Source organism: Aphidius gifuensis, linkage group LG4 (assembly GCF_014905175.1).
Source record: "Aphidius gifuensis isolate YNYX2018 linkage group LG4, ASM1490517v1, whole genome shotgun sequence".
NCBI lineage: Eukaryota > Metazoa > Arthropoda > Insecta > Hymenoptera > Braconidae > Aphidius > Aphidius gifuensis.
The window spans coordinates 24,068,759-24,172,955 of NC_057791.1; the positions used below are offsets into that span (position 1 = coordinate 24,068,759).

At 23.2% G+C, this 104,197-nt stretch overlaps 3 protein-coding genes across 3 annotated transcripts; 1 reads left to right on the forward strand and 2 right to left on the reverse strand.

Moving 5' to 3' along the window:
- The first annotated feature begins 27,960 nt into the window (after positions 1 to 27,960).
- Positions 27,961 to 29,034, forward strand: LOC122855858 (fatty acid synthase-like). The gene is made up of 3 exons (XM_044157520.1): positions 27,961 to 28,190; positions 28,350 to 28,564; positions 28,641 to 29,034. Exons 1-3 carry the CDS (start codon positions 28,019 to 28,021, stop codon positions 28,944 to 28,946), a joined length of 693 nt encoding a protein of 230 aa, XP_044013455.1. The 5' UTR covers positions 27,961 to 28,018; the 3' UTR covers positions 28,947 to 29,034.
- Positions 29,035 to 55,702: 26,668 nt separating this feature from the next.
- On the reverse strand, positions 55,703 to 83,759 carry LOC122855859 (hemicentin-2-like). Its single transcript, XM_044157521.1, has 9 exons — positions 82,811 to 83,759; positions 61,100 to 61,447; positions 60,712 to 61,026; positions 60,476 to 60,627; positions 60,162 to 60,306; positions 59,599 to 59,892; positions 59,132 to 59,524; positions 58,722 to 59,057; positions 55,703 to 56,614 (listed from the first exon to the last, which is right to left on the reverse strand). Exons 1-9 carry the CDS (start codon positions 82,884 to 82,886, stop codon positions 55,977 to 55,979), a joined length of 2,697 nt encoding a protein of 898 aa, XP_044013456.1. The 5' UTR covers positions 82,887 to 83,759; the 3' UTR covers positions 55,703 to 55,976.
- A 1,618-nt stretch (positions 83,760 to 85,377) lies between these two features.
- LOC122855860 (transcription factor stalky-like) lies at positions 85,378 to 86,674 on the reverse strand. The gene is made up of 4 exons (XM_044157522.1): positions 86,287 to 86,674; positions 86,025 to 86,218; positions 85,854 to 85,934; positions 85,378 to 85,779 (listed from the first exon to the last, which is right to left on the reverse strand). Exons 1-4 carry the CDS (start codon positions 86,666 to 86,668, stop codon positions 85,402 to 85,404), a joined length of 1,035 nt encoding a protein of 344 aa, XP_044013457.1. The 5' UTR covers positions 86,669 to 86,674; the 3' UTR covers positions 85,378 to 85,401.
- Between the last annotated feature and the right edge of the window lie 17,523 nt (positions 86,675 to 104,197).

Here is a 104,197-nt window from a genome sequence, read left to right on the forward strand (position 1 = left end):
ACTTCAGTTAGTTGAATGATTTAAAAGAAAAAAAAGCTTATCAGAAAATAAAAAATACAAAAAATTATAATAGTAGAATTGATTTTAATAAAATATAAAAATCAAAGTGTATATATAGCGACAAATTTGCAATGCAAACTTGACGGTCATGTTGAAAAAATACTGAAAAATAAAATAAATGAATGAAAAAAAAAAAAAAAACAAGAATGCGAATGAGTGAAATAAATGAAAAGAGAATGAAAATTTGTCGCAAAAGATAAAAAAAAAAAAATAAAAGAACTAAAATAAATTTTAAACAAAAAAATATAGTCCAAAAGTGGTTTGGGTATTGTCCCGAGGAATGATGTGGTATCCAAACAAAAGTGTGAGTCGTTTGAAAAATTTACAAAAACTTTTGTTTTTTCCTAGTGATATATAGAAAAAAAAAAAACTATATATCTGATGCTATATATATTTTTTTTGAGGGTTGTAACCTTTGACGGGATTAGTCGGCACGTGTATCAAAAAGCTCTTTTATAGTAAAGCTCTCCTTGTAGAATCTAAGACAAGGATCATTGCCTTTGGCCTTTTCCTACACATTCTTCAAGCCCTCGTAATTCCCTATTTTTGTTTTCATCTTACTGGTCCCTTTTTTTTGTTGTTTATTTGCTTTATTTTATTTTATTTTTTTTTACCCTGAAAATTCGACGTTAACACTTCAATTGTATCCGATTTAATCATGAAATCAAATTAAAAAAGTATTGAAAATTCGAAATAAATTCCATTTGTCTATTGTCCCGATAAATTTCTAAAATTACACAACCAATTATTGCCAAATTTAAAATAAATTTTTAATTCGTTATTGAGGTATTTTTAAATGTAAATAAAAAAAATTCATTTTATTTTTTTTTTTATATTGAATTTTTGCGGAAGAGAAATTTTCAATACTAATGTGATTTTTAAATGACTTTTAAAATTAAAATTTTGTATTATGAATTACATCAAGATGAAATTATCGTGTAAAATTGCCTGATTAATCTTTAATTATTTATAATTATAATTTATTTTTAAGTTATTTCACTTTCCCCCAAACAATTGAGTAACATTAGTTTGATTTTTTCGTAATAAACAATGCTTGTTGCATGTTGTAAATTTTTTTTTACGTTCACTATATCAACAAACACTTGCTGGAATAATTATAGATAATTTTCACGAGTTAATTTGCTTTTAAATAATTATTCAATAAACTGTTCTCGGATCATTAAAATTACTAGCGAAATCGAAATTTTCTTGAGATAATTGTTCTTAAAATAAAATTATTCTGTATGTTACATTGATGATTTTCAGCATCGAAACAAATGAAAAAATAAAAGGTAAATGGAAAATCGAAGAAACAGACTGATCGATCGATTGAGGATAACTCAATATATATAGCAACTCAAAATAACATGGGTCATTTGTGTTGCAAACTCGTGACTGAAAATATTGAGATAACATTTTTACATACATATTTATATACGAATAAAAAATCAAAAAAGAAAAACAAAGTGGAATGTATAAAGAAAATGATTGTAGCAAAATAAAAAAAAAATTTGATATTCAGTGCACGCTGGTCATACAGCATTGTCTCAATGTTTGCAACGAATTTGCTTACGTGCTCGAATGCACCGTTAGTGCTTTTTTTTTTTTTTTTTTTTTTTTCTCGCCAAGTTTATATATGCACACTGTAGAAAAATAACGTTTTCTCGAGCTTCCATCGTTTCTACTGCTTATGGCATCATCTATACAACCACGTGCAAAAGAAAAACCACCATTACAGGAACGTGGTGACAACGCCTATTTTTTATTATTTCTTTTTATAAAATTTTCTTTTTTTTTCTTTTTTAGTATTATTATTGCCATTATTTCTTCAATTTTATGTATTTTTTATACTTATTATTCTTATGAATATTTTTATTGTACTAAAAAACACTTGTTTGTTTTGGGTTTTATGAATTTTAAAATTTTAAAAAAAATTTGAAAATAGGGTTTTTATTGCTTAGAGAAAAATAATCATTGGATTGAGATGAAAATTTTTTGGAAATAATTAAAGTCTGTTTCTGTTTTATTTAATTATTTATTTATTTAAAAATTTTTTACTTAAATGCAAAAAATGAAATTAAATTAAACTAAATAATTTTATTATATTAATTTGAATTTTTATATTTTCAGTACAATTTATATTTATTTTAAATTTTTATTTATTTATAATGCAAAATAATATTACGATTAAATTGCTAAAACCATTTATTTATAATTAAGTTATTTTTATTTTTATTTATTTTATTTATCAATAATAAAAAAATTGATTGAATTTATTCTAATAATCTTTTGTATTTTATTCTTTTTACGATAATAAATTTTCTAAATATTATTTATATAATATTATTTATTTTTATTTATAAACAACAAAACAAATAAATAAATTTTACAATTTTTCCTGTCAAAATAATCTTTGTTACGTATTTTTATATTTTCTATTTACTAATAATATTTTTTATTATTTTATTTTTCTATTATTTATTTTTTAGAAACGTTTGATGCAATTTTGAAAGAAAAAAAAATAGAAAAAAAAAACATATAAAATATAAAAATTAAAGATCAAAGATGTTGCTGATAAAAGAAGCACGTGTTTTCATCCATCAAGTCAATAGAGTAATCACCTAAATTTTTGAAAGATAAAAAAAAAGCTACCCTTTTATTCAAATGAACATCAAAATGGTAAGTTTAAAAAAAAAAAAAACAAATTGTCTATTTTTTTTGTTTTCTGTTAAAAATAGCCATTGTATAATATTCCTGTTAGTATTATCAAAGTAAATACATTGTAAGTTATGGTATTCAGAATTATCCATATAAAATAGGGTCAGTGTGATATTTTAAGACTCGTGTAAATATCCTCACTTATATCATATTTATATACTGTCTTCAAACGTTTGATACTAAATTACCTTTGTAGCCAGTAAAGTCCCTAATGGTTAACTCAAAAACTTTACGTAAATATTACTTTGCCATTGACCATACACGATGCATATTTTACAACACTTGTCCCTCCATCATAGATAACTACATGCAAACCTCGGAGAGAGCAGGGAAAAAAAAATCATCATGCTTTAAATATATACAGTGAGAAAGTAATTTTATCAAAAGCAAATAATAATAAAACTTTTTCTACAAAAATAATAATAATAATAATAATAATAATAAAGTTTAATAAGAAAAGAAAATTTTAAATTTTGATAATACACTTAGTCGGTTTATATTCGTGAAAATAATGGGAAAAAAAATTAATAAATAAATATAGTTGTGTTGTAAAATATTGATTTGCTGTGAAATAAAATATCTGGCTTCTTGAAACTAATCTTGAATATAATTAATATATTTTAATATACAAAAATATTAATGAAAAAAAAATCAAATAAATTATTTTGCATTAAAAATTTTGGTTTAAACTTACTAAAAACATAAAAAAAATTATAGATAATTAAAAATTATGAATTTTTATTATTGTTTTCGATGATTTTATAAATTAATTTTGAAATTATAATTTTTTGAATTCGTTTTACATTGAACAAGCAATTTTTTCTTGCAATATTTTCATGAAAAAAAATATTTAAAAGTGCAAAATGAAATAAGAGAGTGAAGAAATATAATAATAAAAATAAAGTTTAATAAGAAAAAAAAATTTTTTTGATAATACACTTAGTCGATATATATTCGTGAGAGAAAAATAACAAAAAAAATAAAATAAATAAATATAGTTATAGTGTAGAGAAAATTGAACTGTTGTAAAGTAAAATACAAGGCTACTTGAAAGCAATCTCAATCTTTGAAAAAAATCGTTGGCTTGAAAATTTTTTGCATTTTATCCGTGAAATAAAATAAAATGAATATTTGAAAGGTGGAAATGTATGGTACATTGAGTAATTTTCTTGTTCACTGAAATTGAGGGTAGTGTCAATCTAAGGTTATTTTACATTTACCATATATATATTTATTGATGCATTTTTTTTTACTTGAATATCGCGTGCAATTTATTCTTTCATACACATATGGGTATCCTTTATTTTGGTATTGGTACAAAAAAAAAATATACAAATTTACCCCTTTTTTTTCTTGTTATTATATAGAATTTAGAAAAGTACTTTAACGTATTCAAGCGAAAATGCAAAGTAACAATTCGACATCAAGTAAAATATAATAAATATGTGGAAAATAAAAAAAAAAAGTAAAATAAATAAAATTGATAAAATTATAAGCAAAGGAAATTTTTTTTTAATATTTAAAACAGTAAATATAAAATACAAAAAAATCATAAATTTACTTGAACAAATAAAAGCTGTTTTAAAGATAAAAAAAATGTGTCTTTAAATTTATTTGTCACAATATTTTTCTCAACATTTTTACGATAAAAAATTGGATCAAAATTTAAAAATTTACATTCATTTATAATTTTTAAAAATCCTTAAAGTTAAATAAATAACTCTGTTTAATTTTCAATCAACAATTGACAATTAAAAACGAAAAAAATAATAAGTAAAATTTAAATAATTAATAAGACAAAAATAATAGATGACAAATAAATTAATAGTCATGCTAAATTTTTACTTTTTGACTATTAAAAAATTTTGAATCACTGATAATAAAATTACAAAAAAAATAGACAAATTATTTGCCAAATAAATTGTCAACTTTTTGTTTTTCTTTATAAATAAATATATATTATTACATTGCAATGACAAATATCATAAAATACCAACGGTGAAAGAAAAACGAAAAATACAATATAAAATAAAAAAAAATAAAAAAAAAAGGGTGTGTAGGGATGAGGAGGTAATAGGGGCAAGAAGAGGCTATTTCAACTTCATGTGCGACAGTATATACAATAAAACCCGGCAATACAATTTGTCGTAAATTTATTGCTCTGCGATAGTCTGTTATTTTTTTGTAATTTTTTTTTATTTTTTCATTTTTATATGGTTTTTTTTTCTTGCCAACATAATCTACCTATACATCTTGGTATGTGCTGTGAATACATACAATACATTGTATACAAATACCTTTATTTATACATGTAAATGTGAAATCAACGTTCTCGATCATACTGGCTGACTATACATTGACTCTTTTCACTAGCCATTATATATATTTTGTTTTTTTAAATATATATACATTTAATTTTTATGCTAATGTAATTTTCTTGAAAGCTTTATTTATCATGAATCATTTTTATTTATTATTTAAATTTTTAAATTACTTATTTAAAAAAAAATATATATATCATTTTTTATTCCTTTTTTTTTATTTAAATAAAAATTATAGGTATATTTAAATTATTTAAACAGTAACATTAAATAGCAAATTATTTATACACAAAATTCCATATGAATAAAAAAAAATTTAATAAAATTATCAAATACATTTAAAATCACTTTTAAAAACATCAAAAATTATCCTTTTTTTTCATCATTAATAAAATTTTTATTCATTGAAAATTAAGCTCTTGAATATTTCAATTGCATTACCTTAAAATTAAAATAAAATAGTCATATAATAATTGAATTAAAAAACGAAAAAAAAAAAAAACACATATAAAACAAAAAGAATTGTCTAACAGTGGTCTTAATAAAAGCCAACTCATCGCCAGCTACCTTTAGCGGTATGAAAATAAAAATGAATTTAAAAAATAACGAAAAAGATGATAATAATAATAATAGTAATAATATTATGAGGGTTTTTTTTTTTTGGTGGCATGAGAAAGGATAAAGGGATGACGGTTTGGAGTTGAGAAAAAATAAATAAAAAGAAAAAAAAACTAACAGGCCTTGAGGTAGAGAAAATAGAAACGATCGTGTTAAAGTTTTGTGTGTTAAAACCACAAGCCACACACGTAAACGTAGACATTTACAAACTATATTATATGTATATGTATAATACTTAGCTAGAGGCACAAAATTTTCAAGGTATGAAGGGTTAAAACTACCCTCTGGCACGCGAAAATAACGAACCAACCATTATCCTCATCCCTTCTGTGTGTCTCTCATACAAATTCACCCTTCATTCTTCAACACAAAAATTATTCTCTTCTCTTTCATCACTGCATCCATATGTACACAGTGTTTTCATGCAAAATTTCATCTTGAAAAACAAATAAAAAAATATTTTAATTATATTTAAAAGTTAATTTATACAAGTATAATATTACATTAATAAACTACTAAAGCTCTGAGCTTATTCGATACACATTATAAGCAAATTTTTCTATTTTTATTTTTTTATAAAAAAGTTTAAATTTAATTAGTATTGGTTTTTTTATTTTTTGATTATATTATGAGTGGAGAAATAATGGACAATTTATGTAGATGTTTTGTTTGTATTTTTATGGAAAAAATTAAATGAGTTGTGAAAATCAAGAAAAAAATAAATACAAGTTTATAAAACTGAGGGTGGTATTTAGAAAAAATAAGAGAATAAAAAATAATTTTCAACAGAAAGTGTGGAGAGAGTGTTGAACGAGTAAATTCTCATGTGGTTTGAGAAAGTAACCCCCTTGACGATGGCATGCGTTAAGTGTAGAGTTTTCTCATTCCAACTCAGCAGTACACTTGCAAAATGGGGATGTTTTTTATTTTTATTTTTTAATTTTTTATATTTTTATATTTTTAGATATATAGAGAAAAAGGCTTTGTGGCTGCCAACGAAATGCACATCTGGTCAGTATTAAAAATGTCTGTTGAAATTACAGTAAAGTGATCTCGTGCTTAAAAATTTACTTTGTTGAAAATAAAAATAAATAAATTATTTACAAATTTTTTTTTTTATCTTTATTTTATGGAAAATTATATTTAAACATTTAGAAATGAAAAAATACTTTTTTTTTTAAATTTTAATCATGAAAATTATATTAAATAAAAAATAGAAAAAAATAAATATAAATATAAATATTTTTTTTTCATATGGAATTAAATAATTTTGAAAAGAAAAATTAATAAATTTTTTGTGAATTTAAAATAAGGGAAATAATTTAAAATTCAACTGATCAATATTCACTAAAAAAAAAACATCAAATCAAATACGATAAATTAAAAAGATACAAAGACAATAGAAAAAAGAAAAAACAAGGTGTAAAATTTAATTTACAAGATAAAAAGTATTTGGTATTCAAGTAAAAAGAATTATAAAAGATAAAAAAGAAAAATTCAAGTTTAAAATCACACTTGTCACAAGTAATTTGTATGTACATTCCAATGAATCTAAATATTGTCACTGGAAAAATTTAACATTCATCAAAGCAAGAAATAAAATTGTCTTCTAAATTCTCTAGGTCATGCCTCCAGCAATAATAACGACCATCTTTTAAAATGAAGAATATATTCTGCCCAAGCTGACAAAACTCTTTTATTTTCTTCTTTAAATTTCAACAATAACATATTTTTATTATTTTCCCCTCATCTCTTGTTCTACATTCATCCAAAATAAAATTACTACAAAATATAAAATAAAAAAAAATTCAATATTTTATATTTTAAAAGATTAAAAAATAATAAAAAGTATAAAAAAATTTATTTACACATCTAAAAAATATATTAAACACTAAAATGAATTTAAAAAAAAATATCTAGCAATGTTGAAATTAATTTTTATATATAAAAAATAACAAAAAAAATATTTAAAAAAACACAACTCAATTGAATTAAATTTTAATCTTAAATTTTATATCTTTTTTACTTTAGCCATTGTCTTCTGGTTTTTTTTTTTAATTTATTTTACTTGTTTACCTGTATTTTTTTTACTGAAAAAAAAAAAAAAACTGAGCATATTATAGTTTGTTTATTTGTCTCGTTATTCTCTGTGGTATTGCAGGCCACACAAACGTATTTAAGTCTTTAATTTTCTAATTCTTGATGTACATATATACATGCACTTTTAATAGAAACAAATATCGCGACTGTATTATCATGTCAAGTGAAACAAAGTAGAAGCAACAGTGCCACAATGACTTAACCAGAATTTGTATTGTTACAATTTTAAAAATATATAAATATAAAAAGTGTATTTGTGTGTATGCACTTTGGTAGTTTGGTGTATACTACACATCTAACACGATAATCGAAACCACCGACCAGAAAAAATTTACTTTTCTCTACATATTCTATACTCATACAAACACACACACACACTTGCAAATAAACAAATATAAACTTGATCTTTTTATTTTTTATCTCATACAAAAGCTACCAACTTTTGTTCAATTTAACGCTGAATTAACCATTCGGTATATCCACGCATACATTTGTTTATAAATTCATTTTTTTTTTATTCTTTTTTTGGTTTTAAACTAAACGAAAAAATAGAAAAAAATAAAATTAATTTTCAAAGGTCATAAGTTTTTGAGGAATAGCGAGGAGTATTTTCTTCTTTTTTTTTTAACCTTCTTTTGTATTTTTTTTTTTTTCATTCAATTTGCATTATTTGAATTGGCCTTGTTTTATTATTATTATTTTTTTCTTTTCTGGAAATAATATAATGATTTGTAAGAAGAAAAAAAAATATAAGCCTTGCTTTTTTGAAAATTTAAAGTTTTTTTCTATTTTTAATTGAGATAGTACTTTTTTTTTTATAAAAATATTTTTATAATAAAAGTTGGAAGACTATATAATGCTGTTTAATGGTCCTTGGCAGTTTTTTTGAAAAATTTAATGAAATCATGTAAAAAGCTCTTGATTTTCGTGGTAATAAATATCTCAGTAGTACAAGTCAATAACGAGGTCAGGCGTAAACCTGATTTCTTTTTATTTTACATTTAGAATTGATAAAAAATTATTTGGTAATACTAAAATAATTAGTTCATTGTTTTATTAAAATTTTTAATTATTTTTGGTAAATTTATTTGAGAAAAAATTTAAAAAATTTACTGATATTTCAGTAGTACAAGTCAAGCAGCAAAAGTCAGACGTCAGGAGCATTTTTTTTTATTTTTTATTTCACGTGTATGATTAAGGAATAATTGGCAAATAAATAAAAAAATTGATTCAATTTTTTATTCGTTTTTGAGTTATATATATTCCATAATTTTATCTGAAAAAATTTACAAATTTTTAGCATAAAATTATAAATGTCTGTAGTCAAACTGAAAATAGTACTTGCCAATTTTAAGTGTGAAATGATATTTACAACTATATTTAATAATTTTATATAGTTTCATCTTATTAGTGAATTGATTTGTTATTTATAGATGTAAATTTTCTCGTTCGTTGGGTTTAAATTATTAATCCAGATGTATGTTTCTGATGAGAGACTTGTAATTTATGCCAGTACTGCAAGTTCAATAATATTCGCTTGACTACTGTCGCAAAACAGAATATCTATTTCAGTATAATATCACTTGCAAAATGAATTCATTGAGCAAATAATAAACTGGGAAAAATATCATTTTAAAAATCTAAAAAAGAATATAATTTGTAGCGATTCTCGCTGCCTTATAGGCTGATCAAGACCGATCCAACGGAAATCCTCCAACCAACGACTTCGTTTTTATATTTTATTTTATATTTCTTTTTGTATATTATTATTATTATCGTTCATTATATTTTTCCCCCTTTTTCACCAAGATAGAGAGAGGATGGTTTGGAGTGGGGAGATCCGAGCTGCTCCGAAATATCTTGGGCTGAACTCACTCTCTTGGCTGTGGGACGTGGTAAGAAACACACGTTTCGAGATCAGCTCTTGGTTTTACGTTATGTAGGGTACTCATGTGTCTAGCTGGATACTCAGCGGACACGTGGCTTTGGTAGGTTAGTTTTGGGGCGTTGTCTGTGTTAATCACGGGACAACGTCAAGCATACATTTTTCATTTGTTAATTTAGTCTAATTAATTTTGTTAGAAACGCGGTCCCTTTGTTTATTTAGTTAATAAATTAAATTCAAGGTCGCGAGTAAGTTATGTTGTACGTTTTGGAATATTGAGACTCTGATTATGTTTTGGACTTTGAGACTACGTTTTTGTATTTTGGATTTAAGATTAAGTTTTGGTTAAATAAATAATACGTTTTGGTTTTTGAGTATAAAATAATAATGTGTTATTGTTGATTATTTTGATTTGACTGTAATTATTTTTCTTGTAACTTTATCCGGCCCTTCTACCACAACCAGCACACTGAGCGAGTCTAGCTTCCCTCTAGGCTAGTTGTCAACGGTTATTTGGTTATTTTGTTGTATATTTGGGTTGTTGGGTTATTTGTTGCTATTTGGTATTTTTGGGTATGAATGTGTTAAGCCTTTTTCGAGTTTTAGGGCGAATTGAAAACTCATGATTTTAGACTAAGCCTTTTTCGAGTTTTAGGGCGAATTGAAAACGTCATGATTTTAACAGTTAATAATAATAGTTGGTTATTTTGGATTTTGAGTTTGGTTAGTTTTCTGTTTTGAGATAAATTAATATATAAACCAAATAACATTCTTGATAATTAGTCCGAGAAGGTAACGAGCAGAAATGCCACGTTACAAATGGCGCCCAAACAGGGACTCGTTATCAAGAAAAATTTTAAAAGCAAGTTTTAATAGTTAACAACTCCGTTTTCGATAAGTTCATTATTTATTGGCTAGGTAACGAGCGACTACCCATTAACAACTCCGTCTAATCAATTAGTTAATTCTAGAAAACGCGATATTAACTGATACTTGTTTGTTTAACAACTCCGTTATTTACAACTTTGATTATTTAATAGGTGCGATATTAATAGTTATTTTCGCGCAATATTTATTGACAACTCCGCTTAATTACTTAGTGAATTGTAGATAACGCGATATTAATCAAATAGTATTTTTAATTAAGCAAAACAATATATAAAAACTTTGTAAACCCTAAAGGCACTGAAAAAGTACATTAAAATGTTCAAGTGCTCGTGTGGTTGTCAGCCATGCTGTGTAGTTGTCGCTAGTGACTTCGCATATACAAGTTTGTATATGTGTGTGTGTAGAGACGCCGAGAGATTCGTCGCCGGGTGTACAACCGGTTAGCTTCACTTTACTTCGAGCGTTCTATGCTGCTACACCGTCATGCTAGGTTTTTGACAGCTGCCGTTGCATCATTATTAAAACTGCGTTTTAAAGTGTTTGAATGAATAATTGATGTATGAAAAATCAGTGCATTTGGTTTATTGAGGGTTATATGTTGTTAAGCTACAAATAAAATAAGGTAACTGAATTTATTTTGATTACTGGTTTTGTGTGACTTTGTGGTTGCTCACGAAGTCCACAGATAAAATAATATACCTTTATTTTATTATATTATTTTATTAATTAATAAATTAAAATCGTTATTTGTAGGAATATAATTTAGTGAGTTTGTGTAGAATAGTTAATTTCAAAAGACCTTGTGGATGCTCACGAGGCCGAATAAAATAAAATATACCTGGTGACAGTCGTCGCCGATTTTTTTATTTGCGTGTGTAATAATATATTAGAATAAAAATTAATATTGTGTGTATTATAAAATAATTGTTTAATAATTATTAAACTCATTGTTAACGTGCCAAAAAAAACGCCTGTTGTCTGGCAAGACCCGTGTCGGGCGTGCTCTCTCTCTCTCTCTCTCTCTCTCTCACTATATTACTATATCGCAGTCTGTCTCAAAATCAGGTGACACTCAGGCTCTCCTTTGTGTTACTTGTCGGGATCCGATTGCGTCATCTTGCTTTGTCTAAATAGTTTGGATAGCAACAGTGCTAATTGTTTTTTTTTGTTGGACTAATTCATATTGTTTAAAATAATTTTCGACTGTTTGCTTTCATTTAAAAAGTAAATCAAATTGTTGAATCAGTTAATGTAGTAGTTAAATTGTCTAGATAAAATAGATTGTTGGTCCCTGGCTGACTCAGGGATAAACAGACCATTTTACTTATTTAAATAATTTAGTTTTTCTCGTTAGTTGTGTGGATTGATTGTTAAAGATCAACGGAGACTAAAATAAACTAATTAATTCGTTTATACTATCGTATCTTCATTGTGTAGTAATTGGGATCGATTGATTATTGTTCTTGGTACTCAGGAATAAAATCAATTAGTCAGATAAATTAAATAAGCTAGTCTCCATCGTGTTACCGGCCAAATAAATTCTTTATTGTTCGTGGCTGAACTCAAGAATAATAAATAGATTAATCCATCGTTGGTACTCTTGGTTAAGCAAAATAATTGAGTAGTGTCTTGGCCGACTCAGGACCTAATCAGCTAGTTGATTGTCTGAATAATTTGTCGTTTTGGTTGATCCAGAATAAAAACACTAATTATTTAAACAATAACCGTACGTTGCTTTGTACAGATCAGAGCATAAATCGTCCGTTAATCACAGACGTAAATTCTACTTGGAACCACCTCGTGCCTCTTTCATTGTACTTTAACCCACTTGTTGTTGTTTGATCAGTCAACATGTCGGATAGTGCAGTAGTTGTTAAAAGGCGAGGTAGGCCACCGCGGAACCCCTCAATATCAATAAGTGCGGCTAGCTCTACTACCGGGTTAAACGGAAATCTAGCAACTGAGTCTTTGGTTAGTACTGATGCTCCAGTGGTTACCTTAACACAGGCATCACCAGAGGATCAGGCAGCTGGTGGTTCTAGTCGACCTCCATCTCGTCCAGACTCTTTTCTCTCTTCTTTGGGAAATATAGGAGATCTATTTGGAAGTGATGATGTTTCTAGGGATATTAATTATTCGGTAGACTCTCCGTCAATTTTAAATCAACGTGTCACCACACCAACAGGTCAATTTCCATTGACCATGCCGCGTGTTGAAAATTTGGGTCTTGGTCCTTCAGGTGGCGGATCTAATCCACCCCTGGCTAAAGGATCCACCAAGAGCACCAAAGTTTTAAAAGAAAAACCACCAGTAAGAACATTGCCGCGTTTAGATGATCTATTGCGAGATCATGAAGGTCCAGTCCTTCGTAGTAGGGTCAACTCACTTATACCCTCGCGTGGTGATCTATCAAGTCGTCGGGTTGATCCTGATGATGACCTAGATCGTCACGAACCACTGCGTCGGCAAAAGACCAAAACACAGGTGGATAACCACCAGGTAATTGGCGCTAACTCTATTCATCTCCCTGAGGCAACACAAAATGTTCCAAGACGTCAGGTTGATCCTAAAGACGATTTGGAATACGTAAATTCTCGTCATCAAAAGAACAGAATTTTGTTGGGTAATCAACGAGATTCTGGAGCGCGTTTACGTTGTCTCCCGGCACAATCATATGTTCCAAGACGTCAGGAATATCATGAATACGAATTGAATATGTGGAGCCACCGCCGCGTATGATCAGCGAGATTCTGATGCTTATGTTCGTCGCCAACCGTTAGAGCATCAACAGGTTAGCTCAGGTCATCAGGGTAATCCTGATTACGACTTGGAATACCGAGGTGCTCCACGTCGCCAAGTAATCATTCCATCAATGGAAGACCTTCGAATTTCAGAACCAGAAACCCGTCGTCAGAACCGAATGATTAGGATTCTCTTAGATTGCCACCTTCAATTTACTGGTAAATCAGGAGAAGATGTGGAAGAATTCTTGCCGAAAGTAAGTGCCTTCCTCACGGTTTCTCTTCTTCGTGGCCCTGCTTCGACATGGTTCATGACACATCTCGAAGAGTTGCCTAATCCGGGAGCTTGCTCGGGATAGCTTCGCAGATCCAGACTACCAACGTGCTCTGAGAGAAGAAATCGATAGACGGACTCAAGGTTCTAGTGAATCTATTCGAAGTTACATTTCATGTATGCGAGGTTTATTCCAACGTACCGATCCACCTTGGCCAGAAAGCGAGCGTGTTATCTATACGATTCGGAATTTGTTGCCCTCGTTCCAACGATTAATTTCGGCTCGTACGTGTCCAACAATGAAAGCTGTGGAGGCTGAGGCAATACGACAGGAAAGGATCACACAGATCGCTCAGACCCGTCGTCCGCCTCCGAGACCAGAACTTTCATTGTGTCCGGGTTTCTAATTTCTACATCACGCACTGTTACTTTTACTCAACCCCGTCCATCGCACAAAGCAAAATGAGGTACGAAAAAGAGAAGAATAGAGTCTACAGAGTAACTGTAACCACAGACTCGAGGAAGATCTCAAGCTTTACTCACTTCATCAAGAGATCGAAAGAAATCATGATTGGGTGGAATCATCAAAAGTATCAACAAAGATGGAACAGGCTACTCAGTATTCACCACCAAGGTCAAGTACCATTGCCTCGATGTTAATCGTGATTCATCCCCAGTTCCAGGTTTCGATTCTCAGCTTGAACGCCCTGGTAGATCCGGCGGTTTTGGGATAGAATGCTGGAACTGTGATTCTCGTGGTCATATTCACCGCGATTGTCAAGAACCACGTCGTCGGTTTTGTTACCGCTGTAGAAGATCTGGCGTAACATTAGCTTCCTGTCCATTTTGTAATTCGGGAAACGACAGTTGAGTCTCACGGACCTGGTGCCTGAGCCTCAGTTGGTAGAGTTAACCCCGGCAAAATTGACTAGTAAAGTACCCCGGAGTTCTGTGTTAGATCATAGAATCTTAACTCCGAGAGAAATACTTTTGACATGTATTAAACGCTCTTGTCAGTATGGCTACTCAACTATCAAGATCTGGACCTCCAGTTACTACCTTTGTTCAATCTGATTCGGCACCTGGATGCCCAGGAACCGAACCACATTGCAACTGTGCTTTTCCGCTTTTCTTATATTATTCATAGGAATGTGGAGCTGGTCGAGGTTGATCCTTACCAGAGCCATATTGATAAAGACTTTCATACTATTCCGTACCATGTCCTAGTTGTTTTAGATATTGTTTCAGGAATCTCAGGAGCAAGAATCAACTGGACCAAAGACTTGACAAGAGATGAGAGAAGGATGTCGTCGTCGTTGGAGGAGTCTGGGGAGGAGGCTGTAGCGATTCTCGCTGCCTTATAGGCTGATCAAGAATCAACGGAAAACTCCAACCAACGACTTCGTTTTTATATTTTATTTTATATTTTTTTGTATATTATTATTATTATCGTTCATTATATTTTTCCCTTTTTACCAAGATAGAGAGAGGAGTGGGAGTGGGGACAGCTTGGTAGATCCGAGCTGCTCTGAAATATCTTGCTGAACTCACTCTTGGCTGTGGGACGTGGTAAGAAACACATGTTCCGAGAGATCAGCCTTTACGTTATGTAGGTACTCATGTGTCTAGGATACTCAGCGGACACGTGGATTTTGTGGTTAGTTTTGGGGCGTTGTTGTGTTAATCACTGACAACGTCAAGCATACATTTTCATTTGTTGATTTAGTTTAATTAATTTTGTTAGAAACGCGGTCCCTTTGTTTATTTAGTTAATAAATTAAATTCAAGGTCAGTGAGTGTTATGTTGTACGTTTTGGAATATTGAGACTCTGATGTTTTGGACTTTGAGACTAATTTGTATTTTGGATTTAAGATTAAGTTTGGATAAATAAATAATACGTTTTGGTTTTGAGTATAAAATAATAATGTGTTATTGTTGATTATTTTGATTTGACTGTAATTATTTTTCTTGTAACTTTATCCGGCCCTTCTACCACAACCAGCACACTGAGCGAGTCTAGCTTCCCTCTAGGCTAGTTGTCAACGGTTATTTGGTTATTTTGTTGTATATTTGGGTTGTTGGGTTATTTGTTGCTATTTGGTATTTTTGGGTATGAATGTGTTAAGCCTTTTTCGAGTTTTAGGGCGAATTGAAAACTCATGATTTTAGACTAAGCCTTTTTCGAGTTTTAGGGCGAATTGAAAACGTCATGATTTTAACAGTTAATAATAATAGTTGGTTATTTTGGATTTTGAGTTTGGTTAGTTTTGTGTTTTGAGATAAATTAATATATAAACCAAATAATATTCTTGATAACTAGTCCGAGAAGGTAACGAGCAGAAATGCCACGTTACAAATTATCTTTTGAGAAAAAATTATAAACAATGTTTATTTAATTATTTAAATCAGCTAATCAAATAAATAAATAAAATTTATCTACAAGAAATTTTGTTGAATGAAATTTCATTTGTATAAAATTTTTATTTATCAAATTTATTGATTTGTTTTCATTTTTACTCGGAAAATTTTCAATCGTGTATTTATAAATTATCTTGAAACTTGAAAATCAATAATGTACAGTTACAAATGTTCAAGTCAATTCGATGACTATTATTATTTTGCGCCAAAAGTAACACACTCTGTATACATTTATAAATATATATGTGCATAAACAGTCGAGTAAAATACTTGGAAAAATAGTATATACCCGAAACAAAATGCAAAAAAAAAAACAATAATAAAAAAATTGAATAAAATACATGAAAAATCATGATAAAGTTAAAAAGAAAAAAGAGATAAATTTTTTGATATGTCGCTCGTATATTTTACTAATTCTTAAAACTTGATTAAAACTTTACTCTAAAAAATTTTATCACTGCTTTTTTGGTTATTTATTATTATTATTGAAACTATTATATAACCAGCCAAAAAATATATATAAAAACACGGTGTATTAACCGTAAAATTAAATAAATTAAAAAATATACCAAAAAAAAAAAAACTTGATTTGAGGATTTAAGTTTATAATAAAAAAAAAAATACTTTTAAAAACTTTTTTCCTTTGTTAATTTTATTTTTACAGCATATTGAGTATATAAAATAAAAATTGAAAAAAAAAAAAAAAGAAATATATCGTTTTTGCTGAACGATTGAACTTTAAATGAAGAAAAAATTTTAAACAGCACAATCATCAAAAAAAAAAAAAAAAAAAATACATATTTTAAAGTATATTGCTGATTTATATTTGATATATAAAATTTACGATAATATAAAAATAATAATAAAGTAAAAAATATTTAACTTAATTTGCTTTATCTAATAATAATTTGTCTTTTTAATTTTTCATATTAATTTTCATTAATATGTAATAGCACATTTAACCAAAAAGAAAATTGTGATAATAAAAATAAAATTCTTAATTTTTTTTTAAATATAAATGATTATTATTTATTTAATATTATAAATAAATAAATGGCCATTAAATTTTTTATAAATTGAGCAAAAAGGCGAACAGTTTGATTATAAAAGTAGGGAGATAATTGGAAGTCCACGAGGGTGGTTAACCCCAATGAAACCCGACACAAAATCGAATCACAATTTATATATAAAAGCATTGAAAAGATATATAGTATAAAGGAAAATTTGCCGTGGGCCTTGACCCGTGATTTTAGTTTGCAAAATTCGATTGTTCTCTCTTCTACCATCCAGAGAATATCAATTTTTTTTTTTTTCTATATTTTTTTAAAATATCCCATTTATTATTATTATTTTTGTTTTTTATATTCTTTTTCTCAAATTTTTTTCATACAATATTCAAAGCCTTTGATTTACTTTTTTATTTAATAATTTATTAACATAAAAAATATGAATTTTTATAAATCAAATTTAATTTCTTTTGAATCTTTTTGAATATTTTTAATTTACTTTATAGTAATTTTAATAGGGGTGTGCGAATAGTCTTCGAATCGAATCGAATCGAATAGTACTATTCGATTCGAAAATCGAATCGAATTATTCGAATTTTCGAATAGTCGAATAGCTACGAATAATTCGACTATTCGACATTATACGAATATTCGAAAACTCGAATAATTCGAATAATGACGAATAGTCGAATAGTAACGAATAGTAACGAATAATTCGACTATTCGACTCTATGTTTTTAATTTTTCGAATAAAAATGATTTAATGCATTTAAAAATTGTTCCAAATGGAAGATAATAATTATTGTTACAATATTGAACCCAAACATGAGATAATTTTTTTATTTATATTTTAATGAATTTTATTAGGTATGTGTTAGTTACATACATTTGTAGCACAATCAAACTGGACTATATATTACGTGCGGATTGGCGTTTTTGTGCGGAATCCGCAATTTTGTGCGTTTTTTTCCTTTTAAAGAGTTGTGCTAGCTTTCACTGTGCTATAGCAAAACTTTTTATAAATGATTGATCTTGATGAAGTTAGGCCTAAAATTATGTGCGAATTATGTGGGATTTATGTGCGAATAAATAAATTTAAGAAATTTTTTTTAATTTTAATAACATTTTTAATAATTGACAAATGAAAGCTAAGCAGAATATATAATGATTGATTCTTGATAAGTAGGCCCAAAATTACGTGCCAATTATGTTATAATTATTTATGTAAATTAGAAGACATTTTTTTAATTGTTTATAATAACTTTTTAATAATAATCTGATCTCGATGAAATTAAATTTCGTGTTATCTTAAATAAACTTATAAATAATTCTCAATTATTCAGTGCAAATCCAATTTTTTGCAACTGAAACCTCAATAAGAGCTAAAACGACATGCAACAAATTATTTAAGAATTTCAGTCATTTTTATGATAAACTCATATATATTTATTTTCTAGTGTTATAAATTGTTTTCAAAATATAATTTTTCTTATACAATAATCTCTTACAATAATTTAACATGAAGTATTACAGTTTTAAAATAATATTAAATATCTTATTGATACTATGTGCACAAAGAAGAATTTTTTTCATTTATTTTTTATTTCGGTGTTATTTCTTAGATATTTATAAGTTTACTTATTTGAACATAACACAAAATTTAATTTCATGAGAATAAGGATATTATTAAAAAAGTTAAACCTAGGTCTTTCCAATAATAACAAAATTGAATTTGTTATAAAAAATGAAAATAAAAAAATTTTTTCTAATGATTTATTCGCACATGAATAACACATAATTCGCACGTAATTTTGGGCCTAACTTCATCAAGATCAGATCATTAATAAAAAAGTTTTGCTGTAGCTTACAGTGAAAGCTAGCACAACTTTTTAAAAAAGGAAAAAAAAACGCACAAAATTGCGGATTCCACAAAAAACGCACATAATCCGCACGTAATTTTTGATATAGTCCAGTTTGATTGTGCTACAATGTATGTGCTAATTTTACATACCTAATAAATTCATTAAAATAATATAAATAAAAAAATTATCTCATGTTTGGGTTCAATATTCTTACAATAATTATTATCTTCCATTTGGAACAATTTTTAAATGCATTAAATCATTTTTATTTGAAAAATTAAAAACATAGAGTCGAATAGTCGAATAGTCGAATTATTCGTTACTATTCGACTATTCGTCATTTTTCGAATTATTCGAATTTTCGAATATTCGTATAATGGCGAATAGTCGAATTATTCGTAGCTATTCGACTATTCGAAAATTCGAATAATTCGATTCGTATTCGATACGAATTATTCGAATTTTCGAATATTCGCACACCCCTAAATTTTAATTTTCTACTGTAATTTTTATTTGTAAAGTAATGACAAGTATAATATTTTGTATAATATTTATTGTGACCCAATTAAAAGTAAATATTCCACGTATTCGTGATCATCATTGTGCAAACTATTGCACTGAGAAAAAAAAATAACAATTTTTACTATGCTAGCAGGGTAATCGTCGGGTAAAACTCGATTTTGGGGTTTTTTTTCCTGATATATAAAATTATTGTTTAGATTATATAAATTACTTTGCAGCACAGTAAAAAATTGGGATATGCCAGGTAATTTATTGGTATAACAAATATTGATGTTTTCTTAATACAATTATTACAGTTTTATTCAAATAAAATACTGAACTTTTGATAATTTTTTATTGTGCTGAACACTAAACATTACTCTGCAGTTGCAAATTCAACCTCGGTAATCTTCGGCGCTGTTCGATAATTATCGTCAGGCTTTTTGCTTTTGTTATTGTGAGACGCATTATTTAGGTATTTGTACGTCCAATTTTTAACGTACTCCGTAATTATACATAAATATTGATATTAATTAATTCAAGTGAATAAAAGTGCAGTTATTAAAAAATCTACTTTTGACTTAATTTGAGTAATACTTTTACTGCTAATTATTTATAGATATCACTAGTGAAATGGAAGTGTTTTTCATAATTTGTGTGCAGTTTCATTTGTTTATCGTAATTTTGATAGCAGTGAGGATGGTCTCAATTTTATATATTATAAACAATATTTTAATGGAAACATCCAATAACAAAATTATTTTATAAAAAAAATATTAACTGTATTTTCAAAATGAACACACCTACATTATGAAGTTAATAAAAAATTTTGTCAGGAAAAATTAGATTTGAATAAATATATAATTATAAGTTAAATATATATAACACAAAACAATTTCTAAATACAGAATTTATTGTTAAAATTGGATATAAAAAATACATTAAAATAAAATTTTATTTTGAATTATCGTTATTTAATTTCCTTTCATTTATTTTTCTTAAGTATAATAATATTTGAATTTTTATTAATTCAAATAATAAAAATTGTTGGTAATACATCAAATCTTACTTATCGACACTATATTTTTAGTTTGTATAAAATTACTGTGTTTGGTATGTAGTAATTTTTTGTCCATTCGAAATACAAAAAATTAAATGGCACGAAGGGTAAAAATTATTGTTCCCATTGTAATATATGTTAAACTTACAAAATACCCGGCCTTTACTACGCAGCACAGTAATTTTTATTTGATTTTAGTTGTAAAAATTGTTATTTTTTTTTCTCAGTGTGCACATATTATAATTGTGTAAACAAAGACTAAGTGAATTTACTGTAACTTTAGCGATATGTACACGACAAACACAAGAGCTAAAAATAATAAAAAATAAAACAAAAAGAAGAATAAGAAATTTAAGCTACAAGAAAATTTATATAATATTAAAATACAAAAGAAAAAAAATTAATCTTAAATATTTTTCTTTCGATATGTTGTTTCTTTTTGTTAATTTTATATTTTTTTATTCTTAGAAAAATAAAGATAGCGTTGTAGTATTATGTTAGCTCACTAAATCAACATAGTTGTAGATTACTTTTCAATAGTCAAAACTTTGTATAAATGGTTTAGTTTCAATTCAAAGTTTCGGTCAAGTTGGATCAATTGAAAATGATCGTGAGGGAAACTCTAAGACACGAATATTATTAAAATGATTATAGCTTGTTTCAAAATTTATGCAATGCAATTTAATTTAATAATAAAAATTTATTATGTTGTATAAATTATTTAAATTATTAATTAAAAATTTATTTACCATAATTTTATTAAATAAGAATTTTATTTTTATTCAATTATGCAATTTTGAAATTTGGAAATAAAAATGCAATAATTTTTTAATATGTATATATATATATATATATATTTAATATATTTAATTTAATAATTTAGAGGAATTGTTAACCTCAACTTTCTATATCAATTTACTTCAAAAAAAGAAACAAACAAAGATAAAAGAAAGAGAGAGACGAACTTCGAAGCGTTTTTGCTGTGGACAGGTCAAGTTATTAAATGTTTTTTGTCGACAAAATTTTAGTTAATTGTCTCCACTGAAATTTGAATTTCCTTTATTAGTTTTAGAAAAAATAAATAATTTTTCTTCATATAAATAATTTTTTGTCATTTAAATAATTTTTTGTCAAACAAAATATTAAAATTTTTAATAATTTAGAGGGATTGTTAATCTCAATTTTCTATATAAATTTACTCCAAAAAAATTAACAAACAAAGATAAAAGAGAGACAAACTTAGAAGTTCGTTTTTGCTGTGGACAGGTCAAGTTATTAAATTTTTTTTTTCAACAAAATCGTATATAATTGTCTCCACTGAAATTCGAATTTCATTTATTAGTTTTAGAAAATATATAAAATAATTTTTTGTCATATAAATAATGCTAATAAAAATTCATTATTAAAAGCTATATATTTATTTATTTTTTTAAATATAAAAAATATAAATTTAATGAGTAAATGTGTATCAATTACAAATTAAACATGTAAATTGTGATGAGAGGGTGTTTGTGATGTGAAACAATCTATAAATTGTACAATCCATCATTTTGTTCGTTCCATCTTGCGCGTTTATCACAAGCATGTATTGTTAGAATGGTCCGTTAACTGCCTCATCCTCTTTGTAAATATATGTGTCATATATATATACAATATATATCTATCCATATACAAGTATATAGGAAATTGTGTCAAAAGGATAAGTGTATACAAGCCGGACACTCGACGTTGACATGTCGAAGACAAATGACACACACATAACAACAATTTTCCTTGATAAATAAATAAATGAATTAATTGAATAAAAAAAAAAAAAAAAAACCATCCCCTGGGATATTTAAATAGCATAACATATTATTTGGAAAAAAAAATCTATAAACAACATAGGTATTTATCAATCACAGATTTTTTAATTTTTAATTTTTTTCTTTACTTTATTTTAATAATTTCATTTTATTTTTTTTTTCAAGTTAAAACTATAGATATAAATATGTATTATCACTTCATTTTATCACCTTAAAAAACTTTCAACAATAAAACAAAGAATTTAAGAATTAATGTTTTTACTTCGAATTAAAGAAGCCTGAAAACTGATCTCTTCCATCTCGACAAAATAAAAAAAATAAATAAACTTTTGTCGTATAGAAACTCTATTTCTTTTCCACTCTAAACTTTTAATATATATATATAAATTATTTTTTTTTACTCTTTTTTATTCTATTTTATTTGCCTGTAACTTCAACTTTATATGAACACAAAAAAAAAAAAAATGGAATTGTTTGAAAATAAGTCATCAGCTTGCATGTGTGTGTATGTGTGATTTATATTATTTCAAATATGATCTTCGCTTAACTAACAACAGAGCTTTTTTCAAAATTCATAAATTATAATTAAAAAAGCTTATGTCCAATTTTAAATTGTAAAAAAAAATTAATAAATAAAAATAACTCAAATTTTTTAGGTTTTTTTCGATTTTTTAATAACAAAAAAGCTTGGCTTTCAATGATTGAGCTTTTTTTTTATTTTAATAATCTTTAATTTTATTCAAATCTTGATAAAATTTAAATAAAATTAAAGCCTTTTTTGATTAGTAAAAAAAAAAAATGGCAATAACAAAAAAAGCTTACCTGTGTAAACATGAGCTTTTTTATTTTAACACCTTGGACATAAGCCCCTCTATCATACATTTTTATTTTTTTTTCTCGATAACAGTAAATTTATAAACCAGTTATCTAAATAAAAGCTGAAGCTTTTTTGATTATTAACAAAGCGCATATTTAAAAAAAAAAAAAAACATCAAATTGAAAAAGAAAAAAAAAATTTTAAATATATAATTTTTGTAATTTATTCTTACTGGTTCTAAATTTTTTTCATCCATATGACATTAAATTGAATATGGTAATTTGGAGAGTATTGTCAAATAGCCATATGGGAGTATGGAAAATTGATTTTTACCAATGCAACAGAATTTTTATTTTTTTTTTACTTGAAATTTATTACAAATGCCATTTTTCTCTTTTTTCATTATTTATTTTTATTTCAAATTTTTAAATTTTCATTTAGCACAAAATTTTCTGTGTTGAACATATGTATTAGTTCAACATAGCTATATAAATATGTGTATTAAACAGTCATGTGAAAATTTAATCGTTTTGCGTTATTAAACCTCGAATGAGATACGACAAATTTATAACTTTCACATGTGTTTCCAGGCTATTATTGCAATTGGTTGATACAAACTAATTTGATCTTCAGTGTTTAAACATTTAAAAACATTCAACTATTAAATTTAATTATTTTTTTTTTTTTTGAATTTTTAACATATCATTTCATTTTGCACGAATTTTTTTTATTTTTAATCAAATAATTTCAATGAAATAGTCATAAATGACTCATAATATGAAACTCCATAGAAAAATAAAAATATTTAAACAATTCAGAGGTCAAAAAAATTGTTAAAAAATATATCAGAGAGTATTTTTTTTTCGTCTTAAAATGTTTTTATAAAATTTTCAAATGATTGAGTTCATGAATGAAAAATAAAGTTATCTTATATTTGAAAATATATCCCTTAGGAATAAGAAAAAACATATCATTTATTTTTCACTATATTCCAATTTTATTCTCCTTCGATTATGTATATTTTTTTTTTGATAATAGACTATAGAAAACTGAATCGTTCAATAAACATTTAGATACACTGATATCAACATAAATATTTTAATCTATATTTATACCTACTTAAAGATTTTCATTACAACATTTATTATTATATTTTAAATCTTTTATTTTGTCGTTTTATTTTTTTTTTTGAATTTTTTTTTTCGACGAGATAAATAGTATATTTATTTAAATTATATAATAATTATTCTTGTTGAAAAATAAAATATTAATTAATATAAATTTGAAACAATTGTATTGAGATGTTTAAGGTGAATTAATTCGAACACTGTCAGAAATTTTATCTCTCAGAGAATAGAGAGAATGTGGTCTAGAAGCTGAAAGCTTTTACGTTACGCTTCGTTGATGTTCTTCCTGGCAAACGACCATGGCAAATAATCCTCTTCGAGTTCAAGTGGTATCTTATTTCAGACGTTACTAATTTCATCTGATCAATTTAATCATTTATTTTCTTGTTTTTTTTTTTTCTTAATATAATTTTAATTTATAATGATGATTATATTTTTAGATATCTTTGAATTTTTTGACGGAACTATAGGACAATTATACATAAACAATCAGCTTGAAAACTTTTAAAATAAAACTTTTTTTTTTTTCGTATATAAATGTTTGCGGTTTTATTAAAAATAACAAATGTGAATTTTTTTTTCTTCTATACTTTTATAGAAATTGTCAATAATAATTGCGTGACATGATTTCGAAAAACATAAAGTAGATTTAAATAATTCAAAAGCAATTTAATGCACTTCCAAGTTTGTTTTTTCCTAGTTTTGATATAATTTTTCTTTTTTTTTTTTTTCTCTAAATAATAAATTAAACGAGTGATATTATTTTTAATCCAAGAGAAAGGGTTGCGTGGCTCTTGGAGTTCTTTGTTTTGATGACAACAGGGGCATATTGAACCAAGGAGGGACATCAGTCATTCGATGATTCTCCAAGTGTAAAGAAGTGCTCTTCACTTTTCATATTTTTTTTCACTTGAATATACTATAAAATTTTACCTGTAAAAAAACAGAAACACATCATTGATTCATAATAATCTAATTGAATTCGTGAAAAACTAATAAAAATTTCAAATGAATACTGAGGTGATTTTTTTTAATTTTTAATTTTTTCAATATTAAAATTAAATGATGTTTGAACATCTTCAGTGATTGTCTTTATGATTTATCAAAATTAATATTTTACATCAATTTATTATTATTATATAAAATTAATGAAAAAATATTTGATTGTGAACAAAAAATTAAGAACAAAAAAATATTCAAAAACATTTTATTATTATCTAAAATAATTATAGTTTCAGTTATTCAATTGTGACGAGTCAGATATCAAAAAAAAAAAATAAAAAAATCATTTGTTAATTGTTAAATAATTGAAAGAAAAATTATAAATTAAAATTATTTTCTAAATTCAATATTCAAAATTTAATTAATAACATTTTAAATTATTTTAACAGTTTAATTCAAATAAAATGTCGTGCACTTGCGAACTCTATCAACAGCCTAAGCTTCAGGGTAACTATCAATTAATAATTATCAATTATGAATTATTAATTGTTAATCATTATAACGTATTTTTCAGGTAACTTTTACAATTCAAATCAATCAGTTATTGAAAGGGAAATCGCGAATGCAATGATAGATCAAAATTATTATTATCAAGATCTCTTAAATGATGTAAGTACAATTTATATTTACACATGTGTATCTATATAATATAAGTTTACAATTTAAGTATACTTATGAAAGTTTTTATTTAACAATTTTTTTTATTTTATAATTTAGGTTGATGATTATCAATACCAACATGAACGTTCAGTGAATGATGCGAGACCATCGACGATACATTATGCGTCAACATCACCACCACCGTTATCACCACAATCAGTACCAACATCTACATCAGTAGTATCATCATCAACATCATCAACATCACTCGATTATGACTCTATTCTTCTTGCTCATACTGAAATAATTGAGGTTTGAAAATTCTTTTTTTACAAATAAATTTCAGTATGTTAATTTTTTTTTTTTTTTTTTTTTTCAGAAATGTAAATCTGACCTAATTCGATTGAAAATGGATTTCAATTTTTGCAAAGAAATATTAACAAAACAATTGGAAATTAATGCCATATTATTGAAAAGATGTTTGTGTCAATAAAAAAATTATTATTAACAAGAAATTAATGATAATAATAATTAAAAAAAAAAAGAGTATAAGATTTAAAAAAATAAACAAAATATTACTAAATTTTTTCATGATAGTAAATAAAGTTCTGGAGAAAGATCAATTTTTAAAAATTTAACATTATCGGGATATATATATTTAGAATTTAATCTTTCAATTAAAATCGTTAGAAAAATTATTAAAATCAAATAAAAAGTCAAATAAATACTCTTAATTATTACGAATAAATAATTCACGTAATTAAATGTCGTTTATTCAAATATAATTTTTTTCTTTCACATGAATGTCGATCACCTTAATGTTTTCGATAACTGAAACTTTTTTTTTTTTCATTATATCAATTGCCAATGACTTTGACCCATATGACGGTCACTCAATCACCTAACGCTCTACGCAATATTTTATTGTTGAATAAATCAACAAGCACAAAAATTAATGTTTATTAAAAAAAAAAAATTATATTAAAATATTGATAATATTTATCAATTAATACTGAAAAAGAAAATAGTTTGAAAAAAAAATCCCTCAACAGCACAATAATAATTATTATCATGACTAATTAATTATTCATTTTTACCAAAATTTAATTTTTTATTTTTTACATTTATAAAAATTCTAAAGAGATTATTATTATAAAATGGTTTTTATTTTTTTTTCAATCAATTAATACATTAAAAATATATTTATAATTTATTTTTCATTAGTCTTTCATTTTGTTTTTTTGATCATTTTATAGGTAAAGTTGTTGATCATTACGCGGTACCGGATTATTTATAATAATTAATGTCTTTCACACGATGTGCTTGATATATGTCTCGTTATTTTGAAATCTATATGTCTATAAACTTTTTTATATGTAAGTTTCTTGATGTATGCAACTGTTTAAAAAAAAAAATTTAAATAACTCACTAATTCAAAATTCAAATGGTTTTTTATTTATTGTTATCATTTTTTTATAAACAAAGTAAGATTATTTATATTAATTTTTTTATAAGTTAAATTTATTTGAGTAAGTACATTGAAAGATATGAGTTTAAAAAAAAATAATAATAATTTTATCTTTGTTTTTAAAAAAGCATCTCATTATTTTCATTCACTGATTATATAAATACACGTAATAAAAATCAGCGTATATATTTCAGTAAAAAATAAATGTTTAATTTATTTTTAAAATTTATTATTATTTGTTGTAAAAAAAAAAATCTAAAAATAAAAATTACCCGTATTAATTAATTAGTTTTATTTAATTTCAATATTTCAATTTATTTTGTAATTATTAAATTGATTATTGTAATAATTTTTAATCGTGTAATGGTATATTATTAACGACGAAGAAAAAATAAATACTATTCAGTGAGTTTTTAATATGGAAAAATATTTTAAATATTTGTTAACTAATGCAGCTATAAATGTAAATTCATAAAAATTTCCATAACTAAATCAACAAAGAGAAAAACAAAACAATGAAAAAAACTAGACTCATAAATTAACTAATGATATTCAAACGATAAACATATTTCATTATTATTTTTTCAAATGACTGTTAAATTGTCTTTCAACGTGATATAACTATTTTAATGTTTGCAAATGATAATCACCAGTTTTATTTAACTGAAAGAATGAGGTCGAAATATCACAGTAGTCTTGAGTTTGCCACATTGACAACAGTGTTAAATGTATATTTCAAAGTGAAATGGCGATACATCATGAGACAACAATTATCAAATCAATTGATCCTGGTGATGAAATTGTTATTTCGGGTATATCTGGAAGATTTCCTGAATGTAACAATATGGAAGAACTGAAAAATAATTTATTCAGTAAAGTCGACATGGTAACTGATGATTGTCATCGCTGGAAAAATGGTAAGTTTGTTTTTTTTTTTTTTAATATAAATTATTATTTTATTGTTTCATATTTTTTTTTAATTTAAATTATATAAAAAATTTATTCAAATGAAAAATATAATATAATTAGATTAGAATTTAATTAATTTTCGTTGTAAATCAAAATTTATTTAAAAGATATCAATGGTGTGCCAATGAGAAGTGGAAAAATAAAAGATATTGATAAATTTTATGCATCATATTTTGGTTTAAATGCTAATCAAGCAAATGCAACTGATCCAATGTGTCGTATATTATTGGAGTGTGCTTATGAAACAACTGTTGATGCTGGTGAAAAACCAAATAAGATATCTGGTAGAACAGAAGAAGCTGTTGATTATCAATCAACTAATGTAAGTATAATAAGAATTTTTTCACTATTAATTTTATTTTTCTTTGTAAAAAATTAAAACCAATATGAATCTACAGATTGAAAATCGACTAATGGATACTGAATTTATGAAATTAATTCATGGTATTTATGCTGATGATATACCAAGTCATTTGGATCGTGGTGAATGGAATGATCAGCAATTGATAAATCATACTCGAGATAGATTATCACGTACAATCGCGGCAAAAAAATGGAATACAAAAATTTTTGATAAATTATCAAGAAAATTGTGTCCAATGTTAAATTATTTTGTTGTATTTTCATTGATTATTTGTAGTCATCCAATTGCTTGGTCAACAAATTATTCAATGGCTAATTCAATAATAGAAAGAATTGGTTGAAAACGTATTGATGACAAATTACCAGCATTAGCAATTCAATGGGGTGGTATTGCTGATGTTGGATTGGTATCAAAAATTGATAAAAACAATAAAAATTTCCAAGTTTTTGGTACAATTAGACAATCAATAGAATCTTGTCTCAATGTGTTTGATGATTTTATGATGAATAATTTAAAATCAACATTTGTAAGTATCATTGATTCAAAAAATGAAAAAATTCATAATAACAATGATAAGGATAAAAAATTAAATATTGTTGATGTTATTTTTAAAACAATGGGTTTTAGCGATATTAAAAAAATAAGAAAACATACAACATTTGTTGAACTTGGTCAAGATTCAATATTATTAACTGAAATTAGAAAAAAATTACAAGAATTTAATGTATTTTTAACACCAAATGATATTTGGAATTTAACATTTGATAAATTATTATCTATGAAATTAAAAATAAACAATATTTCTATATCAAGTTCAACAATGAGTGTCTATCTTTATTAAAAAATAAATATCTATATTTATTAGTGAATTTGAAATTGAAATATTGTTCATTGTCAGTTGCAAAGATGATAATTTATCAAATGTTAAATTCCAAATATCATTTGGTGTTAAAAATACATTAAATTCTTGTAATTTTTTTCTAATTTCAGTTAATAATATTGAATCTAAACCAAGTTCAACAAATGTTGTATGTTTTCTCATTTTTTTAATATCGCTAAAACCCATTGTTTTAAAAATAACATCAACAATATTTAATTTTTTATCCTTATCATTGTTATTATGAATTTTTTCATTTTTTGGTACAATGATACTTACAAATGTTGATTTTAAATTATTCATCATAAAATCATCAAACACATTGAGACAAGATTCTATTGATTGTCTAATTGTACCAAAAACTTGTAAATTTTTATTGTTTTCATCAATTTTTGATACCAATCCAACATCAGCGATACCACCCCATTGAATTGCCAATGCTGGTAATTTATCATCAATACGTTTTTCACAAATTCCTCTCATTCTTGAAGGGCAGAAATAAAAAGTTATTAAATATATATATACATAAAATATTAATAAATTATTCGCCACAAGATCATTTGAATAAATCACATGAATATCAAAAAAATATTTACACATCAATCTACAAAAGATCTATTGTTCATAAAAATTATAATACTACTGGTGTTTCTCGAATTACATAATCAATTGTTCTATTAAAGCTTTATATAACTTTGTAAAATTTAAAAAAAAAAAAGTCATATTAATGTGTGTTTTTTTATTGTAATAAATAAATTACGTTCATAAGAAGAACATTGGTTTTTTTTTTTTTTTGATGCAATTATATTAAACAGTCATTTTTTTTTTGTAAAAAAACTTTAAAGTGCTAAATATTCATGTTAATATTTTTTTAAGACAAATGACATTCAATTGAATAAATAATTGACGTAAAAATTCAAATGTACCGAGTTGGCTGTTGATAATTATTTTTTCAGATTAAAAATTGAATAAGTGTCACGACAATTATTAATACATCAACACAAAGTTACAGAATTTACTTAATAGGAAAACAAAATGTTTATTATTTAGAGAAAAAAAAAAAAATATTATATCAAAAGTAGGAAAAAACAAACTTGGAAGTGCATTAAATTGCATTTTAAATTATTTAAATCTGCTTTATGTTTTCCGAAATCATGTCACGCAATCGACAGTATCTATAAAACTATAAAAAAAAAAAAAAACTTTCACAGTCTTCATAATGAAAACTTTTTTTAAATCTTTCAGTATGGGAAAAAAATTTCCCTCAGTATAGTCAAATCGATAATTATAGATTATATAACACCCCTGTTATAAGCCAATTTTCATTTGTTCAAATTTGTTTTTGAATTCACGCAAACTACAAGCATATGTCATCGCCGTTTTATAATTTTAAAAATCAATAATAAACAGTTTGGCAAATTTTTTACGAAAGGTAAAAATACTATACGGTATCAAAAAATTCAAAACAGTTAATTTATTTTTTTTTCGAGGTCATGACAATAAATGTCAATTAATTTTATTATATAATTATACATGTACCCGTATACATTAAACTTACATATAGTCTATACAATATGTTATCTTTATCTTATCTATAATTGAAAATTCATTTTAAATTTACTAAAACAACCAATTTTAATTTTATATCAACTAATTAATATTAAATTTGATCATAAAATTAATTAATAAATATTTCAAATTAAATTTACCCATTTGAATTGATTTTTCTTTTAATTATTATTAATTGTAATTAATTTTTTTTTTCAAATCTTAATAGAAAATTAATTTGAAAAAAGAAAACCAAATACTGTAAAAAATAAATATGAAAATAATAATAAAATTATTTAACAGTTTTTTATGATTTTCATATTAAAAATTTATAAATTTAAAAATAAAAAAATAAACAATATTAAACTCGAATGGGACAAAAATTGATGTGTCATAATTATCGAAATAATAGCATTTTATTATTATTATTATTATTATATTAATATTATATTTACAACTTTTAATAGAGTAAAAATAAAATTTTATAAATAATTTTTTATGTAAATTTAATTTGAGATAATTTGAAGTAATTGATTATAGATTGTTTTGATTCTTTTTGATATTTTTATTTGAAAAAAAAAAAATAATCGTGATATGAGGTGGCAGTGACTTAAAATAGATAAATTATAGTAAACAAGTAACGAGCCACCTAATGGTCTAGTAGGCAAGAGCTCTGCCTACTATATGCTTGAGGTCTCGAGTTCGAATCCCGAAGTTTGTGGGAAATGTTTCGGTACCGTAAGAATATCAAAATTCTTACCGCAGGTTGGACAATTACTAACTAACTACGCTAAGTAATAATTTGAATCTGAATGTAGGATAAATACCCCCCTGACATAAAACGAGTAAGGTAAAAAAACGCTCTTACTGGTTTTACGCTGGGAAGTATTTAACCCACACATCAAATACTTTTTTTTTTAAATACTATATTTTTAGATATATTTAGGTCACCTTTTTTATCACATATTTAAATTTGGACAAATAAATATTCCACTAATATTACTGTCGAACTATATAAAATAAGCTCACCCAAAAATACCATTCAAAAAAAATACGAATCTAAAATATTTTTTATTGGCAATAAATATTTTTTATTTCTTTCAATTTTTTTTATCAAAAATTAGAATATTTAATAAGCACACTAAGTGTCTTTAATTTAATTATTATTATTATTATCATTACTAATTTATACGTTCATTAGAAAAAAAAAATAATTTAGGCACGTTACAAAGTATAAATAAATAAACAAGCTACTTATATTCTTCAATGAAACTATTAAATAAATTTACCACAATAAGAGAAACAAAGTTTTAAAGTAATTTTTAAAACAAGAAAAAAATACAATAAATTAACAAACAAACGAAATATAATATTCAACACTCGGTTAACTTTTTTATAATTTTTTTTATCTTTTAATTCATGCATCACGTAGTTACAAAGCGATTGAAAAAATATCTATTATAAAAAGTTACATAATAAAAAAATAATAATTATCATGATGATGATGATGATCAGTAGGTAGATAAAATATAATAAAACGATGAGATACAGATACGTCAACCTTATCTCATTTTTATTTTTTATTTTTTTCTTGATTTATTGATTATCAATAAATATAAGTATACAAGTAAAATATTGTTGAAACCCTTTGGCCTTTACATCAGCAATATCACACACTACCCCCAATATTTTTCTTTATTCATTTTTTTTTCTTCTTTTTATGTACATATATTTTTTTATTATCATTTTTTCCTTTACCTCTGTTATACCACCGGGAAAACAACACCAACGTAAGCATAAAAAAAAAAATAGAAAAATTAATAAAAATAAAATAAAAAAAAAAAGTTCAAGTGACTTGATAAAAATAAAAATCTTAATAAAGTTAAATTTATTAGTGTTTTAAAAAATAATTATAATAAAATTTTTTTCATAAAAATAATTAAACGAAAAAATAAAAAATAAATAATTTTTTAATAATATATTTAATACTCAATGGGCGTTGTTAGATGATAAATAAGGATTTTATAATTTTTAATAAAAGCTGAGTTTATCAGTTGATATGGATCATAAGAGTGGGGTTTATTTTATCGTTTTAAAACGATATAGAAAAAGCGTAAAGAGATGAGAAGAATGAAGAAAAAAAAAAAAACCAAACTAACAAAAAAAGGGGTAAGCTTTTTCGAAAGATAAAATGCTGAGGTTGGAGGGTTGTTATATTGCTGTACCGCGATAGAGGTAAAGAGAGTAAAAAAACGAAAAAAAAATAAAGAAAAATAGAGATAAAGAGTGATAGTGTACACTAGGATAAACGCTTGACTTATACAGAACATGATTTATGTCTCAATATAGCTGGACATCTATAAAATAAAGAGCCATCGAGACGATATTCTCGTTTTTCATATTTTTCAACCTCTTTATCCCTTTCTAGAAATTTACTTTTTTTTTTTATATTCGTGGTCTTTCATCCCTCTTTTTATACACAAGTTTTTTTCATCCTTCCGTTTTATATTTTATTTCATTTTTTTTTTTTTTTTTCACTTCTCAGTTTGCCATCCGGGAATCCATGATCTACCGGAAGTAATTTTGATGTACCGTGTGGATGGCTAAAGTGGAAAAATAAAAAAATGAAAAATAAAAGATTAAAGTCAATGAATAAAAAAGAAATGAGTTATAAGAAAAAATAAAATAAATAAAAAATATATTAAAGTAAAATAATTAATATTCTATGAATACAGATATATAGTATTTATAAAAAATAAAGTTAACGATAATCTGTCATTTGCAGAATATTTATAATAAGAAATTGCAAACTTTTACAAAAGTTTTTTTTTTTTAGAACAACATTTGTCAATTATTTTAAATTTATTTTGTAATTTATTTTTATTTTTAATAATAAAAATTATTCTAATTATTAATTAGTATATTAATTTGTTTATAAATATATTCAATTTTAATTAAATTAAAATTAAATTATTTACTTAGTTTTACATAACTTTTTTTTTCTTTAATTTTTTTTTAATAATAATAATTGTTGTTGTTAATTAACAACAATTATTTTTATATTTTTCGTATTTTATTAAACAAAGTTGTAAAGTATTTATATTTTTTTTTGAAAAAGACTACAGTAAAATGTCACTCGTGATTTTCGACTTTTATGATCAATTTCGTTTTGATTTTTATCATATTTTTATTTTTTTTGAATTAATTTAACATTATTCATTTTTTTTTTTTTTATAAAATTTATATGTATTTTTTTTTTTTTAACGATAATTTTTATCAAAATCACTAAAAACATTTTATATAAATTATAATATAATAAAAAATATTGTATATAGTTTTTTATAAATAGCTCCATAAATTTCAAGAGCAATTGTAGATACAATAAAGTTAATATGATATAAAAACTGTAAACGTATGTATTTAAGGAAGATAAATTGTTTAAATTTTTTTTTTTTTTAATGAATAATAATGGCTTGTAAAAAACAAAAAAAAAACCAACGAGATTGTTATACTCACCCTGTGGTCAGCCTTATCATAAATGCCAACAAAAAAAAAAAAACAAACCATAATATAACATTTTTTTGTTTATGACCATAAAAAAATTAAGGATTTACAGTCTTTTGTGTATATTTTTCTTGATATAAGAAATGGAAAAAATTGGACAAGAATTAAAGAGAAAAAAAAAAAAAAAAATTGATTTTTTTATGTAAATTTTGATTAGTAATAATCAGCTAGAAAAAAAAAACTTGAAATGATATTTTAGCATTTACAAGATGATGATAAAAATTTACAAATTATTTGGTATTTTTATGATAAGACTAAAGAGACAATGACCGATGTATTTTTCTCAGCAACAAGAATACTACGACAACCCATATAAAAAACAAAAAAAAAGTAAATAAATAAATAGAATAAAAAATCGTTTTGATCGTGCTTTGAATCGATTGTCAAGCACGAACTGATCATAGATCGTTTCAACCCCCTGGAAAATATATTTCGGTAATTGAAGCGACAATGGCTCTAAAAAGTAATTGAGACATTTTCTCTTTTATTTCTTTACCTATATTTTATTTTTATTTCATTTATTCTCTTTTAAAAATTTTTAAATTTCAATTGAAAAATAATAACAATATCATAATATCATTGATAGATTTATTTTTAATTTCATTTATTTATTTTTTTATTGAGATTTAATTTAACACATAATTAATTATTTTGTTAACATTGAAATTTCATTTTAGCAACCAACAAACCAACAGTAATTACAACAAGTACAATTACTAAAATTAACTCTTCAATTTTAAAAATTCTTGAGTTTTAAAATTCAAGTTTAAAAATTTGAGCTCATTAGTATACATTCCAACGAGTTGAAAAAAAAATAATGTATTTTTCTAAAAGAATAATAAAATGATACACCACATTGCAGAAAAATATTTTTTTTAAAAAATCATTACTAAAGGTAAATTTGATGAAAAAAAAAAAGTGTCTCAATTATCCCAGACGCGAATAATAAAAATTTGATTAATTTATTATCCAAAAAAAAAAAAGAAAAAAAAAATCATTTTTATAAAATTAAAATATTATAAATCATTGATATTTATATTTATTGAAAATTTTAATATAAAAATGACAGTAAATATTTTGTATGTATAAATGTAAACCACTGTTGACGTTTGCAACGCGGTTACGAAAAATGAAAACACAGTAATGCGTTTATATAGCTGACTATATGTGCATCCTTTTATATACGTGCATACGTACCATGGCATATATTTCGTAAATCAACAGGGCCAAGGATGAGGATCGAAGGGGTTGATTCTTCAGCCGTAAATTCTTAGATGAGCATATGATCGTATATACATATAAGCAACTCACTTTTATTCACATCAATGTATTCGTATTTATATATATAAATCAATCTCTTTATCTTGAGTACATGTGTGTTTGTGTATTTGTATATACTTTTATATATATAAGGTAAACTTGATTTTCAGAAATTCACTATCTTATTTAAACTTAATCCAAGTGCACTTTTACAAAATTGCATAAACAAATTTACACTAAAAAACCATTTAAATATATACGAATAATAATAAAAAAAATATATATGTATTCTAAAAAATTTATTTAACATTAAAAAACAAATTATAAAAATGTATAAATTAAAAAAATTAAATTCAATAATTACAGTATTAAATTAATAAAATAATGAAGTCAAATGATGTCTTAGCGAGTGAAAGGTGGTGGTAATTTATTAAATTTAATAAATTCAATTATTTACAGTATTTATTAAAAAAAGAAAAAAAAGGAACATAATAACCTATGTTAGATAATTATTCAAGAGTACTTAATATGTTTATAATTTTACAATTTTATGTTACGAGAAATAAATCGTGATATTATTTAAAATTACACGTAATTAGATTTATTATAATTATATGTAGCCCAAAAAAAAGTTAGTCAAGGGCATATACCTAAATAAATAAATAAATAAATAAAATAAAAAAAATTAAATATAACAATTACTTATGTATTTATTTTTGTTTAAAAATTTTTAATAATCCATTTGAAAAATTAAAATAATAATAACAAGTAGTTTAATATTTATTAAAAATATTTAAGTATATTATTTTTTTATCAATAGTTATATAACTATAAACTCATAACATGAATAAGTTTGAAGATATAAAATTAATAATATATTTTTTATCTGTAAATAATTTTCTTGTTGGAAATTTCGCCTGTACAATATGTACATGGATATATCTAGTCACAAAACCATCATTTACTAACACATATATAGATATATATTTATTTAATTTTCTTTGTCTCTCTAGTCGTTGACTTGTACTACTACTATGTCGTATATAATCTAACCTGTGTTGTCACGTACACGTCGACGTGTACTGCGTGTTTCGTCAAAAACCACAAGCTCGTTATCCTTAACGAACCTGTATTGCGATGATAGTCGTTGCTGCTATTATTCATTTTTATTTATTTTATTTTTCATCAGATAATCGTGATGTGGATCAACGATTAAAATTTAAACAAAATAATGTTTTTTACTTAAAAATAATCATTCATAAATTTTTTTTTATAGAAAAAAAAATTCAAGGTAAATTTGGTAGTCTATTAATTTAATCATCAATTAATTTCATAACTAAATAGTAATAAAAAAAAACACATTTATTTAATTAATTTTTCTTTTTTTTTAATACTTAAAGCTGCTTAATTTTTACTAAAAAAAATTCTGATCTTAGGAATTTTTAATTTTTACAATCGTTGACCTTTCGTTGTTTCCGAATTCATGGAAATAATAAAAAAATTAATCAATTTTGTAGCTATAATTGTGTGCTACATCTATATTAATTAAAAATTTTTTCATCTGAGTAATAAAAAAAATACTAAACACTTGTTTTAAGTTAAAAAAAAAAAATAAACAATAATTATTTAGTCAATTTGTGAATTGTTCTCAGACACTGTAAATTGTACAATGCTCATTTGCGTACTCAATATAAATGAGCATTCCTTTATATGTATAAACTATATGCATGCACTAATACATATATGAATACTGTATTGCAAAAGCTGCATGGTCAATGGTACTCTAGCTAGATTCGGTGTTCGTTAACGGACATTTAAGCCACCAGAATCACCACTTGAATTTAAGCCAACAGTTAGTATTCCTCTTTCACAAAGTTAGCCAGTCTCTCTCTTTCTCTCTCTCGCTGTCTCTCTTTATACATTTTAGCTATTTTGCCGTTAGGCACATAACATTCTCTCTGCCAATCGTATTATCCTTTCTATTTACTCATATATTTTCAAAATAATACACTGTTCATGTATTTTTATTTTTCAAATAATACTGAACAATTTACTTGGTATTTTTAATCTATATAAATAATTATAATTTTCAAGTTTATAATATTGAATTTAATTATCATATATTTATTATATTTATTTTTATTTATGCAAATTAATTTTTTAAAGCTTTTACAAATAATTTATATTAAATTTAAATTGAATCTATTTTTGTTAATTAATTATTTTTTTTTTTTATCATCAATACTTTGTTTGTATGATTTTTTTATTTGTTTGCATTTTCAAATTAATTTTCAAATTAGTGAGATGACTTTACAAACTGATAATTATAGTCTACTTTTTTTTTTTTACTTTCTATTCGACAAAGGTACGACGATGCAGTTCGTATACAAAAAAAAAATAGATTAAAAATAAACCAAATGCATGTATGTCCTTCTATTGATGACATGAATTTCAAAGCTTCGTGTGGTAAAAAAAAAAAAATAAATAAAACTAGACTCAAAAAGGTAAATAAAAAAATAAAAAAAATTGTCAAACTAAAAAATATATATACCTTTTTTCTCTATCTCACGTGATTTGAATTCCAATAATCATTACCTTCATTTCAATTAGATGAAATGCAACGGCTATTTATTCCAATTTTTTTTTTTATTTTTCCATTCACTTTGGAATATTTTTTCATAGTTACTGTATAAAAAAAAAAACGAGGAAAATAATGAATATAGCCAAATGAAGTGAAACAATGCGTAAAAGTCATAGTATAAAAAAACAAAAATAATTAAATTTAAAAATAAAAAATATCTATGTACATATGACAATTAAATTTTTATGTTTTTTGTAGAAATTTTTTAATGATCATGTGTGAGAGTAGTTTTGTAATACGTGTTAAATTTTTATACTAAAAATAAAAAAACTGCATAAGATTTTACAGTGTCATTTTATTATCTGAAAGTTTTTGTTTGTATTTAGATATTTTTTTAAAAAAACATTACTAAATATTTCAGTAGTACAAGTCAACCAGTGTCAGACGCAAAAAGTTTCTTTAAAATTTAACCTGTAAAAAAACAATTTAAAATTAATAATTATATTTTACTTGATTAAAATTCAAAGATAAACAATAAAACAAAAAAGAAAAAAAAAACAAAAAAAAAAGACGATTGAATAGCTATTGCTCAACGAGCGTCAAACCGGAACAGATAGTGGAGAAACATTTGAGGGAATGATAACAAAGAGAAGGTTTTGATGAGAGTGCAAGTGAGTTTAAAAAAATATGTGTGAGTGCATTCACACATATGTGTATGTGTGTAAAATGAAAAGAAAAAAAAATAAAATAAATAAATAAACAAAAAAATCAAAGCATCATAGAGTACAGAAAAAGCACAGTGTTTGTCAGGCTATATGTGGGGGGATGAGATTGAATGAGGATTGAGGGTAAAATACCAGTGAAATAATAAAAAAAAAAAGAAAAATAGATACGACGCATCTCTGTTGAACTGCTCGGTATCGCTGCTTCACGCAAGAGTGCTCACGGGAGGGCAAAATTCACATCGTACCAGTTCTTCCGAGTTCAATTTTTTTCTTTTAAAACAATTAAATTATTATATGTATTAATTAAATTTCTGGAATTTTTTTTTAAAAGTGTTAATTAAATTTAAATTAAATGTCAATTGATAGTCCATCAAGTTGATGTTCTTGACTATTTTTTATTATTTTTATTTCTTATTTAGAATAATGGAATGAGGTGGAGTGAACGTATCAATGGCTTACAGTGCAATTTAGATTGAATTTACACTTAGATGACCTCAAAGCTTAATGCCAAATCGACAAACTCTGTTTAAATTAAAATAAAAAAAAATAAAAAATCACACTGAGACAGCATTAAATTCATATCAAAAACAGATATTTAAAAAGAAAAAAAATAAATATCGTAAATATGTATGTGTTTAATAAAAATTTTAAATGATTAAAAAATTAAATATTAATATTGATTTATAATTATTTTAATAAAATTGTAAATATTATAATATTAAGTTGTAAAGTATATATGTACACTTAATTATGTTACTCCAATTCAAAGTTTAATTAAACTAAATTTATTATATAATCAAGTATATATGGATTTATTTTAGAGAGAGATATATCATGTAGTTTATGCATAAACTTTGAATTTTCAAAGTCTACAAATATCATGTATGTATCAAGTACTCATAGACATTTATAAGATCAAAATTTATCATCTTTAAATATAGGTTATATAAATATATATTTATTAATTCTATTTACAAATATATTTATTGATTAAATTTAGTTGAATTTACAAGTTTTACAAAATTTATTTTATTTATTTATTTAATTAATTAAACTATTAATTTTCTTATTTATTCTTCTCATCATTGAGAAGATATTTTAAACTTGTGAAAATAATAAAAGCTCATTTTATCAATTTTTTAATTATAACAATTTACTTTCAATTAATTGTCATTATTAATTGATTAATTAATTATTTTTTTCATTATATAAAATATAATACAATATGTAAATTAATTTAAAAACATGAATATCAATTTTAAACAAAAAACACTGTGGCCACTACATACAAGTATCTTGAAATATATAAATTTTCTTACATAGTTTATAAAATAGTTTGTTACTCTTGTAAATTTTACTTGACAAGTTATACTCATCCATCTATCCATCCATCATTTAGGCTTGTATAATTTGACTTTGTTGGCAATTTTGAAAGGGAAAGAGAAAAGATATGTAAGCACAAGAAGAGGGTTGATAATAACCACAAGAACTACCACAAAGCATAAATGCGTCACAAGAACTTGTCTTGTTAAATTAAAGGCTTTTAAATTAATGATAAATATTCATATTTAACTTGAATAAATATCACCCTTGTGCTATTTATTAAAAAAATATAATATACGATAATTGTTATTTGTTTTTATAAAAAAAAAAGAAAAATACATTTTAATTATTTAATTATCAATTAAGCTGATTTATCTGCGAAACTTTTTCTACTAAAAAATATAGCTTATACATTTTTCATTAAATTATTTCTATATAAATTTTAATTTTTTTATTTTAGTTGAATTTTTAAAAACAAATAAATCAATTTTTATCAAAATATGTGGTTATAAATGACAAATACAGTATATTTTTTCGATTCAATATATTTGATGTTTTTTTTTCTTTTATTTGCAAATACAAAGGTTCATAAAAAACTAAAAAAAAAATATATAAATGAAAAATGAAGATTCTTTATAAATGTCACTTTGAGTTCAGTGTTATGATCATACCAAAATACATTTTATTAAACATTAAATAAAATAACTCGTGAATGACCTCGTACATTGTGGATTATTTTTCGTTCGTAACATTTTTACGAGCACAATTCTTTTTTTTTTTCCTTTGACTATTATTGTTATTATTTACATTATAGGATTTTATTTTTTTTTTTTTCTGTTAATTCTCGTGGTCATATAAGCTTCGTGGAACATTAACCTATTAAAAAATCTGCGTATTTTTATTACAAAAAAATAGAAAATAAAAAAATGAAAAATTTAATCCTCCATGATATCATTGAGAATTTTTATGACAATGAAAATGAGTCTCATAAAAATAATTACTATTCATTTTAGATCATATATAAAATTACGTAATCATGTTGATATTTTTCTTTTTTTAATAAATATAATTATTCAGTAACGAGATGATTATATTTTATAGATATTTAAATAATAGTAACTTGTTATATTAATAAGTCGAAAAATTTATAAATATATTTTTTTTAGTTTAATTTATATAGAAATTTAGTGGAAAATTTCTGGAAACTCAGATGTTCTGAGAATTCAATTTATGCACAATTCACCACATTATAAATGCACAATTTTATTATTCAAATTGAATATATATTTCAAGTTCTAGAATAATTCAATTTATCTAATTTTATAAATATGTTTTTAGCTAACAAAAAAAACAGATAATAAACAACCCTCTATTTTCTTTGTTACAATGAACAAATATAATCAATTTCTCTCAAATTTAATTAAAAAAAAACTTTTCTTTGGTTAATTTAAAAAATAATCCATAATAAAATGATCATCATTTTCGTCACAATTCAATTTATTAAATAATAAAATGTTTTTTTTTATTTTTTAATGTCCATGTTCATTTTTGGCCCAATTATTTATTTTATCATTCATTTTTCTACGTTTTATAATGTTTAAAAATATTTATCTACAAATTTTTATTCTAAAAATACAACTCTTGTATTTTCTTTTTTTTTTTACGAGCACATTGGCGCGCTACGCGCGCCTGTATCTATACCTTCTAAAAGGTTCATTGTTCATTGATTTTATAAACACAAGTATTATCATAAAAAAAAAAAAGAATAAATAAATTGACGAAAAATTTTTTAAATTTATTTATTTACACATAAATCACAATAATTGACGTAATTTTTAGTCTAATAACATCAAGATTGAATGTTTACTGAAAAAGTTGTGCTACCTTAATATGTCAATTTTAAAATATAAAATATTAAAATTTTTTTTTAAATTTATTTCTTCACACATAAAAAACACATAATTCGCACAAAATTTTAAGCCCAATTGCATCGAGATCCGATGATTATTGAGAAAGTTGTGCTAGCTTAATATTTGAATTTTTTAAAAAAATGTAAAAAATAAAAAAAAAATTTTCTTTTAAATTTATTTCTTCACACATAAAAAACACATAATTCGCACAAAATTTTAAGCCCAATTGCATTAAGATCCGATGATTATTGAAAAAGTTGTGCTAGCTTAATATGTCAATTTTTAAAAAAAATATAAAAAATATTTAAAAAAATTTTCTTTCAAATTTATTTCTTCACACATAAAAAACACATAATTCGCACAAAATTTCAAGCCCAATTGCATCAAGATCTAATAATTAATAAAAAAGTTGTGCTAGCTTAATATGTCAATTTTAAAAAAAAAAATATCAAAAAAAATTTTGTTTACTCGCTTTTTTTTGTTGTTTTTTCGTTGCTAACGAAATAAATAAAAAAATAATAGAAAAAAGCAAACAGAAAGAAATTTGTATGAGAGTAAGTGAGAAAAAAACAATGACCAATCAAATGTCCGGAAGACCGATGATGTTTGTCCTTTTTATATTAGGAGAATTATACATTTTTAAATTGAATCTTGACAATGTTATTGATGTTTCAATTGATGAACTAAAGTACTCGAAATATCATATAATATTTCAAATTTAAATGATAAAATTTCGAGTATCTGTTACTTTAATTGACGTAAGTAGAACATCTCAAGCTCCAGTCAGACATAAAAATACTACAGGATATATATATAATTTATAATTTTATAATATTAAAATAAATAAAATATATGAATGAATTTTATTAATTCAACAAAATTTTAACGACATAAAATTGTCAATATTAAATGACGAAAGTAAAATTGTAAAACTGTCAGATATTCAGTATTTAGCACAAAATATATTCAGATTTTCAGTGAATAAACCACAACCTGAGTCATCTATTCTCACAGAACATATCGGAATATTGCATACTATGTATATTTTTAACCTTCACATGTAGTTCAATATAAAAAATATATAAAAAATGTACTAAAAATATATACATATATGTTACAATCGAGCTTTGATATTTCCATTAAATTTTATCTGACATTTCAAAGAGAAATAAAGAGTGTCCAATGTTGCATCGACAAAGTGCCATCTACCTATTTTCACCCCTTTTTTTATCCCTTATTCCTTTCCATTTATCTTTCAAATATTTATTCATTTTTTTTTTTTCCATTTACTTTAAAATCTACATGTATTTATGAAAAACAAATATATATTTTTTTTTTATTTCATATCTGATGCATTTTACATGATATCCTATCAACAATAAAATAAACAACAATATTCAATGTAAACGATAAAAAAATATATATATTTTCATCGAATATCGAAGACAAAATAAATACAGTAATATTTTTTTTTTTTATTATCGATATAACTAAAGCCATACTTTTCGTAAAAAAAAAAAAAAATTACTAATATATTTGTTTTTTATTTAATTGATTTCTTTATTTTTTTTTTATAAATTTTTTTTATTTATTTTCTTGCATTAATTCAATTTGCCATTTTCTTTCTTCGAGGCAATTTTTTTCCATTCTTTTCTCGTCTAAAGCTCCTTTTTTTTTCTTTTTTGTTTTTTTAAATATTTTTTCTGTTACCAGAAAAGTAGAAGCAGGCGTTCTGAGTATAGTTCGTTTCTTATCCTCTTGTACTTATTATTTTGTCTCACTCTTTTCCTATATATACGTGGTTATACTCTCATTTTAACGGTCGTCCCTTTGTTTTATCATTGAATTACGCTCACGACGAGCATTAACATTTTTTTGTTATTATTTAAATTTAAGACAATTCGTGCTTTCGACTTGCTGCTATCTTTATTTTATATTTTTTTTTTTGGTTAAAAAACTGTAATATTGTACTATAGTAACAGTTATTCTTTTGCAAAACCTATCCTCTTACCCTCCTAACCCTCTCATCATCATCCCAACATCTTCCCACTTTTGTATTTGATGCTACAGGGTCGAGCCAAAGAGACGAACGGTTTGTGTCTCCTTCCTCAACAGCATTTGTTTCCTTCATTTTTATCTCACTATTTTTTTTTCATCCCCTAATTCACCCCTTTTTTTTTCCCTACCCTCACCCACTCTCACTCAATTTATATTTTTATTATTTATGAATTCCTAAATAGCCCATTTGTATCTTTTAAAAATAGATATATACTTCCTTTTTTTTTCCCTCCTAATGAACTTACTTTTCCCCTTTTTTTTTCATTCCATAATTATCTATAGTTAATCTTTATTACATATTAATATTATAAATTAAAAATATATATTTTTTAAAAAAATAATTACGATAATATTCATTGTGTCTTGATTAAGTATTTAATTAAACCAACGCTTGGTTCATGTATATTATTAATCTACTTTACGATAACTTTGTAATTATCTAGTGGGTTCAACCAAAAGATTGGATTGTACATTATATTGTATATTATGATGTGATAAGCTGTGAATTTCTAAAGGATATAAATAGTGACAAGAAAGTTGATGAGATAAATAAATAAATAAAAAATAAATATGGTTGGATAGTTGATATAGAGTTAAAGATATACACAGGAATGTAAATTTGAATAAGGACAGTAAGAAGAGAGTGAGATATATTGTTGCAAAAGGATACTTGCAACAAAACCATTACCACAAACATGACGAGAGAGCTTGCAAGTTGTGTGTGTGTTGTATAGATATTCTCATGTTGCTTGTTGTAAACTACAACGCCATGTGGTGTATAGAATATGACTAAAATAGTGAAGCAAGAAGAAGGATATGAAAATGATGAAAATAAGGGGTTGAGAATTAGTGAAGGGAGAGAGAGGGTGGATGAATGGTTTGGTATGTAGATGCTAAGTTTAATATGGACAAGGGGATATCGGGGTTATGACAGAGGTAACTGAGAAGTTGAGGTGTAGCAACTTGGCAATGGTAAAAGTAAGTATACTTGTGTGTCTGTGTATACATAGATAGTTATATACGATGTAAAACTATTCTCATATATCATCATACTGAAGTTCACGGCTCGTTGGTGACTTAGTAGCAATTTTACATCGTAAAACAACTACGACATTTCAAAGCCCACTATATGTTTTAAGTTAAGAATTTTTTTGAATATTTTATATTTTATTTTTTGTTATGAATTTTGTTAAATATATGTATGTGTGAATTGGCTGTTGGGAAATAAAGCTTTTTTGGATTGTTGAAAAATCAGATAAGTGGTTATACGAATTAATGTCACAATAAGTATTTAAGAGGATGAATAATTGTGTCAAGTGATAGGCAAATGGATCTAGGATTTTAGTTAGTAGGGTTGTTGAAGATGATAAAATGAAAAGAGAGATAATAATGATAAAAGGGGTGAAAACATGAGCCTTATTTCACAACCACAAAAACGTCGACCCTTGTTAAAACTAGAAATACGTAGTGGAGAATTGGTTTTAACAAATTTAGCGAGTATTAATCACTTGATTTATTGTCTAACAAATTTTGTCAGACATTTTATAATTTATTTAATGCAGAATATATTAATCTTTGTTATTTTTTTTTTTATTGTTTTATTAACAATATAGATTAATTTCATTTTTTAAAAATTATGTATAATTTTGTAATTAAAAAATTTAATTTAAAATTTCAAGATGAGGGGTTGGACACTAGCCAGGGGTCAAGTGACTTCATGTATAATTTAAAATTAATTTAAATTACATTTTTTATTTTTTTTTTTTTATTATTGAATTATGAAAATTTTATTATTTTTTTATTTTAATTGATGCAAGTAGAACATCTCAAGTTTTAGTCAGACATTGCAAGTATTATTTTAAAATATGTAAAAAAAAAAAAAAAAATTTCATAGTAACATACTTGAATATTTTATAAAAATTAATTGAAAAAAAAAAAAAAACAATAAATTATTAAATTAATTACGTGGAAGTTTTAAAAAATCATACATCAATTTTTTGTTTTTTCATTTTATTAATTTCACAAGTAAAAAACTTAAATATCTAAAAAAAAAAAAAAAAAAATATTTCAAATACTTTAACTATAAATTTTTCACCTCAAAAGTAATGCATCACAGTGTGTTAAAAGCATTCTGTAAAAAAAAGTTTAAATAAAACTAGGTCATCTACAAATGTCTAAAAAATAATTACAAAAAAAACTAAAATGAAATTGTTTTCATAAAAAAAAATAAAATAAAATAAAAATAAATATAAATAAATAAAATAGTCAAGCTGCATTTATACTTATTTATGTGTAAATTTAATTTTTTTTTTATATTTTTTTTAGATGTAATGTGGTTCAAGTTGATAGTCCATAAACATAGATTGTAGGTTAACCACAAGGCAAAAGTTTGAACAATTGAAATTGAAAATTTTTACTAAGCAATTTTCTTTGGTTCATTAATTGAATTTCTACGAAAACATATACATTCTTGTTTTAAATAAAATCAAGTTTATATTTTAGCAAGTATTATATTGTATTTTCCATATAGAAACATTATAAAGCTATTTCCCAATCTGCCGACCAGCTCGTTGTCGTCGTAGTCGTTGTCATCGTCGTCGTCGTGTAGTTGTTGTTGTTGTTGTTATTGTTGTTTTTGTTGGGTTGTTGTTGAAGGGGTGTGCCCAGTAGTGGCATTGCACGCAGCCAAACAATTACCAAGTTTCTATTGCCAATTCGAAACTACGATGGTCGAGAATTTCTCTTGGAAAATATTGCTTCAGATTCTCCCACTGGATATTAACTTCCTCTTTCACAATATATACCTATAACTACACACTCTCTGTTTATTCATTTATTCATGAATATTTAATTTTAATTTTCTAATAGTTTTAATTATCTTAATTTATATTTATCTATCTTAATTGAAAAACATATTTTTTTTTTTCTTTCACTTCAACAAATTAACTTGTAAATTAATTTTTTTTTTTTTTTTTACTTTTGACTCATTAAAATATTAATTTTTAATCTAATTATAGAATTTTTTTTATTTATCTCAATTTTAAATTGAAAATTTTTCATCAACATGTTGGCTATTTAATTTAGATTTATTTTTTTAACTTCAATTTTATATATGAATTTGTAAAATAAATTATTTAAATTTTTTTTTAACAAGTCAGGTTTTTTTTTTATAGTACTTTTTTTTATTGTAATTTTTACATTATATAAAATTTATTTGTTGTGTTTAAATTCTTTATTTTTTTATTGTCTAATATTATTAAAAATAAGATGAATAAATTAATGAACAAATTCACTTTGAATTATTTAAAATTAATCATCTCAAAAACTTTAGGAATTTAATCTTTAGTCCATTCTTATATTTATTTTTTTCAATTTTCTAAATCCATTTATCTAATTTAAGAATTAAAATTCACATCGTCATGTTGTCTATTAACTTTATATTAAAATTTTTTAATTACCCAGTTAACTAGATATTTATAATTAAATTTTATCGAAAAAATAAATTAATTTACTCTAAATTATTTATAAATATCAACCATCAAAATTCCTTATTTGTTTTTTAATGCAATTTTTACTTAAAAAATTAATGTGGTGTTGAAAAAAAAAAAACTATACAAACACATAAATTTTTTTTTTCAACTAATGCATATTAAAAATTTTACACAAAGACAAGACAAACAAAAGATGAAAAAATAAAAAAATACTATGATGATTATTATGATTTAATATGCTGTTGATATAATAAACATAATCAAGGTCTTTATGAAGTTTATCAACAGGAAATTTTGGAGGTTTACAAGCGGTATGTACTGTTTTTGTCAGACATTATTATTATTATAATAATATACACAGAGAATGTTATATAAGGGTATAAAAATGAGTGAGATGAAAAGTTAAATAAGTGTGTAATAAAAAAAGAAAAAAAAATAACAAGACCATCTGGTGGTTGTCCTTATAAAGCAAATATGTCAAGAAAATTATTGTTTTTTTAACATAAAATAAATGATAAAAAATAAATATATTATAATTTATAATAAAAAAAATACATTTCTACAAAGAAAATTAAAGAGTTATATATTTTAGCAACCCTCAACCGAATATTGCATCAAGATGAATGTTGGTAATAAAGTAAAAAATTGCTGTTGCATTCAAGACACCTTTACTTTATATTGTCGACAATAAAATTGAAAACAAGATGAAAAAAAAAATAAATAAACACAAATAAAATAAACAAAATATAATAATATAGAAGAAAATAAAATGAAATAGTCAAAATATTGTTGTATAATAAAATTATTTTATTATATTTCTAGACATATTCCAATTTTCAGTTATAAACTTGGTAAATTCACGTTTTTTATATGCTTTTTTTTTTTTTAAATTCAACTATTCATTGAATTTCATTATTATTGTTTTCTTTTTTAACAAATCTTAAATTATGTTAAAATTAATTTTTTTATTGTTTATTTTTCTAGATTTAATATCAAATTTTTTTGTCAATTTATTAATTACTTTTTTTATGTCATTCAAGTGTCATTTAATTTTATTTATTTTTCATTTAATTTTATCATTTTTTTTATTTTACTTATATGTATAAAAAATAATACAGTATAAAGTTTAAGTCATTGACCTTATTAACCGAAGCTTTGGATGTATTTTATTTTTTATTTTTTATTTTTTTCTATTTAATTTACTTGTTTTTTTTTAAATGTAAAAGTAAAAGACAATATCCCGTACGTGATTAATAAAAAACTGATATTACAGGATAAAATGAAAGTAGAAATTTGTAGAAAATAAAAAAAAATATTAACCTGATTCGAAATAGGCTCGACCAAAATGTGGTCTACTGGCAAATTTACAAAATTTGTGTGCGGTGTAATTATTTACCACCGTTAAATTACATTCAATTTTATAATTATAAAATCGACTTAATGAAATAATTTATATACATTATTATAAAACAAATTAATTATTTTTCCAACAATAGGTCATCTTATGATAATATATTTTTGAATTATATAAAATTTCTAAAAATATTAATCAAACAAACTTTGAAAATTATTGAAAATAAAAATAAACTTTCAGGGCATTTAAAAATATCAAAATCATTATAAAAAAAAAAATTTATAAAATATAAAACTTCTTAGAGCAAGAGTAAATTTATTTTATAGAATTTTTTCTTTTTTTTTAATGTTGTAAATTGAGAAATAATTGGATAATATAAATTGGAAGAAATATTTTGAGTTAGTGTCCCAAGTGTAAATTTAATAAAATTACTAGTACAAAAGTTTTATACATATCAAGAAAAAAAGTTTTATAACTAGCCAAAGACAGCTAAAGAAGTTGGTTTTTTTTTTCTTCTTTTTTTATTTTTTTTTCTCAACTGATATCAGAAACAAACTTCTATGTTCCTTCGACTGTACAAGTTCGAACCTTGTGGGGGGAATCTTCACCCTTCTTATCTTCTTTACAACATGTTACGATTTTTTTTTTTATTTTTTTATTTTTTTAATTCTTTTATTTTATACCTGTATCGTTATACCTTTCCATCCAGCTTTCATCATTTTTTTTTTTACTTTTTTTTTAATTTATCCTTACTCCATTGTTTCCGTATACTTTTCTTTTAGTTTTTCAGTAATAAAATAAAAATTAAAAAGTCGTAAGTGCATAAAAGCAGCAATATAAATAAAAAAAATTGAAACAATCTTATAAAAAAAAAAAAACTAATTATTGTTTGAAAAAAAGACATAAAAAATATAGTAAATTTTATTTTCAAGGTTTTAAAAGTTTTTTAAAAATACACAAACATGCTAAAATTTATGTAAAAAAAAATGTTAATAAAAAAATAGTAACACAGGTTAAATACTTGATGATAGCAAAAATCCAAAAATTAAATGCAAATATAAAAATCATATGCTTTTTGTATTTTTACGATTTTAAAATATAATTTTTTATTTTTTTCAATAACAAAATTTTAAATTCTTAAAAATGCATCTTAATTCGCATATTTATCTCGTAATAAATTTTTTTTTTTCAATTTAAAATATCAATTTTTAAATCAACTAAAATATTATTCCAAAAAAGTTATTTTTTAGTTTTAATTTTCTCAATTAAAAATATCCAAATAAATTGAAAATAATAAACAATTTAATTTTTATAAATACATTTTTTTAAAAGACAAATATTTATCAAAATTTTTTATATTTTATGTATTAAATTATCCGGAAATATCTTAATGTTTAAATACACATTTTATAAAGTAAAAAAAAAATGAAGCAAAAAGTATATTTTATTTATTTTATCATCATCCGATACTTGTTAATAGTCTTTTTTTTTATTTCTTTATTTTTCGTACGATTTATAAACATGTTCTGATAATCCCCATCAGTTTACTGTGATAAAGAAAAAAAAAAGTAGCTAGATATATAACTTTATATCCATGTACACATTTATTTTTAATTTTTTATCTTTTTTATTTATTTAATTTTTGTTTTTGAAAAGCTATTAATCGGAGCTGAACGAGAGAATCCGGCTAGAGAGTCTCGGAGTTTTAGAGTGCAGAAGAAGGATAAAGCTTGAGGGATAAAATGAGAAAGAAAAAAAAAGTAAAAGAGGGAGGTATTGGGTTGGTTTATACAGGGTAAAAGTATAAAAAAAAAATATATATATAAAAGGGTAGTATGGGTCATCCGTGTGTACGAGAGATGATACCCCCAACGAGTTATCGGACCTCACCGTTAGAGTTTAAGTTGAGCTTTGGGTTCACGCAGGTCAGCCATTCACAATTTGGCACACTGCCAAGGACATTAATCCTTTTAGTAGTCCAAATAATCGGTCAGGTGTATGTGTGACCCAAGTATCTCAATATACACATATAAAATTATTTTTTTTTTTTGTTTTTTATAATTATTAATTTAAAAACTTATTTAAAATTCAAAAAAAAAATTACAAGGAATTACGTATGAAAATGTCCTGGCTGTAAAATATATTAAAGAAAATTTTACAGTCGTCATAATTTTGTAAAAAAATAGCAAAAATGTCAACAAGAAAAATTAGAATAACGTATAGAAAAAATTTTAACGAAAAAAAATTTCTACTTGTCAATAAAAAATAAATTATTAAAATTAAATTTAAAAAAAAATATATGAATTGTTTAATGTTTATAATAATTTATGAAAAAATTTAATTGAAATTATTTTACTGATTATTTAAATAATTGAAATTTATAAGTTAATAATATTAATTAATTTTTATTTGTTTAATTTTTAATGTGTCATTGATAAATTAATTTTAAAAAATATAAAAATGAAAAATAATATTGAATAGAATATATAAATTATAAATATTTTTATATGACACTTTTATTTATTTTAGTAATAATTTTTCATCGGGTATTGTCTATGATACTTATCATCAATAATCAATTTATCATTTTCGCTGAAAATACCGTGGTTTCATTACTATTCATTGGCATTTTTTCTCCTGGAATTATTTGTTTTTTTATTTGGTTTTTTTTTCGTGGCTGTAGAAAAATAATGGACAGTTTTTTTTTTTTTAAATTCATTTCAGCCAAGAAATAAATAATGAAAATAATAAATATAGTGTTGAATGTGCCGCGTGATTCAAGAGGCTTGAACAAAGTCCTAGAAAGGCACTTCTCAAATAACAAACTGTAATTTCATTTCTCATTATTTCTTATTATTTTTTTTTTTTCTTTAATAAAGAGAATAAATTTTTTTTTTTCTTTGAATTCTTTAGTAATTTTTTTATTCTTACAATTTTCCATGGCTTTTCTTCATTTTATTATTTGAGGAATTTTTATATTTTTTTTTTTTTTACAATTATTGTTGAATGCAATATTTATTTATATTCATTTAGCTTCTGTATATTTTTTTTTTTTTAATTCAATGAAATTTAATTTTTTTCAAATTTACAATAAAAAAAAATGATTAATATTCCAATTTATATAGCCTCTTCAAGATTCAAATATTAAAATTAAAATTTATATAATAAAAAATCCTTTTTTTTTTTATATTTTTCACTTTTATAAAAATACTTTAAACCACAAGCATAAAAAACTTCAATTCAACTTTTCAAATTCATTTTTATTTCCTCAATTTTTATTTAAAAAAAAAAAAATAGTAAATTTACTTTTTTTCGTTGTTTTATTTTTCAAGCAGGATATAATATTTTTATGAGACTGAATTATTCAAGCTTCGTAAGAACCAAGTTATGGAAAAAGACAATATTCTCTTGAAACTGAATAAATGACAATTGTTTGCCGGACCATGTTAAAAGTTGAATCAAAAAAAAAAAATAAATAAATAAAAATAAACCAATATTTTTCTTTTCCCTGAATCAACTTGATGAAAAATATTTTTAAAAATATATTCACACAAAAAATTCGTTATAAAAAAGTATTAAAATACATAAATAATAATTATTGTATGTAAAAAAAATAAATAAATAAATGTTATAAATTTTGATAACTAGAATATCTTGAATACCATGAGTATAAAATTTAACTGGACAAAGTGATCCAGGCAAAGGTTTGAACCCTTCAAAGGATTCATGGAATTTATGTAGCAAGTTTGCTTTTAAAGAGCTTTTATATGTATACATATAAATCTTAATGTCTATATATATTATATCATGTGTGTGTGTATTTTACTAGTGGGAAAATACTCTCGATATGATAGCAATATACTCTTATCCATGATATTCTCTTCTATACATTTTCAAATACCTCTGGGATCTATTATCATCGGGATCAAAAGAATATTATAATAACAATGAATAAATAAATATATAAATAATAAAAATTACTATTATATTTTTAAGTAAACATGACAAATTATTATAGCAATAATTTTTTGATATAAAAAAAATATAATAATCAGCTTTTTTATCAATTTGAAAAGTTAAAAAATTATAGAAATAATTTAAACAATTTTTTGATTGATAAAAAAATTTAATTAATTTATAAAACTTATTTATAATCAAATAATGATAAAATTATTTTAATTTATTATTTTTTTTTTTTTAATATTTATATGTCAGCTGGTTTACAAAAATTTAATAATAAAATTAAGTTGAAAGAAAAAAAATTAATAAAAAAAAAAATTACGTACAAAAGCAACGAATTTAATTTGAGTTTATATAAATATATATTTCCATAGTCTCGTGGGATAAAATGAAAATTGCAGAGAGTAAAAATTTTAGATAAAAAAAAAAGGAATTATTTTTTAAAGTAGATAGAAAATGAGGTGAATGGAATAAAGAAGCAGTGTCTTTTTTTTTATTTTCTAGGTTTATTTGTTGGCTTTTTTTTTTTTTTTTTCAATTATGAATAGATAAGAGCTTGCGAGTGTGTGGTTTAACAATGATCTTTGTAATAACTGGTATTTTAATTTTTACATATTTTATAAAAATTTTATATTTGACCTTCAACTAAGTTTAACGACAATTTTAAAACCACTGTCATTTTGTGGTTGTTAGATAAAAGAAGAAAATTTTGTCAAAGAAATAGTTACATTTTATTTTTTTTTCACTTTATCTAATTTTTATTTTATTTTTTTTATTTTCTAGATTGAATTCTTCTTTTGTGTGTGGTTAAAGGTGTTATATAAAATTCTCAAAGTACATAAAATAATTTAAAGGAAACAGTCAAAAAAAAAAACCCTAAGGCCCTTTTTTTATTTTTCATTTTACTTTGCACTGTATGATCTTTAAAGTCGCTTTTATGTTTTTTCTACCCGTGTCAAATTTTTAATGAAATTTTCAGGATGTTTCTTCATCTTCTAAGCAAGATAAATCATCAATTTGTTCCGTCAAATTTTTGCCACAATTATACCACACAAAAAATATTTAAAATACTCAAAATAAAATCAAATTAATTTTCAATCAATCAATTCACATTTAAAATTTCAACTAAATATATCATTTTAATTTTTTACATTTAATCCACATTGAATAATTAATAATCATTCAAATTTCCATTCAAACAAACTTTGTAAAAATTAAAAAAAACCTGTTGTAAAAAATTTTTAACATTTTTTTTTTATTCTACATGCGTTTTGCATTTTTTATATAATTTTAAAAACCAAAAGCAGTAAAATAATTATATAAAATTAAAAATAAATTTTGTAAATGTAAATTTTACTTTATTCATTATTATTATTATTATTTTGTTAATTTAAAAATATAAATACATGAAAAAATAAAAATAAATAATCCATGGTGCATGTCCAGGTAAAATCAGCGTATTCACCGCAACGTTTTGTCCCATGAGACAAATAATCTGTCCTCCCAAAAGCCCAATACAAATCTAGTTGTATGGAAGCAAAAAAAAAAATATAATAAAAATACAAATAATAATGAAAAAAAAATTTTGTAATTAGTATGCATTGCTATGCAAATGGATTGACATTTAATGGAGCCACTGGTTAACTATAGTGGGGTTGTGAGGGGTTGTTAAAATTAGGGGATGAGACAAATAAACCTGGCTTTAATTTACCCACAGCAACAGAGTAAAAAGCATCCTCGTTAAATCGTTACATCCTGTCACGCTAGATACACGACAAAATTTCAACAAAAAAAAAAGATAAAAAAAAAAAAACAGGTCCATTTAATTAGCACAACCCTCATAGCACAATCAATGAAAACGTAAGTCGAATTCTGAAAAATAAATCATAATGAAATGATGATTATTTAAAAAATTAAAATATATTCTTTTGAAATTTAAAACTATTGTCAAAATAAAATTAAAACTATTGACATACTGCAGGTTATAAAAAAGAAATGCATTAAAGCTTTTATGTTGATAATGCAAAGATATTGGATCGTAAAAATAAATTCCCATGACAGTGAGAATGTCATTTTTTGTCGACGATCAGATTTACTCAGGTGAAAAATGTAGAATCGACTCAATATACACAATGTACTAATAAAAAATAAATAAAAATTTTTATTCTCTTCTTCATCTTCAATGTTGATCTGCATTCAAAAGCTCCGGCTCGTTGCTAAATTTCCACAAGCATCAGTTGCACTTTTTTACATCCAATTTACCTTCAGACTATTATTTTTTTCAACAAAAAAAAAAACAATAATAATATCAACAGCAAGTATAAAATAAACAAAAAAATATTCCAAAAATATTCAACATATTTCAATCAGGACAATCAGGACAATCAGGACAACAATCAGGGGTTGAAAAAAAAAAAGATAATAAAAATAATTAAACACCAATAATTATATTTTCTTAACAACGAATTATTATTATTATTTTTTTGTTTATTTATTGTCTATGTACAAACATCGAAGTCTGTTAAATCACAATATTTGATTCAACAATTATAATCGATGAAAGTCTCAAGAATTGATTTCATTTTTGTTTTTAAATTTCAATTATATAAAGATTTATTTCATTTGTTATTTATAAAGATTATTGGCCGAAATAATTATCTTATTTATACATATAATAATAGCAATAATAATTAATATATATAATAAATTGAATTAAATTTTATATACAACTTTCTTGTACACGTAAACTTCTTGTGTAAATATCATGAGTACGATGAACAGGTAGTGTACTTGGACGTGCTGGACTTGTTGCCTCTGGTTTATCAACATAATTATTTTGATAAATCCAATTATCTTTACCATGTAATACAGTTGCTGGTGATGGATAATCCAAATTATCAATATTATTATCATCATTAACATTATTATAATTATTTTTTGTATAATTTGAATTTAATTTACATGGTATTACATCTGGATTATCTTCAGCACCATCAATTAATAATTGTTCACGTGTTTCTTTTATTAATAATTGTCTTGATGATTGTTGATTTTTATTATTAATATTATTATAATCATTATCATTATTACGTGTTGTTGTTGTTGTTGTTGCTGTTGTTGTTGATGCTGATGTTGTTGTTGATGTTGATGATAATGGCAATTGATTATTATGATCATTATCTTTTTCTTCACAATTAACAATATTTATTTGACTTTTATTATTTTGATTTGTATAATAATTTCTACGATAGAGTGTTACTGTTATTCCAATTATTAATATACACAGTGCTGTTATACCACCAGCAAAACAAGCAATCAATAAACTATAATCAGAGCTCATATCTCCTGAATCACGACCTGGAGAAAATTCAACAGAAAAAAAATATATATCATCATTATTTTCGGAGAAACAATTGGTATTTTTTTTAAATTTATTTTTTGAAAATACAAGTAAATAAAACTGAAAAATTCAAGTGGAAAAAAAATTAATAACTTTGATTCATTTGGCTAACAAAAAAAATTAATATTTAATATAAATTATTATTTTTTCCTTTGTTATAAAATACCAAAAATACTTATTGATTTTAAAAATCAATTTATAACAAAAATATTTTATTTTTTCTATTGATAATTATTTATAATTAAAAAAAATAATTGAAATATATTTTAATACATGCTTTGTTTTTTTGGTTAATGCAATGGCATAATGAACGATTTAAATTTAAGTTGAATTTTCTTTCAAATCAATAAGAAGGTTTAGTTATTAGTTATAGTTAATCGAGTGGGCCGATGGTTAAGTCGTCAAGAGCCCAGCCTATGATACATTAAACTTTGGCTTCGATTCCTTTTTAAGACCATAACTGTATTTGTCTGTTCTTGAAGAATTTTCTTCATTTGAATAATTGAGGAGCGTTTTCTGGTGATTGGGGCAAATATAATCTAGCATAGACCATGTGAACTACGCACTTGGTCTACGCCAGAAAATATTCACCTCAAACACCGAATACCTTTTTTTATTTTTTTTAAAAAAAAGATAATGTAACACTTACACATATTCTCTATCTCTTTCTCACAATTATGGATGACACCTGTTCTTTTTATAATAGGAGGATTGTCTATCAATTTATTTCTATTATCATCTTCTTATTAGTCATTAAAATTGTTGGAAAAAAAATTGAAAATGTCAATTTATTTTAGATATATATATTTAAATTTTATAATAATAAAAAAATAAAAAAATGTAATATTAATGTATAAAAATAAACATCAAGATTGAGGGCTTCAAAAATAAGGGTCAGTTTATATTATGTTACTTCCTTTTAACTTATCATATTGCTTGTTTACCTATCTCCAGTTTTTTTTATGAATTTAAAATTACATATTTCATCATATTATTATCATCTAAATGTAATTCAAGTCGTTGTATTATATTTTTTTTGTATTTTTAACAATAACGATATCATTTTTCAAATATTTTATTATTTTTAACTATTGAATTTATAATATTATTTTTAATATAATATCAGTGTCTCGTCAAGGGATATGGCAAACATCCAAATGAAAAAGGAAAAACCTTCACAGAAGCAGAAAGAGACAAAGAGAAAAAGAGAATTTACGCAAGAGTAAAAATAAAAATAGTGCTTCAATTTTTCAGCTGCTATCTAACAGTCATATGAAACACAAAATATACATGAACATAAATAATAATAAAAAATATATATATATTAAACTATACATATGACTAACAAAAAATAATATTATTATTATTTTCTATTTTTATTTTAACAAGGCAAGATAAGAAAACCACAAAGACATTCGTTCTGTTAAAATCCCCATGCTTAGAACTGATACACACTGATAAATATACATTTGGTAGGTTTAACAGAAAGACGATTATTTTCCATGAAATACATTGTATATACACACCCTCAAACAAAAAGACCCATGAATAATCCAACTTGGAATTAAACACGATATAAATGCTCCAACGACAAAGACAAGATTTTTTCTCATATATAAAACTTTATGAGAATATTTTTTCAAAGTAAAATATAATTTATAAAACTATTTAAAAGAATGAATAACTATATTCATAAGAAGAAAAAAGAAAATTAATAAACACATAAAAGAAAATTTTCATGGAATTTTAATTTATTTTTTAATTTTATTTTAAAAAAATATATAAAAAAGATCAGAGAAAGCTTCAAAGAACGAGTTGGAAAGACACGTAATTGCACTGGGGACTCTTGACTTTTTTCGACATCATTAATTTCACTATAATTAATCATAATTAATGAGTATCATTTTTTTTTTTTTTATTTCAAAAATTAGGCTTGAGTTATCATCAAGTAATTTAAAAAAAAAAATTTTATTTCTTTGATTATTTAATAATAATTAAGCTAATAATAATAATAATAAATTTTAATTAGTTAAATAATAATAATTGAAAAAAAAGTTGACTTACCAGTTGTGTACATTGCAACCCCCTTGAGTGTTATTGATTCAAGTACAACTGGATCACTTCTACCCTTGGCATTAACAGCATAAACAAGTAGTTTATAATTTTTACCAGGTTCAAGATTTGATACTTGAAATATTGGACCATGTTGATGATGTGGATTTATTTTATCAGTACGATTAATGTTTATTGTTATATTTGGATATATTTTATCTTCTTTATAAACTTCTAATACAAAACTTGTTAATGGTAAGCCACCATCAAACCCCTCAGTGCAATGTACAATGAGCCATTCAGCATCACTTGTTGGAATATTTTTCTCGTCATTTTGATTAGTTGTAACTGTAATTAATAATAAACATAATTATGATTAAATATTTTCCAATGAATTAATAATTCATTCTCTAATTAATTACCTGTATGATAAGCATATGGTCCAGTTGATTGTACAGCTGAACAATTTTGTAGTGGATAAGGTTTACCAGCAACAATAATTTGAAATAAACATGGTACTCTTTGTACACCAATTGGATTTGATGCCCAACATGATATAGTACCATAATCAGTATCATAATCTGGTGTGTAATTTAGTCTTGAACCATGCCATTGATTTGTAATACGTTTTGATTGTTTTATTGGACCATAACGTTCAGCTGGTACTGGCATCATAAGTTCACCAGAATTATTAAATGCCCAATGAAATGTTGTTGGTGGTGGTTTTGATACAACACCACATACCAATGATATTGTTTCATGTTTCAATGCACCAACTACTTGTACAAGTGTACCATCTTTACATATCGGTGCATCTAAAAAATTAATATTATATTTTTAAATGATTGTTTTTTCATTGAATTGATATTAATCAAGTTGAGTAACTTACACATTACTTCTAGAGTTACTGATTTACTTGTTGAACTACCTTCAGCATTAACAGCCATACATGAATAATCACCAGCTGATGCACGATTAACATTTTGTAATACTAATGAATCACCACCAGGTATTATTATTCCAGCACTTGAATTTTGATGCAACTCTTTTTCATCTTTAAACCACGATAATTTATATGCTTTTGGATTTGCTTTGACATCACATTCAAAATAAACATCATCACGTTCATTTATATCATTTGCACGTAAACTTGAACCAAGTTTTGTTGTAACCAGTGGTACATCTATAAAATTAATCATCATGTTTTTATTTAATTTTTTGGTTCTGTATTTAAAATATCTTTATTGCTCAAATAATTAATTTTATTGTTTTTTAAATGTATATAACAATCGAAAATAAAAATTGAAAATTTTTTAAAATTTCATTGTTCAAAGGTGTAATTTTCATTGTTCATTTGTGTAATTTTTTATTTTCGAAATTCTTTATTATTTGAGCAATAGAAATATTTCGAAATAACAAAAAATAACTTTATTTTCAATTTTTTTTTTTTACAGTGAATTGACAGTTGCCATGTGTCCTCCAGTGCACTATCTGGGACAATTGGATTCTCTGCTCGGCAGGTGAGAAATTTTCCATCGTCTCCAATTGTTGCGACATAGCTAAGAATACTTTTCGTAACATCTGGGGACTCAGTGATCTGGGGAAATCAATCAAGTTCGATAACATGAACAAAAGAAAAATAATATATCAAATAAAAAATAAAATAAAGTTAAAAAAATAAAAAGTTTTTATAGCTAATGATTGATATTATTAATTAACTTGAAATAATATTTTTTTTACATTAATTTTTCATGATATTAATTTACTTTTTTAGCCATATATTTAACTTGATGAGAACCTTTCCACCATGTTATAACTGGTTCTGGTTTTGAGCCTGATGTAACACACTCAATAACATATGTTTGCAATGCTGATAAATGAGCTTCTTTACTTGTTATATTTATTTTCAACGGTTTAACTGTATAAAAAAATTTAAATACCCAATTAATAATGTTAATTTTCATCAAATAAATAATTGTAATTAATTTTTTAATACACATACGATTTAATTCAAGTAAAATTTCATTAACAAGTGGTGTTATTAGATGTGTATTTGAAGCTCTACAATATAATTTTGTATATTCAAAGTCACGTGTAACTCTTGCTATTTCAAGTTTATTTATTGTCATGTCATCATGATCATTTCTATATGTATCATCAATCATTTTGTCACCAAAATACCAGCTAACTCTTGGCTGTGGTGTTCCACCTTTAACTTGACAAGTCAATACAATTGAACTTCCTTCATTGATACGTTGATTTGTCTTGACATAATTTACATCTTGACCAATCATTATTTCTGGTTTATTTGGTGGTACTGAAATAATTTTATTAACAACAAATATTAAACATATCAATGCAAATAAATTGTATCATTATTATTTAATTACCAATAACTGTTAAATTAATTTTTTGATTTCTAGTTGGACTGTTGCGATAATCAACACGACAACGGTATAATCCACTGTCTGTATTTATCAATGGATCAATTTCAAATTGAGCTGGAATCTTGTCAATTTTCATTGTAGCACGATTACCAAATAACTTTTGATCAGATGAATTTCTAGCACCATTATATAAACCATTTTTTCTACCATCAAGTGTATAAATTGGATGGCTACTCATATCTTCACGATACCAAAGTATCATAACAACTAATTCATCATTTTTTTGTATGTTTATGTCACATGGTAAATGGGCTTTATAACCAGCAACAGCTGTCACCTCCAGTACTGGTACTAAAAATTTAAAAAGAATAATAATTTTATGAAAAATATTTTATATCATTTTTACTAAATTAAATTGATAATATATTTATGAATTTTATTATCATGTAAGATAAAAGTTAAAGCACTTTATGTTTTATTTTTTTTTTATTTTTTTAGGTGGTTAAATTACGTAATCTCAGCGTTTCTTGATGGGGATATTGAGTAAGGTTGTACCCAAGAGACCAACGTCTTGCTCAAACCGCAAATTTTCTACATTTTTTTTTTCTTATTCTACTGTTATCGATTATTTTATTTTTTTTATTTTTTTGCTAGTTGCTTGCAAGTGTACAGAGACCATGCTTTGAGCAAATTGGTCTGAGCGTGGTTTGCTTTTTGAATGTGCTCAACTAGACACAATTGGTATTATTATTTTCTACATTTTTTTAGCCACGAAATCGAAACGAATAAAAATAAATATAACAAATTAAACAAAAAATAAAATGGCAAAGAAATTAAAGTTTAATTGAAGGCAATTAATCGTTTCAGTCAATTTATATGTCGAACAAAGTTTGGATTTTATTGGACTATCAACGTGCTAGTTTACCATCAATCTTGTTTATTTATTTTTTCTTTTTTTTTTTTTATTCACAAACTTGATATATTTACATTGAAAATTGACGCACAATCATCGTTTAACAGTATCGTATAAAATGACAACGATCCGGTTGTTTTAAAAAGTCAATAAAAAATGAAAAAAAAAATCATATCGATTTTGTGTGCGAGTGTTATACCGCAATAGATATTAATCATTCTCACGATCTTCAAATTTCCGGTGCTGCCTGTTACGAAAAAAAAAGCTATTTTGCCTATATTTATAAAAAAAAAAATTAAACAAATAATAAAATTGAACTATTTCAAGTACCAAAAAACATGAAAAAATATTTTTAATTAATACAATAATAAATTGTCAATGAAATTTATTTAAAATTGAAAATCAAGAAGAAAAATTCTATTAGAAATTTAAATGAAAAAAAAATATATATATTAGTGGTATGATATTGAGGATAACAAAAAAATGTGGGTCGATAAGGGGTTGACATAAAAATGAAAATAAAAAAAAATAAAGAAAGAGGAAAGTGAGTTGGCCTCTTTACTTGTTCGACCCTCCATTTCTACTCTCGATCAAGTTTTCTCAGTATCAAATCACCACCCAGCTTGTTACACATTTTATATAAAATACTGTGTTTCTATATGAACCAGTGAATGAAAGATATCAACCGATAAGCATTTAGATTTTTTTTTTTAATTTATTTTTTTTTTGTTTGTTACAATTTTACCCTTTTGTTACGATTTTCCCTTTTTTTTTTTTTTTATTTCCCGTTTTGAAACGGTAAACAACATTTTACTGGGACAAAAGCAAATAAAGGGAAAAAAATAAATAAAAAAAAGGAAATTAGAGAGAAAATTAGTCCCATGAGAAATGTGTGTGTTTGAATGAATCAAAATTTTTTTTTTTTTAGGGTGTAGACAATGTTAAAATTGACTTCTATTAAATGTGTAAATTATCGGTTTATTTTTGACGTGAAAAAAAAATTTATACAACTGCATTTTTTTTTTTTTTTGTGGCTAAAAAATTACTGTATTTTTTTCATTTTTCATTTTTTTTTTGATAATTAATTTGCTTGATAAATTAAATGTTTTGTGAATTTTTTTTTTTCGATTTTATTTGGTTTATTTTAAATAAAAGAAAATATTTATTTTTTTTTTTTTATTTTAAGTAAGTAATAAAATAAATAATTATTTATTTGAAATTAATTTGAGATAATTTGAAGTAATTTGATTATCGATTGCTTTGATTTTTTTTGATATTTTTATTTGAAAAAAAAAAAATAATCGTGATATGAGGTGGCAGTGACAGAAAGTAGATAAATTATAGTCAACACGTAGCGAGTCACCTAATGGTCAAGTAGGCAAGAGCTCTGCTGATAATCCTGCGGTCTCTAGTTCCAATACTATCATGGTCTGTAGCGTTGGAATGAAGATCCAATTTTATTTTCTCGAAATTATGAGGCAATGAATTGAATATATACATCATATAATGTCTTGATTTTCAATTTAGGACAAATACCCCCTGACATAAAACGAGTGAGGCAAAAACCTCCTTACTCGTTATACGGTAGGGAGTATTTGACCCAAACGCCAAATACTTTTTTTTTTTTAAATACTATATTTTTTAAATATATTTAAATCACCTTTTTTATCACACATTTAAATTTGGACAAATAAATATTCTACTAGTATTACTGGCCAACTATATAAAATAAGCTCACCCGAAATACCATTTAAAAAAAAAATCCGAATCTATTCTTAAAAATGCACGTTACAATGACTTAAATATATGAAAATTTTAATTGTCAATAATTTGAATAATTTTTTATAAATTTGAATAACTAACTATCATTTCAAGACCACCAGTCCATACGAGAGCAGCGCTTGATGGTACAGCTGAATTACCATGTAACATTTGACCTCATCAACCAAACGTTTCAGCAACTCTATATATTATTTATTCTATTATTATTTCTTCATATTATCAAATATCTATATTTGTCATAAGTTTGATTCAAATGAATTATTCATCTATATTTTAATAATAACTCTATGAAAAAAATTATAAACAAATTTTTAATTTTATAATAAAACCAATAATCAAACTCGATAAATTTAGAATAAAATTGATGTTAGTTGTTCTACAGTAATTTATAATCAATAATAAATTGATAAAAAATGTAAATAAATTGTATAAATTTATTTGAGGTATTAAAAATTTTTTTTTTTTAAAGGTGTACACAATGTTAAAATTGACTTCTATTAAATGTGTAAATTATCGGTTGATTTTTGACGGGAAAAAAAAATTTATACGACTGGAATTTTTTTTTTTTTTGTGGCTAAAAAAATACTGTAATTTTTTCATTTTTTTTTTTTTTTTTTTGATAAATAATTTGATTGATAAATTGAATGTTTTGTGAATTTTTTTTTCGATTTTATTTAGTTTATTTTAAATAAAAGAAAATATTTATTTTTTTTTTTTTAATTTAAAGTAATTAATAATATAAATAATTATTGATTTGAAATTAATTTGAGATAATTTGAAGTAATTTGATGACTTTGATTTTTTTCTGCACAACTTTTTATTAATAAACAAGTTCATTACAAAAATCCTACATGAAACTGTACACAACATTAAATCAACACGCAAAGTTCTACATATATATACATCGTTTAATTAACACAAAAATATTTTATTTAACACCAATATAATTACACAAAAAATTTAATTTCAACACGTATTTTATCCACAATTATGTAGAACAATTTTTTTTCCACGTAAATATTTTACAAAAATAAAATTTCACATTAATAAAGACTTCAACACGATAAATTAAACACGCAAAGTTCGACACAATAAATTCAACACGTTTATTTAAACACGTATTTTTATACACTGTTTTTGGTCGACACATATTTTTATACACTGTTTTTGGTCGACAATGTTTATAATTATTATTTAATTTCAAGTATTAAAATATTATTTATATATTTAATTCAACACGTATTTTCATAATAATGTTTTGTGACAATATTTTTACACATCGTTTTAGTTCAACACGTATTTATAAAATGCATCAACCAGTAATGATCAACACGAATTATTTTAGGTCTTACTATTTTTAGATTTTCAAGACGATAAATATGACGTTTTAATTAGGTTAAATAATTTTTTAAATTTTTTTTAATAATTGAATAATTTTAAACCAAAACAAAAATTATTCAATTATAGTTAATTTTTAAATAAATCATTAACCAATTTACTGCGTTTGCCATTTATATGTAAAAGTACATTTGATAAGTTATTAATAATTTATAAAATTTTCTTTTGGAATTATTTTTGACCAAAACATTGTATAAAAAATATGTGTCCCAAAACAGTGAATAAAAATACGTATTGAACTAAAACAGTTTTTAATTTTTTTTTAAATAAATGTTATAAATTTTTGTAAAAATAAAAATTTCCGTTTTGAAACGGTAAACAACATTTTACTGGGACAAAAGCAAATAAAGGGAAAAAATAAATAAAAAAAAGGAAATTAGAGAGAAAATTAGTCCCATGAGAAATGTGTGTGTTTGAATGAATCAAAATTTTTTTTTTTTTTAGGGTGTAGACAATGTTAAAATTGACATCTATTAAATGTGTAAATTATCGGTTGATTTTTGACGTGAAAAAAAAACTTATACAACTGTATTTTTTTTTGTTTTTGGGGCTAAAAAATTACTGTATTTTTTTCATTTTTTTTTTTTTTTTTTGATAATGAATTTGATTGATAAATTGAATGTTTTGTGAATTTTTTTTTTTCGATTTTATTTGGTTTATTTTAAATAAAAGAAAATATTTATTTTTTTTTTTTTTAATTTAAAGTAAGTAATAATATAAATAATTATTGATTTGAAATTAATTTGAGATAATTTGAAGTAATTTGATTATCGATTGTTTTGATTTTTTTTGATATTTTTATTTGAAAAAAAAAAATAATCGTGATATGAGGTGGCAGTGACAGAAAGTAGATAAAGTATAGTCAACACGTAGCGAGTCACCTAATGGTCAAGTAGGCAAGAGCTCTGCTGATAATCCTGCGGTCGCTAGTTCCAATACTATCATGGTCTGTAGCGTTGGAATGAAGATCCAATTTTATTTTCTCGAAATTATGAGGCAATGAATTGAATATATACATCATATATGTCTTGATTTTCAATTTAGGACAAATACCCCCTGACATAAAACGAGTGAGGCAAAAACCTCCTTACTCGTTATACGGTAGGGAGTATTTGACCCAAACGCCAAATACTTTTTTTTTTTTAAATACTATATTTTTTAAATATATTTAAATCACCTTTTTTATCACACATTTAAATTTGGACAAATAAATATTCTACTAGTATTACTGGCCAACTATATAAAATAAGCTCACCCGAAATACCATTTTAAAAAAAAATCCGAATCTATTCTTAAAAATGCACGTTACAATGACTTAAATATATGAAAATTTTAATTGTCAATAATTTGAATAATTTTTTATAAATTTGAATAACTAACTATCATTTCAAGACCACCAGTCCATACGAGAGCAGCGCTTGATGGTACAGCTGAATTACCATGTAACATTTGACCTCATCAACCAAACGTTTCAGCAATTCTATATATTATTTATTCTATTATTATTTCTTTATATTATCAAATATCTATATTTGTCATAAGTTTGATTCAAATAAATTATTCATCTATATTTTAATAATAACTCTATGAAAAAAATAATAAACAAATTTTTAATTTTATAATAAAACCAATAATCAAACTCGATAAATTTAGAATAAAATTGATGTTAGTTGTTCTACAGTAATTTATAATCAATAATAAATTGATAAAAAATGTAAATAAATTGTATAAATTTATTTGAGGTATTAAAAATTTTTTTTTTTTAAAGGTGTACACAATGTTAAAATTGACTTCTATTAAATGTGTAAATTATCGGTTGATTTTTGACGGGAAAAAAAAATTTATACGACTGTAATTTTTTTTTTTTTGTGGCTAAAAAAATACTGTAATTTTTTCATTTTTTTTTTTTTTTCGATAAATAATTTGATTGATAAATTGAATGTTTTGTGAATTTTTTTTTCGATTTTATTTAGTTTATTTTAAATAAAAGAAAATATTTATTTTTTTTTTTTTTAATTTAAAGTAATTAATAATATAAATAATTATTGATTTGAAATTAATTTGAGATATTTTAAAGTAATTTGATTATCGATTGCTTTGATTCTTTTTGATATTTTTATTTAAAAAAAATTTAATAATCGTGATATGAGGTGGCACTGACTTAAAATAGATAAATTATAGTAAATAAGTAACGAGTCACCTAATGGTCAAGTGGGCAACATCTCTGCCTACTATGCTTGAGGTCTCAAGTTCGAATTCATCGTCAGGAACACTTCTGTTACATGATTATTCTCTATGTGAAACATGTGTAGAATTTGAATAGACTCCTAATTATATCAATGCTGCCAGTTTGTGGATAAATACTCCCTGACATAAAACGAGTGAGACAAAAATCTCCTTACTCGTTTTACGCTCGGAAGTATTTGCCCCAAACGCCAAATAATTTATTTTTTTTTTTAAATACTATATTTTTTACATATATTTAATTAACCTTTTTTATCACACATTGAAATTTGGACAAATAAATATTCCACTAATATTACTGCCCAACTATATAAAATAAGCTCACCCAAAAATACCATTTAAAAATAAAATCTAAATCTATTCTTAAAAATGCACGTTACAATGACTTAAATACTTATATGAAATTTTTATTGTAAATAATTTGAATAATTTTTTATAAATTTAAATAACTAATTATCATTTCAGGACCACCAGTCCAGACGAGAGCAGTGCTTGATGGTACAGCTGAATTACCATGTAACGTTCGACTTCATCAACTAAACGATTCGACAATTCTATATATTATTTATTCTATTATTATTTCTTTATATTATTAAATATCTATATTTGACATAAGTTTGATTTAAATAAATTATCCATCTATATTTTAATAATAACTTTATGGAAAAAATAATAAACGAATTTAATTTTAATTTAATTTTATAATAAAACCAATAATTAAACTCGATAAATTTAGAATAAAATTGGTGTTAGTTGTTCTACAGTAATTTATAATAATAATAAATTGATAAAAAATATAAATAAATTGTATAAATTTATTTGAGGTATTAATAAATTTTTTTTCTTTTTAGGGTGTAGACAATGTTACAATTGACTTCTATCAAATGTGTAAATTATAGGTTGATTATTGACGTGGAAAAAAAATTTTTTATAGAACTGCATTTTTTTTTTTTGTGGCTAAAAAATTACTGTTTTTTTTCATTTTTTTTTTGATAATTAATTTGATAGATAAATTAAATGTTTTATCAATTTTTTTTCGATTTTATTTAGCTTATTTTAAGTAAAAGAAAATATTTATTTTTTTTTTTTGAATTTAAAGTACTCGCTTTTGTTGAAATCTCACTTAAGCCGATCGCCGTTTCCATCTTGTTGAAAATGTTTTTTTTTTTTCCTTCCATTCCCGAAAACCAAAGCAACAATATATTTTCTTTTTTATATTTATTTTTATTATATCCCTTCATTTAATCGAATTTGTTTATTAATCCAATTTTTTATTTCTTTTCATTTCTTTTGTCATTTTTATTACGTCATTTTCTTTATTTTTTCTTTTCTTCAATTTTATATCTGATTGTTTTTTTTTTTATATTTCTACTGTCGATATCGTGAAGACTAATGTATACAATTATAACTTTTTGTACTGAAATAATGAAAAATAAATAAATAAAACTTTTTTTTATAAAATACAATATATAACTGAACAAAAATTCAATTTTTTTTTTTTTCAAATTACATCAATCAGTTATGCTGTCTCGGATAAAAAAATTTTAAATTAAAAAAAAAAAAAGCTCATCTACTTCTCTACTTCAATTTTTAAGTAATTAATTATTTATTATTCTTTGGATTTATTTATTCCATCAAATTAATAATATATCAATCGACAAAAAATTTGTAAAGTAAATTTACTAAAAAAATTTAAAACTTTATATTTTCAATAATTAAAAAAATTATATATACATATATTTTTAATAAAATAATTTAACTAATAAATAAACACATATTATTATTGATAAACAAACACCATAAATATATTTTTAACATAAAAATTTTTAAATTTATATTATTTATTAAAAAAAAATCCTCAAATTTAAAATATTTTTAATTTTTTTATTCTTCATTTTGTTATATATAAAAAAAAAAAAATATATATAAAAAATAGATTAGAGTTTAATTTCACATTAATCATTAACACTGTCTGGAATAATAAATTAACCCCCCTCCTTCCCCCCACATCGTTAAAGAATAAAATTTCAAATTAAAAATCCATAAAATAATTTTTTAATACATCTTTTTTATTCTCCAATAAATTACATATTATTTGAAATAAAAATCAATAGACACTTGTTATTTAATTAATTATAAATAAAGCTAAAAATAAATGGTATATCAATAAAATATAAAAATGTCTAGATAGAATATAAGTATATGTGAATTTTTTTAAAAAAAAAAAAGAAATAATTATACAGAGACAAGAATATTTATTCACATCTTAATAAATAATAAACTTGACCCAAAATTATCTTAAGCTATTTATAAATATTTATATCAAGTGTTTATATTAATAAATATATATATAGGGGTTTTTATGTAGAGCCACCCTCTTTGGTGAACACTTGTCGTAGTCGTTGCTTGCGGACACGATACTGCGTCATCAAGTAATTATTCAAAACAGGTATGTCGTTTAATATATATCTATATTGAATTCGCGTGTAGTGGGTTTATTCATATACACAACTATAAGCACAATTATACATCTCCTTTGTACATGCATATATTTATAATACATATTCAACTATTGCTTGCGGTAAATGTTTGATAGTGACAAACACATTTGCCTGATTATCACCCGCTTGAATAAACTCTTATTATGCGACAATTATTATTTTATTATTGTTAAAATTATTTGTCAGTTTGTCGATGCACATGTCATTTTTAATAACAATTATTATCATTGTTATATAATAATTATTATAACGTGCATAATTGAATGAATGGAAAATATTTTTGTATGGATTTTTAATTTTTTTTAATAGATATTTGTAATAGAATAATTAATTATTGATTATTAATAATAATGTGGGTTTATTTGTTAAATTATTTCAATGAAAATAAAGGTATACATGGTCTATGTAGTTTTTTTTTTTTTTTAATTATTAATTACTATTATTGATGGGATAAAATTTCAAAGATAATCAAAATTTTTTGTATTGAAATTTTTTTTTTTTTTTTTGTCATTTGATGTATTATTTATTTAATGAAATGGATTTTTAAAAAATTAGTGAAAATTAAGTAATTATAAATTGAAATAAAATAGTTGTTTGGTAATTTTTTTTTCCAAATGAAATTTGATATTTTTTAAAATGATTTATTTTGGGGATATATTATTATTTCTATTTTATTTAATTGACTTAAGTGATTTTAAAAAAATTGTCAATCATTGAAGCTTTTAATTTTTAATTTATATTAAAATGTTTTTCATTGTGTATATTATTATTTAATTTTTCAGTAAAACTTTTATTATAAACTTTTTTTAAAAAAAATATAAAAATGCTTTAAATTGTTTGAGCTCTTTTATGTTTTTTTATTGTAACAAGAGTTGAAAAAAAATTATACATTGTAAGAAAATAATTGGAATTTACGGTGAAAAAAAAAAAGTTCTCACCTGTGACATGCAAAAACAATTACAATTATCGTCAAGTTAAAATAAAATAATAATGATAACAATAGTAAGAGAAAAACAATTGTCATCACGCTCAGAATCAGAGGTAATTGGTGTTAAAAAAAAAGATAATTAAAATAAAAAATGAATGAATAAAAACATTGCGTGATTACCAAGTGACTTAAGTCTGCTTATTTTCTCTCTTCACTATAATCATTATTATAATTATATTTAATTTTCATAATGACCTTGTTTGCATTGTTATTAAATTGTTCATAGTCATTCTTAAAATTACACAAATATTTTATATATTTCTTTCAATTTTTATCACAATATCTTAACGAATTATTTTGTAAAAAAACAAACTGATGAAAATAAAAATAATATACAGAAATATTATCACAATTGAACAAGGAGTTTACTAAATTTATTTTTAATTTTGTAACAATAATTTAATGAACGAAAATAAATATAATATCGACTTAAATTTGAGTCGAATAACTATCCAACTGTTTTAACTTTTAATTGTCAAATGAACAAGTAGTTTATAAATTTATTACGAAATACATCGTAGAAATATTATTGTCAAGTATTCATTGATTATATTAAATTTTTTTTTTAATCTAATATTTATAATATTTAATTTGTGTAAATTTATATTTAAATCAATTTCTTTTTTTGGGTTGGATGTTTAAATAATGATATTTTTATTTTATCTATATCAAGATGAAAATTAATGTCGAGTTTTTATTTCTAATCTCGCGCTGACATGGAAAATTGCTTTAAAAAAAATTAATTAATTACAGAATCAACTAAACACAAGTTTGAATGATGAGAAAAAAAAAACAACTAAATAATTATTGATGGCAAAAAAAAAATTAATTTGTCACTAAGATAAAAATATTTTTTTTTATTATCATATTAATATTATATTTACGAATTTCAAAGGAGTAAAAATAAAATTTAATAAATGTTTATTTATTTAAAATTAATTTGAGTTAATTTGGAGTAATTGATTATAAATTGTTTTGACTCATTTTGAGATTTTTATTTAAGAAGAAATAATCGTGATAAGAGGTGGCGATAACAGAAAGTAAATAAATTATAGTCGATAAGTAACGAGCTACCTAATGGTCAAGTAGGTAAAAGCTCTGCCTACTGTGCTTAAGGTCTCGAGTTCGAATCCTAACATAGCCAAACCCTTAGAAGTCTGTGGTATCTCATTTCTTCACTGGAGCAGTATATATAAGTACTAAGCAGTAAATAATAAGTACTATTTCATAATGTAGATTGAATGCGAGTTTGGGACAAATACCCCTGACATAAAACGAGTGAGGCAATAACACCCTTACTCGTTTTACGCTAGGAAGTATTTGACCTAAACACCAAATACTTTTTTTTTTGTTAAATACTATATTTTTTACATATATTTAAATCACCTTCTTTATCACTCATTTAAATTTGGACAGACATAATTTTGAATTTCATTTTCTAAACAGCCTAAATATTTCTTCAACATAATTTACATTTATTAAAATACAAACGTATATTTTCCACAAAAGAATATGATTTAAAGCTCTCTCCAAATGTCTAAATACCCAAAAACATTCAACAAAAACTAAATTGGGCTAATCAATTATAATTCGTTTCAACTCCTATTGGTATTTTTATTCTCTTTTTATTTCATTTGTGAAATTCTTCAAGTATTCTCCTCTAAAAATTTTCAATAATATTACTGTAAAAATTAATTTTCTACTTTCATTACATAAATATATCTTGTGAAAATTTTATTTCCAACCAATTGCTTTTTTTTTGTTGGATGATTATGAATAATGATATCTATATTTTATTTAGATCGAAGTAAAAATTAATGTCGAGTTTTGATTTCCGATCTCGGGCTAACATTGAAAATTGCTTCAAAAAAAAATTAATTAACCACAGGCTCAACCAAACGCAAAATTTAATGATTTGAAAAAAAAAAAAAAACAACTAGATAATTATTAATTTCAAAAAAAAATTAATTTGCTACTATTAACGAAATAAAAATATTTTTTTTATTATCATATTAATATTATATTTACAAATTTCAAAGAAGTTTAAATAATTATTTATTTAAAATTAATTCGAGTTAATTTGGAGTAATTGATTATAAATTGTTTTGACTCTTTTTGATATTTTTATTTGAGAAAAAAAAAAATATGGCGATAAGAGGTGGCAGTGACAGAAAGTAGATAAATTAAAGTCAACAAATAACGAGTCACCTAATGGTCAAGTAGGCAAGACTTCTGCCTACTACTCTTGAAGTCTCTAGATCAAATCCCGAGCCACCGAAAGTTATACTTTGTCTAATCTCAATTTTATTATTTGGAAAGGTTCGTTTGAAGCATACCACATTTATCCAACAATTCCACAACACCGTCAATGTCGCTTCAGTTTAGGACAAATACCCCCTGACGTAAAACGAGTGAGGCAGAGAAATCCTTACTCGTTATACGCTAGGAAGTATTTGACCCAAACACCAATCACTTTTTTTTTTTTTTTTAACACTATATTTTTTACATATATTTAAATCAGTTTTTTTATCACACATTTAAATTTGGACAAATAATTATTCCACTAATATTACTGCCCAACTATACAAAACGACTGTATAATATAAGCTCACCTAAAAATACCATTTAAAAAAAAAAATCCAAATCTATTCTTAAAAATGCACGACTTAAATATATGAAAATTTTAATTGTCAATAATTTTCTATAAATTTCAATAATAATTTCAGGACCACAGGTCCAGACGAGAGCAGTGCTTGATGGTACAGCTGAATTACCATGTGACATTCGACCTCCTTAACCAAACGATTCAGCAATTCTATATATTATTTGTTCTATTATTATTTCTTTATATTATTAAATATCTATGTTTGACATAAGTTTGATTAAAATAAATTATTCATCTATTTTAATAATAACTTTATGAAAAAAATAATAAACGAATTTTTAATTTTATAATAAAACAAATAATTAAACTCGATAAATTTTGAATGTACTTGATGTTAGTTATTCTACAGTAATTTATAATCAATAATAAATTGATAAAAAATGTAAATAAATTGTATAAATTTATTTGAGGTATTAAATAAATTTAGTGGTATACACAAGTAAGTATCTCGGTCAGTGGTATAACCAAAATAGATATATATGCACGTTTACCTTAGTTTTATATAAACATATATCAACGCAAATTAAACATGCTCATCAAGTGTACCAACAAATACCACTAAAATATTTGAAGCTATATATTTATATACTCCATTATATACAATACATTTTATCACACAAATTACTAAAATATATTTCTCATATTATTACTATATTTATCATTATTATTTATAATATTTAAAATATATTCCGCTGGATAACAATATTGAGGTTTTATCTAAAAATTTCATAAAATTTTAGTTTAGAAATATTTTTTTTTGAAGTGAAATCAATCGTCGAAATTATGGAATTTCTACTATTGATTTTGAAAAATTAAAATTGCAAAATAATTAAAATTAATTTATGGATAATAATACTCCAATATTGTTTAAATATTAAATTTCATTTTTTAAATATTTTTAATGATTGTATAAATTTCCCCCTCATTCTTTTATGTACAATTTAAAAAAATAATTTACTCTTCTATGTTCTGTGTAAATGTCTCCGTTTTTTAAACTCTTTTTTCTAAAATTATTTCCAAACTAAGCAGTCGATTATTATAATTATTATTATTAAATTTAGAGAAGCAAAGTTACCAGTCAACTCCAGGTATATACAGATATATGCTTAAATATTACGAAGGGATAAAACGACAAAACTCAACGACAGTGTCATGGATCACAAAACTTGTAACTCAGAGACACACATGATATGCTTGGCTGGGCGAAAAATCGTAAATGTTTATATACCACAAGACATGTATATATGTATATATTAGATACATGATTATATGAATAAATTTATATACCAGTTGAATTTTAGTTAAATCAAATTTTCAGTAAAATATTTATTTTTCATACTTGTTGATTTTATACTCAGAGTATTGAAATCAATTTAATTTCTTTTATTTTTTTTTCAATAGAAAAATACTGGAAATTTTTTCTATAATTAAAAAATAAATTGATATGGGAAATGATGTATTTTATTTTTTCATTATGATTAAATTTCATTTTAAAATTTTATTTGTAATTCAAATATTTAAGCTACTTAAGGGTGAATTTATAATATAAATTTTTTTATTAATATTAATGTCATGTTTTTTTTTATTAATTATTTGAGTGGTTCGTGTAATTGATGAACATGTGGGTCAAGGTTTTATTGATTAATAATTACATAATTTTATTCAATGGAATAAAATTTATTATAATTATTAAAAATTGTATTATTTAAAAAAAATTTTCATCTTTATTTTAAGTACTTTTTAAATATTTAAATTGATCAATTGAATTTTAATTTAGGATCAAATTTTAATTGCTAAAATTTGGTGAATAAATAATTTTTTAAAATCATTATCTCTATAATCTCACTGAAGAAAAAAAATTATTTTATACTCTTCTTATTGATTTTAGTATTGAATATTAAAAATTAAATTTTATTAATTCATTTAAATACTTTTATTGTTTTTTTTTTTTTGAAACAAGTTATGGTATTTGAAATTCGATACATATATTTTAACTATTTTTTGAATAGTAAAATGTATAAAATTTTATACATAGAATAAAATAAATTTTCAAGTACTAGAATTGGTCAAATTAATTTTATTCTCAATTCTAAATACTAAAATATATCGAGTGAATATAAAATTTTATTATCTATTAATTGAATAATTTTTTAAAATTGAATTAACAAGTGTTCTATTGAATAAAAATAATTTTAAAAATAATTTAACATTAAAAATCAGTTAAAAATTGAATAATAAAATAAAAATAAAATAAAATTGTTTAATTTTTTTTTAATTCTATAATAAATGAAATTAAATAATTACATTATTTATTGGATTATAAATTTGTAAATTTAAATTTACAGTGCCAAAGAATTGAATAGAAAAAAAATGTTTTATTAATAAAAATCAGTTTGAATTTATGAAAATAAATGAGTTTACTGAGAACTCAGGTGCACTTGTGTCCCTTGAAATATCTTTGATATACATAAGCACTCTGTATGTTCAATCTACAAACGGTCTGAAGATTTATAAAATTATTATAATGCAGGATAGCATGTGCATTTAAAAGACTAAATAAAAATTTTATTTTCATCTTCAGGTTTGACGACGAACCGGTCAATCTTCTCACACGGCTTCACATTATTTTTTTTCCTTTATTTTTTATTCTTCGTCTTCTTTATCGTAATATCGTGATGAAAAAAAAAATTATATAAAACATTAAAGAAGGCAAATAACAAGGTTCGAAAAGAAAAGAAAAAAATAATATATATGATGATACCTGAGGCAAGAAACAAGCAAAAAAAATAATAATAACAAGGTGAGTAAAATAAAAATTCTCCAATGGCTACTGGCGAATATTCGACGAAGAGATTTTCAAGTAATATAACCAAGTGAGAGAATATAAAGGTCGAAGGAAAAAGATGCGTCGAAATGATTGCCTCGCGGGAAGGTGATGCGAAAAAGAGAGGAAAAATTTTGCGATAAATTGAAGCAAAAAAAAAAGTAAATAAAATGAAATCGAAAGAAAAAAATATTAAGAGAAAGAGAGAGAGGGCGTAAAAAATTACTCTCGTGATGAGATAAGACAAAAAAAAATAAAAAGTGGGTAAATGAGTTGGCCATGAACGATTTTGGTTGTTTGAAAAAAAATTCTTGCAATTTTTTTTCCAACAGGAATTAAGAAAACGTAAAAAAAAAACAGATAAAAAGATACAGCTCTATCAAAATAAGTAAACAACAGTATTGCTGTGGTAAAATAAAAATGTGATAATGACAGATAAGTAATTTTATTTTTAAATTTACTTTTTAAACAACTTTTTTTTTATTATTTTTTTTCCCACTATATTTAAAGTTTTTCAATAAATTTAAATGAAGTAATATTGAAACAAAAAAAAAACACATACACGGTATTTTTAAAAGCGTTTTTTTCTATTTTATTTTAATTGAATAAAAATTTTTTTAATCATTCGGAGGATTGACTGATAATTGAACGTTGATTGGCAAATGAAAATAAAGATTATAGACAAAGACAATAGCCTGGTCGACCATTAGACAAAAGAAGGATAATCCTTTTATATATAATTTTTTTTTTTTTGCTTTTTATTTTACTATTTGTATAGGAAGAAAAATCAATAGTGGGCGTAAACTTTAATACAGACAAAATCTAAGGGAGTCTGGTGGTTTTAGTCACATAGTTTGTGGAGCGAAACTGAATCGCGATTGAGGCTAGCATTGAAAATGGAATTTATAGATAAAAAAAAATAAAAAATTAAGGGAATAAACGATCGTGACCTTTGGTTGATCCCCTTAAGATTTACTTCTTTGTCAATATAATCAAGACAATGCTATGGTTTAACAATCGCATGGTCAAATCAGTTGAACATTGAGTACGTGAATGAGACATTTAATTCTTCCGGACAATAAATATATATTTATCAATTTTTTTTATTTTTATTCTTTTGGTTCATCATTGAACCAAATGCCACATTGATGTATTTTTTTTCTGCTTAATTTTTTCTCTTATCTGGTATTTATTTTATTTATACCATTTGATCTTTTATCTGGTGCTTTTATTCACAATCTTAGGCCTCTTTTATTTTATTTTTTTTTGCTTCTAGTTTTATGTGTAATTTATTTTTTTTTCTTTTTTGATTACTTAGCTGTAAATGAAGGGCAGAAAAAATAATGAAAAAATACGAGCCACCTGGAGAATTTTTTTTTTTATCTTTTATTTTGAGCTTTGTTCCAAATGCATTATCGACGTCGAGACGGATGTGACGATTTTCCTATCAACTGTTTGGTTTGAAAATAATAGAAATAAAATAAGAAAAGGCATTTACACAGAATATAGATAAAATTTGAAGTAATTGATTATAGATTGTTTTGATTCTTTTTGATATTTTGATTTGAAAAAAAAAAAAATAATCGTGATATGAGGTGGCAGTGACAAAAAGTAGATAAATAACAGTCAAGATGTAATGAGTCACCTAATGGTCAAGGAGGCAAGAGCTCTGCCTACTATGCTTGGGGTCTCAGGTTCGAATCGTGTGTGCTCGTCTGTGCGAATATTGAGGGATTAATAAATCAATTTCGTATTTTTTAATGTGAGTTTGAGACAAATACCCCCTGACATAAAACGAGTGTGGCAAAGATCTCATCACTCGTTTTACGCTAGGAAGTATTTGACCCAAACACCAAATACTTTTTTTTTTTTTTAAATACTATATTTTTTACATATATTTAAATTAGTTTTTTTATTACACATTTAAATTTGGACAAATAAATATTCTACTAATTTTACTGCCCGACTGTATAAAATAAGCTCACCCAAAAATACCATTTAAAAGAAAAATCCAAATCTATTATTAATAATGCACGTTACAATGACTTAAATAGAGCAGTGCTTGATGGTACAGATGTTATGCTGTATTTCGAGCTTTGTTACAAATGCATTATCGACGTTGAGACGGATGTGGCGATTTTCCTATCAACTGTGTGGTTTGAAAATAATAAAAATAAAATAAGAAAAGACATTTACACAGAAAATCGATGAGTTAATTTTTTTTCTCTGAAATTATACATAGAAAAATGACAGATAAAAAGGAGGGAAAAATAAATTTTTTATAAAAATCAAACACTATAAAAAAAATAAAAATATAATTTATTAATAAAAATTTTGAAAAAAATCTAGTTTAGAAAAAAAGCCAAAAACTGTAAAAAATTAATATAAGGATAATAATAAAATTATTTAGTAGTTTTTTATGATTTTCATATTTAAAATTTACATACTTAAAAATGAAAAAAATAGCAATATTAAACTCGAATGGGACAAAATTTAATATGTCATAAATTTCGAAATAATAGCATTTTATTATTATTATTATATTAATATTATATTTACAACTTTTAATAGAGAAAAAATAAAATTTTATAAATAATTATTTAGGTAAATTTAATTTGAGATAATTTGAAGCTATTGATTATAGATTGTTTTGATTCTTTTTGATATTTTTATTTGGAAGGAAAAAAATAATCGTGATCTTAGGTGGCAGGGTCTTGCAATAGATAGATTATAGTCAATAAGTAACGAGTCACCTAATGGTCAAGTAGGCAAGAGCTCTGCCTACGATGCTTGAGGTCTCTAGTTCAAAACCTTGTAATTGAGAAAATTTTCAAATGCACCCGATTTCATTAATCGGGCGAATGATTCCTTTGTACAATACATGACTAAGACTAACCAATACATATTGAGTTTGAGTTTAGGCCAAATACCCTCTGACATAAAACGAGTGAGGCAAAAACTCCTTACTCGTTTTACGCTAGGAAGTATTTGACCTGAACGCCAAATACATTTTTTTTTTTTATTTTTAAATACTATATTTTTTAGATATATCTAAATCACCGTTTTTATCACACATTTAAATTTAGACAAATAAATTTTACACCAAAATTACTGCCCAACTATATAAAATAAGTATTAATAATGCACATTGCAATGACTCAAATTTATGAAATGTTTAATTGTCAATAATTTTCTATAAATTTAAATAATTGATTTCAGGACTACAAGTCCAGACGAGAGCAATGCTTGATGGTACAGATGAATTACCATGTGACATTCGACCTCCTTAACTAAACGATTCAGCAATTCTATCATATTATTTATTCTTTTATTATTTCTACTGTTAGGTTTGAAAAAAATAAATATGAAAATAATAATAAAATTATTTAATATTTTTTCATGATTTTCATATTAAAAATTTATATATTTAAAACAAAAAAAATAAACAATATTAAACTCGAATGGGACAAAAATTAATATGTCATAATTAATACACAAAAAAATTAGCTAGGCAAAAAATGGCAAAAAATGGCAATAAATATTTATTTTTTTTTTCAATTTTTATTTATCAAAAATTAGAATATTAAATGAGCACACTGAGTGTCTTTTAATTTATTAATTATTATTATCATTACTAATTTATACGATCATTAAAAAAAATAAAATAAAAAAATACTAGATTCATATGATTATTATATAAAACAACATTATTTTCCTCGATAATTAAACGCAACATTAGAGTTTTTTAATATTTTTAATAAAAACTTTCTTTCTCATGCATCATATATTTATTTCTGTTCAACTCAATCAAACTTTGATCAAAATTATTCCTGTGTATAATTTATTTTCGATAAATATATAACTTATATCAACACTATTTCATATCAAATTAATTTTTTAATTAACCGATAATTAAAAATAAAAAAAATCATATTCAAAGACTTGTTAATTATAAAAATTTAAAAGTAATTATTTTCTTTTACTACCATCAATTTTAATTTGAAAAATTATACCATTAAAAAATATAAGATAAATATATAAAATAAACTCCAACAAAATTCATAAAAGTGTAAAAAAAATAACGAATATAAAATTCAAATATAAATATTAAACTTTTTGATTTTTATCATTTGTTTATATGAAATTTGAATTATATATTTTAATATTTTCTTTTTTCCTCATAGAAAATGTGGATTTTAAATTATATATAAATATTTTTTTTTTTTCCTCAATGTTAAATCATCTTTTCCTCTTGTTAAATCCACAACCGGTGAATGTTATGCCATACGTTTCAATACTCCGATCCTATCACGACGTATTATTTCCTTTTTAAACTTTCACATATATCCTATTTTTTTATTTATTTTTTTTCACATTTTTACCTCATGCAATTCTATCGAAACTGCAATATGAATTACACATAGAAAAAACCAGAAAAATCCTCTTTATTTTTAACTCATAATAAACTTTATATATATTTTTTTTATTTTCTCTATTTTTTTATATATTTTTTCTATGCTTTTTACTTTGTAAATATTATTTTATATTTAACTTATGTATAGATTTTTATAAAACCTAAAAATATAAACATTAAATTCATTTTTTATTTAAAATTAATATTTTTTTTCTATTTTTACTATAAAAAAAATTTTATTATATATATATTTTTTTTTTAATATATTTTTATTATTCTCGTTTCATTCTATTTTCTATTCAATTTCAATATTTACCCTATGAAATGTAAAATTTTATTTTCATATATTGTTTTTATCATTTTTTTTTTTTTTATTTATTTTCATGCCAATTTGATTTTTTTTTTTTTTTAAATTTCTGTTACTATTTTTACGCATACAATCCGTATAAAATTTTTTTTTTATTTTAATTTTTTCGAGCTTTAGTAACGAATGGCATTACGTGAAATTCATCCGCAGCGATTTTTTTTCATGAGACTTTTTTTAAATATTTTATTTTTCTCATTTTTCATTTTTCATCTGACACAATTCTGCAACAATTTTTCTCTTTAAATTTCTACTTTATTTATCTTTTATAATAGAAGAAAAAAAATATATATATTTATTTTATTCAACAATTTTTTTTAATTTATTTTTTTGTTGTCATTTTGTAAACTTTGTATACTTGAAGTTACCTGTTTGTTGATTTAATTGGAATTTCACGTTTAGTCACAAACTCCCTTTTGATGGCTGATCAAGTTCACTCTAATTTTCTCCCTCAAGACCAGACAATCAACTCCATCACTTTTTCCCTATATTTTTCTTAATCTCTCATTCAACTTTATCAAATAATATTTCTCTTTTTTCTTTCAACTATTCTCCATTACAATTTTCCATTTTCTTTTTTTTTATATATTTTTCATCATCAAACAGTAATTAAACTTATCCTCAAACAAAAAAACTATATCCAATATTTATTTTTAATTTTAAACATGAAAATTTGATAATATGTAAATTTTATAAATAAAAAAACCAAAGTTAATTATACATTTTTCGCTTATATCAAATAGCCAATAATTAAAAATTTTTGTACATATAATATTCGTGTTTAAATTAAACTTTTAATTAACATTTATTTGCAAACACAAATATTACATTATAAAAATATAGCTCAAGTAATAAACGTCAATAAATTTGTGTATAATTAAATAATGAAAAAAATTAAATGCACTTTGGCTTGATATTTTTAGCACGATAAAATAGACAGGTAAATATTTACCTAATTGTTTTATAAAATTTATATATTTATCAACTAACATTGTCAACCTCAAAGTTTTCCATCAACTATTTTTAATTTTTTTTTTTTTATAATTTTATTATCTCTTTTAGTCTTTCTCTGTTTATCCTACCTACTTTTATGTCACCTCATCATACCTAGTTCATCGAACATACTGTGACAGCACGTCGAAATTAATCCACTTTTTGTCACCCATGGTCACAGGCCATTGCTCGTTCGTGTGATTAATGATCACATTATTCGACGGCTCGTTCAACGTAATTTTCATGACATGGATGAAATAGCAAAAGAGCGATTTCAGTAGTACGAACTACCTATAGTCAGCCCATCACAATGATTTATTTTTTTTCATTAACTTTTCATACATAAATATATATTTAAAATTTAATTTACCAATTTTATATAACCAAAGTAATTTATTATTTTATTTAAACAAAAAAAATTAAAATATAAATTTTTTATTTTACTTTTTTCATTTGAAAATTTAATTATGAATTTATATTTAAATGGGAAAATGTATTTTGTTTAATGAAGCTTTTATAAAATTTTATTGATTATTAAGTTTGTTGATAATCAAAAACATTTATAAATGATGATTATATAATATGAAAATCGCGTGTTTTTAATAATTTTGTTGCACTAATTACTCACTTGGTTCATCGACATCACTGACGTAAACTTCGGCACCAACAAACGCGATAATACTCATAATAAGTAACGTCTTCATTTTGACTTTGTACTGACGTATGCCACTCTTATTTTTTTTATCAAAAACATCCAAAACAAATTTCCTTTATCACTGCTATATTAAATATCTATTTTAGCTTTTTTTAACAACTAAAATTCAATATAAAAATTGTTATTTTAAAAATAAATAACACAATATTTTAATCAAAAAATTTGATTGGATTTTAAAATTAATATATACAATTTTTTTCATAATTTTTTTATTTTTAAATCTATAAGTTTCTTAACACTGTGTCGGCATGAAATGTAAATGCAAGTCACGCGATAAATTGCTGACCCGACGGAAGAATTTCTATGAAAATTTATCAAAGCTTTTATTTTCATTTTTTTTTTTAATCCCTCAAGTTTATTGTCATTTATTTATTCACCATATCCAAAATGCAGAAAAAAATAAATAAAAATAAAACTACCAATTTTATAAATTCACAAAACAAAAAAAAAAAAAAATTTCAATTTCAAGTTACACTTAAAATTTCATGCGTCTGAACATACACTGATTTTATCACTGAAAAAAATTTAAATAAATAAATCCCTTATTCCTTCTTAAGCCAAAAAAAAAACAAAACAAATTTTTTTTATTTAATTAATTAACTGTCATTTTCCACTTCACTTGAACAATTTTTTTTTTTTTTTTTTAATTATTTCATTAATAACAATAATAATTGTAAATTTATTTTTTTTTTTTTTAAACTAAGTGACAATTCGTTTATGAAAATTAATTATTCATAATAGAATTAATTTTTTTTGAGGTAATAACAAGATTGCAAATTAAAATAAAAAAAAAAAAAAAATGAAGGGTTGATGATATAACCGTGTAAATTGATGATTTAAATTGTAACACGATGACTGCTGCGTTGCGGCAGGCCTACTGACAACTTTATACCTTTTCTACAATCACCAGCGCAATATAGTTTTGCGCACCCTCTGTTAAAATAATCCCCCCACTTCAATCAACCCCCAAGTGTGATCGCGAATTCAATCCCCTCTCTCTTTTTCTATCAATATTCGTCTTAATATTTTTTTTCTTTTCTTTTATACTCATTTCTTTGACACCCTTATGATTCTTTTTTTTTTTCTTTTCGATTTGGCACAGTGAATTATATAGGTTTTGGAACTACCCTTATGCCCTTATTTACACCCTTCGAGTGGTCACTTATTGAATGACTTTTTTTTAACATTCAAAGAATAATTAAAATGAAATAAATTAAAATTTATTTTCCTTAAATTAAATGTATTAAAAATAATGTTTTAAATTTTTAAAATACATGATGTAACTTGATTTTAATTATTTATTAATGTGTATAATTAATTTTGCATTTAAAATTTCATTTTTAACATTGATTCATGTTAAAATTAAAAAATTATATCAGGTGACATACTCTGATGCTATTATTACAACTTTATATATCATCTAAAGTTTTAATAACATTATCGACGTAAAAATACCGATATAAAATTATAAAAATACCAACATGGCAATTTAAAAAAAAATAAATATCAAAGTTATATATAAAAATAATCATTTTATTTTTATTTTTCTCAACTAGATATTTTTAAAATTTAATCAAGAAATTTTTATGGCTGACAATGGTTGACTTGTACTACTGAAATATGTAATTCTCAAATTATTAAGAATAAAACTAGTTATTTTCTAATAACTTATTTAGTATATTGCTTTTGTTATTGTGTAATTTTTTTTTTGAAGAATATTTTATATTTCAGGTAATTAAATAGATTTCATAAAAGAGTGGAAAGATTTTTATTCAGATGACAATGAGAAAAGTTGAAATGAAAAAGAAAAATAATTGGCAGTGGGAAAAAAAAACGATCAAAGAATGAGTTAAAAAAGAGAGAGAAATGGAAGAAAAAAAAAATGAAGAAATAGTGTGAAAGAATTGGTGAAGGGAAAGTGGTGAGGACACCACCCAACTTTTCTTTCTCTCCCACAATTTCATTCCTGTCCGACCATGAAAACTCTTTACCCCTCTGTTCTCACAATTGAAAGAACAAACGACCGGAAAAAAAACTTGAAAAATAAAAAAATAAAACAAACTAGAGAAAAAAAAAAAATACTAATTTTTCCATTTTTATTTTTTTTAATAATACAAATATTAATTTAAAAAAAAAAAGAAATTATTAAACAAAAAAATATGTATATTTTATAAATAATTATTTAAATTAACCAAAAAATTTTAAAATAATTCACAACAATAAAATAGAAATATTAATAATTTATTTTTAATCTTTTGTAAAATTTTAATTAAAAAAATAACAAAGATAAAAAAAAACCGGAAATTTTTTTTTCTATTGAGCTTTGAAAAAGCTCTGAAAAAAAACACAAATTTAAAAAAAAAAATGTCTTTATTTAAACACACAGATGATGATATTCAAAAATTTTTTTTTTTTATTTTCATTCATTAATTTTGTATAAGGTATTTTTCGTAAAAATTATTTTAAATTGTAGAAAAAAATTTTGTTTGTTCAATTAAATATTTTTATTTTGAATTAAAATTTGGATGTTTACTACATTTAGCCATGCAATTATTGATGCGACATACTGATGCATCATTAAATTCATTAATTTTATTTTTTCTATTAATTTCATTTGATATTTTCGCAAGCTCAGCTTTTTCTCTGTCCAATGCATATCGTAATTCATGTACTTGTCTATCTTTTTTCGATTGTTTTTCTTCTAAATCCACAATTTTTCGGCTAAGAATTTCATAATTCATTTCAAGTAATTTTCGATTTGGTTTTTTTGCAAGCTCAGATTTTTTTGAACAACAACAAATGTCATTGTTTCTATCAACAATTGACGATGTTAAATCACATATTAAATCATGAACATCAACAAGTTGCGAAAATGTAAGTGACTATATTTTAAAAATTAAAAATCAAATTAAATCAATGATTAAATTATGATAATTTTAATAATTTTAAAATCTACCTTTAACCAAGTTTCTGGATCAAATGAATTTTTCATTTCCCTAGGTTTTGACAGTTCAGATTTCATTGTCATTTTAGTATCCTATAAATAAATTAAAAATATAATTTTAGCCTTTTTTTTTTTTTACACATTTCAACATTTAAAATAGCAAATAAATTAAAAAATTATTACCTCAATTTTTTGAATAACTGGTGAATTCATTTTTGATATAATAAAACTTAAATTATCCATTAAATTTATAATTTCATGTACTAATGGATTTTTAGAGATAATATTTGTTAAATTTTTCGGTAAATTTGATATTGATTTTTCAGTCCATTCTTGATGTTTTATTTGGCTATCATTATCTCCAACACGTTGAATATCTAATTTAATATTTTTTTAACATAAAATTAAACAATTAAAAATAATATTTATAAATTAAATTAAATACCTTGTAATTGATTGTTGATTGTATTTTTAATAAATTCAAATAATAATGTCAAGTTATTGTCATCTAAAATTGGTACTTTGAATGACATACGTGACATATTATTTTCTTCTTCAATTTTTATATTGTCATTCAAGTTGTTGAATTTATCATTTAAGCTTTCAAAATCATTTTTTAATGTATTATTTTCTATTGTTAATTTATTGTACTTATTTTTCCAATTGTCAAGTTCATCAATTATAAGCTCAAGCTGACTTGACTTATTTGTATTATTTTTAAATATTAAATTTTCACGTTCTAAAGTATCTAAAGTATTCATTAAATTAGCTAGGTCATCATTTAATTTTTTATTATCAATTTCGTATTGTTTTATTTGATTTTTCATTTGTAAATTTTCTTCTTGTTGGGTATTGTAATTATTTTTTAAATCTTCAAATTGGTTATGTAAATTATTATCTGGGTTAATTTCCAAGCTTTTTTTATTATTTATATTATCAGTTGGTAATTTTTTATTTATAATATTATTATCGTGGATGAGATTTAATTGTTCGTTTTTTAATTTTAAATCGTCTCTTTCATCTCGTAAATTTTTTAAATCTTCCAGAGCTTTTGAAAGCTTTAAATTCACATCACCATTTATTTTTAATATATTATTTTCTTCATTTAAATTTGTTATATTGTTTTTTAATTTATCATTTTCAGCTGTTAATTTATCATTGTCAATTTTTAATTTATCAAATTGAGATTTTAATTTGTCATTTTCAATAATTGATTTTTTATTTGACATTTCTTTTGCCAAATCATCACGATATTTGTCTCTATCATTTCTTAAACTTTCCATATCTTTTAGTACCTTATTTAACTTTGAATCATCATCATCATCATGACTTTTTAATATTTTATTTTCTTTTTTAAATTCATCAATTTGATTTTTTAATTTATCATTTTCTGATTTTAATAATAAATTATCATTTTCAATAACAGAAATTTTATTATTCAAATTATCTTTTTCTTTTTTTATATTTTCCATGTCATTTAAAATTAATTTTACTTTATCATCTGAATTATTTTTCAGTAATTTATTTTCATTATTAACTGTATCAATATTTTTTACCAAATCATTATTGATATTTTCTAAATATTTAATTTTATCATTTAACATTTTCAAATCATCATTTGGTTTTTCAATTTTTCCATCATTTTCTTTTGTCAAATTTAAATTTCTTCTTGTAGAATCTTCATGATTTTCTTTCAACTTATTATTTTCTTCTTTTAAATTTTTTATTTCATTTTGTAACTCGTTATTTTTACTGTCACTTATTTTCATTGAATTTAAATTATTTTTTGCAACATCAAGCTCATTTTTAATATTTTTATTTTCCTCTTTCAAGTCTTCAAATTGTTTTAATAAATCTTGATATTTTTTAGAAATTGAGTCGATTGATTCTCTCGTAGCTGATGATCTTAACATACTTTTATTTAATTGATTAACATTATTTTTTAATTGATCCCTATCAGCTATTATACTTTTCACATTATCCTTAATTTTATCTGCTTCTAATTTTTCATTTTGAATAGTATCTTTCAGTTCATCATTTGTTAAATTTAATTTATCAATTGTTTCATTTAATTTTAATATTTTCTTATTATGTGTATCAATTTCATTTGTTAAATTTTTATTATTCATTATTTCATTATGCAATTTATCTTTTAAACTTGACAATTCATTGTATAAACTTTCTAATTCATTTTTATTTTCTTCAATTTTATTTCTTTGAATGCCAAGTGTTTCTTTCAATGCCTCAAGCTCTTTTATTTTTTCACTATTTAATGAATCTTCATTTTTAAGTTTATCACACTCTTCAGAAAGTTTTTTCAATTCTTTTGTTTTATTATCAAGTACATTTTCTAGTTCAACAATTTTTTTATTTTTATCATCAATCTGTTTATTTAATAAATCTAATTCTTCCAATTTATTCTCATTATTTTTTAGGGCTATATTTAAATTATCATTGTCATTTTTTAATTTTGTTAATTCAATATTTTTTATATTATTTTCTTCTTCAAGTTTATTCAATTTCGATTGCAATGTATCGAGATGAATTTTTTGTTTGCTTGATTCAATTTGACATTTTTCATATTCAATTTTTAATAAATTCAATTCTTCAATGATTTTTTCATTGTTGGTATTTTTTAACTCTGCATTTTTTATTTTATTATCCGCCTCATCAATTGATTTTCGTAAATTTGTTTTTTCAGCTCTTGAATTATTTAATTCATCAACTAAACTTGACTTTTCATTGTTCAAAGAATTAATATTATTTTTCAAATTATCAATAACATCTTCATTTTTTTTATAATCATTCTTCAAATTATCAAAATTCTTTTGTATATTTTGTAAATCATCATTATCTTTTTTCAGCTTTTCATAATTATCATTCAAATTTTCATATTTCGATTTATAATTTTCCAATTCATTTATCAAATTATCAATTTTCAATGAATTATTTTTACTTTCATTTATTTCTTTATCGAAATTTTTCGTCAAATTTAAATTTTCATTTTTTAAAACATCAAATTCTTCGAGTAGTTTTTTATTTTCTAATTTTAATTTATCATTTTCTTTAATTAACATTTCATTGCTATCATCCAGTATCGACGATTTTCTTTTAATATTTTTTACATCATTATTAAGTTGGCTATTTTCATCTTTCAATGCTGTTAGCTCAATTAAATTATTTTCATTTGCATCATTTAATTTTGTCAGTTTATCAAGACAATCGTTATATTCATTTTTTAATTTTTCATTATTATTTTGATACTTAATTAATTCATTTTTCAAAGCATTCAATTCTTCATTTAATAAATTATTTTTACTTGTCAATTCACTTGTTTTTACTGCTTCAACATCAACATTTTTATTAGCTTTAATTAATTTATCATTTTCATTTTCAATTGTTGATAATTTTTCTTCAAGTTGTTTAATATTATCTTGCAAATTTAATATTTCATTTTTCGCGTTGTCATAGTCATGCTTGTGTTTTTCAATGTTCAATTTTAATTTACAATTTTCACTTTGCCAATAATCAATATCACTATTTATTTTTTCCAATTCAATTGTCATATTTTTATTGTCGTTATTTAATTTATTTAACTCTTTATTTAAATCAATATTACCTGCATTATTATTCGACAATTCTAGCTGCATTTTCATAATATCATTTTTTAATTCATCACGTTCAATTGTTAAATTATCAATTGTTGATTTATATTCATTTAATTTTAATAATAAATTTTTTAGCTCATCTTTCAATGTACTCAGTTCAATTTGTGATGATTCTTTATCATTATGTTCAATTTCATATTGTTTTTTTGTACTTTCAAGTGTTGTTTTTAGATTCGAAAAATTATCATCTAGTTTTTTATTTGATGATTCTAGCTCTGATACCTTTGATTTATAATCATTTGCCTGTTTGGATAATTCATCAACTTGTTTTTTTAAATTGTCAATATTATCTTGACAAACTGTTAATTCATTTTTCAATTTATCATTTTCTTGTTGAGTTTTTGATAGATCAAATTCCAAGCTACGTAATTTTTCTGTTGAATTTTTTAACTCTTCTTTATTTAAATTATTTTCATTCATTAATTTATCATATTCTCCTTCTGTTGTTTTGCTTTTTGATAGCTCTGATTTTAGTAATTTCATGTCTTCATTACACTTATCAATTTGGGAATTTAAATCATCAATTTTATTTTGCTTTTCATTGTTTTCTTGTGTGATATTTTTTAATGTAATGTCTAATTTATTATACTCGTCTTTTTGTACATCACATGTATTTTTTAAATTATTAAAACTATCAATTAATTCATTATTTTTTAATTTTAAATTATCATATTCTATTTTTGATGTTAGCAAATCTTTTTCAAGTGTTACTATCTCTTGAACAAGTTCATCATTTTTATTATTTAAATTTTTAAATTCTTTCATTTTAACATCATTTTTTTCACTTGCATCTTTTAAATTATTACGTGATTCATTCAGTTCTTTTTCAAGTATTTCACATTCAACTTTCAAGTCCTTCAGTTCAACTTGTAAATTTTTTATTTTTTCTTTTAAATCATCATTGTCATTATTAATCATTTTTTTTTCATTATTTAATTCAATTATTGTTTCTTCAAGTTTTTTTATTTTATCATTATTTATTTGTAAATTATTATTCAAATTTTCATTTGAATTTTCATATTTTTTTATGTTATCTTCATGATTTTTTAGGTTTTCTTTTAAATTTTTATTTTCACTGTTTAGTTTGTCAATGGTTTCTTTGTTATTATTAATTTCATCAAGATTATTTTTAATTTGCTGATTGAATTTATCAATTATATCTTGTAATTTTATTTTTTCATTTTGAGCAAGATCTAGATTAATATTTGCATTGTCAAGTTGATTATTTAATTGTTCGATTGTATTAGTATTTTCTTGTAACTTTTCTTCAGCTTGGGTTAAATTATTTTCTAAATTTTTAATACGTTGTGACATTTCGTCGACTTTTGAAGCATCAATTTCAAGCTTTCCAATGCTTGTTCTCATTTCACTCTCAATTTTATTATTGTCGTTAATTTTATTTTTATATTCTTCAATTTCTTTGTTATACAAAGATTCCTGAGCAAGTAAACCGTCAATTGTTTTTTGTAATGCTGATATTTTAGCTGATGAATCATTTGTTAATTTATCACGTTGTTCCAATATTTCAATTATGTGATTATTTCTTTCTTCAACAATTTGACGGATTTTTGATAACTCATCAAGTAAATTGTCACGTTCAATTTGTAAATTTTTTAAATCAGATTTTAGTGGATCAATTTCAATTTGTGGCTGTAATTTGTTGGGTAAATTAAGTGGACTGTCACCAGCTTTGGCCAGCAATTGGTTAATCTAAAAAAACATTACAAATTATTATTTCATTGATAATTAAAAGCTACCAGTTTTAAAATTGCATTTTATTTATTCAAAGAAGAAAAGAAAAATTTAATATTTAAATTTTAAAAGCTCTATCTATATGAAAAGAAAAAATTAAAATTAATTCCTTAACATTTCAAGGATTATTTTTTTTTCCTGAAAGGATTGAGTGTATCAATTTTAACAATATTTAATTTAAATAGACGATGCAGAATGGACACACTTGTAAATTTTTAAATTAATAAAAAAAAAAGATTTTATTTTTTTTAATGATCGTATAAATTAGTAATGATGATAATTATTATTATTAAATTAAAGACACTCAGTGTAGTAATTTAATATTCTAATTTTTGATAAATAAAAATTGAAAAAAATAAAAAATATTTATTGCCATTTTTTGCGTAGATGTTGCTAATTTTTTTGTGTATTAATTATGACATATTAATTTTTGTCTCATTTATTCAAATTTAAACGTGTGATGAGAAAGGAGATTTAAATCTATCTAAAAAATATAGTATTTAAAAAAAATAAAAAAAAAAGTATTTGGTGCTTGGGTCAAATACTTCCTAGCGTAAAACGAGTAAGGTTTTTGCCTCACTCGTTTTATGTCAGGGGGTATTTTCCCTTACCTGGAACTTTTTTTGTATATGGATTCGATAGTTAGATTCGCTAATCGTAGAAAAATAGTCCATAGAAAAATACTCTACGATAAATAAAATCTGGTCATTCGGCAAATTTTCAAATGACTGGACAAGAACTCGAGACCTCAAGCGTAGTAGGCAGAGCTCTTACCTACTTGACCATTAGGTGACTCGTTACTTATTGATTATAATTTATCTATTTTAAGTCACTGCCACCTCATATCACGATTATTTTATTTTTTTTTTTTTCAAATAAAAATATCAAAACAATCTACAATAAATCGCTTCAACTTATCTCAAATTAAATATACCTAAATAATTATTTATAAAATTTTATTTTTACATCTATATTCTGTGTAAATGTCTTTTGGTTAATGTGCGAGCGTGTGGTTAATTAATTTTTTTCAAAGCAATTTTTCATGTCAGCCTGAGATTAGAAATCAAAAGTCGACATGAGTTTTCACTTCGATCTAAATAAAATATAAATATCATTATTCATAATCATCCAACAAAAAAAAAGTTATTGATTTGATATAAAATTTTCACAAGATAAATTTATGTAAAGAAAGTAGACAATTTATTTTTACAGTAATATTATTGAAAATTTTTAAAGGAGAATACTTGAAGGGTTTTACAAATAAAATAAAAAGAGAATAAAATACCAATAAGAGTTGAAATAAATTATAATTGATTAGCCCAATTTAGTTTTTGTTGAATGTTTTTGGGTATTTATACATTTGAAGAGAGAGCTTTTAATCATATTCTTTTGTGAAAAATATATGTTTGTATTTTATTAAATGTAAATTACGTTGAAGAAATATTTAGGTTATTTAGAAAATGAAATTCAAAATTATGTCTGTCCAAATTTAAATGTGTAATAAAGAAGGGGATTTAAATATATGTAATAAATATGGTATTTGAACAAAAAAAATAAAAATTGGTGTTTGGGTCAAATACTTTCCAGCGTAAAACGAGTAAGAAGGTTTTTGCCTCACTCGTTTTATGTCAGGGGGTATTTAATCCAAGCTCAGACTCAATTGGAATATTGGTTCGAATTATTTATAAAATCTCTTCTTTCCCACTGAAAATTTATTTTTTTAATGATGGATAATGAACTAATCCAAGAAAAGGATTTGAACTCGAGACCTCAAGCATAGTAGGCAGAGCTCTTGCCTACTTGACCATTAAGTGACTCGTTACTTATTAACTATAATTTATCTATTTTAAGTCACTGCCACCTCATATCACGATTATTTTTTTTTTTTTCAAATAAAAATATCAAAAAGAATCAAAACAATCTACAATAAATCGCTTCAAATTATCTCAAATTAAATTTACCTAAATAATTATTTATAAAATTTTATTTTTACATCTATATTCTGTGTAAATGTCTTTTCTTATTTTATTTTTATTAATTTCAAATAACTAATTAAATGATTTTCATATTTATTTTAGACAGTCTTTGTTTGTTTTTTTTTTTTGTGTCCATTATAGCCAAGATGTATCATATCTTTTCATACACATTACCATTAACAATTTAAAAACCCCAAATAAGCCAAAAATTTAAAGTAAAGAAGATTAATTTTTTTTCTAAAAAAAAAACTACTCAATAAAAATAAATAAGTTGTAAAAAATAATATGTTAAAAGGACCTTTTCATCTCGTCTTTCAAGCTCTTCTTTGTCAGCATCAACCTGAGCTAAAAGTGCTTTATGACTTATCGTCATCTCGTCAATGTCATCTTTGAATTTTTTTTTCAAAGATTCAATATATTTATCTTTTTCAAATAACTTATTTTTCAATTCTTCAGTTAAATCATTGCACTCATTTATTTTCATTTCCACAATACTGTCCTTTTTGTTATACATTTTTGTCTCACTTTTATTATCATCAGTCATAAACAATTTATCTTTTTCAATTTCAAGTACAACCAAGGACTCTTCATCATAGCTCTTTGTTAACATTTTATTTTCTTCAATCAATTCTTTTTCTTTGTTAAATTTAATCTCATTCATTGTCGTTTTATCAACATGATTAGATGATAACTTATCAACAACATCAACATTTGTATTTACTTCATCACTACTATTCACAAAATCAATAATTGATTTACTTTTTTTATTCAATTCATTAGCCTTCAATGGATATTCATTATATCTAGTTTTTAAATTAATATTACTTTGTACATTTTTATCAAATTTATTTGCCTCAATTATATTTTTATTCGATTCATTTGTAATATGGTTTTTTGTTAACCCAATATTTTGATTTTTATTTTTCAACAAAGAACGTAATTTATGTACACCCGCACATGAATTTTCCTCTTCTACTCTAGCAAGTTTTATTCTCAATTCGGCATTTTTCTCCTTTAATCTTTGACAAAAAATTTTTTTTTATAAATCACATACAAAGTGCCAATATCTATCTTTTCTATATATCATTTATTCAATTCCACATGAATTAAAATACTTACTTTTTTTTATCAAGTAGTGATTGTTCTTGTAAATCCCGTATTTTATTTTTTAGAAATTTAACACCTTTACAAGAATTTTCATTTGATTCATGCTCCATCAGCGTTTCTTCAAGATATTTTATTTTTTCATTTAACAATTCTTTTTCAGTTTCAAGTCTAATAATTTCTTCACGATAATGCACAATCAGTGGATCTGTCTTCAAAGGCTCGTCCAAATTCACACCTAATTTAATCTTGTACAATTTAATCTATCTCAGTTATTTATAATAATTTTTTAACTTACCAAATGATTGTAATTTTTCTTTGAATTTTCTATTTTCACTTTCTAATTGTAGTCTTTCCATTCGCAATTTTTCCATTTGACATTTCATAGCTTCAAGTTTAAGCTGGGCATATCCAAGATCATGTCTCTCAATTGGGTCGCTAAAAGAATTGTTTTTACATGTGGAACTTGGCTTATGTGTTGCTCTACATGACGACTTAGCAGGTGTTCCTATTTTTGATAATGATGCTGATGATGATGATGATGACGATGACTTTGATGGTTTATATAAAATACATGACGGCAATAAAGTGTCAAGACAGTCATCACAGACACCACAGACACAAGGAAATTTCTTGCCACAATTTGATTCACAATCCATTTTTTTTTTCTCATTAAATTAATTTCGATTTATCAAAACAACCCGGTAATTATTAGAATAATAAACTAAATAAATAGAGGTTATTATTAACAAGAAAATTGCTTTATTTTTATTATTTGTTTTGATTATTCAACTGTCAATTTTAATATGTCAAAAAAAAAAAAAACGACCAACCTATAATATTGCAATTTGGTTGTCAGGAAAAATAAAAAGTTTTATTATAAACATTAGAAATTATTTATAAATATAAAAAATTAAAACTTAAATTATTTGTTTAGAAAATTAATGGAGGTATAATGGAGGTACATGATGATGATGATGAAGATGATCCTCACTATTGGGAGAAAAAAAAATTAATAAAAATAGCTGAAGCAACATTAAATCGTTTAAATAATACAATAAATTCAATGAAATGGTGGACAAATGAAAGAGCATCACTACAAAGTGAAATATTACGTTTAAAATTGGCACTTGAAAATAATGGAAATAATGAATTATCATCAAAGGTAATACTTGTATCAAATGATCCCTTGATAAAACAACAGACAAAAGAAATACGTCGTCTTGAAACATCAAATAATAATATGAAAATAAAATTAAAATATCTAAATAATGTATTATTCAATACAAAACGTGCAATATCATGGAATGTTAATCGTAAAGTTAGAAGTGAAATGGCAAAATTAAATTACGATAATGCTGAAAATCGTTTATTACTTGCAAATGAAATAATAAAATTAAGAAAACAAGTTAATAATACAATTAAAAATAAAACAATTAATAAAATAAGTCATGAATTTGATGTATATGCTAAAAGTAATTGTCACATTGATAATTTACTTTCAAATTTTGCTAAAAAAATTATAAATATTATCAATGAATTGTCATCTAATGATGTTATCATGAAACTAACAAATTCAATTGATAAAAATAAAATTTTAGGGGCTAAAAATTCATTGATTAATGAGGATAACGAAGAGATTGAACTTGTTGAAATTGATTTAGATAAAATTGATGATAATTTAATGAATAATAAAGAAGAAAATGATAGTAAAAATATGAAATTTAATAATACATTTAATGGAAATATAAAAGACAGTAGAAATAAATTTGAAATGGAAAAAGAATTTCTATTAAATCAAATCGATAAAATATTATTTGAAGAAGAAAAAAAAATAAATGCATTGAAAAGAGATGCATCTTGTGTACGTAGAAAATTGTCAATTGAAAAAAATATAAATAATAAATTAAATATAAAAATTCAAGCTATGAATAATGAATTTGAATTATGCAATGATAAATTTAATAATATTAAAATTCAACTAGACAAAACGAGGGATGAGCTATTGATGAAAAATGAACGATTAAAATTAATTGAAAATAATTTACCACAAAAAAGCAATGATGGACAATTTGATGTTGAATTTATAAATGAACAAAATTTATATTTAAATAGTCAATTAGAATTGGAAAAATTAACAACACGTGAAGCATTAATGGATTTAAAAAAATCATTAAATGAAATTGATAAACTAAAAATTGAAATAACAAATTTAAATAAAAATATTAGTGAAATGAAAAAAGAAAATTCAAAGTTAAAAATTGAAAAGAATGAAATGATTGATAGTTTTAATTGTTATAAAAAAAAAATGACGAATTTAAATGATGAAAAAAATAAAGAAAATGAATTATTAAATAGTAAAATTAATAATAAAGATATTAAATTAAATAAGCTATCATCAGATATAAAAAAATTACAATTAAAATATGATAGTTGTGCTGAAAAGCTAAAATTAATTGAAAATGATAATGTAAATTTAAAAATACAAATTAATAATTTAGTTAATTTAAATGATGATTTAAAAAAGCAAAATGATTGTTTGATTAATAAAACTGTAAACATATCAGAATATTTAAAAGAAGAAACGACAAAAAATTATGAAAATGATGAAAAGCTCATTGAGAGTGATAAAAAATTACAGGAGGTTATATTAAAAAATTCAGAATTACAATCAGTAATTGATAAAATGCATGAAAAAAATAATTTATTAAAGCTAGAATTAAATGATAAGTCAAATGAATTAAATATGAAAAATGATAAATTATTAAAAATGGAAGAAATCATGGTTGAATTTAAAAATAACAAGTCAATATTATCTGAGCTAAAAAAATTGAATGAAGATTATAAATTAACAATAAATGCAATGAATGATAAAATGAAATTATTGAGTAAAAAAAAATCATTGGTATCAATTTGTACATCGACAATGAATGACGAATTAAATTTACGTCAAATGTCGAATTTATTACCTAATGTTTATGTCTATGATGATGATTCATTGATCAATAATCTTTACTCAAGGTTTAAGCAAGATTCACAAGAGCTTTTAAAGATGAACTTGAATCAACAGACAATAGACAAAGCAAATAAATTATCAACAGTGGCAAAACACAAAGATGATACAATAAAATACAATTCAATTAATTACCAAACAAACACAACAAATAACCAACATATTGATCACTTATTTCAAAATATTAAATCACATCTTGATAATATTATGAATAGAAAAATTAACAGCTCATCAAATGATCGAGTAAATCAAAATGATGTTAATGAAATTAATGAAAGAGAAATGCTACAACGCTTTGATGGCACAGAAAATGAACTACGAGTTGTTAAAAAAGAATTGTTAAATTTAAAAATTGAAACAACGACATTGAAAAATGAAATTAATTGTGAAAAGAAAAAATTATTTGATGAAAATGTTGCGCTGAAGGAAGAACTAGCAAAATTACGTAAAATTATTTACAAAAAAAATCAATCAAAGTTGAATAAACATTAAAAAAAAAACCACATAAAATTAATATTTATTTATTAATTTTTTTTTGATGTATAATCTAGTTAATATAATAAATAAAAAAAATAAAAAATACATGAAGAATACATGAGAAATAATGATAATTAAATTTAAAAAAATAAAAATATATTGATGATTAAAAAAAATTAATTTTACAATATTAAAAAACACTTGTTTAATGTTAAAATAAAAATAAAAAAATTGAAAAATAATAACTTGCAAAGCTTACGTTAAATTATTAATAAAAAAATTGAAAAAAATCTTATTTAAATAAAAATTGAAAAAAAGAGCAAAAAAAGCACAAAAAAAAAAATTGACATAAAAGTTTTTTTTAAATAAAAAAAAAATGATTTATTAATCACGTTTTAAAGTAGTCTTGAAAGATCAACCAGAATTCACGTGAGATTATTTTCTGACGTTAAAAAAAAATAAAAATTCAAGATGAAAAAAAATAAAAAGCTTTTTTCAGTAGTATGAGTCAATCATCTATCATCCATTTGCGTCAAACTGGGCGTTATTCGTGACCCACGTATCAAACCATGACTAGCATTCATTATTTTTTTTATTTGTCAAATTCACCTGCTCACACACACACACACACACTATGATTCAATCACACAGTAAAATAAATTCTGGAGAAATCGTAAAAGAAACCAATGAAAAAGACAAAAAAAAAATTAAAAAAGAAAAAAAATAAATTACCTTTGTCTTTGATAACTGAAAAAAAATAATTTTCTCTGTCTCTGGCAGGTCAGTTTTTTTAAAAAATTAATATTTCATACTTCTTTTGCTTCATTTATTTATATTTTTTTTTGTATTTTTATTCTATTCTGTACGATATTACATGACTTTCTGTGTTGGTAAATTATTTCTATTTTTGTTTTTTATTTTCCAAACAGAAGGGCGAAAAATCAGACAAGTGTATAAAAAGGATGGAGAAAATCGCTGGCAGGATCACTTTGAAAAGCTTTTTTTTAAAAGCCAAATGAAAAAGAGGGTAGGAAGAAAAAAAATCAACAACAACAACGGATTGGTGGAACAATTAAACATACGATATATCCGGCACCTCAGGCAAAATTGAGTTTGAAATTTTGCCTTTCATCATCTAGAGGGACACTTCATGGTTTGAATAAAATAAATAAAATAAATAAAATAAAAAAATAAATAAATCAAAAGGTAAAGAACGAAGAAAATTAATCAAACATTATAAAAAATATAAATTTATACTTGAAATACGATTTATTTAATTTTTAAAATGTGTAAATTGAAATTCTACATTAATCAACTTTTAAAATTATTAAAAATATATTTAATATTGTTATTATAATAATTTAAATTTGAAAAGAAAATTATTATTCACAATAGAAAAATAATATTGAGCTTTTTCTTTATTTTTTTATAAAAGAAAAAAGGGTGTTATTATTATTATTTTTTCATTAGTTTATTATGAAAAAAATTTATAATAAAGGTGTTGAATTTATTAAGGTAAATAGTTCGTTTGTATTGAGGCATTTATTAAATTTTTTTTCTCAAGCTTTTATTTATTTTTTTTTTTTTCTTTTTTATTCAGAATATTCGCTAAATTACAATGAGAGACAGTGAAATGGTTATTCGTCTGTGTTTTTTATCCAAGTTTCTTTTATTTTTGTTTTTTTTATTTTTTTTGTTACATTTTGAAATGAAAAAAAAAAAAATGTATTTTGATAAAAATAAAATAGAAGAAAAACCGCAGGAAAAACTCGTGGACTTAAACTTGAAAAAAAATATATGTATAAATAAATAAATATGTATGTAAATCCGGGAAACTAAAAAGCAACATATTTAGCATAAAAAATAGTTTAAAACAAGAATAAAAGAAAAAAATTTTTTTAAGTGAGATTGGTGTAATGTGCCTTTATACAAATTCACATTTTTAAGCTTTATTTTTATTTATTTTTATTTTAAAGAAATGCTGCTGGATAAATGTAAATAATTTTTCTCTTTTTTTTTTTTGAATATTGTTTTTTAAAAAAGCTTTTTTTTTTAAATTAATATCCGGTGGACAAGTTAAACAAGACAGATACATACTAAATCAACAATTTTTTGTTTAAAAATTTTTTTCATCAATTTATAATATACCGAGAGTAACTTTCACAAGAAAAAATAACAAACCAAGATGATTTTCTAGAAAATTACACAAAGTAATAAAAGAAGAATTTCTATTTGATGTCAAACTTTTTTTTTTTTTTTTTTAATATTTTAGAATGTTAAAAATTCTTTATAAAAAATAATTGAAGGAAATTGAGTAAAATGTGCATTTTAAGGAAAAATAAATTTTTCAAAAAAATCAAACACTATAAAAAGAAATAAAAATATAATTTATTAATGAAAATTTTAAGAAAAATCTAATTTAAAAAAAAAAAAGCCAAAGACTGTAAGAAATGAATATGAAAATAATAATAAAATTGTTAAATAGTTTTTTATGATTTTCATATTAAAAATTTATATATTTAAAAATAAAAAAATTAACAATATTAAACTCGAATGGCACAAAAAAATTGATATGTCATAATTATCGGAATAATAGTATATTTTTTATTATTATATTAATGTTATATTTACAACTTTTAATAGAGTGAAAATAAAGTTTTATGAATAATTATTTTGGTAAATTTAATTTGAGATAATTTGGAGTAAATAAATTATAGTCAACAAGTAACGAGTCACCTAATGGTCAAGTGGGCAAGAGCTCTGCCTACTATGCTTGAGGTCTCGAGTTCGGATCCCGAGCTTTTTTAAAATATAGAGGGCAAGGCAGTTGATTACATTCAACTTCCCGAGTTTTTTAATCATAGTGTCATGGCAAATTTACTTCAAATCGCTCGAATAAATATATATTGAGAGTGAGTTTAGGACAAATACCCCCTGACATAAAACGAGCAAGGCAAAAGATCACCTTACTCGTTTTACGCTAGGAAGTATTTGACCCAAACGCCAAATACTTTTTTTTTTAAATACTATATTTTTTAGATACATTTAAATCACTTTTTTTATCACACATTTAAATTTGGACAAATAAATATTCTACTAATATTACTGCCCAACTATATAAAATAATCTTACCCAAAAATACCATTTTGAAAAAAAATCCAAATCTATTATTAATAATGCACGTTGCAATGACTTAAATATATGAAAATTTTTATTGTCAATAATTTTCTATAAATTTAAATAATTAATTTCAGGACCACAAGTCCAGACGAGAGCAGTGCTTGATGGTACTGCTGAATTACCATGTGACATTCGACCTCCTCGACCAAACGATTCACCGATTCTATATATTATTGATTCTGTTATTATTACTACTGTTTGTTTTGAAAATAATAAAAATAAAATAAGAAAAGACATTTACGCATAATATAGATGAGTTAATTTTTTTTTCTCTAAAATTATACATAGAAAAATGAGGGACAAATAGAAAGAAAAAATAAATTTATCAAAAAAATCAAACACTATAAACAGCAATAAAAATATAATTTATTAATGAAAATTTTAATCTAATCGGAAAAATCTAATTTTAAAAAAAAAAGCCAAAAACTGTAAAAAATAAATATGAAAATAATAATAAAATTATTTAATAGTTTTTTATGATTTTCATATTAAGAATTTATAAATTTAAAAATAAAAAAATTAACAATATTAAACTCGAATGGGACAAAAATTAATATGTCATAATTAATACACAAAAAAATTAGCAACATCTAGACAAAAAATGGCACTAAATATTTTTTTTTTTTCCAATTTTTATTTATCAAAAGTTAGAATATCAAATGAGCACACTCAGTGTCTTTAATTTATTAATTATTATTATTATCATTATCATTACTAATTTATACGATCATTAAAAAAAATAAAATCTTTTTTTTTTCATTAGTTTAAAAAATTTACAAGTTTGTATCCATTTTACCCCAGCTGTTCAACTGACCTCGAATATACCCTTGCATAAATGAATAAAAAAAAATCTAAAAATAAATTGTCATTTAAATAAATTAAACCTTTTGGTCATTTATTTAAAATATTTAAAAAAAAAATTCTTTTAATTATAATTTGATTGACATTATGACATAATTATGAATTTTTTAAAATTAAAAAAATTTTAAAAATTGACATATTTATTTTTACAAATAAAAAATATATGAATATATTTATTTCGAGTAAAATTATTAAATTCTACTGACATTTTTCAATATATATTTTCAATTTTATTCAACTTTATTTACGTCCGTTAAATATATCCATAAACTCATCTGTCCTATCATCAAAAAAAATCTATTTTTCACGATAAAAATGATTCAAAAAAAGATATATTAAATAAACATAAAAGCTTTAACTGGAAATTGCAAATGCTACAAAATATTAAAGTCAATACATAATTGAATCAATGATAATACTTGTGCTAATACCCGACAAATATTAGCATCGTGAATAATAATGATGATACTCACTTGTTTAATGGATTCACTGAATGTTTCATCTCCATAAATCCTTTTTGTCACATGAAATGGTCTAATGAGTGCACCAGAGTGACCTTACATCTGGCTTGTGTATATACATTGGTCATTTTACCAATGTAACATGAATGTTGTAATTCGTGTGTGGATGAGTGTACCATTTGCATGGATTAGTAAACTTATTGAAAGGGGTCAAACAATCCACTAATTAGCCAAAACCCCAAACCCAAGAGATACTCTTGGTTGTCGTAGAGGTTTGTCTGTACACATTCAATGTGTACATAGGTAACATTTTGAAAACCGCGAGGTATTTCACCTTCAAAAACATCTCTTGATCCACATTCACATACTCACAGAACATGAACACATATATTCTACTGTATTATACAACTTTTAACTTTGAAATCGCATCAAAATCCAACATTTACCACTTAAACATTACGAGAGATAAACCAGTATATAATATATACATCCTGAAATGACATTGTTAAAAGTTAACTATACAAACATTTAACTAATTTACTTTTAAAAGAAAAAAAAGCAATGTTAACTTTTGCTTTTATAAAAATTAAATTATCAAATAGATTATTTACTTGGTTAAGTTAATTGTTGATGAAAGTTTTGATTTTTTTTCTTTGTTTCAACATTTATCTAGATAATTATTATTAGAAAATATATTTAGCAGCTTTTTTTTGGCTTAATTTATTTTGTAGATTGATTTTACATGTGGGAAAAAAAATTATATAAAAATTAACTAGTACACAATTGTAATTTCAATGGTAATACTCATTTATTATTATAAATAATAATTAACACTCTTTTCTAGTCACAGCAAGTGTTATATTTGTTTTTTTTTTTTTTCATCAAGATTAAATTCAAATCTACAAGTCAATTATCAACACTTTGCAATATATATATTTACCTTTACTTGTAATTATTTAATTTTTTTTTTTTTTATAATAATAATTATGCAATTATTATTTGTTTTTTTTTCAATTTATTCATCGTGTGTTTTTTTGCATTCACAATTTTTTCTTAAAAATAGAAACAACTATGTGGTTTATTTGTATTTTTTTAAATTATTTTATTTTTAAATATGACAGTTAATAATTCTTATTGGCAATTTATATTTATATATTTTTTTTCGTTTTATTTATTTATTTTATTTTTTTTTATTTTTCATTATTTATTTATCGTTATTTTTATATTTACAGTTGTATAATCGAGCTGAAATAACATTTGCTTCGATACATCAAAATCCTTTATTTATTTTTTTTTCTGCTCAGACTTATCAACTTTTTTTTTTTTTTTCTAATTATTTTTTTCCTTCAATTATTTCTTAATTACGTTAATGAAAATATGACTCCATAGTACAGTTACAAAGAGAGATAATACATACATAAATTTATCCTTCTTTAACACAACACTTTTTTTTTTTTCAAAATGTTTTTTTTTTTTTTTTTAAATACATTTTTATATAAAAAAAATTGTAAAATAATTTCTTTTCGAAAAAAAAAATTTAAAATGCTTTTTTCGATTTAAATATAAATCAATTATAATCAATTACAAAATATAAACACTAGAAAAAAAAAGATGCAGTATTTTAAACTGAAAAACAAAATAATATTTTTTAAATAATAGAAATTTTTTTTTTTTTAAATAATAAACCTAAATGAAATTATGCTCAATAAATATGATTTTTTTTTTTCATCTCATTCAAATATTTTAGTGGACACAGTCATTACTAATAATCATTTATTTTTTTTATTTATAAACATTAAGCTTCTTTTTTTTATATTTAAAAAAAAAAAAAAAAAAAAATGTTTTTCTATTATTAAACATTAAT

Coding starts and splice junctions, on each gene's coding strand:
- LOC122855858 (XM_044157520.1), top strand. CDS start 28,019: ATGGCGATACATCATGAGACAACAATTATCAAATCAATTGATCCTGGT. Junction 28,191..28,349: donor TTGTCATCGCTGGAAAAATG/GTAAGTTTGTTT, acceptor TTTATTTAAAAG/ATATCAATGGTGTGCCAATG. Junction 28,565..28,640: donor TTGATTATCAATCAACTAAT/GTAAGTATAATA, acceptor ATGAATCTACAG/ATTGAAAATCGACTAATGGA.
- LOC122855859 (XM_044157521.1), bottom strand. CDS start 82,886: ATGAAGACGTTACTTATTATGAGTATTATCGCGTTTGTTGGTGCCGAA. Junction 61,027..61,099: donor AATTAATTTAACAGTTATTG/GTAATTAAATAA, acceptor AAATTATTTCAG/TACCACCAAATAAACCAGAA. Junction 59,525..59,598: donor AGTAACTCTAGAAGTAATGT/GTAAGTTACTCA, acceptor TTAATTTTTTAG/ATGCACCGATATGTAAAGAT.
- LOC122855860 (XM_044157522.1), bottom strand. CDS start 86,668: ATGAAAAATCAAATAAAACAATACGAAATTGATAATAAAAAATTAAAT. Junction 85,935..86,024: donor CAGTTATTCAAAAAATTGAG/GTAATAATTTTT, acceptor ATTTATTTATAG/GATACTAAAATGACAATGAA. Junction 85,780..85,853: donor ATCCAGAAACTTGGTTAAAG/GTAGATTTTAAA, acceptor TTTAAAATATAG/TCACTTACATTTTCGCAACT.